This window comes from Passer domesticus, unplaced genomic scaffold (assembly GCF_036417665.1).
Source record: "Passer domesticus isolate bPasDom1 unplaced genomic scaffold, bPasDom1.hap1 HAP1_SCAFFOLD_44, whole genome shotgun sequence".
Classification (NCBI taxonomy): Eukaryota; Metazoa; Chordata; class Aves; order Passeriformes; family Passeridae; genus Passer; species Passer domesticus.
The window spans coordinates 967074-1107338 of NW_026990160.1; the positions used below are offsets into that span (position 1 = coordinate 967074).

Sequence of the window (140265 nt, forward strand, 5' to 3'; positions counted from 1 at the left end):
GTCTCACTATGGGCTTGGCATAGAAGGGGAAGCTTTGGGAGGTTCCTGATTGGATTTTCGGGGTGTTCCCAATTAGATTTCAGAGATTCCTGATGGGATTTGGGGGGAATTCTGGGTTGGTTTTTTCCCTCAGGATTTTTGGGTTTTTCCCAGAATTCCAGGATTTTCCCAGGATTTCTGTCTCACCATGGCTTGTCGTAGCAGGGAAAGCTTTGGGGTGTTCAGGGTGAGTTTGGAGGGATTTCAAGTTGGGTTTTGGGGATATCTGAGGGCAGATTTGGGCGGTTTCCCCCAGAATTCCCGTTCTTTCCCAAGATGCCAGAACTGCCCCAGTCTCTGTCTCCCGTGGGCTGCCGTGGAAGGGGAAGCCCTGCAGGGAGCGCGGGGCGTTGGTGCCGCTGCTCATCTCCTCGGAGGGGACGAAGGCCTGGCCCCGCAGGCGGAGACTGCACCGCACCAAAATGTCCAAAATCTGCCCAAAGGGCCAGAAAATGGCGCCCAGGGACTGCTCCAGCTCTGGGGACACAGGGACAGAGCGAGGGGACAGACACTGCTCCAGCTCTGGGGACAGGGACAGGTGACAACACAGACAGACACTGCTCCAGCTCTGGGGACACAGGTGACAACACAGACAGACACTGCTCCAGCTCTGGGGACACAGGGACAGGTGACAACACAGACAGACACTGCTCCAGCTCTGGGGACACAGGTGACACAGGGACAGGTGACAACACAGACAGACACTGCTCCAGCTCTGGGGACACAGGGACAGGTGACAACACAGACAGACACTGCTCCAGCTCTGGGGACACAGGTGACACAGGGACAGGTGACAACACAGACAGACACTGCTCCAGCTCTGGGGACACAGGGACAGGTGACAACACAGACAGACACTGCTCAGCTCTGGGGACAGGGACAGGTGACAACACAGACACTGCTCCAGCTCTGGGGACACAGGGACAGGTGACAACACAGACAGACACTGCTCCAGCTCTGGGGACAGGGACAGGTGACAACACAGACAGACACTGCTCCAGCTCTGGGGACACAGGGGACACAGGGACAGGTGCCAGCGGGAACAGGAACAGCTCCAGCTCTGGGGACACAGGCACAGCTGGCACAGGGACAGGTGACAATGGGGACAGAGAGCGCTGCAGCTCTGGGGACACACAGGGCACAGCCTGAGCCCCTGGGGACACCCAGGGACACTCTCAGCCCCCCAGCGTCCTTCTGGCTCTTCTCCTCCAGGCTGTTGGTGCAGATGCTGTGGTCGGGCCGGGGGTCCTGCCCCGCCATGGCCGGGACCCCTCTGTGGGGACAGGGGGGCTTCAGGGGGCGCCGGGGGGGCTGCGACCCCTTCACCCCCTGGCACCCCCCTTCAGGTGCCACCAGAGCCCAAATCACCCCAGACCCACCTGAACCCCCCCAATTACCCTCAGACCCCCCAGTTCCCCACAAAATTGAACCCAGACCCACCTGAAACCCCCCAAATCCCATCAGACTGCCCCAAATCCCCCTCAGACCCCTCAATCCCCCCCAGACCCTGAGAAATCCCCTCAGACTCCCCCAAATTCTCTCCAGATCCCCACAGAGCCCCCCAGTTCCACTCACAATCCCCCAGAATCCCCTCAGACCTTCCCAATTCCCCTCAGATCCCCCTAAACCCACCTGAGAACGCTCCAGACCCTCTCGAGCTCCCCCAAAGCTCCCTAAAGGCCCCTCAGACCCACCAAAGCCCCCTCAGACCCCCTCACGCCCCCAAACCCCCCGCACAGCCCCTGTTTCCTGTCCATCCCCCCAAATCCCCCGTTTCTCCTCAGGCCGCCCCAGGCCCGCCTCAGACCCGCCCCAAACCCCCCCGGTTTCCCCCGGCCCCCCCTCAGCTCCCTCCTGCCCCGCCCTCCCCTCACCATCTCCCGCCTCCGCCGCGCGCGCCGGCTCCCCCAGCCAATAGCGGCGCGCCCCGCCCCGCCCCAGCCAATGAGGGCGCGGCTCCCCTCAGCGCCGCCCGCCTCCCCGCGCCGCGGCAGCCAATGAGCAGCGAGCCCCTCCGGGCCGGGGCCGGGCCGGGGCCGGGCGGGTCCCGCGGGCGGCGCGGGGAGCGCGGGGGATCCGCGGCACGAACAAACTCCGCGCTTCGGGAAAGCTGCACCGCCGCTGGGTTTGTGACAGCGCCGCCGGGAGCCGCTCCCTGGGAGTGACACGCGTGCCTCCGGCAGCCCCAGAGCCCTTTCTGTCTCCCTCTCGAACGCGCGTGTGTGCAATGGCGCCGCGGGTTCGTACATATTCATGCCACGGATTTCGCCTGACGTTTGCTGCTCGTGTTTGTTATTAGCAGGGGTTCCCGGGTTGTTCTGCTCTGTTTTCGCGCAGCAGCCTCTCCGCTGCTGCAGAGTTCAGCCCCGTATCTCTGTCCCTGGCTGCAGCAGTTTCTCCGAGCAAAGGCTCGGTGCGAGAGCGGCGCTCGGAGCACACAGCTGTGTGTGCGGGCTGCAGCCTGCACCCCGAGATGTGCATTGCCCCTGCACCGAAATGGATTCCTGCTCTGCAACATCTACACTCTGTCCCACCGCCCCAACTCCTTCCCTGCCCACCCAAATCCCCTTTTCCCACCCAGAATCTTTCCCCATCCTGAATCCCCCAATTCCCACCCCAGCCCCCCTTTTCTTCCCAGCATTGTACCCAGGGTCTCTCTGCAGACATTGCACCTGGAGCTGCCCCAAATAAACCCCAAATAACCCCAAACAACCCCCACTGTGCCTCGGGACTGGAGTGGGTTTGGGGGAGGTAGGAGTTGGGGGGTCATAACTCCAAACGTTGGGCACTTGGGGAGGTTTGATCCTAAAATTTGGAGTTTGGGGCGGTTTGACACTCCAGGGTTTGGGATTTGGGGGGACTGACCCCAGGATTCAGGATCAGGGCAGTTGGACACCCCGGATGTTTCAAACCCCAGGATTTGGGGTCAGGGGGATTTAACCCCAACCTTTGAGAACTGGGGAGTGTTTGACACCCCAGGATCTGGGATTTGGAGGGTTTGATCCTAAAATTTGGGGTTTGGGCAGGGGGGGAGATTGAGATCCCCGAGTTTGGGTTTGGGGGTGTTTGACACCCCCCCCCCCCCCCCCCCCAGTGTTTGGACCCCCAGGATTTGGGGTCGGGGACAGTTGACCCCAGGATTTGGGGTGATTGACCGCAATGTTTGACCCCCCGGCTTTGGGGTCGGGGCTGAGATCGGAGCCATTCCCTGGAAACAGCGGCGGGATCGGGATGGGGAACAGGAATGGGATCGGGATGGGGAAGGGGAGAGACCCTGAGCCAGTGGCGGAGCCCAGTGGCAGGGAGAGACCCCGCCGCAGTCCCGGCACGGCCCCATGGCCACAACCGCGGCCCCTCCGCAGTGCCAGCCCCTGCCGCAGTGCCAGCCCCTCGGCAGGCGCTGAACGGAGCCTCCCTCAATGGCAGCCCGGCGCAGGCCGGAGCGGAGCCATGGCCAGAGCCTCCCCCATCGCCGGCCCGGCCCCTTCACTCCCTTTTCGGGGCGGCTGCTGCCGCTCGCAGCCCATTGCTGGCGGTTCCGAAGGGCTGCGGGGAGCCTGCCCATGGCGGGGGTGTTGGGGTGGCCCCAGGGCCGGCCCGAGGGCCGAGCGGGGATCGAGAGCCCCAAAGCCGAGGGGCTCCTGGGGGTGCCCAGCTCCTGCCGCCCCCAGCCCAAAAGAGATGCTGGCCAATCAGAGCGCGCGGCGCTGGTGCCGATCCAGTTGCCGGGCGGGAGCTCGGCGCTTGGGCCCCGCCCGGCGATGTGCAGCCAATCAGCGCCCGGCGCGGCTGTGACTCATCGGTTGCCGGGCAGAGCCGCAGCGCCCAGCGCTCCCCGGCAGCGGAATTTGGGGAGGGGGGAGGTGACCCTGGGCATGGGGATGGGGCGTGCGGGGGCAGCCGGGGCCGCACTGGTGGCACTGGTGGTGCTGGCAGCGCCCCCGGCCGCGGGGGGAGCGGGGGGCGCGGGGAGAAGGGGGGCGGGGCCCCAAATTAAACCAAAGCGGGGTCGGGACACCCAAAGGGAGCAGGAGGGGCTGGAACCCCCAAACCCAAACACGGGGGAGGGGATTGGGGATGGGGGGAACGATGGGGAAGGGGCGGGAGAGCGGGGGAAAGAGGGTGATGGGAGCCCCAAACAGGATGAAGCCAACTTGATGTGGCCGCCTTTAGACGTGGATGGAGCCAAAGGCAGCCAAAGGCAGCCAATGCTTTTCCAGCCCGTCTGATCCCGGTGTGTGCAACCCCGGTGTGTGCAACCCCAGCGTGTGCAACCCCAGCGTGTGCAACCCCAGTGTGTGCAACCCCAGTGTGTGCAACCCCGGTGTGTGCAACCCCAGCCTGTGCAACCCCAGTGTGTGCAACCCCAGTGTGTGCAACCCCGGCGTGTGCAACCCCGGCGTGTGCAACCCCGGCGTGTGCAACCCCGGTGTGTGCAACCCCGGTGTGTGCAACCCCAGTGTGTGCAACCCCGGCGTGTGCAACCCCAGCGTGTGCAACCCCGGCGTGTGCAACCCCAGCCTGTGCCATCCCAATCCATAGGATCGCAGTCCATGTTTGATCCCAGTCCATATTTGACCCCAGTCTGTGTGGTCCTGCACACACACCCAGCATCTGGAATTCCATATCCCAGCAAGGAAAACATTTTCCTGTCCTCGAACTTCCTTCCTATACTCTCAAGAAATGATAATAAAATAAGAAATCAAGAAATTATAATTAAAATGTAATGAATTATAATAAAAATGAAATATAATAATTTTGACTCTTAATTACAATACTCCAATAATGAGTCAACCTAAAACAACAACTAGTAATATACCATTATCCATAAATATAAATAAGCAAATTATATGCCAGGAAATACCTGTTGAAAGTTTTAACTCAGCAGTTAATAGACTTTAGATAAAAAATATCTAAGAAAACTAACACACAATCTAACAAACCTTAGTAGAACAATTCATATTACAAACATACTAAACACAAAACCCAGCACCACTAGAATTTCTCCTACATTTTAACCAAACAATTAAACTTTAATAACAACCTTAACTACTCTAAAACAATTCAAATTATGTATTTTAAATTTAATTGTGGGTGAGTGGTTTTATCTGGATATTGATTTCTGATTGTTTGGGTCAGATGATTTAAAAAATGGGATTTTTATATTACATACATGCCACCCAGCCAGCCCCACACAATCCCCATCCCACCGCTCCCAATTGGGATCCCACTGCTCCCAATCCCCTTCCAACCCCATCTCACCCTGGTGGCTGTGGAATGGAGTGAGATTGGCCTGGGATTGAGTTTTTCTGAGGTGGGAACAAGCAATTTGAAGTGGGACTGAGCCTTTATGGGTTAAAATTAAGTTGTTTTCAGTGGGATTTGAGTGGTTTTGAGGTGACAGATCCATCCCTCTTGGCTTTTGGAGGGCAAAGAGAGGAAGAACAGAAAAAAATTAAAGCCAAACCAAATGGAGAATCAGGCAGGTGTGTTCCCAACAGGGATCACAGGGAATGTGGGTCACCAGGGCTGTGCCCAGTGTGGCTCCTGCAGTGGGGGATGGAGCTGGAGCAGCGCACGAAGCTCTTCCCGCACTCGGGGCACTCGCAGGGCTTCCCTCACCGGTGCCTCCGTTGATGTTTGGTCAAGGTAGAGGACTGAGAGAAGCTCTTCCCACACTGGGGACACTCGTAGGGCCTCTCCCCAGTGTGGATGCGCCGGTGGGTGACGAGGTGGGAGTTGTGCCTGAATCCCTTCCCACAGTCTGGGCAGCAGAAGGGCCTCTCCTCTGTGTGACTCTGATAGTGCCGGAGGAGATGGGAGCGGGTCCGAAACCCCTTCCCACACTTGGAACACTCATAGGGCCTCTCCCCAGTGTGGATCTTTTGGTGCAAAATCAGATTGGCGCGATGTCTGAATCTCTTCCCACACTCCCCACACTCGTAGGGCCGTTCCCCAGTGTGGGTCCTCTGGTGCTGGATCAGGTGGGAGCTCTGCCTGAAGCTCTTCCCATATTCCTCACACTCGTGGGGCCTCTCCCCAGTGTGGATGCGCCGGTGCAGGACAAGATGGGTGTGGTGCCTGAAGCCCTGCCCGCAGTCGGGGCAGCGGAAGGGCCTCTCCTCTGTGTGCGTGCGATGGTGCTTGAGGAGATCAGAGCTGCTCTGAAACCTCTTCCTGCACTGATCACACTCGTAGGGCCGTTCCCCAGTGTGGCTCCTCTGGTGGATTATCAGTTCAGAGTTCCACCTGAAGCTCTTCCCACACTCCAAGCACTTGTGGGGCTTCTCCCCATCAGGAACCTCCTCATGGACCACCAGCTCCGAGCTGTGGCTCCATCTCCGGCCGCCTTCCCGGCCCAGGCTGGCTCTTTCCCCCTCAGATCCCCGCCATCTGCGTTTGCAGCCCCTCCTCGTGTGGCATCTCCGGGGCTTTTCCTCCCCGTTGGGTTCCTGCGCCGTGGAGCCGCTCAAAACGGCCTCTGCCACCAGCTTCTGCCGCGGGGATTTGTCCTCCCTGCTCTCCATGCTCAGCTCCTGCTCTGGGGGAGGAAGGACAAGGACAGGATCGCATTTGCCTCCGGGCCACAGGCAAGGGCAAGGAGATGCCCCCAGGCTGTCCTGCAGCCGGGGCCCTGCTAGGCTGGGAGATGGAGCAGGAGAGAGGGGAAAGGGGCACTGACTTCCTCCTCACCTGCCTCAGTGTTCAGGGGCATCTTCCTCTTCCTCACAGCCTCACAAGAACTGGCAATGGGAAATCCTGATTTGGTAAAAACAAGGGCTGAGGACGATGAGTTTGAAGGTCTTTCTGCCCAAGTCCATCTCTACAAGTCACCGGCCATCTGGGCTCCAGAAATATCTCCCAAACACCAAGATTCAGCCTTGGAAAAGCCTCCCAGGAATTTCCCGTACCTGCTCCCTCCTCTCAGGTGTTCGGGGTTCCCCCTGTCCCAGCTGCTGGGGTCACGCTGGCATTGGGGTCCCCCTTCTCCTTGGTGCCCGCCCTCCCCAGCCTGCTGGCAGTCCCAGCAATCCGAAAAGCTGCCCCCTCTTCACTCCCCATTCAGGGATGCCGGGGCTTTTTGGGCTCCCTTTTGGGCTCCCTTCTCCCCTCATGCTCTGCTCCGGGCTGCAGGGGCTCCAAGGAGTCCCCCCTGCCCCTCTCCAGCCTCTGCAGGCTCCCGCCCATGGCGGCGCTCCCCCCTCTCTGGGCTCCCCACTTTGGGCTCCTGGGGGACACAGGGCTCTGCTCCTCCAGGCTGCCTCTGCCGCCAGCCGCCACCGCCACCCCCCGATGTACCCTCGAGGGGCCTTTTCCGCTCAGCCTTGGAGTTCCTCATTCTCCAAACATTCCCCCCAAAAAATCCCAACCCAGGCACCCCCAGAATATTTGGGCTGAGCTCCACCTCTCTGGGCACCTCCAGACTTCCCATGTGCCTGACCCTGGGACGACCTGGAACACTTTGGACCCCCATTCCATCCTTTCCCTGCCCCCAGTCCCATCCTTCTGCAAAACCAGAGATGCCCTGAACTCCCCCTTCACGAACAACCCGGGTGTCCCTATGCCATGTCCCACCTTTTTTGGGAAACCCTGGACCCCCGTTTCCTGGGCTCCAGGCCCCCTGGAACTCCGTTCTATCTCTCCCCGTCCCTGCCCCCCATTTCCGTGACCCTGAGCCTCCCCTGCACCCCCATTCCTGAGACCCCAGACCCCCTTTTACCCCATTGCCCAGCACTGAGACCCCCCTGCACCCCCTTATCCAGCAGCAACTCAACCTTTCCCTGGCCCCCGCCTCTCCCAGCACCCAGCCCTACTCTTTTCCCTGACCTGGGCCCCCTGGGCCCCCATTCCTGCATTTCCCAGCCCCCAGACGCCCCTTTTTTCACTCCCAGTACACCCTGGCACCCCCTTTCCTGGGCACAGGATTCCCTGCACACCCCATCCCAGCTCTCCCAGGCCCTGCACCCCCTTTCCTTGACTCTGAGCCCCTGAACCTCCTTCCCAGCTCGGCCAGCCCTTCAAGTCCCCCTTTCCTTGGCCTCTTGACCCCCCTGGATCCCCAGTCTCTCACGTTCAGCCCCCCAGCTCCCCGATCTCGCTGTCCCCCCAGTTCTGCACTCCCTGCAGTACCTGGCAGTGGCGCTGCCGCAGCCCGGCCCTGTCGCCGCCTCCTCTCAGTGCCCGTTGGGGCCCTGCCCGCCCAGCCCGACACGCTCGACTGCGGGGGACACTCCCCTGTGCCCGGGCTACAGGAGAGCGGCCGGGGCTGCCAGCCCTAAACCACAGGAGCAGCTGGCAGACGCTGCTGCAGGAAGAAAGGGCCCACTCTGGGCAGGGGAAAGCCAAGGTTTATTTCAGGGCTCAGGGCAGCTCTGACCCTCAGGGCAACCTGCTGCACACAGCACACACTCAGCCCCGGCACCAGCTTGGAAAGGGGGGCGCAAACAAGGCAAAGATACATCCAACAACCAATGGGGGAAACGGGGCTGTGCAAACCGGGCAGATGGACATGAAGGAGCACAAATGAGGAAGCACCTTAAGGGAGGGCCCTGACCTCTGCCCAATCACTCCACGCCCCTGGGGGAAGATTCTGGAAAGAGGGGAAGGGAGGCCGAGGGATTGACAGGGGCCCAGGGAGGAGACTGGGGAATGGCTCTGCAGCCACAGGGAGGATTGACATGGGCGAGGAGGGAAGGCCCTTGGGGCAAAGCATTTTCAGGAAAGAAGCGGGGCTACATCAGGGAAACCATTGCACACTGAGAACAAGGAGAATAAAACACAATACAACACGGCCCGGGGTCCCCCAGTCCTTGATTGTGGGGGACGTGGACGGGACCCCTGAGAGCGCTGGGGCAGCGAGCGGGGCCGGATGGAGCCGCAGAGAGCGGGGATGGTGGGGGGAGCTGAGCTGGGATATTGGGATAGCCAGGGCTGGGATATTGGGATAGCCAGGGCTGGGATACTGGGATAGGCAGGGGTGGGATATTGGGATAGCCGGGGCTGGGATATTGGGATAGCCAGGGGTGGGATATTGGGATAGCCGGGGCTGGGATATTGGGATAGCCAGGGGTGGGATATTGGGATAGCCAGGGCTGGGATATTGGGATAGCCAGGGCTGGGATATTGGGATAGCCAGGGCTGGGATATTGGGATAGGCAGGGTAGGGACATTGGGATAGCCAGGGCTGGAACATTGGGATAGTCAGGGGTGGAATATTGGGTTGGCCAGTCCTGGGATATTGGGATAGCCAGGACTGGGATATTGGGATAGCCAGGGCTGGGATATTGGGATAGGCAGGGCTGGGACATTGGGATAGCCAGGGCTGGGATACTGGGATAGCCAGGGCTGGGATATTGGGATAGCCAGGGCTGGGATATTGGGATAGCCAGTGCTGGGATATTGGGATAGCCAGGGCTGGGATATTGGGATAGCCAGCCCCGGCTCAAGGACAGGAACCGGCCCATGGCCAACAATGCCCTGGAGACGGGGCCGGTACAACCAGAGCGGGGGGCCTGGGGGGAGCCGGGGGCTGGGCTGGGATCTGTGGGAATGGAGGACTCTGAGGGGCTGGGATGGGATCTCTACGGCTTCAAGGGGTGGGATTTCATCTCCTTCCAGCTGGGACCCGGGAGCTTTGCAGTGTCCGACGGTGCCACCTGGATCAGCCAGAGGTGCTGGGAATGCAAAGGGATCATGGTGGAGCAGATGAAGCATTCCCTGAGACACAGATATGGGGAAGAGCTCCCAAAATCCATCAGACATGGTCGGGAGGCTCTGGAGCACAAAGGAGAGGAGGGGAGTTCCTGTGGAGAAGTGGGATTCAGGAATAAGGGCCTTGGGTATGCAGAAATTGCCATGGAATTTCCATGGCCGGATCTCTCTCATCCCAGCCAGATGAGAATTCCATGCATGGATCTCCACTCAAGCCATAGCCATGGGAATTCCATGGGGAAATGATTTGAATGGATGACCAATGCCATTCCAGCAGTGCAATTGTGAAATACAAAGCTGTGTTTCTGTCAGGTTCATAGAGGCAACGTCTCTATTTGTGATTGTGATACGTGTGGAAACTGACCATGGGACAGTCATAAAGACGAATTCTAATAAATAACTGAGGAGGTAAAGCATGGCAGAAGGTCTTTGAACCTATCCTTTGTTCGCAATTACCCTTTGTAAGTCTTGAGTTGATTTAGGATCATTTGAATTAAAGCTTTAAGGATGTTGCTGTTTGACAGGAACTTTCTGCTTGTAGCTAAGCCTTAAAGAGTTTTGCAATAATAACCTCTTGAAGTATAATTTTAGAATATTGCTTGTAGTAAGGATCTTTGAAACGATAGGTTTAGAATATATAAAAAGGAAACATGCTTATCTTGATACATTAAAAAAACGGTGAAAAGCAGGTTAAGAAAGGAAGATGAACATCTACTCAAGGATTGATAGTGTCGACCAAGGGAAGCTGGACATCACTGTTATGAGATTTGCAATTAAAAGATTGACCCACATCTGGAATCTGGACCTCACCAGCTGGGAGACTTCTTTCTTCTTTTGGAAGCCGGACCCCACCATCTGGGGATACTCCTTTCTGGGATACATCCTGAGAAAAACTAAATCATAATAGTGTATAAAATTGTGATGTAAAAATTGGGAATAGAAACTGCTGAGAAAGCTTATGAGTACCTCTATCAATGCCTGTAAGCCTCAACTCTGGGTGTTGTCGTGGTTTGGCCCGGAAATGTGTTTCTGGAAAGGTCTAAGTTGGGCCAATCAGTGGCCAAATTCAAAATTGGCATGTGATGTGGCCATTGAGGATCTGGATACGCCTCTGAGAACACACGGGGGTTAAAAGCAGGAGATTCCCAGAGAACTTCCTCTTTGGGAATCCGGCGTTGGTGAGTAGAGTCTGACCTCTCCCCTGGCCAGCTGCGCCTGGGTGGGGGAGGCCATGACAGGGAGGAGGCCGGGAGCCCCAAAAGGTGCAGAGGTGGAGGAGAACATGCAGGGGTTGATGAGACTTGAGATGTCTGGGCAGCCCCCCCAGAGAGAGGGACAGAGATTGTGCTGGCAGCTCAGCCGGCCAGAAGCGGGGGATGCGGCAGAGAGGTGCCTGGCAGCTGTGGGAGTCCTGGACAGGCAGAAGTGAAGATTTTAACCCCTTTGTAGACTAATAGAAACCTTACAAATACTGAATCCTCCTGAATCAGGATGAGGTGAGAGAGAGAGATGAGAGATGAAATGGGCAAGCGTGAGGAAAGCTGGAAGAGGAGAGAAGAATCCTGAGTGGAAGAGATGATGGAGTGGCCTTGGGCTGGACTCTTTCTTGTATAGCCATGGACAGACCCGTGGTTTTTTCCCTGTGACCCAGAGACTGTATTTAGGGGGAGGCAACACCCGGGAGTCAAGAGTGAAGCAGTGGTGTGAACAGAAACAGCTGAGGAGGGTGTGAGATGCCCTCTGTCTCCACGGAGAGGAAGATCTCTTTTCACGAGGCCCCTCGGCCCCAGGGGGTGAAATGTGGGGGGGACTGGTGTCCCAAAGTTGAAACTCTTCATGAAGCCCCTCGGCCCCAGGGGGTGAAATATGGGGGGGACTGGTGTCCCAAAGTTGACACTGTTCACGAGGCCCCTCGGCCCCAGGGGGTGAAATGTGGGGGGGACTGGTGTCCCAAAGTTGAGAGACTGCTGTTTCTGGAAGTGGGTGGAGCATCTTTAAACGGGGAGCCCTAAAGGCAGTCCTGGCCCGTGTCCAGTGGTGAGAGCACTGGACATGGGGGGAGAAGTCACGAGGGCCGATGTTCTCTGGGTGGGGCCATGGGTGACGCGGAAGCACAGGAGGTTTTAATTGTGCTTCCGGGGGAGGCCCATGAGGCAAGGGGGGACTCCTCTCTCCCTGATGGATTTGAGGGTTGATAATTTGAGGGGTGGTGAATCTGTGGAGAAAAGGGAGGGGGAGGAGGAAGGTATTTGGAAGGTTTTCGTTCTTAGCTTGGTATGTGTTCCTTTCTAGATTTGTAATAAATAAAGTGTTGTGTTTTTCCCTCCATCCCCGAATGGGAGCCTGCTTTGTTCTGTTCCTGGGTCACATCTCACAGCAACCATTTAGGAAATATATCCTTCATGGGGGCCCTGGCATTGTGCCAGGGTCAAACCATGACAGCCACCAACTGCAGCTTTCCACACTGTGTGTGCAGCACAACACTTGCAGCAAAGCAGGACAAATATTTGAAGAATTTGGCAGCTTGTTCTTTTCTTTTCCTTGTGGGCTGGGCAGTTGTGCCATTGGTAAGGTTTTCATTGTTACTGTTCTACCCTAAGCAAACATGACAGGCTACCAAGAACTCTTAGGGAATGCAAGCCTGACTGAATGCAGAGAAACAAACTCTAGAGCCTGCAGCCAGAAGTGGAGAGCTGTGTGATAATCATTCCAACACTCCCAAGGACATCTTGAAAGTGATCTAGAAGATGAAAATGGGCTGACAGAAGGAATTTGTTTCTGTGTTCAGTTCAGATTCTTCTACATCTGAAATCAATTCTACAGTCTCCATCTAAATCAAGAGTACAATCAGTTCATGAAAAGCCCCAGAACAAACTGTAACTCTCAAGAGATGACTGAAAGAATCTGAAAAGAAAAAATGCAGGAGGAAATGCATTTCTCAGCACTGCACTATTTGCCTGCCTGAAACCCTCCTCCATTTCCTCTGCATGCCTGGATCTGGCAGTGTCAGTTCTGTATTCGGTGGTGCCTCCAGCCCTGAATCCCCTCATCTACAGCCTGAGGAACCAGGAGCTCAAGGCTGCAGTGAGGAGACTGATGACTGGACATCTTAGGAAGCATTAAACTGCTGGCCAATTTCTGCAAATCACTTGTAACAAAATCAATCTTTGATAGTTCTGTTGGTTTGGTTCTTTGATTTCCCTGTCTTTTTTTTTTTTTTTAATATTCTTCCTAAAGCTAGATCATTGTTTCTGCTATTTCTGACTTTTTTTCTCTCCACATTCAGTGGCAGCAGACTGTGACAATGAGGAGCTGTGCTCTCAGTGGCTTTAGACGAATTTAGAATCTCCCAGCAGAGTTTTCTGCAGAGATGCCCTTTTGTTGCCTTCTCTGGAGCTGCAGCAGCAATGTCAGTGTGCAGAGCTGGGGCAGATCAGTGCTGGCCCAGCAGCTGTGCCCAGCAGCAGCAGCAGCACTTGGTGTTGCCAGTGCTGCTGCCGTGGCCCTGCCCCGCTGCCCTGGTGGCCCTGGTGTTGCTGCAGGGCCTGAGTGCTCTCGGGGCCGGGCACAGTCCTGGGGGTGGCAGTGCCGGGGCTGCAGCAGGGACAGGCCATGGGCACTGCTGGGGCAGCGCTGACGCCTCAGGCCAGGCCCTGGGGGCTCCAGGCTCCTTGCCCAGGCTCTCTCAAGAACACGGCCAGGCCAATGCTCAGCACAGAAAAGCCCCAGGGTGAGCAGCCCCAGGCTGGCCGTGGGCAGGCTGGGGGCAAACAGCATGGCTGGGGCTCTGCAAGGGCCCTGGGGGAGACGGGAAGGAGCAGCAGAGCAGGGGCTGATCCATCCCCAGTGCACTGCACAGCCCAGGGCAGCGTCCCAGAGCGTCCTCATGGAGCTGCCAACAACATCCCCCCTCTGCAGCCCTGGCCTCTCCCCCAGCTCACAGAGGTGCCGCATCCTTGCAGGCACAGACACGGCAGCACTGGCTCAGGAGCCCCTGTTTGCATTGCACAGAGCAGGCAGGAGCACCCCCATGCTGCTGCTGTGGGGACATGAATCTGAGGGAGCACAAATGCCATCAGCCCCTGGGGCCAGCAAGGGCTGGGGGACACCAGGGAAACCACTCAGCTTTGTCGTGGCCTCTGCAGTCAGCCAGAAAATTTGTTCCCATCAGCTGGGAGATTCCTGTCCCACTGCAGACGCTGTAGCTCAGAGCCAGGGCTGCCTGGCAGCCACCCCCAAACTGCCCCAAGCATTTCCTTTGCTTCAACTTTGCTTTCTTTACCCATCCCTGATCCAGATTTCTTCCTATTCCCCATCTCTGTTCCCTCCCCTGCAAACAGCCCATCCCTGTTTGCCCTTTCCTCTCTGGCCCCACTCCCCATTGCAGTTCCTGACTTGGCACCATGGGAACGTCCCTTGGGCAGCAGGATCATCCTCCAAGTGCTGCAGGAATTGTCTGCAGGCTCCTGCAGTGCCTGGTGCTGCTCCCTTGCCAGAGGCACCCCAGGCCAGGGGGGCACATCTGGGCTGCTGTGTCTGCATGTGGGGCTCCCTGTTCTGGGCAATGAGGAGGAGCTGCAGAGGCTCTGCAGGACTGACAGGATGGGCTTTGGGGCTGGCAGGAGAAGCTGAGGGACCTGGGCTGCTGGGGCTTCTGAAGAGGAGGCCCAGGGCTCATTGTGGAACTGCTCCAAGGGTGGTTTCAGAGAATCCCAGAATCAGCAAGGCTGGAAAAGACCTTGGAGATCATCAAGTCCAACCTGTGCCCTGACACCACCTTGTCTCCCTGAGCCTCCTCTTCTCCAGGATAAACAACCCCAGCTCCCTCAGCCTCTCTTCACAGGATTTTTGCTCCAGACCCTTCACCATCCTTGTTGCCCTTCTCTGGACACACTCCAGCCCCTCCACGTTCTTGCTAAATTTGGGGTCCCAGAACTGGACACAGCACCCAAAGTGCTGCCCAACCAGTGCTGAGCACAGGGGAAGAATTGCTGTCCTGGTCCTGCTGGCCATACCATTCCTGGTCCATAGGAGTGTCAGGGTTTGGATGAGGGAAATGGAGGGGAGGGGGCAGGAGACACAGTCTGATTGACTCTCAGCCATGAAGGGTCTTGATTTTCATAGCTATTCAGTCTGCATTAGAAGGTGCTGGACATTGCTGATATAAATCTATAAACAGGAGAAAAAATTAAACAGAACAAACTGTTCTCTCTGCACTGTTTTCAAGACAGTATATACACTTTGAATACACTTCAGATATCTGTCTAATTAATTACAGAAAACTTGAAAACTTCTGTTATTCCAAATGGCTTTTCTTCTTTGGGCATGTTGAACAAATGTTTATGAGCTTTTCTCACTGAATTCCTGAACTAAAGAGCTCAAGAAAGAAGAGGCCTTGGGAGTCGGAAAATTCATCATCAACCTCCAAGTGGCTGAGGATCCATCCCCATCAGAGCAGCAATGAACAGCAATGGGCACAGCTTTGTGGCTGCCCCAGCTTTGGGATGGGCCCTGGGCCTGGAGCAGGAGCAGCTCTTGAGGGCCCCAAGGCCAGGGCTCTTGTGCTGCCCTGGGCACATGGGATGGCAGCAGGGGCTGCAGAGCTCTCAGCACCTGAGCCAGAGGGGAGCAGGGCAGCCAGGGAGCCTCCTTTGGCCTTGGCCCAGCACCTTCCCCCATGGCTGGGGCTGAGTCCTGTGGGAGCTGCAGCTGCTGCTGTGCCCTTGGCAGGGGCTGAGGCCGTGGGGCCAGTGGCCAGAGCAGCCTGGCCTGAGCAGAGCTGTGGGGCCAGAGCCGGCTGGGCTGGGCTGGGGAGAGGCCCTTGGTGCTGCCCAGAGCTCAGGGCAGCTGGCAGAGCTTGCAGGGAGCTGGGCTGGGCTCAGAGAGCCTGCCCCAGAAACCATCAGTGTCCATCTCAGCCTGGCTGAGCGTGCAGGGGCAGGACTCAGGCCAGGCCTTGTGGGGCAGGGCCAGCGCCTGTGCAAGGCATTGAAAACAGGCAAGTGCCCCAGAGAGGAGGCTGCTCTGTGCCCTTGGGGGCATGGACAGAGCAGGGAGGGGGCCCAGGACATTTGTCACCGCCAGCCTCTGTGCCCAGCCCTTGGCAGCCCTGGCTGCTGAGCCCAGCTTTGCCCTGGGCTGAGTTTGGCTGTGGCCCAGCTCCATCCTCCTGCGGGGCTCAGGGCCTGTTCCCGGCCATGGCCAGTCCTGGCCGGCCTCTCTGCTGGCCCAGAGGCCGGCAGAGCCCGGGGCAGGGCTGTCTGTGCAGGCCCACAGGTGCCAGGGGCTGTGCAGGAGCTGGCAGAGGCTGCCCAGCAGGGAGGCCATGGGGCACAGAGCCCCAAGGCTGCTGTGGGCACCACGGCACAGGGGCCGTTCCCAGCCGCAATGCTCCTGGTCTGGGCTGGGCCTGCACAGGGGCTGGGCCACCATGGCTGGGCCAGCACAGGGCCACCAAGGGGCCACGCAGCCGCTGCCGGGGCTGACAGCAAGGCCAGGCACACACAAGCAATTGCTGAGCATAGCCTGCGCTGGCCAGGGCTGACTGTGCCACAGGCAGAGCTCAGCTGCCCTTGGGGGCTGCAGGAACAGTCAGGAGCCCAAAGAGCCTCCATGGCTGTGCTGGAGACCAAGGCTGCAGCAGGGAAATGCAGGGCTGCTGCGGCATGGGGAGGGCATTGAATTCCAGCACACACCTCAGCTCTCTGATGATCCCGGCACCATGCTGGGCCCTGTTTCACACTGGAGCAGAGCAGATGTTGATGGGACAGGAGCCCTGTGGGGCTGGCAGGGACCTGCAGCTTGCAAGGTGCTCTGCTCTCCCTCAGGTGCTCTCAGAGAGATCCAATCCCAGCTGGGCACCTCAGGGCACAAGTGGCACTGCCTGTTCATGGGCACACAACTGATGTCTGCCTGGAAAGGGGCACAGGTTTTAATACCTATTACTTTCATAATATACTTGCAAATCTTTTTTATCTGGGTCATTGGAGTTTTGAAAAAATGGCAAAGTTTTCCTGGGAGGAACAGGAATTTCCTGGATCTCATGGATTCTTCTCCTGATGGTAGGACGAAAAATACTGATCTTCCCCTCTACTTTTGGCACTAACATTCACTCTAATATTACATGACCACCTTCCTTAAGGTGTTTTCAGCTCTGTTGTTTAAATGGCCATGTCTAACGACATCTCTTCATTTAGAGCAGCTGGAGCTTTGTCCTTCCTCTTGCTCCCAGTTTTCCTCCTGCAGATGTTCTCTGGTCATTCCAATGCATCTGCCTTGACTGGCTTCATGCTTTGAGGTTCTTTGGGATACTTGGGGAGTATCCCAATCTTTCAGAAGTTTAAATACCTCCTTGGTCAACATCTTAGTTTTAGTTTTATCTTTTCTATCACCTCTTCTTATGTCTTTGTCTAAAATCCTTCCTGTATGGCAATCCTTTGTTGGTGGTGAACATGTCAGATGTTTCTGGGATATCAAAAGGAGCTGAAGAAAGTGTTTTGCTGTTTCATAAATTTTACCACATTCACATTTTTTATGTTGGTCATGAAGAGAAACCTTTATGTGCCTCTGAGTCTCACCAATTCCTGATTCCTCAAAGGGCACAAACCTGATGAGTTGTGGTTCCCTCTCCAGTGGCTGCACTTGGACCTCCCTCCATAGCCAGAGCAGAGCTCCCTTGTCCCAGAAAGTGCCTGGCAAATGAGGGATGAGGGACACAGGACAGGCTGTGGGGATCAGGGCCAGGGCAGAGCCAGGGAGAAGAATGACTTCTGCATTTGATGGAGCTGTGCCTTCCCTTGGCTTTGTTGGCTGACAATCAATGAACATCCCTCTGTGTCTCAGGCAGCTCCTTCTCCAAGGAAAGCAGGTGGGAGTTGGAGCCAAGGAGCTGAAACCTGCAGGTCCAGCCTGGGCTGGAGGGAGCTGAGATTTGCACAGGGCTGCTCTGAGTGCCAGGGCTTGGATGGGGGAAATGGTGGGGTGGGGGTAGGGACAGAGTCTGATTGATTGTCAGCCATGGAGGGCCTTGATTTTCATATCTGCATGAGGAGGTACTTGGATTCAATATCAATTGGAGATTGCACATATCCGTTTATTAACAGGAAAAAAACCTAAACAGGACCTAAAAATGTTTTCTCACTGTCCTTGAAAGTAGAATGTATTCAGTTTGAATACACTCCTGAAATCAGTCTAATTAACCACAATTATTTGAAAGGTTTATTTGAAAAAATTGATTTGAAAACAACTATCCCCAGAGGCTTGGCTTGTTAAGGGGTTCTGAATGTGAATGAGCCCTGGGACACTGAATTCCTGCACTGAAGAGCTGAAGGCTGAACAAGCCTCTGGAGCAGTGAAATCCAGCAGCAGCCTCCAAGTTGCTGAGGATGTCAGCAGCCCCCACTGAGGCCATCCCTGCCCATGGACTGTGGGGGAATGGGCAGACAAGGAGAGCGTCCCTGGGGCTGGGCCAGCAGAACTCAGAGGCACCAGCGGCTCCAGCTGGGCAATGGAGTGTGGAATGTGGCTGGGAAAGCCCTGCCTGGGCTGTGCCAAGCAGGATTGAAAAGGCCCTGACCCCCATCCACTAAAAAACTCTCTCAAGGAGACATTGAAAAGGAATTACAGTTGTTTGTGTACTCTGAGTTGGGTGCACGGGAACAATACCAACAAGAGATTCTGAGGAGCTCAAAACAACAAAACAGCCTTTACTGGCAACTTTAGAAAATCAGAGAAATTTAGTCAAAATGTTTAATGCATCATTCAATCACCAAAAAACACTTCTCAAAGCAATAACTTGCCCTGTTCGACTTCACAAACTCTAAACCTGTTCAATTTAAAGCTAGTCAGAGTTTGCAAGAGGACAAAAATAGAAGAAGTAGACACAGAAAGAGAGAAAGAAAAATAAGATTTATAGAAGCACAGACAGAGCTACCAACTCCTGGACTCTAGCAGTTCAGATGGGAATGCCAAGAGGAGGTAGGGTCAAGATGTGTGCTTGCCTTGTGGTCAGCCTTCAATACCCCTTGGTCTTGCTGGGCCCTTCCCCCAGGTGGGACTTGGTGTCATTTGGTCACTCAGGAGCTGGGCTGGGGCTCCAGAGGTGGCTGTGGAGCATTGCCTGTGCTGTGCCAGGGACTGGCAGCCACTGCTGGGCTGGGAGAGAGGCTCTGGGGGGAATGGGGTTCCAGGGCAGGGCAGTGCTCCAGGGCAGGGCAGTGCTCCAGGGCAGGGCAAGGCTGGATCTGCCCATTCCTCCCCGACACATGAAATGTTTTGAGCCAACAATCTCCTGCAGTCTGTCACAGGATGCAATGTTGGAGGTGAAATCCCAGTTCTGGCCATGGGCACCTGGAAAGGAAGGACAGCTCTTTTCCATAGGAAGGAAAGCACAGAGCCCCAGTGTTTGGAAGGCAGGTGAGAGTCTCACTAGGCCAGCCAGACTTGTCAGCAATGGCAGATTTTGTCAGGGAGCAGTCTTTGGATGTAGGGAATTTTGGAGGTGGAAGCCCAATCTCAGCCATGGGTGCCTGGAGAAGCAGGGCAGTTCTTTCCACAAGAAGGAAAGCATGGAGCCTTCCCCAGAGATTTGGGGACTGATGAGAGGTGACCCTCATGAAACCGTTGTCAGCCAGTCTTGTCCTGGCAATATTCCTATGGAATAATCCCTAGATATAAGGAAATCTGGAGATGAAATCCCAGTTCTGGGCATGGATGCCTGCAGGAGAAGGACAGATCTTTTCCATATGAAAGAAAGTATGGAGCACCAGTGTTTCAACAGCAGAAGAGAAGAGGCCTTCAACATGCCATGGTCAGTTGGACCAGTCAGGCAGTCCATGGGAGGCCAAACCAGCCAGACCTCTTCTGTGTTGCCGTGGTTTTAAGAGGCCCTGCAGTATCACCATGGTCCCCTTGGTTCCACAGGGCCCCACAGTGTCCTAATGGTGATTTGATTCCATGGGGTCCTGCAGTGTCACAATGGTGCTTTGGTTCAATGGGGTCACACAATGTCACAATGGCTCCTAGGTTGCAGAAGGCCCGAATGTCACAATGGTCCCAACAATTCCATAAGGCCTTGCAGTGTCACTGTGGTCTCTGTGGTTCCCCAGGCCCCACAATGACACGTGACTCCTCTATTCCATGAGACTGCAGTGTTACAATGGACCTTTGGACCACGGGGTTTTGCAGTGTCACAATGGTCTCCTTTGGCTCCACAGAGACACAATGGACCACTGATGACACCAGGCCCCACAATGTCACAATGAACCTTTGGCTCCATACAGCCCTGCAGTGTCACAAAGGCCTCTTGCTTTCACAAGGCCCCACAAGATCACAATGGTCCTCTTGGTTCTGTGGGGACCCCCAGGATCACAATGGTCTCACTGGTTCCATGAGGCCTCTCAGAGTCACAATGCTTTGCTTATTCCATGGGGCCTCATAGTGTCACAATGGTCTCCATGATCCCCTGACTCTATTGTGTGTCACAATGGCCCCTTGGTTCCATGAGGCTGTGAAGTCTCTTAAGGGTCTCTCCATTGTTCCATGAGGCCTTGCAATGTCACAATGGACCTTTGGCACTATAGGGTCTCACAGTGTCACAATGGTCCCTTGGTCTCACAGGGCCCCACAGTGTCACCATGGTCCCTTGGTTCCATGGGCCCTGTGCTGCTGCATTCCCCCCTCCCCTTCTCAGGCCGCCCTGCCAGCTCAGAAATGCTCCTTGGGCCTCGGCCTTGGCCAACAGCCCCTGGGCTCAGCTCCTCTGCAGCTCAGCACAAACACTGTCTGCTCCAGGCACTGCTGTGCCCAACCAGCTCCTGGTTGCTGTAGGAGCAGCCCTGGGAACTGTTTGTGTTCCCTCAGTGGCACAGCATCCCTGTTCTCACAGTGCCAAAGAAAGCTGTTGATGCCAAGTGCGGCCAGGATGAACCATTGCTGTGACTGCAGCCCCTCTCTTGGGGCCCTACAAACAGCGCTCCAAAAGGAGCCCCTTGGAGCTCTCCTGGGCCAGCGACTCCCTCTGAGTGGGGCCTCTCCCAGCCGGGAACTCTCCTGTTTGCTGCACTCGGGGATCCTGAACAACGAGGGAGCCTGGGCCGATCCCCCCACTCCTGCAGGCTCAACCCTTCACCTGCTGGGGAGATGCCAAAGCATCCACAGGGAGCATTTCCTGCCCTCAGGGGAATTTGTCACAGGTGCCTTGCACTGACTCTTTGTGTCTGTGTGCACACAGGAGTGCCTGTGCTGGGGAGATGTGGCAGAAATGCTGCTCTCGGAGGGGTTGGAGTGCCTTGCATAGCTGAGTCAGTCAGGCCTGTAGGTGAGGTTAAGTCACAAGGTCTAAGCTAAGTTAATTGCTCCTAAGAGTTGCTCTTTTGCTAATTTGTTAGGTTTAATTTAAGTTATTAGCTAAGATGACTATTGTTAAGTGTTATTCCACTGTTAAATTATTTAGTCATAGGTTATAAATGAGGTTAAAGACTGTTAAGTGTTGTTCTTTTACTAAATTGTTACGTTTACGGGAGAAGTTAAGGTTAAGGTATTAGTTAAGTCCTGTTAAGTTTGAGCTCTGTTCAGCTTTTAGATCATATTCCTTTTATCGTTGTCCTTACTGTCCTTGTGTCACACACACACACACACACACACACAGGGACCGTTCTTGGTTAATTTCTGCTTTATTTGCCTGGATTTGGTTTGGTTTTGTTGTTGCTTTGTTCCCCCGGTGTGCCTGAAGTGTCCAGTCAGGAGCAGAGTGACTCTTGCCAAGGAACTTTGTGATGCTGTCGCTTAATATTAAATCTGGTTGTTGCTGATCTCTTGCTGGGGATTTTTTCAGCGTTCTCAAGCCCTCGTTGACAGCAGGGTGAAGGAGCCCTGGCCCAGGCTCTGGCCCTGGGGGACACAGGGATGCTGCTGGGGGGTCCCTGTGCCCCTGTCCCACCCCCACAGCCCCGGACCCCGTCCCCGTGTCAGGCTCTGGGGTCGATCTCGTGGAACATCCTCTGGGGGAGGCTGCGGCGCCGGGGGCGGGGGGACCCGGGGGGACAGGGGACCCCGCTGTGCACGAGCAGGGTTGGACTGCTCTGGGGGAGCTGTGAGGGGGGCTGGGGCAGAGTGACCTCCCCAGTGACCTCACACAGCCCCTGTAATGTCACACAACCCCCTGTGACATCACACAGGCCCATTGTGATGTCACACATTCCCTGTGATGTCACAAAGCCCCTGTGGTGTCACACAGCCCATTGTGATGTCACAAAACCCCAGTGATGTCACACAGCCCATTTGTGATGTCACAGCCCTCATTATGATGTCACAGATAATGTTGTGATATCACACAACCTATCCTGGATGTCACACAGCCATTCTATGATGTCACAACCCCTCTGTGATGTGACACAGATACCCTGTGATGGCAGAATCCATTCTATGATGTCCAGCTATGATGTCACAGAGCCTACTCTATGAAATCACTGGCAACTCAGTGATGACGCACACAGCTGCTCTGTGATGTCACAAAGCCCCTTCATGGTATCACAGGGCCAGTGCTAGGATATCAGTCCGTGATATCATAAAGCTGCTCTGTGATGTCACAGAAGATTTGGTGATGTCACAAAGACACCCTGTGATGTCACAGTCTGTTCTGTGATTGCACACCTGGCTCTATGATGTTGCTCCATCACCTGGTGATGTCACAACCCACTCTCTTATGTCACAGAGCCACCCTCCATGACGGCAGACTCTGCTCCATGGCCTCACACCCTACTCTATGATGTCACAGACAGTTCTGTGATGTCACAACACCCTCAGTGATGTCACAAAACCCTCTCTGTGATGTCATACTGCCACTCTGTAATGTCACAGCACACACTTTGACATCACAGCCTGCTCTATGATGTCATACAGCCATGCCATGATGTCACAGCCTGCTCTGTGATGTCACAGAGAATCCCCTCTATGATGCTGTAGCTGCTCAATGACCTCACACAACAAACTCTGTGATGTCATAGCCCAACCTGTGACCTCACACAGCCTACTCTGTGCTGTCACACACCCCTTGCTGACATCACAGCTGCTCTGTGCCTCTAGGACACAGCCACAGAGGTGCCGCTGTGACACAGCCCCCTCTGGGACATCCCCCAGCCCCTGCCAGTGCTGAGCCCTGTCAGCTCTGGCTGTGCCCTGCTGGTGTCCCTGAGCTGTCCTGGCAGTGCCCCAGCCCTGCTGGGCTGTGCACAGGAGCTGCTCCTGGCCAGAGCTGTCTCTCTGCAGCGCTGCCCTTGCCAGGAGCTGCCTCTGGGCCAGGAGCCCGGCCCAGCTCAGCAGCACAGACACAGCACCAGGACTTTAATCGCCCTCTGGGGCTTTGCTGCTCTTTGCATCAGACTCAGTCCTTCAGAGTGTGCTAAAAAAACTTCTCAGGGACTCAAAAGGGAGTGAAACACTGAAGTTTCTCATACTTAAAATAGATCCTTTTGAGGGACAGGACTAAAAAAGTATCCCCATGTTCCAGGTAAAGCAGAACACTGGAGGCAGTGATGACAGCTGGGGACAAGCAAGGAAAAGGTGTTTCTGATGCTGAGCAATCCTGTGCCTCTGTCCCTGCAGGCTGTCGTCATCCCCCGCTGCCCCACCTGGCTGGCCCCTTCCTTTGCTGACAGCTCTGCCTCCTGCCTGCCTCTGCCTGCCCACACAAAGCCTTGGGCTGCTCCAGGCTTTTTCTGGGTGATGTGTTGCACCACAGCCCTGCCCTGGCAGGGAAATTCCTTTCTCCTGGTGTCCAGTCTGGACTACCCCAGCTGCACATGGTGCCTCTCTCTGTTTTATACAATGAAGAAAAACTCCAGCCTCTCCACCCTTCACTCCCTCCCGGACTACTCCTGTTCTGTCCTCAGTCTCCACACCACTGAGCCCAGAGTCTGCAGCCTCCTCCTGCTGGTTATGTGATGAGGCCTCCAAACCCCATCTTGGGAGATTTTTGGGTCCTCTCCAAGGTCTGTGAAAATACAAGAATAGTGGTGGAAATTATTTTCTCCCAAATCTTGCAGTGACAGAACAAGGCTCAATATCTTTCAACTGAATGAGGGTGGATTTACATTTGTTAGAAGGGGGAAATATTTTACAATGATGAGAGTGGCACAAAACTGCAACTGCATTCTTCCACAGAATTGGATTCCCCGTCTCAGGAATTATCCAAAAGCAGGAGCTTTGTGCAACCTGACCCAGTGAAACCCTCTCATCCCCAAGCACAGAATTCCTGTTGTGTGGGTTCTCTGCTGTGCTGGGTGCCCTCACAAAGCTTCTGGCCAGAATGTCTGCTGAGGGCAGCCAGGCTGCTGCAGGGGAGTGACCTCACAGCCACCACCATGGCAGCCCTGTGCCCTGGGCCTGGCTCTGCCCTTTCCTCTGCCCCTGCCTTGTCTCTGCTGGCATGAAGAGTTTTGTCATTCATATCTTGTCCCCAGGGTGCTGGGGCCAATGGCTTCCCAGGCAGGCTCCTGGAGCAGAAGTGGCTTTTCAGAGCCCAGGCAGAAATGAGCCCTGAGGCAGCAGCTCTGCAGTGCTGGCCACCAGGCCGGGCTGCCAAGGGAGGCTTCTGGCCATGCCCTGCAAGCAGCTGCTGCTGCCAAGGTGCCTTTGGTGCCTCAGGCTCTGCCTGGCACAGCTCCCAGCACGGCACTCTGCCCTTGTGCCCGAGCCCTTCCCTGTGCTGGGGCTGGCCTGGGGCTTTTCCTGCAGCGGGACCTGCCCTGCTCCTGGCACAGGAAAGGCAGTTCCTGCTGGATCAGGAGGCGCTGCCTCCAACGGGCTCCAACAACTCCAGCAAGCTCTGTTGACATCAAATTGCTTCCTAGATCACTATATTCTAATAATTGTTATAGCTCCTATAATGTGGAGTAAATAACTCTCTTTTTTTAAATTTAATCTGTGGTGTAAACAAACCATTCTGTCAAATCATGATCAGAATCAATCAGGGCTGTATTTATATAAATTTATCTAGAATTCCATCAATAATCCTGTGGGGCAAATTGCATTAAGGTTCAATTCTACCTGTCCAATCTTCTACACCTTTGACAAAGTCTGGGGCTGGGATTGGATCCAGCCACTCCCACTCTCCTGTAATAAAATAAATTTTGGAAGCCTAGGGGCCCTGCAGGGATTTGAGGATCCATGGTGGCTGTTGGGTGTCATTTCTCCATCTCATGACTCAGCAGGAGTTTCTCCAATAAAGAAATAAAGCTTTTGCCTGAGGCTCCCACTGTGCCCATGACAGGAACCCCTGTGAGTGTCTGGGACATCCCGGCTCTTTGGCAGCCTGGGGACTCCTGCGATGTCAGCGTGCAGCCCCTGTGAGTGCCAGTGACAGATGGGTGCCTTTGCAGCGCAAGGTCCCCTGGGATGTCACCATGGAATGGCTGTGACTGCCTCTGAGCACACAGCTCTTTACCATCCCCAGAAACCCCTGGGAGGTCCCCATGGAGCCCTTGTCTCTGCCTGTGACATTCCAGCTCTTGAACAGCCTGGAGACTCTTGGAAAGTCCCCATGGAACCCCTCTGAGTGCCTCTGACAAATCTGATCCTTAGCAGGCAGCCATCACCAGCCCCTGTTGCTGTGGTCAGTTTCCATGGCAACCATCCCCAGCCCCCTGCTGCTATGGTCAGTTTCCATGGCAACCATCCCCAGCCCCCTGTTGCCATGCTCAGTCCCTCGGCAGCTCCATGCACACCCCAGGCCAGGGGTGGGTGCCATGGACACCAGCTCAGGCCTGCAGCCAGAGCCCGTTGCCATGGCAACCATTGGCAGCCCCATCCCCAGGGTCATGGGATCCCAGATCCACAGAATTGGCTGGGCTGGGAGGGACCCATCAGGATCCTGGAGTCCAACTGCTGGCCCTGCACAGGACACCCCAACAATGCCAGCCTGGGCCTGGCAGCGCTGGCCAAACGCTGCTGGAGCTCAGAGAGCCCTGGAGCTGGGAGCCTTCCCTGGGGAGCCTGGGCACTGCCCCAGCAGCCTCTGGGGAAAAACCTTTTTCTGAGATCCAACCTGAGCCTGCCCCGACTCAGCTGCAGCCGTTCCCTCCAGTCCTGTCCCTGGGCACCAGAGGGAAGAGGTTCCCACAGCCCCAGCCAGGGACCTGCTCCCAAGGCTGTTGCCATGGCCACCAGGGCTGGGACCAGCTGGGATGCTCGGTTTCCATGGGCCGGGGTTCAGGAATGGGATTCCCCAATTTCCTGCTCCCTCTAAAACCACGCTGCTGCTCGCTGCCCTCCCACCTCCCATGGAAAGAACAAAAGGCAAAGATCCCAGGCTGGGATAAGAACAATTTACTGGGAACAGCAATGAGCTAAGGAACAAACAGGAAAAAAAGCAATATTGATAACAGAAGGGATAAGAAAAACTATTTACAGGGAAAACTACAACATCACCACTGAGTGGCTCTTCCTGGCCACGTATTTCCTCCTGCCTGGAAAGGACACCTTTCTCCTCAGGGAGAGAGAGAGAGTCCCTTTCCTGCCCCTGGCAATGACCTGAGGTGGGAGTGAATGTAATGACACGGCTCTGGCCAGACCCTCTTGTTCTTCAATCCTACATCAGGTCACTAGCAGGGGCAGGAAAAGTGGCAAGTGTCTTCCCACCATGGATCACAGGGAACATGGATCAGCAGGTCTCTTCCCAATGCGGGTTCTCCAATGGGGGATGAAGCTGGAGCAGCACACGAGGCTCTTCCCACACTCAGGGCACTTGCAGGACTTCCCTTACTGGTGACTCTGTTGGTGTTTGGTCAAGTTAGAGCTCTGGGTAAAGCTCTTCCCACACTGGCGACACTCGTAGGGCCTCTCCCCGCTGTGGATGCACCGGTGCCTGGCGAAGTTTGAGTTGCACTTGAAGCCCTTTCTGCAGCCTGGGCAGCGGAAGGGCCTCTCCTCTCTGTGAATCCATTGATGCTGGAGGAGACTGGAGCTGGTCTGAAACCTCTTCTGACACTCGGGACAGTCATAGGGCCTCTCCCCGGTATGGATGCGTTAGTGAGTGATGAGCTCAGAGCTGCAGCTGAAGCCTTCCCCACACTCCCCACACTCGTAGGGCCCTTCCCCAGTGTGGGTTCTCTGGTGCATGATCAGGCTGGTGATCCACCAGAAGCTCCTTCCACACTCCAAGCACTTGTGGGGCTTCTCCCCATCAGGAACCTCCTCATGGACCACCAGCTCCAAGCTCTGGCTGAAGCTCTGTCCACCTTCCTGGCACAGGGTGGATCTTTACTCCTCAGAGCAACCTGGGCTGTGTTTGCAGCCCCTCCTCGTGCGGCATCTCCAGGGCTTTTCCTCCCCGTTGGGCTCCTGCGCCGTGGAGCCGCTCAAAACGGCCTCTGCCACGAGGTTCTGCCGCGGGGATTTGTCCTCCCTGCTCTCCATGCTCAGCTCCTGCTCTGGGGGAGGAAGGACAAGGACAGGATGGCATTTGCCTCCGGGCCACAGGCAAGGGCAAGGAGATGCCCCCAGGCTGTCCTGCAGCCGGGGCCCTGCTGGGCTGGGAGATGGAGCAGGAGAGAGGGGAAAGGGGCACTGACTTCCTCCTCACCTGCTTGCATGTTCTGGGGCATTTTCCTCACAGCCTCAATGGGGGTTGGCAATGGAAATCCTGGTTTGAGGAAAACAAAGGATGAGCACATTGACTCTGAAGGTCCCTCTGCCCAAGTGCATCTCTACAAGTCACCGGCCATTGGGGCTCCAGAAAAACCTCCCAAACGCCACGAGTCAGCCTGGAAAAAGCCTCCCAGGAGTTCCCTGTCCATGCTCCCTCCCCTCAGGTGTTGGGGGTTCCCCCTGTCCCAGCTGCTGGGGTCACGCTTGCATTGGGGGTCCCCCTTCTCCTCGGTGCCCGCCCTCCCCAGCCTGCTGGCAGTCCCAGCAATCCCAAAAGCTGCCCCCTCTTCGCTCTGCCCATTCAGGGGTGCCGGGGCTTTTTGGGCTCCCTTTTGGGCTCCCTTCTCCCCTCATGCTCTGCTCCGGGCTGCAGGGGCTCCAAGGAGTCCCCCCTGCCCCTCTCCAGCCTCTGCAGGCTCCCGCCCATGGCGGCGCTCCCCCCTCTCTGGGCTCCCCACTTTGGGCTCCTGGGGGACACAGGGCTCTGCTCCTCCAGGCTGCCTCTGCCGCCAGCCGCCACCGCCACCCCCCGATGTCCCCCCGAGGGGCCTTTTCCGCTCAGCCTTGCACTTCTTCATTCTCCAAACATCCCCCCAAAAAATCCAACTGGGAGTGGCTGGGAGCATGCTGGTGGTCACTGGAAAAAACTGTGCTTATACTGGGATCAACTGGGATCACGCTGGAGGTGACTGGGATCATCCTGGCAGTGAGTGCCACTGCACTGAGGCTGACTGGGAGTGCTTGGCAGCAAATGGGATCATACTGGGGAATAATGGGAGGGACTGGCAACATGCTGGAGGGAACTGGGATACACTGGGAGATACTGGGAGTGACTGGAACCAAATGGGAGGGTGAAAGAGAGCAACTGGAACCATGTGGAGCACAACTGGTTCATACTGGCAGGGACTGGGAGCACACTGGGCTCATCTCTGGATCACACTGGGAGGGACTGGACTAATACTGGGAGAATCTGAGAGCGACTGGGAACACACCCTGCACATCATCCCCCATACTGGGCCTGACTGGGAGCAACTGGGATTATACTGGGACCACACGGGGAGGGCTGGCATGTGACTGGGATCCAACTGGAGCTTACTGGGATCATATTGGGATTGAAAGGGAGCGACTGGGATCACACTTTGGGCTACTGGGAGCACCTGAGAGAAACTGGGATCATGCTGCAAGCAAACTGGAGGAACTGGGCAGGACTGGATGCATGCTGGAGGCAGCTGGGATATTCTGGGCATGACTGGGGGATCACACTGGGAGAACTGACACCTTCCTGGGGCCACTGGCAGCGCCTGGAAATGACTGCAGACATGCTGGGACAAGGTGGGAAATGTTGGGGGGTTGTGTGGATTTTGGGGGGTTTGGATTTTGGGGGTTTTATTGGTGCTTTGGGGGGGGGGTGTTCTTCTGGGGGTGTTTGGGGGTTTATTGAATTTTTTTTTAGGTTTTTTTTGTATTTTGGGAGGTTATACTGAGATTTTGTTGGGTATTTTTGGAATTCTCAGAAATTCTGGGAGTTTTTATGGGATTTCTAGGAGATTTTGAGGCATTTCACTGGAATTGTGGGGGCTTTTCGTGGGATTCATTGGGGATTTGGTTTTTTCAGAATTTTCGTGGGATTTTTGGGGTTTGTAGGTTTTTTTGGGTGTTGGCATGATTTTTTTGGGTCTTGGGGGGCATTTGATGGGATTTTTATTATTTAGGGGACATTTTTGGGGGGATTTACGGAATTTCATCTGGATTTTGGGGGTTATTGAGATTTCAAAAGATTCTGTGGGCTTTTATTGGGATTCTAGAGTGTTCTAATGGGATTTTGTGAGATTTAATTCAGATTTCATGAGTTTTATTGGGACTTTCGGGGCTTTTAAGGAGATTTTGATGCCTCTCAGCCCTTCTGCAAACCCTGGGACAACCCCAAAGGTCCCAGACCCCCAAATCCCTCACAAATTCCACTAAAAATCCCAAAATTTCCCAGAAATTACAGTAGGATCCTCCAAAACCCCGGAGAACCCCACAAAATCCCAGTGAAACCCACCAATACTCAAAAACCTCCACAAATTTCACTAAACCCACTCAAAAATCAATCCCCCCAACCCCAATAAAATCCCCCAAAATCCAAAACTCCCCAAATCCACAAAACTCCCAAAATCACATAACCCCCTGAAACACAATAATTCTCTCCAAAACCCCACTAATAGCCCCTCAACTTCCACCAAAACCCTCCAAAGCTCTAAAAAAGCCCTCCCAAAATCCCCAAAAACCCTCCCAAAATTGCCCCCCAGAATCCCCCAGACTCTCTGGGGCCGTCCTGGGTCAGGGGCAGCGGCCGGTGGAACAGGAGCCACCTCAGGGGCCCTCGGAGCTCTGTGGGGAGGGGGCACCATGGGAGACCCCCAAAAACGGGAGGGGGGTCTGGGCACCCCCAGGATCCCCAAATCTCCCACGGGAACCCCAAATCCCCCTGAAAAGCCCCCAAGGTTGGCCCAGGACCACCCTGGAACCCCAAAGCCCCCCCAGCCCCCCGGACCCTCCCACGCCCCCCGATCCCCTCTCAGCCCCTCCCGGCCCTGTCCCGGCCGCCTCAGCAGCTCCCGGAGCGCTCCGGCCGCTCCCAGCGCCGCCCCCGCTCTCTGCAGCGCCCGGCACGGCACCGCCGCTGCGGCTCGCCTCTGATTGGCTGCAGCGCCGCGGGGAGGCGGGCGCTGCTGAGGGGAGCCGCGCCCTCATTGGCTGGTTCGGGGCGGGGCGCGCCGCTATTGGCTGGGGAGCCCGTGCAGGCGGCGGAGGCGGGAGATTCAGAGGCGAGCGCGGCTGAGGAGGGCGCTGAGGGGAAACTGGGGGGGTTTGGGGCGGTCTGAGGAGAAATTGGGGATTTTGGGGGGATTGACGGGAAATAGGGGGGTGTGCAGTGGGTTTGGGGATAATGAGGGGGTCTGAGGGGGCTTTGGTGGGTCTGAGGGGGCTTTGGGGATCTTTGGGGGCAGCTTGAGAGGGTCTGGGTGTTCTCAGGTGGGTTTAGGGGGATTTGAGGGGAATTGGGAGGGTCTGAGGGGATTTTGGGGGATTGTGAGAGGAGCTGGGGGGATCTGGGGGGTTCTGAGGTGCATCTGGGGGGATTTAGCGGAGTGTGAGGGGATTTCCCAGGGTTTGGGGGGGATTGAGGGGTCTGAGGGGGATTTGGGGCAGTCTGATGGATTTGAGGGGGGTCTCAGGTGGGTCTGGGGTCAATTTTGTGGGGAACTGGGGCGTCTGAGGGTCCCGGGAAGGTTTTGGGGGTCCAGGGTGATCCTGGGCCAACCTTGGGGGGGTTTGGGGCTCCCCGAGGGGTCCCAGGGGAGATTTGGGGGTCCCGGGGGGTCCCAGGCCCCCCCTGAACCGGGGTCTGGGGGTTTCGGGGCGAGGGGGCACAACAGGGGTTCCACCCCCCCCTCCCGTTTCTGGGGGTCTCCCATGGTGCCCCCTCCCCACAGAGCTCCGAGGGCCCCTGAGGTGGCTCCTGTTCCACCGGCCGGTGCCCCTGACCCAGGACGGCCCCAGAGAGTCTGGGGGGATTTTGGGGGGCATTTTTGGGATTTTGGGGCAATTTTGATGAATTTTAGGAGGGTTTTGGGGGATTATCTTGGGGCTTCTTTAGGGCTTTATTGGGTATTTGATGGAAGTTTAGGGGGAATTATAGAGGTTTTGGAGAGAATTATTGGGTTTTGGGGGGTTATGGGATGTTAGGGGTTTTGTGGATTTGGGGAGTTTTGGATTTTGGGAGATTTTATTAGGGCTTGGGTGGGTTGGTTTTTGAGGGGGTTTAGTGAAATTTTGGGGAGTTTTTTTTAGTTTTGGTGGGTTTCACTGGGATTTTGTGGGATACTTTGGGCTTTTGGAGGATCTTATTGTTATTTCTTGAGGAATTTGGGATTTTTCGTGGAATTTGTGGGGAATTTGGGGGTCTGGGGCCTTTGGGGTTTTCCCAGGGTTTGCGGAAGGGCTGAGAGGCATCAAAATCTCCTTAAAAGCCCCAAAAGGCCCAATATAACTCATGAAATCCGAATCAAATCTCACAAAATCCCATTAGAACACCCTAGAATCCCAATAAAAGCCCAGAAAATCTTGTGAAATCCCAATGGCGCCCAAAATCCTAATGAAACCCCACAAATCCCCCCAAAAATATCCCCTAAAATATCTTGCAAAATCTCCCCCAAGACCCAAAGAAATCAGAGCAACACCCAAAAAACCCCACAAAACTCCCCTAAATCCCACCAAAACTCCCAGAAAACCCCAAATTGCCAAAAATCCAAACAAATCTCACTAGATGCCTCCACAATTCCAATTAATACCTCAAAATCTGCGAAAAATCCCAATAAAACCCCCAGAATTTATGAGAATCGCGAAAACCCCCAAGAAAATCCCAGTAAAACCTCCCAAAATACAAAAAAAAACCCCAAAACAAAATATTCAATAAACCCCCAAACATCATCAGAAAAACACCCCCCCCAAAGCGCCAATAAAACCCCCAAAATCCAAACCCCCCAAAATCCACAAAAGCCCCCAACATTTCCCACCTTGTCCCAGCATGTCTGCAGTCATTCCCAGGCGCTGCCAGGGGCCCCAGGAAGGTGTCAGTTCTCCCAGTGTGATCCCCCAGTCATGCCCAGAATATCCCAGCTGCCTCCAGCATGCATCCAGTCCTGCCCAGTTCCTCCAGTTTGCTTGCAGCATGATCCCAGTTTCTCTCAGGTGCTCCCAGTAGCCCAAAGTGTGATCCCAGTCACTCCCTTTCAACCCCAATATGATCCCAGTAAGCTCCAGTTGGATCCCAGTCACATGCCAGCCCTCCCAGTGTGGTCCCAGTATAATCCCAGTTGCTCCCAGTCAGGCCCAGTATGGGGGATGATGTGCAGGGTGTGTTCCCAGTCACTCTCAGATTCTCCCAGTATTAGTCCAGTCCCTCCCAGTATGATCCAGAGATGAGCCCAGTGTGCTCCCAGTCCCTGCCAGTATGAACCAGTTGTGCTCCACCTGGTTCCAGTTGCTCTCTTTCACCCTCCCATTTGGTTCCAGTCACTCCCAGTATCTCCCAGTGTATCCCAGTTCCCTCCAGCATGTTGCCAGTCCCTCCCATTATTCCCCAGTATGATCCCATTTGCTGCCAAGCACTCCCAGTCAGCCTCAGTGCAGTGGCACTCAGTGCCAGGATGATCCCAGTCACCTCCAGCGTGATCCCAGTTGATCCCAGTAGAAGCCTAGTTTTTTCCAGTGACCACCAGCATGCTCCCAGTCACTCCCAGTTCCTCCCAGTTGGGTTTTTTGGGGGCATGTTTGGAGAATGAAGAAGTGCGAGGCTGAGCGGAAAAGGCCCCTCGGGGGGACATCGGGGGGGTGGCGGTGGCGGCTGGCGGCAGAGGCAGCCTGGAGGAGCAGAGCCCTGTGTCCCCCAGGAGCCCAAAGTGGGGAGCCCAGAGAGGGGGGAGCGCCGCCATGGGCGGGAGCCTGCAGAGGCTGGAGAGGGGCAGGGGGGACTCCTTGGAGCCCCTGCAGCCCGGAGCAGAGCATGAGGGGAGAAGGGAGCCCAGAAGGGAGCCCAAAAAGCCCCAGCATCCCTGAATGGGGAGCGAAGAGGGGGCAGCTTTTGGGATTGCTGGGACTGCCAGCAGGCTGGGGAGGGCGGGCACCGAGGAGAAGGGGGACCCCCAATGCAAGTGTGACCCTAGCAGCTGGGACAGGGGGAACCCTGAACAGCAGAGGGGAGGGAGCAGGGACGGGGAATTCCTGGGAGGCTTTTTCAGCCCTGAATCTTGTTGTTTGGGAGGTTTTTCTGGAGCCTAGGTCACTGGTGACTTGTAGAAATGGACTTGGGCAGAGGGACCTTCAACCTCAACGTCCTCATCCCTTGTTTTCCCCAAACCAGGATTTCCCATTGTCAGTTTTTGTGAGGCAGTGAGAGAGAGGAAGATGTCCCTGGACACTGAGGCAGGTGAGGAGGAAGTCAGTGCCCCTTTCCCCCTTTCTCCTGCTCCATCTCCCAGCTCAGCAGAGCAGAACCTCATGGCAGAGGCCGTTTTGAGCGGCTCCACGGCGCAGGAACCCAACGGGGAGGAAAAGCCCCGGAGATGCCGCACGAGGAGGGGCTGCAAACGCAGATGGCGGGGATCTGAGGGGGAAAGAGCCAGCCTGGGCCGGGAAGGCGGCCGGAGATGGAGCCAGAGCTCGGAGCTGGTGGTCCATGAGCAGGTTCCTGATGGGGAGAAGCCCCACACGTGCGAGGAGTGTGGGAAGAGCTTCAGGTGGAACTCCGAACTGATCATCCACCACAGGGCCCACCCTGGGGAGAGGCCCTACGAGTGTGATCAGTGCAGGAAGAGGTTTCCGAGCAGCTCTGATCTCCTCAAGCACCAGCGCACGCACACAGAGGAGAGGCCCTTCCGCTGCCCCGACTGCGGGCAGGGCTTCAGGCGGAACTCCCATCTTGTCGTGCACCGGCGCATCCACACTGGGGAGAGGCCCCACGAGTGTGAGGAATGTGGGAAGAGCTTCAGCCAGAGCTCCAACCTGATCAGGCACCAAAAGATCCACACTGGGGAACGGCCGTACGAGTGTTCCAAGTGTGGGAAGGGGTTTCGGATTAGCTCTGATCTCCTCCAGCACTATCGGATTCACACAGAGGAGAGGCCCTTCTGCTGCCCCGACTGTGGGAAGGGATTCAGGCACAACTCCACCCTTGTCAGGCACCAGCGCATCCACACCGGGGAGAGGCCCTACGAGTGTCCCCAGTGCGGGAAGAGCTTCTCCAGCAGCTCTCACTTGACCCAACACCAACGGAGGCACCGGTGAGGGAAGCCCTGCGAGTGCCCCGAGTGCGGGAAGAGCTTTGTGCGCTGCTCCAGCTCCATCCCCCACTGCAGGAGCCACGCTGGGCACAGCCCTGGTGACCCACATTCCCTGTGATCCATGATGGGAACACACCTGGCTGCTTCTCCTTTTGGTTTGGCTTTAATTTTTTTCTCTTCTTCTTCTCTTTGCCCTCCAGAAGCCAAGAGGGATGGATCTGTCACCTCAAAACCACTCAAATCCCACTGAAAACAACTGAATTTTAACCCATAAAGGCTCAATCCCTCCTCAAATTGCTTGTTCCATCCTCAAAAAAACTCAATCCCAGGCCAAACTCACTCAATTCCACAGCCAGCAGGATGAGATGGGGTTGGAAGGGGATTGGGAGCAGTGGGATCCCAATTGGGAGTGGTGGGATGGGGATTATGTGGGGCTGGCTGGGTGGGATGTATTTGACAGCAAATAAAACTTTCAGAGTTACTGATTTCTGTCCCATTCATTTTCAGTCAGTTCTGTTTGCAGAGTGCCGCCTTCTCAGCTGATTAATTTGCTATAGAAATGGAAATTTTTAAATCATCTAAGCCAAACAATCCAAAACCCAATATCCAAATACAAGCACTTAACCACAATTAAATTTTGAAAAATAATTGGAATTGTTTGAGAGTACTTAAGGGTGTTATTAAAGTTTAATTGTTTGGTTAAAATGTAGGAGAAATTCTAATGGTACTTGGTTTTGTGTTTAGTATGTTTGTAATATGAATTGTTTTACTAAGGTGTGCTAGATTGTATGATAGTTTTTTTAGATATTTTTAATCTATGGTATATTAGTTATTGCATTAAAATTTTCAGAAGGTGATTCTTGGTATATAATTTGTTTATATTTATTGGTAATATTATAGTAATTGTTATTGTTGTTTTGGCTTGAATCATTGCAGTATCGTAAGGAAAAATATTTCATTTTTATTATAATTTATTTAATTGTGATTTTAGCTTATTGATTTATAATTTTGTTATCAGTTGTTGAGAGGAGAGGAAGGAAGTTCAAGGGCAGGAACATTTTTTCCCCAGCTTGTGCAGCCCAAGTCTGGGTGCCATTCAGCCCAGAGCTCTGGGATAATATTGTAGTGCCTCCCACACACATTCTGCCTCCAAGAAAAGTTTGGCTTGGCTTATTAGAGTGAAATAAATAGAAGCGTAATAAAATGGACAGTTAAACTCATCCCTCTTGAATGACTCTCTTGCTTTCCAGTGTCAGTCCTGCACCTCATGCTCCCAAGGCTTGTTACAAACAAGTGTCTTGAGATTGCTTAAAAATTCCCAGGCAAGGTTCAGTAAAAACCAGATTGAATATTAAGCAACAGCTCAGGAAAATTCATTGGCAACATTCACATTATTACTTACTGCTTGGTTAAGGAACAACATGGGGAAAAAAAGCAAGGAACGAAATTCAGTCAAGCAAATGAGAAACATTCTGAGAATTATGTGTGTGTGTGTATGTGTGTTCAGGTGCATTTGAGAAAGGGACAGAAAGGACAAGGATCAAAAGGAATACGGCCTAAAAGCTTAACAGCACTGGAGCTGAGCAGTGGTTAAACTGGAGCCTCCAGGAGTGGGCTCTTGGCCCAGGATCCATGGCTGCTCAGTCATGCTGCCAGTGCAGCAGCTCGAGAGCGCGCTGGCTCTGCGAGGCCCCACTCAGAGGGAGGTTGCTGCTGGCACCTCTGGGCTCCGGGAGAGCCCCAAGGGCCTCCTTTGGGAGCGCTGTTCATGGGCCACAGGCGAGGGGCCTCAGCCATCAACGCTTCATCGTGGCCGCACCGTGGGTCAGCAGCCTGGCTCTGAGAGTGGGAGAAGGAGGATGTCATGCCATTGAGGCAGGAAAAGCGGTTTCCAAGGCAGTTCACAGGACACCCCAGCAGCTGGTCAGACAGCACAAGTGCCTGGCAGCGCTCGGTGTCTCTGGGAAGCTCAAGAGGAGCTGGGCCCAGGGGCTGCTCAGCAAGGCCCAGGCCTGACAAGCGTTTCTCAGGTCACCGTGTGGCCGGACAAGGCCGGGGCCATTCGCCACCACAATCTGAAGCACGAGGTTTTGATGTAGGGTAAAAAGCCATGGCCCAGTGGAAGTGGGCCGTGTCCTCAGGCCTGTGGGAGAATCACAATGCAGATCCTTGTGCTACTGATTCCATCTCTCCCATTTTTCTGAGTTCTTGGTGGCAAGGTCACTTAGGTTAGACACACAGCTCTCTGAAGCTTTCTGCACAATGAATTAAAGAGAGATTACACATCCCTGATCGTGTTCTGTTACAGTTTAACTGATTGATTTAAGAAATTTCTGGAGCAGAAAACTTGCTTCCTCAGATATTTACTGTGTGTGGCACCAAGCACAGAGGAGAGATTTAATGTCAAAGGCATAGCCCAGGCAATGCTCTTTTGACAAGTTCTGCCCTGAGCTTTCCTGAGGAAGATCTGAAAGGTTCCATGTCACTGGCACAAGCTCCTGCAGTGGCTGCTGGCCAGCAGAGCAGGGCTGGCAGATGTGCAACAAGTGTTGCCACAAGCAGCAGCTCAGCCAGGGCAGCAAATCAAGAGCTGGGAAGGAGCTGATCTGAAGGCCAAACCTCCTTAGCTCCCAAAAGAGCTGGAACAGTTCCTCATTCCAATGAGGTGCAGTGTTGGACACAGCTCTGTGTGAGCACTGGACACAAGTTGCTCCCACTGAGTGCTGTGATGGTTTCTGCAGGAGCTCTGGGCTCCTGTGTGTGCTGGACACAATGAGGAGAGAAGGAGCCAAGTGCACTGACACACCTTTGCCTTGAGCATGACCAAACATGGCCTGGACCAAACACACTGCAAGCTTTCCCCTTTGGCCCATGTCTCAAAATGTCAGGTCAGCTGTTGGACGACACAGGTTGGTTTGGTGTCAAGGAATTTCCCTCAGAAATACTGGGTTGGTCTTCCTCTGTGCCTTCCCCTCAGCAGCCTTGGGGCTGCTCCTGTGTGAAGCCATGTGTCTCACACAGTTTGGGAGAACTTAATACAGGACACTCTGCAATGAGTCATCTCCTCTAAAGTGTTCCAACAATCGCCTTCCAGTAACAGGAAATTAATACTAATAGATGAAAGTGGGAAAAAATTGCAACAGTTTATTAAGAAGCGGAATAGCTGAAAAGCAAGCAAAAAGGCCAGTGAGTTCTAGATATCAAACTGCCAGACCTCACCGTCCCCCTGCTGGGACAAAGACCCAGAATGCCGGAGGAAAATCCCCCCAGGACACGCGTTACAAGGTGGTGCTGGGTTCTCCCTCAGGAAGAACAGGAGCTGTCACGGAGCAGCTGCAGCAGCAGATGAAAGCTCCATGCTTGTCCAGCGTCGACTTTCTCCCAGAGGCAGAGCTCTGTGGAGCGGTCACGGCAGGTGAAGCAGCTGGGCTGGAGCCCCTCGGTGTCTTTTCTCCCCGGCGTGGCTCAGCTCACACTCTCGGGCTGGGAGCGGGGCTGCTCCACTCCTGCCGGCACCATGTCCCTGGGCTTGGACAGTTTTCTGCCAGGAGAGCCCAGCATGCTGTTACACAGATCTCTCATAAAGGCCCAAACCAACTCCAAACACTCTGCCTACAGCAGCGTTTCACAAAGGGCTGCAGAAATCCAGGACAGCTGCAAGTGAGTGTCAGACGGCTTTTGTCTTGTTCTAGCCAGCAGAATTCTTGATGAACTGATGCAATTTTATTCAGATGTAACAGAGGAGCTGTGGTTTTTTATTGAAATATTTCATGATGAGTAACAAGCCTTGGGAGCATGAGGCACAGGACTGACGTGTGAAAGCATGAGCATATCCTCCAAAGTCACCAGTTTAATTGTCCATTTTATTACCCTTGTATTTATTCCACACTAATAAGCAAACTCAAGCTTTGCTTGGATATAAAACAGGCACGGCATACCCTACGGTCTCTTGCAGGGTCACCAGGGCTGGCAGTGACAAAGCAGGCAGTCTGCTTCATTGTGAATCCCTACAGATCTGCATCACAATGTGGTTTTAAGTAGCATGGTATTATTAAGATCTCCTTTTCTGCACGAGATACAAAAAGGAGGTTCTGAAATGATTTCCATGCAAGCAGGCCGTAAAGAACTGACCCTGCTATCCTAACGAAGCTCTGGCTTTGGCAATTGCACTCTTCCCATTCATCTTTTGACGCAGACACTCCAGGTTTTCCCCACACCCCTGCAAGGCTGGCAATCCCTGTTTCCCATTTACTGTTCTTCCCTAGAGCCAGTACAGTGGCTGCTTTGAAACTAAAAGCCCTGAGATCTGGGCATCTTGAAGGAGCATGAAATGCTAATTAAGTGTTCCCATTGGTAATACCCAGGTCTGCACTCCCCAGAGCTCTGAAGCAGCAGCAGGAGGGCCATGCATCATTCCTGTTGGTGGATGTTCATGTTTCTGGTGTGCAAGAGCAATGGCTTTGAGGAGGGACAAAAATGCCCCTATTCAAACAGTGGCTGTGCAAGGAGATGTGAAGTTTCACTGCCTTTTTTAGGATAGTTTAGAAAGATCTAAGAGAATACTGTGGCATGGAGCAGGTCCCTAATTTTGTCTCCAGAGAAATCCCCAAAGGACACATCTGCTCTGCTGGTGATGGCAACCCCATAAGCTCGTGGACTTGTTTTCCCTGCAACATGCCACCCTGCCTGGGCTTTACTAGGCCAGGACTAGACCCATAGCTATGCCAACGCATGCAGCCACGTGACACAGAGTCAGACAAAGTTTTCCTTCAGAAAACTCAATTAACACATTCACATGCAGTTTCTTCTAGAACATCAGAAGCTGGCAACCATGAGGACTTTGCTGTCAAAAGGTTACAGTTTGCACTGGGCCCAGAAGTATTTTTCCCTAAGGCAAAACAAATTGAAATGTGAAGTTTAAATTTTCAAATTACTATGAAAGGAAACTGTAGAATAATTTCTGGAAATTATTGTCAATGCATTGTCAATGATCATGCAGCCCACCAAGAGCTGGAGCGGAATCCAGAATTGCTTGTTCCAGCTATGCAGGAATTCATTACCCTGGCAAGCACCAGTCCATGGGAACAAATGATCCCATAGCCCTGGGCTGAATGGCACCCAGGCTGGAGTGGAAATAGATTTGAGGAATCCTTGTCACTTGTTATTGGCCTCACAGCCCACTCATCTCTTGGCAAGCAAGTTGCAAAAAACACTGTTGGACTGCTGTCCTGGGTAAATCTACATACAGATGACTTTTCCAAAGCAGGGCATCTTTTCCCAGTGAAATACACATCCTCTTCTTACCCATGAAATTGTGATTGAAGACACCTGTGAGCCAGATCTGTGTGAGATTGCAAAGGAGCAAAGCTTTGGCATTTGGGCACACTTCTCTTGGTTTCTTTGCTCAGGGCTTTGTTGAGCACAGAACACATCCAGGTAGAAAACTTTTGACCATACAGGATCTTTTGGTTCCATTGTCCCCCAAACATGTGAAGAGGTGGTCCTGTTGTAATGCCAATTAACAAAGAGCAGCACAAATGACACAAAGAAAACATGGCAAAAGAGGAAGAGGAGCAGCCCAGTGAGGAAAGGATGTGGTGAGACACTGGCACATGGAGTGAGCTGCATTGCCATAGCCTTGAGGCTAGCAGGTCCTGGTCACACATTCTCCTTTTGGTTTATTTAAATTTTTATTTATTTATTTATTTACCTTTTTCAAAAACATCAAAATAAAATATATACAATTAAAAATATGTCATCAAAATTTCAAGATACAATCAAAACACATTTATTCAAAACGACATTTAAAGATCAGAACATATGTACAACTCTAACTAGGAAGGCTAAGGCATAAATCCTATTCTTGAAACACTCTTCATGCAGGCGGCAGCTTCTTCCTGAGCTTGGAGGAAAGAGAGCTCTTCTGTATGGGTGGGTAGGAGATAATGGGAAGTCAGCACAGAAAACCTGTTGGTAAGAGTGTAGGCAGTCAGATCTGCAACGTGGAGACACAAAGTACAGCAGAGGCCACAATGCAAACCTAACACAGCCAAAGCACCATATTTCATGGGACATATTTCCTGCCAAGATCTTTTATGGGACATTATTTCCAATAGCTGCACAGGGAAACATGGTCCTGCTGGCAGACACTTGAGGCAGGCCGGGGGCAAAATGCTGATCCACTTCCAGAGAGGCACCCCAGGAACAGCCTGGCCTCTGGGCTGCCCTGGGACAGCAGGGAGCCCCGAGCCCTGTGCTCTCCAGCAATGGCTCAGCTGCACATGCACCCTCCTGCTCCTCTCCCTGCCCCACAGCTGAGCAGCCCTCCAGCTGCACGGGGCACTGGCAGCAGCACAGCTCATTGCAGGGCCACGTGCAGGGCACAGCTGTTCCCTGGCAATGTGCACAGCCTGGCTGGGCTGCCACAAGACCCTTCCTCCCAGCAGAGAGCGGCCCAGCTCCCCCCTCACCTCTGTGTGAGGCTGAGCCAAGCTTGGCCCTAACCTTGTCCTCAGTCTGGAGTTGCTTCAGGCCCCACACGCCATGACTAGGAAGGGCAATGGAGAGAGCAGGGGCAGATGCACGCCCTTCCTTAGTCTTTTGTCATTTTTGGCACAGCTAAGAGGTCACATCCGGAGGTGTCCAACTCAGCCCTTGGTCAGCTTTCTGGAGAACACGATGGCTTCACCAGCCCAAAAGGCTGTTGAGGTTTTCCCGCAGGTGGGGAGGCTTGCTGGCAGCACACTTCCTCAGCTGGGTGCCCATCACCTCGCAGAGGGCACAGGCCAGCTTGGTGAGCACCGTGCGGACGCTGGCGCTTGGCACAGGCAGCGCCTTGTTCTCCAGGCAGGACCAGAGCACGGGCAGGGCGCAGCGCTGGACCACTGCAGGGCTCCTGGCATGAACCCACTCCACCAGCACTGCCGGGAGAGAGACACAGCTCCTTACCCACCAGCCTCAATGCAAACAGGGATCTGCCTCTGCTTGTGCTTCTTGGGAGCTGCTCTGGCTGAGGTCAGTGAAACAGCACACAGAGCCCCATGACCCAGAAACGGGCAATGCAGCTGGTCATCCTGGAAACAGAACCACCAACCCCTCAGGACTAATTTCTCCATCCAGAACCTTGTCCCTGTGGCAGACTTTGTACCTTCCTAAAGCATTTCACAATCTGTTTCTGCAAGAACAATGACTGCAATGTCAAATTTCTTTTTATTTCCACTAAGAAGTTGTCTAAACCCACACTGAAGATTTGAAAATGCACCCTAGAGAGGCAATTGAGAGATTTCTAATAAGAGGGATGATTCAATTTTTGTAACTTTGATGTCAAGGGCCAGAAGTCTAACCTGGCTCTCCCCTTTGCTCAGTGGTGCACAGCAAAGGGCAGCATTAGAACCCACTTCAAAACTCCAGCCCACCAGAGATGGGTGTTGCCTGACAGCTGGATGAGAAACACCAGTGACTAGCTGGTGTCTTTGGCAGAATGCTTTTGAGGCTTCCAACAAAATGCTGTTTGAAACCTCAGGGTGTCTTAGAGAATTACCCAGATTCCATTGCTGTGGCATTTGGACATCTCCACATTTTAATGGCATTTCCACTCCCAGTGTTAATGGCATTTTTTCTTATAATGTCCACTGAAATAGAGGCATAGCGAGAGAAAAATGCTGCACAGCAGATGGAAATTTAACCAAAACACAAGTGTTTTCTCACATTGTCTCTGAAATTTGCACTCTGCTCATTTTCTGAACTGAACTATATCAAACACAGACAAAAAGATACTACCAACAGGCTTCTTGCATGGCAGATTTGGCTGGGAGATCAAAACCTGAAGTGCTCTGGAGACCATTCTTCTTTTCTGATCAGGCAAAATGTTATGTAGTAGCCATTTATTATCCTGTGCTGGAAGAGACTTCATTTTCTCTATGCTGTTAATCGACCAGCACCTTAATGCAACCATTCAACATTGAAACAGCTCCTGAAAGACCCCAAACCAATTCTGCTAAGCAGGGAAAGGGTTATGGTACCCCTTTCTAAATGGGAGTTCATTTGAGTTTAAATGTAATTAAAGACATTGGTGACTATTGAAGTGAGGAACAGCTGTCTGTTCCTACTAAATCTCGGAGAGAACATCTGCTCTTTCTAAAGTAGTCCTAATTTATGCTTAATTCCTTTATTTGAAAAAGAGATCAAAAGAACTGCAGAACTAAATTCCCTGTTATTTAGGGACATTTAGCATTTAAAGATGCTGGCATAATTAGCAGTGGATTTAGCCCCAGCTAAAGCAAGGCTAACAATTGTCTTCTCTGCTATATATTGAGATTATAATTTTTCCATTCTTTGGCTACTGCTGACATAGCAAGCTCCTCTGAGGAATCCATTTACAGCTGCATTTGTAGCATTTGGGACAGTGCTGACACAGGCAGACACTGCATACCCTGAAATGCTCACTCCAATGCCACTTGGATTTCAGCACAGGCAGGGAGCCCCAGCACTCTGCTTCTGCCCCTGTGCCCCCAAAGGCTGCCTTGCACTAAATCCGTGCCTCTAAGACGTGTGTTGAGTTTTGACCTAAGCTGTGACCCCCAGGCTCTGCACGGCTCAGCCTCAAAACTTCCCAAGAGAAAAACAAGAATTCTGTGAGAACAAAACAAACTGATTCCCTGAAACAGCGTTTGCCACCATTTTCCCTAAAGGATCACAGATGTCCCTGAGCTCCCAAGAGAGGAGCCAGCTGGGGTATTTGAGCCCCTCCTTTCCTGCAGGTGGGTTCTGAGATGCCCCAGTGAGGGCTCAGCCCTGAGGCCGAGCGCTGCCCCAGCTCAGGTGCTGCACAGCTCTGCAGCAGCCAGGGAAACCTGCCAAATACACCTGCCTTGGCTGCTGGGCAGGAGGGACAAGCTCAGCACCTCCTGGTGTGGAGGAGCTACTCTGCTGTCTGCTCACAGGCATTCCCTGTAAATACTCCCTCGGAGACCTCTTGGCTTAGAAGGGGAGGCCATACCTGCGATACTCCCGGTGACATCCAGCAGAGCTTGGCCACTCAGATGACTCCATTGGTGGCTGAACTCTTTCAGCAGTGATACTTTATCTACAAGTGAAACACATGTTTCTGCTCACTTGTCTGAGGTCATAGGAGAAAGGAGAGTGGGGAGGGAAAGGGCAGGGCAACCCCATTTTATCAAAGAAAGTCAATTTCTGCTGATTTCTGAATTGTTATTGACTTTTCTTCCTGCCTACTTGGCAGGGTTTCAAATTCCAAAAGAAAAGCTCTCCTTTCGCATCTGCAAATCCAAACTCATCTCCTGTACCGGGAGCTATGTTAAAGCATTTCACATCAGGGACCTCAAGAGGAGTTCAGTCACATGTAAGAAGCAGTGAAAAGGTTTTGCATCCCAGAGCAAAAAGGAAGAAGCCCATCCTTGGCACACAGAAAGGCACTGAGTCAGGCAGTTCAGGACTTCACAGAGCAGCTGAGGTGGAGAAAGTGGAAACTCCCCTTGAACACCTGCCTCCCCAACACTCCAATTTTCAGAGCTGACATAAGTCTATGTGGCAAAGGAATTTAGAGCAGCCCTTGCCTATGTAGTTCTTTGCTATTGCCATCTTGCCCCACACAAAACAACATGTAGAACAAGGCATCGCTGCAGCTGGATTTAGACTTGCTTGTTACAAAGAAATTAACTTGGTGAATCATAAGTTCCCCTTTGAAAAAAGAAGAGAAAGAAGAAAGGTAGAACATAGGCAGCTAATGCCTATAATGTAGAGCCTGCCAGGTGGCTGCTCTGCAGAAGCTCTGATGGGCCAGTGTCCCTGCATGCCAACAGCAAAGCTGTTCATTTGGGAATTCAAATGGGGACCAAGAAAACTGCAAAACCCCTTTCCCTCTGAATTGTAGCAAAGTTATAGTCCAGGACTTGCTCTTCAGAGCTGCAGCACAGAGCCAAGGGCTGCTGGGACTGTTGGGCAATGCTGCTGCACATTCCAGCCTGCTGGGGATGGTGCATAAGGACTGCAGCTGCACAGCTTCTGGTGGCTGCCAGCTGGAGCCTTCCACAGACAACAGCAGCTACCAAGGCACTCAGCGTTCTCTTGTGTGGGAGAGACAGAGGCACAGGTGAGGAGAGTCCGTGCCAGGGCTCAGCCTTACCCAGATGAGCAATGGATTCTTCCAGTGCGCTCACAGCTGCGGCATGAACCCCGGGATCCTTTGAGTTCAGGTTCTTTGTTATTCCCTGCACCAAAGGGATCATCACCGGGTTCAGGGCATCTTCCAGGAGGCTGATGATTTCAGCCAGCACGTCCAGCGCCTTCTGCTTCACTTTCTTGTGGCTGTCAGATATTCTCAGGACAAAATAATCAAAAATCTGTGAAGAGAACAAGCAACATGAAAGCTGGATTCACATGTCCTTGTTTGAAGAGTGGATATAGCACTCAGCAAGGTAAAAGATGAAAATGATCCTCTCTCTCATGTCAGCACTTGCTTGCACAATTTCACTCTTTTCCTGTGGGCCACTCACTGGAATGGTAGCGCAACCTCATGCTGCTTGAAAGATTTTCTTCTGTTTTTAAGAGGTTTGGTTGGGGACAGAGTAGTTCCTATTGTATTTCTCTCCATCTAGAAATCATTAAATCAATTCCATTTGTTAATGCAAAAGGCTAGCTTTGCTTTGCAAGTATGTAAGCAGATATTTACAATGCCCATTTTTCTATACAGTTGCCTCAATACTGAGGGCAGCTATGATTTTGGCAAAACTATGGCTGGAGAAGATCTAAGTTTGATGTTGTCTGTCTCAAAACCTGTGTCTGGAGAAGGGCAGGGCTCTGATCAACTCTTCCAGGATCCAGATCATTTCTCTAAGAGGGAGACTTCTGAAATGAAATGTGCTGTACAGCTCTCTTTAGAGCAGGTTCAGTCCCTTGACAGCCACAGCATCAGGCACCGTATTCTGGACAAAGGGAAAGAGCAGCTACTGGGAGGAGAAAACATGGATCTGTCCTTAGCTGTTTTCTTCCTTTCCAAAGAGAACAAAAGGTCCCCAAGTAGGGTGAGCACTGTCTTTACCAAGAGGAATAGGGACAAGTGGAAATGAGTTCCAGAGTTGTGCCTGAGTAGACAAGATGGAGTTTACAGAAAAATTCTTTCAAAAAACTGGGTTTAAACCAACCCAGCCTAATACTTCTCTTCCCCGTGCAAATCCATCATTTCTCTAGAGAACAACAGCCACGCTTTCAGTGGCTGGATTCCCTTCACTTAACCCAACTAGCAGTAGGAGACAGCAGCAATTACAGCAGCAGAAAATGCTGCCATCATCTGATGAACAGCATCAATGGGCACCTGCCAGACAAATGCAGCTGGACTGAAAAAACTTGTCCTGAAGCCTGAACCTGGTATAAATTTGTCTGGGTAAGAGGGACCAGCCTGTCCCAAACAGCCAGGATGGAGTGCCAAGACTCACTGAATTAACTTTACTTCTGCAGCCTTAGGAAAGGGGCTAAAGGAAAGGGACAATGAAGACACCCTACATACTTGGACAATGTTAGTGGAGATGAGCTGGGGGCTGGTTTTGCACAGGTCTAGGAGGAGTGCCACTCCTTCCATGCGTGTCTGAAACCCCTTGGCTTCCAGGAGATGGTAAACCTTCTGGAGTGGCTCCGTTTCTTCCACAGCTTCAGGCAGCGTGACCTGGGCTTTGGCACGGTGTGCGAGGCGTCTGTCAGAGGTAGGTTTCACCCTGGAAAATAAATCCAAATCAGGACCTGTTGGTGACAATGCCTTCAGTTAATTGTGAGCAAAACATCCTGAGGAGCTTTCCTCATGATGTTATTTCAAGCTAGAAAATCATGAGGCTCGGAAGAACAACATGGACCTTGTGACTATCATTATGGGAGACAATCTGCAAGGAACATTCTCCCAGTGCTCACTCAGGAAAACCAAGGATGAGATGCATCTGATCTATCTTCAGATGGCTTCCAAGGCACACGGGTTACATTGCTTTGTGGGGAAAGAGAGACACTACTTCCAAGTTTAAATGCCTCTTCATATGGGATGTGTGTGCCTTATAATAAGGAAACTCATCACTCTGGAGAAGTGTCTCTACAACCAGGCATGGCAATCTGCAAAAGCAGCTCAGATGCATCTGAACAGATGAACAGGGGCATATCTGAAGGATCCAGAAAATCAGTAATAGAGATAAAACCAGAAGCCAGACATCCCAGAACTATGCTCACATTTTGTTTGCTTCCCTAGAGACTAGATGCACAGCTCAACAACCCCACAGGGAACAATTCTCCTGGATCAACCTGTCTCTTCCTCGAGCATGGAAAGATGCTAGAGCCATGCCACTGAGGCATGTGGTCACGTTCCTGCCACTGCTGAGCACGACAGAGCTAAATAAATCCCATCTGTTATCAGAGGAGCATAGGTAGCTCTGCCACTGGCATGAAGAGACAGCAAAGACCAAATTCCTGTCTTAAATGCTGATTGCAGCACAGGGGGAAATAAACCAAACACGCTTTCCATTGAGCAACATATATGAAGGACAGGAATATCAAGACAAAAAGTCCACCTTGAGACACCTGTTGACCAAAGTTGCAAAGGAATTGCCTTGCTACTTCCTACTCAAACTTGGTACTGTCTGAGGGTAAGAAAACCATGACTCAGCCAGGCCAAATCACATGGATGAGACCTGCATCTTTGTGGAATGGCACCTTGCTTCTAGTCTGGAACTCCTCATCAAAACACCCATCTGAAAAAGACTCCACTCAGATTAAATAAAAAACCACTCTAGTTCAATTTACTTGTCCCAAGTCAGGCAGCAGAAAAGTGGACCTCTCCTAGCCTCCACAACCCTGCCCTTGCCACTGCACTGGATCATCTGAGCTGCCACCAATGGATGTCTTTTTGTCTCTCCATTTTTTGTGGAAAGCCCTCCAGAGAAGTTGTGTTCAGCATAATGCAGAAGTAGACATTTTTTATCCTAGGGAAAGGAAACAATCTCGGGCACTGTTCATCTCTGCCAGAAAGATTTGCCTGAGGAAGAGGCATGTGAAGCTTGTCATGGGCTTTGTCACATCTGACAAAAGTGCTCAGTACCGTTTGCTAGAAGGCAATGTGGCCTGGGGCTTCTTGGAGCCATCGTTCCTCTTCTCCACCGGCTCCTTGACAGATGGACGTTCACCCTTCTGGTTTTCCATCCCCTAGAGAGACATAAAGAAACCCCATCAGTCTTTAGGATATAAAACAGGAAATCCCTGTCTAAAACACAAGTTAGAACCAGAATCACTGCTACCAAGCCCTAGGGAAACATTTTCTAACTTACAGAAATAAACAGACCAGAGATTCAGTGATGCCAACTCTTTGTTTTCAATAGCCCAAGGCAGGTTATGGGTGCTACCACACTGAGCAGCAGTCTAAAATCCCAAATTCATTAGTCCTGAGCATAAATGGGAATAATGCAAACTGGTAGGCAACGAGTGGTCTTAAAGGAAGCAGCAGAAAAAGTTGGACTCTGTGGGGGTTGGCCCATTGTGTTGGAAGTTGATTTCGTTCAACACTCACTCTCCCTGTGCCTGCACAAAGGCACACTCCCTTCTATAATGTTGATAAAAAAATAAAATCCCCCTCCTAACAAACAAAGGATTTTTCACTGGATGCTGCTGAATTCACCAAGCTTCTTCCAGCTCCACAGGGCTTGACAGCAGGGCAGTATTCCCAAAAGACGGACAGTAATTGTAGTAACTAGGATTGACTTGGACATCTTTTGTCTATTTGGAAATTTTCTTGGTACTACTGCTTCCATGTCTTTTGCAAAGACTCTGTTATCTTCAGGCTCTCTTATGTTCAATTCTCACTTAATTGCTTTACTGGGGGCAGAGCAGGGAGAACGTGGTGGGGGCTTACCCTTAAATGTAAACCCATTTTCTCCTCTTTCCTTTTCCTCTTTGTGACCCATTTTCAAAGTATTCAAAACCCCACTTATTCCCTAATAATAGCAGTTTCTTTGCGGCCTGCAGATGAACAGGCTGAGGATTAACAGCTCATTCCCAGGAGCAAAATGATTCAGCAGAAGAGGAATGAGATAAAGATACATTGGGTATGCTTGACCTAATGTAAGCAGTGGCAATACTTGCACAAAGGAGACATTTCTCCTGTCAAGCACTTACTTCCTTCTTAATTCTTGTCAGAATATCTTCCAGGTCACGTGTGGAAAGAGATTGTTCCAGAAGCATTTTAAATTTTTGATGGCTCAGCAACATCTTCACCATCTCCTGTCCATAATGCCTGAGGAAGGATAGAAGGAAGGGCAGGAGAAAGGAAGACAGGAAGGGAGGGAGGGAGGCAGAAAGGAAGGCAGGCAGGAAGGAAAGAAAAGTGAAGAAAGGAAGAGTGTTAACAGAAGAGGCTGACACCTTAAACTCATCAGGTGCAACCCTTGCATGAGAAGGCATTACCTACTCAGCAAAGAGGGAGATTTACCTCCACTTGACACTGCACAGTGCTGTCAGCTGAACACAAGAGGCAAGAGGAGAATGTGGGGCCACAGAAAAATACCATTTCACTCTGACACTGTGGGTGTTCCCAGGGAATAAGCAAAACACATCTGCTTTGTTGTCAGAGCCTATTAGCAGTGTCTTGCTGCCATTGCACAAAAATTTGCCTTTCTTTAACTGGCAGGGAAGCCAGGACAAAACACCTCCTGCATCCTATTGATTATTCTATACTATATGTATGCACAGGGGTAGCTAGTTGCACTGGTGTTCTTGGCAGCTATTAATGGGAATTTCATCATCAAAGTAAGGGGATTTTGGTGGTTTGAGTTGATTTTGCCACCAGGAAACCACAGTTTTCTTCAAGAAGAAATTTGGAGGTCATTGAGCCACAGATAACAGCATTCTAGAAATGTGCAGAAGGGGTTTTAGAAAGAGTGAATATATTGTCTAAAGACCCCCTGAAATATTTCTAGGAATGTCTTAAGTTAATGAGAAGCAGATGTTTGGGATCCTTCAGTGATGAATATTAGCCAACACTTTGGCTTTGTGTTTTGCACCTAAGGCCAATCAGAACTGTTGGACTGGCTAATCTGAGCTCTTTTGATCTCAGTAAAGAATCCTTCAAGTCACAGGAAGTTGGCAATGCTCCTTGCTGGCCAGCCTCAGGTTACCCAGTACAGTCATTTCCCCAGGCATTCCAGAGCAGTGGTCACAGCACCAAGTCTGACTGAACTCGAGAAGCATTTGGACAATGCTCTCAGGCACATGGAGTGACTCTTGGGTGCCCTGCACACGGCTGGGAGCTGGACTGGATGACCCTGATAGGTGCCTTCTAACTGGGCATATTCTGTGATTCTATGACCCTTATCCACACAGTGAGGTCACTTATTATTGCCTTGAGTTTCCACACTTTTCTGGTTTTACCTTTAAAGCCAAACACAAAACGGTTTTCCTGTTTCAGGAAGTGAAATGAAGATCATTACCTTGTGTCCTGGTGACAGTCCTGAGCAAGCGTCCCTGCTACCTGTGCCAGCCTCTCAGCCCTGGCTGTGCCTGCCAGCTTCGTGACTCCCAATTTCTGCATCAGGGACAGGAGGAGTTGGGCCGCACACTTCCGCACCTGGGCGTAGCGGCTCCTGGGAAGGAGAGAGCAAACCCTGGGGCACGGGGAGAAGGAGCAGCAGCAGCACAGGCCTTGGCCAGAGCCTGCTCCCTGTCCTTGCTGGGGGAAGGGGGCCTGGCTTCTCCCTGCAGCTGCCGACACCTGCAGAAGGTTCTGTCCTCAGATAAACACAAAGTTAGCATTGGGCTACTCTGTGCAATGATCCTGATGATCCTGAAGGGCCCCTTCCAACTGGCCATATTCTACAGTTCTGTGATTCTGAGAACTAATAGGCTGCAGGAGGGCAGAAATAGGTGACAAGAGGAAAGAAATGAGGTTGATCAGAGAATGAAGTCACTGAGTTCCCAGAATGTTGTATTGTGCTTTTTGTTTTATTAGTAGGTTTATGGTTTGATTTGTGATTTGGTGGCTTTCCTTGGTGCTGTTTTCCTTTTGTTTCCGCCTTTTCCCAGTTATTTCGTCAGCTAGTTTCTAGTTTCTATTTCTCCAAACTTTAGCCATTTATTGAAACCCCTTTTCCTCCCTTGGAATGTTATTGTTTCACTGCTGTTATCTCCGCCTAGCATTTTTACTCCCAACTCTCCTGATTTGTTGAAAGTTGCACCTTCCCCTGAGACCTGCCCACACTTAAAAGTCTTTGTTCGCCCCTTGATCGGGGTCTCAGGAGAGGAAAAGGGGAAGTTTACCATCAAATAAAGTTTCCCTGGGACCCGTGTGCGCTGCCTGTGTTTTATATTGTGCTGAAACAATTGAAAACTGGGATTCAACGGAGCTCCAGGGGGAGCCTGCCACCACCCCCCTCTTGTCATCAGCTAGCCGGGAAGCGGCAGTTTCGCGCTCCCAACGTGGGGCAAGATAAGATCATTTACGAGCTCCTTTTATGACTCTAAGAAGAGCCCATCGGTGAATTTTATGGTTCTATGGACTTTCTCCGCCCTTCCTTCTCACTCAGAAGCGGAGAAAGAAAGCTTGCAGAAGACTCGACTGAGTCAGGACTTTGCGCAGACAGCGGAAAAAAGCTGCTGGGCTCCTGCAGCAAGGCAAGGTGTGTGCACTGGGACAAGCACACCAGGGACCCACAGTGGCCGCGCCCTCAGTCTTGGGAACAGGCTTTGGAGCACCAGGAACACCCAAGTCCCTGGAGGCAGCAAGCCAAGAAAGAGAAAGTCCCCAGTCTGTCAGCGATCAGAACATCAGTTTCAGCACACCCTGATGAGAAGTGGAACTGCCGTGGTGGTCAACCAGCGTCACTCATCCGGCAGAAGAGGGCTGGCTGGACGGATGTCTCGTCTCCCAGGAAAAATCGGCCAGAGGCCCGGCACCAGTGGGTGAGCTGTGCCACAGCGGGGGTTTTTCTCTTTTTTCTTTTTTCTATTCCTGGCGGGTGGAATTTTCTCAAGGGCCCGTGGCCAGGCCTGTGAGGATCTTTATCTCTGGCACGTTTCCCTCTCCCACCTCATCAGAAGGTCCTCCTCTTGTCCTTCTAAGAAGGACAGGAGCAAGACAAAAGATTTTCACAGGTCAGCAGCACACTGGAATTCCCCTGTTCCCTTGTCCCTCAGACTTTCCAAAACAACCCTTCCCCGCCCCACCTCCCTGGGAGCTGGCTGGCCGCACTGCTCCGAGCGCCCGGCCGCTCGCTGTCCAGGCCTCACTGGGGAACTGCAGCGAGTCAGGCCCCCCACCCCGCTCTTTGTCTGAGATGGAGGATGGCCACTCCACCTTAGACACGCTTTCCCCCCTGCCTTCTTTTCCGCTCCTGAATCTCTCCGGCAGCCCATCCTCCCCTGTGGGGCCACATTCCACGGGGAAGGTGTCAGCCCGTTCCTGCTGAGGGGGAGGCGTGGGTCTGAAGCAATGTCTGCTCCTTCTCCCAGTTCCGCCTCTGGGGACGAGGACCCCAACCCGGCCCCTGCCCAGAAACCGCTCTCCTTGAGAGCCCCCTCCCCTCGGGAGGGGAGCCCTGCGGGGAAGAGGGAGAATTGGAAACCCGATCTGGTAATCGCAGTCTTGCTTTCCCCCACAGGGCAGCAGTGCCCGGATCCATCCCCTCACATAACCCTAATCACTTGAGCAGCCAGCAATTGCTTTACAACACCTTCTGTGAAATTCAGATTGAATTAGCATTTAATTTTTATAAAAGACCTTTTAAATAATTTAGGATTTTAAAAAACCCTTGTAAGAAATTTTCAAATTATAGAGTTGTGAATTTTAGTGATTGCAAGAAACAATAAGTAAGCAGAGAACCAAAAGAACAATTTAGAAGGTTTTGTTATTTTTATGCAACTTTATATATTTTTAATAATTAAAGTATTTTAATTTTTAACTCTAAGAAGTGCTGCTCAAGTTTCCCTGTCCAGTTTCCTAGTCAAACCTTACCCAATGTTCCTTTTAATTTTATATTACTATATATTGGCAAAAGCACAAATTTTAATTCCGTTTATATTTTTACAAAATTGACAAGTTTAAAAATTCAATTATAGAATTATCCTTTAAACCCTGGGTATTGCCTTTTTGCAAAGGGCCCTGCAAAGGCCATAAAGTGATGATATTAAAGGGTGAACTGAAAGTTTTTGCTTTAAATTAATTAGAGGTTTTATAAAAATTGAGTTTTAATAATAATTAGTTTGTTAATTTGAAAAGTTGTTAATGTGATTTGAAAATGCAAAATACCTTTTTAAAGGTTTTTAAGCAGTTTTTTTTTTACAGAAGTAAACGATTATTCATTTGATTAAATTTATAAAAGTTCAATTACTGTACAGGTTTTCAGTTTTGAAGAATTAAGTGGTTTTATTTTGAACATATGTTTTTGTATGGTTTTTAAAAAAATGAGTTGTTTGTCATATTTGAAATAATTTTGGAAAACTAACCCCGTTGTTCAGTTGTATGTTATGGAAAGAAGAATGTTATAACTACACCGAAGTCTACTATGCTACATTTGATCATGACCATTTTCTGAACTGAATTTCCTTGAAGAGAGAAAACCTTCAAACTTGAGTTTCCCAACAGAAGAACAAGATAACTGAAGTTTTGAAACAGAGAAGAAGATCAGCCAAATTGATGTGAAGAACATCTCATTGCTTTGCTTTGTATTATGAAATAAATTGTACTTGTATTAATAAAAGAAATGTTAAATTGTTAAAAAATTAGTAACCAGGAGCCAATGGGTATTTAATCAATTTAATACCATACCTTCAAGTTTTAAATCATAAGTTTTGAGTCAAAATGAAAAGAAAATTTATATTTATTTAACATGAAATAAATTTGTTTGTTTTACACATTGAACTCTGGGAAACGATGAAACATCTTTCTATGGAACATCCTTTTATGAAATGGTAAGCTTTCTATGAAATGTTAAATTCTTTTTAAGTTTGTCACTTTTGAGTTTTTGTTTGACAATTTAAAACAATTTTTTAATTACCTTTTGAGCCCAATTTTTACCAGCTAATTATTCAAAAATTACGATATTGTTTTGCAGTGATTGAAGACATGAATAAAATGATAGTTAAAATACATAATCAGTGAAAAACAAGACAAGTATAAGCTAAATTAGACATATCCAAAATTATTTGAGTTTTTGAAAAATTTTTAAATTATAATTAGTTTTATTTTACGTTTGTAAAATTTTATGATTTATTACACTAATACCTTTTGTTCTTTTAGATAAACTTTAATGTCCTTTTTGTATTTAAGAACGGGCAGATGTTGTATTGTGCTTTTTGGTTTATTAGTAGGTTTATGGTTTGATTTGTGATTTGGTGGTTTTCCTTGGTGCTGTTTTCCTTTTGTTTCCGCCTTTTCCCAGTTATTTCGTCAATTAGTTTCTAGTTTCTATTTCTCCAAATTTTAGCCGCTTATTGAAACCGCTTTTCCTCCTTTGGAATGTTATTGGTTCACTGCTGTTATCCCTGCCTAGGATTTTTACTCCCAACTCTCCTGATTTGTTGAAAGTTGTGCCTACCCCTGACCTCCCCCCGCATAGAAGTCTTTGTTTGCCCTTTGATCGGGGTCTCAGGAGAGGAAAAGGGGAAGTTTACCATCAAATAAAGTTTCCCTGGGACCCGTGTGCACTGCCTGAGTTCTATATTGCACCAAAACAATTGACAACTGGGATTCAACGGAGCTCCAGGGGGAACCTGCCACCCCCTCTCTTGTCATCAGCTAGCCGGGAAGCGGCAGTCCTAGGCATGAAGATGCTCAGGATCTTCCACAGATGCTCAGCAGGCAGTAGGATTGCGGCTGGATGTCACTCTGGAAATGCCAGTGGCTCAGCTGAGAGCTCTGGCAGTGACTGACACTGCACTGAGAGGGGCCACAGTCCTGCAAGGGTCTTTCATCAGGAGCAAAGAGCAGCCTGGAGGGTGGGCAATGCTGGATCTGTACCACTGCGTGCTCATCCTTCACCTGAATGTGGAGCTGCCCCCAAAGTTGCCATGCATCACTTTTTCTTTTTCTCCTGTTGGGTATATTTTGGAGCAGCTGTTCTATGTGGCTTTTGATGGTGATCCTGTGGCAAGCAGCCATTTGCCTGCTGTGCTATCCTCACAACTAATACTAACTCCTCATTCCCTGTAGTTTTATTTGAGGTTTTTGATCTATTTGTTGGACTGGTTTGCGTGGGTTTGTTTGTTTGCATGGGTTTTTGTCTGATTTGGTTTGAGGATTTTGTTTGCTTTTTTAGAAATGACTGGTGAAGTTTTCCAAACTCAAGAAAATGTAAAGCAGGCTTGAATTTGCAGAAATTCCTTTGGGCTGGGTTTAGCTGCATCCCCCAGGCTCAGGATCACTAGTATATTTTCAGGTTTTGCTCTGCATATCAGCCTGCCCAGAATCTGCTTGGTGTTTCACAAATGGAGAAGACAATGGACATTGTGCCAAGCTTCCTTTCAAACAGAAAAACCTGGGTCAGCATGACAGAAAAGAAGAAACAAAAAATCACCAGTTAGAAGAGAACCAGTGTCCCACCATCTTCCTCTCCACTGTTATTAATTTTGTACATTTAGAGGCAAACGTGGGTCTAAAGCTTGCATCTCTCAGTTCCTGATGCTATTTGCTACCCTGCAGCCTTGACTGGCCCTGATGTGACTGACTGCTGGGCAAGTGGGGCTGGGGATGCTCAGCCTGGAAACAGGAGACACTGGGAGGCCTCCCTGTGGCTCTGCAGGACTGGAAGGGTCCCGCAGGAAAGAAGGGGACAGAGTGTTCAGCAGGGCCTGTGCTGACAGGACAAGGGGGGATGGCTTTCAACTGCAGCAGGTTGATTGAAGCTGCATCTAGGGAAGCTGCTCTTTTCCACTGCGGGTGGTGGGGCACTGGCCCAGGCTGTGCACAGAGGCTGTGCATGCCCCATCCTTGGCAACAGGGCTCTGAGCAGCACGCTCTGGGGGAAGACTGCTCAGCTGGGAACAAGATGTTGTTCTTCAGGCTCCCTTGCAAGCCCAACCGTTCAGGGACTCCATCATTCCATGGTCTCCACTGTCCACTTCAGATGGAGCCTGGGAACTGTGATGTCACAGCCCACGCTCCAGCTGGAACGTCCAGCACCCAGCAAAGGGCACAACACAACCCTTGGCCGTTGTGTTTGCACACTCTTCACCCTGCTCCTGCCCACTCTGCTTGTCACCTGCCCCCTGATAACCCCATCGCTCCTGAAAGATCCTGAGTGCCTGGATTTTGTCATCCAGCCCTGCAGGATGTTCCCATTTGTCCTGAGGAAGGTATGGTGCCATTCCATGGAGGTGGACACTCCCCACCTGCCCGGGTGGGCTGGAGCTCTGTGGGGATGGAGTGGGACAGGGACCCCACTCTGAGGTTTTGCTACCTCTGCAGGCTGTCCCAGACAGAGAGGAGGAGATGGAGGTAGATGCCAAGATTGATATGGAGGAGGAGATGGAGGTGGATGTGGAGGTGGAAGAAGAGATGGAGGTTGATATGGACGAGTCCATTGAGGACATGGACATTGATTAAAAAGGTGAGGAAGAGGCCATGGTCTTGGCATGAAGAGCAATGCCAGCAGCAGGACAGGCAGAGTGGGTCTCCTGCTGCCAGGCTGGGGCTGGGCTGGGTGCTCCCTGCTCAGGGACATTGTAGCCAGGGCACTGGATTCTGGTGGCCATCCACAGGCTGTCCTGTGCCTGCTTTGCTCCACACAAGCTCCATGCCAGACCCAGCCAGGCTCAGTTCTGCTAGCAGAGTCCTGCTGCTGGGCCAGCTGTGCCAGCCTAGGGGCACATGCAAGAGCCCTCTGTGCCTGACTGGAGTGACTGTGGCATTTGCTTTTCTTCCAGGTGCGATGGACACCACAGAGACACCACCCTTTTGTATATATGTTCTTCAGTTTGTTGTTTTTCTTTAGAATATAGATTGTAGGGCAATTTTTGACTTCTGTAAATACGTTTCCCATAGTTTTGTTAGGTAGGTTTTTCTGTATATATGTTCTATCGATTTTTGTTGTTACATATATTCTTAAAATGTAAACATGTTCTGTATTTTTGCTGTTGTTTTTCTGTAATAAACAAATTTTATTTTTCACACCCCAGTTCTCCTTGTATTTGCTTCAGGCACAGGCCGCATTTAGCAAAGTTGTAGTTTCCACTTGCTCCAGGTTCCCAGGGCTGGAGGTCAGAAGTAGATGAAGGGGAAAAAATCCACAATTAAGAGTGTCCATGACACCCAGAGCCAAAAGAAGCCCAGGGGATCAGGAAAGAGGGAAGCACGTGCTCCAAACAACAGCAGAAATGAAGTGAGAGCTCTGGAGGGAACAAAAGAAAGAGGCAGCCTGAAGAAAGGAAAAAACGTCTCCCCACAGGGTGTTTTGCTTTTTTTCATTGAGAGTCTCTTCTAGCATGTGGTGGAAACCCAGAAAAATAAAGGTCAGGAGAAGCATGGTTTATGGGGAACATTGCTGCATAGTAGACAATCCTTGTGCAAATCAGTCCATGCAGCACTCACATATTGAATTGCTTCTCTTCCTGGGGATGCAGAGTTGCTTTATTTACTCCAAGCAAGATTTTCTCCCTCCTCCCTGGCAAAGAACAAGCTCCCATCCTGGCAAGCGCTCGCTGCTTTCCTTAACACTCATCACACCCATGCTAAGGAGAGTGGAGCAGGTTAATTTATCACTTGTTGCAAGTTCTAAGTCCTTCTTAGATAAGGACCATGCTCAGCTGAGTGACAGTGAAGCAAAATGGCAAGCCAGGAATACATTGCCCTGCACACAACATCCTCCATTCCCATGGGATGGTTTCTCACTGGCACACAGGAGGAAGGAAGGAACCCAAATGCATCATTGTACATCAAGTCATACGTGTTGAGGGATGAACAGATCTCACGGGGATATGGAAACCCCCCTGAAAACCAGTTCAGAGAAATCCTGAGCTGTTTTGTGGTCCTAGGCATGAAGATTTAGGCTCAGGATCTTCCACAGGTGCTCAGCAGGCAGTAGGATTGCGGCTGGATGTCACTCTGCAAATGCCAGTGGCTCAGCTGAGAGCTCTGGCAGTGACTGACACTGCACTGAGAGGGGCCACAGTCCTGCAAGGGTCTTTCATCAGGAGCAAAGAGCAGCCTGGAGGGTGGGCAATGCTGGATCTGTACCACTGCGTGCTCATTCTTCACCTGAATGTGGAGCTGCCCCCAAAGTTGCCATAGATCACTTTTTCTTTTTCTCCTGTTGGGTATATTTTGGAGCAGCTGTTCTATGTGGCTTTTGATGGTGATCCTGTGGCAAGCAGCCATTTGCCTGCTGTGCTATCCTCAAAATTAATCCTAACTCCTCATTCCCTGTAGTTTTATTTGGGGTTTTTGATCTATTTGTTGGACTGGTTTGCGTGGGTTTGTTTGTTTGTATGGGTTTTTGTCTGATTTGGTTTGAGGATTTTGTTTGCTTTTTTAGAAATGTCTGGTTGCAGCGGCTACTGCTGACCTCTTGGTCTCTGACTCGCCCGGCTGCACAGGCCAGCACCGCCAGCAGCAGTGAGGGGGGAAGGGCACTCTCCCGCTAGGAGACTTCCTAGGAAGAGTATTTAAGGCGGAATGCTTTCAGAAGGGCGAGAAACCCCCAGAGCCGTGAGGAGAGAAGCTGGGCTGCGTGCCGCAGGAGAAATGGCTTGGACCGCGCCGATAGGGAAAAAGGAGGTGTTTTATTGATGGTGCGTCGGGCGCGGACAAAAAAGCTTGTCCGGCAAGGTCTTATAACTAGAACACAGCGACCAATCTAAAATTTTGAGAGGAGGGAATAACTCATAACAAACAGCTTGGATGTCCAGTGTAAATAAATTAGGGGTTGAACCCTGACCTCTAGTCCAATCATTCAATGTCCAGGTCAGAATGTTCTGGATGAGTGGGCAAGGACCATGAATAACAGACAGACAGTCAGGGAGGAATTTAGGAAAGATAAGAGTGTAAACTGACGGGACAATTCAGAAGAGGGAGAGAGAGAGAGCCCGGACAAAACCATAAACAGGAATGGGGGGTACAGGAATAAACCAACTTAAAACTAATGCACCCCAACATCTCCCCCTTCTTTGTTTAAAAAAAGGAGGAGTGGGGTAACTTAAAAACCATCTTCTGAGGATTCATCTGACCAGGGGTTGTCTTTTAATTGCTCGTCTTCTTCGGTGCCTTCTTCTTCTTGACTTCCGTCCATAATCTGTTCTTCGACTACCACTCGATTCACTTCCACAGCAGACATCGACTTAACGATAAGCCCTCTAAGAATTCTCCAAACGACAGAAATTGCAATTGAAATGACCAGTAAAATGAAAAGGACTAAAACAACAGTTTTCAAAATAGAGACTACCCAGCCCGAGAGACCCCATCCCGTAAAGATGTCTCCCAGCCAGTCTGATGTTTTCTTCTTAATGTCGCTGATCATTCCCTTCATTTGGTCAATAGATCTTCTGGCGTCCCCGGCTTTGGATGATAAATTGAGGCAGCAGAGCCCTTCGAACTCTTCACACCGGTGATCATGGAGCAGCAATAGAAAATCTATTGCTGCCCGGTTTTGGAGAGTCGCCTGCCTTGTTATTTCCTCGTCTGCTAGGAGGTTACTTAGAGCGGCTGAGGTAAAATTGGCTTGTTTGGCTACCCAACACTCTAGGTGGGCTAATTCACCTAGAGACTTCGCAATAGACACCCACGGGAGAAACACTGTCCATGCGACACCTTCTGTCTTTGACCAATGAACAATATTGGAGTCGCACTGTTCATTTAAATCTTTAAGATCTCTTGCTACACGGGCCGAATTGTGTGGGACAATTTTCTGTTTCCAATCTTTAATTTGGGAATTGTTTGGAGCAAACAGCGTCAGCCGTCCAAATGTACACGGGCCTCCTAGAAGGCGAGGGGGGATGCCTGCCCATGTTTGGTCTCCGCAAATGAAAAATATACCGTTGGGAAGGGATCTGGGTTTATCTTCAAAGGAGAGGGCGATGGTAATATGGGAGGTAACAGAACACCAATTTCCTGCTGCGTAGTTTTGATTTGGTTCTATGATCGGTGTAAAAGATTTTTCGTCGCGGTCATGGAAAGGGAAAAATTGAACACACAAATTTGCTGATGCGGAGCCGAGCAATTTAAATTCGGTGGGGTCAGATTTAGATATGTTCAATTTGGACATTAGCCTCCTCCAGATTAAATTGGGATTGGGACTAGAGGGACGGAAAACTTTATTTTGGGAAAGGGGTTTAAGGAGGGAGTAAAGGGGCTCGGGAAACTCCTTTGGAGGAAGTGGGATCCCCACAAGGCAGGTCGACAAGGGGTCTGCTGCCGAGGTGGCGGTGAGGCACAAATGATCTCTGCCGAGGGCGCCAGCGAGCATCTTCCAAACATTTTGCTTAGGTTGAGGAACAATCCATGAGCTCGCGATGGCCAAAAGGTTCCAGAGAATGATCAGCTCGATGTGGGTCATGGGGATGGGCTTTCTCGGGCTTTCTGAAAAGAACAAGACAAAAGGTCATAAAGGTAAAACATCAGGAATGGTTCTGCTCCGGGAGGTCTAAACCTCCTTCAGAAGGCCTCTTTTTTCTCCTCCAGCAGGCCTCTTCGACCTGTGCCACTTTCTTAGTTGGAACTTTACTGGAGGCGGTGTATGGCTTGACCCATTTTGAAGGGACCCATTTTGGACCCGAGGGAGTGGAAACGCAGGCGTATCCCCTCCCCCAGGTGACAAGGTCAAAAGGTCCCTCCGTCCTCCAGGTCTCGGGGTCCTTTACGAGAACTGGAGGCTTCTCTTTCGGCTGCAGTTGTTGGTGTTGCCCAAAGTGCCGAACAAATGGTGGATTTAGATTCTCAAAAGAGCAGTTTAAGAAATTGATTGTGAAAAGGGCCCTGGCAAGGCGGACCTGGGGGGACTCCATCTTCATTGCCTCATGTTGTTGTTGAAGGACCCTTTTGAGGCTCTGATGGGTCCGCTCCACTACAGCTTGACCTGTTGGGGAATAGGGGATGCCGGTCTTATGTTCTATTCCCCATTGCTGCAGGAAGTTGCGCAGTTCCCTGGACTTATATGCTGGGCCGTTGTCAGTTTTTAATGTTTTTGGAATGCCCAGCGTGGAGAAGGCTAAAAGAAGGTGTTTCTTGGTGTCATTTGCCTTCTCCTCTGCGTGGGCAGAGGCAAAAACTGCGCCGGAAAAGGTATCTACTGATACGTGAACGAATTTCAGTCTGCCAAACTCAGGGACGTGTGTAACATCGGATTGCCACACTTCGCAACTCGCCAATCCTCGGGGGTTAGCCCCTGCGTTGACAGTTGGAAGCTGGAAGGATTGACAGTGGGGGCATGTGGCCACAATGGCCTTGGCCTGGTCACGGCTAAGTTGGAACTGCCTGACCAGACCCGGCGCATTCTGATGATAGAGCTGGTGGCTGATCTTAGCCTGGCGGAACATGTCTGGGAGCGGGGCCACCTGCACAGGGGCAGCGAGGGCATCCGCTCTCCTGTTCCCCTCGGCGATGAACCCTGGCAGGTTAGTGTGGGACCGCACATGCATCACATAAAATGGTTGCTCTCGGTGAGAGACTAAATTTACTAGTTTGGTGAGCAATTGATAGAGGGCTACGTTGGACACTTCCTGCAGAATCGCTTGTTCTGAACGGGCAACTACGCCCGCTACATAAGCGGAATCGGTGACCAGATTGAATGGTCCAGGGAACTTCTCGAAAGCCCTGACAACAGCATCCAACTCAGCTACTTGAGGTGATCCTTCCACCTCCTTGATGTCAGCTTCCCACTGCTGAGTCTGCGGATCCCGCCAAGTCAGAACTGACTTGTGGGAGGCGCCGGATGCGTCAGTGAAAACGGTCAGAGCCTTCAGAGGAGTCCTGCTCTGAATCTGTTGAAGAGATAATTTAAACTGGACTTCCGAATTAAAAATTTTGTGAGCCGGCCGATGAATAGAAATTTGACCGGTGTAGCTGTCCAGAGCGAACTGCAGGGCCTCATTCTCTTGGAGAAGGTGTTCCAACATAGCTTTTGTAAAGTGGGCCGAATCTAATTTGAGTGGTATGTGAATACATGTGAAATCCACACCTGCCAACTCCCTGATCCGAAGGCGAGCCTTACGGATCAGCTCCGTCACCAGCTCCTGTGGCCTCGTCATTCTTTTGGACCTTTGGTGACTAAGGAACACCCACTCTATAATCAAGAGAGGGTCCCTAGCCCCTTGATCTTTTTTGGTGTTCTTGATGTCCTCCCACTGGAAGATCATTCCATGGAGGTGTGGCAATTTCCCAAGAATAATGAATTTGAAGGCCAGACCCGGCTGGTAACGATGGGCCTGCCTCTCCGAGATGGACTTTTGGATCTTTTCCAACGAAGCTTGTGCCTCTTGGGTGAGCGACCTAGGAGAACTAAGCTCCTCTCCCCCTTTCAATAAATTGAAAAGGGGGGCCAGGTCTTCGGTGGGAATGCCTAGCCAAGGCCTTACCCAATTCAGAGACCCGCACAGCTGCTGGGCATCAGAAAGCGTTCGAATGGAATTCCGAATTTTAATTTTTTGTGGTGTAATAGTTGTTTTGCTAATTGTAAGACCTAGATACTTCCAGGGTGGCATTCTTTGAATTTTGTCCTGCTGCAACTCGAACCCTGCAGCAACCAATGCACTGATTGTTAGGTCAAGACTGTGAGCAAGTTTGTCATCAGTTGGAGCACAGATGAGAATGTCATCCATGTAATGGAAAATTGTAGCGTTGGTTGCTTTTGCCCTGACTGATGAGAGCAAGGAAGAGACATACCACTGGCAAATTATTGGACTGTTTTTCATGCCTTGGGGTAAAACTGTCCAGTGGTAGCGCCTCCTAGGGGCCTCTCGGTTGATGGTAGGAACCGAGAAAGCAAAACGCGGAGCATCGTCGGGGTGTAGTGGAATTTGGAAAAAGCAGTCTTTTATGTCAATTACAGCTAAATTCCAATTTTGGGGAAGCATTGTTGGGGAGGGCATCCCTGGTTGGAGGGGACCCATGTCTTCGATGACGTTGTTAATTTGTCTAAGGTCGTGAAGGAGCTGCCACTTCTCTTTATTAGGTTTCTTTATGACAAACACTGGGGAGTTCCACGGAGACGTGGTCTCCACCAGGTGACCTCGCTGCAGCTGCTCTTCTACAAGCTCCTCGAGCGCCTTTAATTTCTGTTTTGAAAGCGGCCACTGTTCTACCCAGACAGGTGTGTCAGTCAGCCAATTCAATTTCTGGGTAGGGCGCTCCTCAGTGACCGCTGCCCCAAAAACCTGGGGAGCTGCTGGTAGATCAATTCGGGCTCCCCACTGGGCAAGCAGGTCCCTCCCCCACAGGGGCTCCGTGTAATCTAAAACAAATGGACGTACAGACGCTAATTGTCCATCCGGCCCCATAATTTGCACAATGCTCTTAGATTGTTTCGCCAATTGGATCCCTCCTACACCTCGGATTCGTTCTGCTGCGTCCTGCAATTCCCAATGCGATGGCCAATCCCGTGAGGGAATGACCGTAACATCTGCTCCAGTGTCCAGAAGCCCGTGAACGAGCTTCTGGTCCCCACCTTTCTGTAGGCTGCAGGTGATTCTTGGTTTTTCTTTGCCTAGGGCCTGAGCCCAAGCCACCGATGGGAGGTGTGAGGATGTGGATGTTTTGGGTGGCTTGGAGTCCCAGAGCTCCTCAGGGATAGGAATGGCTTGCGCCACAATTTGACCCCGAGGCAGAAAGGTGGGAGGGCTGGCACAATACATGGCTACTTCGAATGTTTTCGGGTCTGATGATATGAGACCCGGGATGATGTGAATGTCTTGTGGTGTGAATTTGGAATCTCCAACTGTGACGAACCTACCCTTGGTCCGATGCCAGGTATCTGGGCACTCCGGGCTGACGGAGACGAGTTGGATATTTGAGTCAATAAGATGGAGAGGTTCCGCCAACTGCAACCGAAAGGGGACCGTCCTGGAGGTGGTTGTTAGGACTGGCCGAGGCACCTCCTGAAAAAGATCAGAAATAGATTCGTGAGAAGTTGAGTTTGGTAAAGTTTTAGAGTCTGTGGCAGCAGGCAGGTCCTGCTGGAGGTCCCCCTCCCTCCCCTTTTCCCCGCGTGGTGGGATGGTGACACCTGCCCTATTTTTATCGTGGCGCGGGGAGGAGGCGCGCTTGCAATTTAGTTTTTTTGTTGGTGTTGTGGGGTCCCCTGAGGCCGATGTTTCTTTTTAAATTCGTAAAACTCCCGCCTCAGGGGACAGTCCGGCATCCAATGCCCAGACTGGTTGCATAGGTGGCACGGCGCATCCGTCCGGGGTTGCAGCTTTGGCGTGTTGGGCTGTCGGGACGGGGCAGCAGCAGCAGCTGTGGTGACTTCCTCCAGGTCGGTGGCAGCTACCCTTCGAGCTGGAGCCCTGGGCTGCTTGTCCAGCTCCTCCGCAATAATGGCGACTTTGCGGTCGCAGACGTCTAGCATCTGATCCAGCGTTGGGGGAGGATCTAACGGCAGACTGAGGATGGCGGCCTTGCAAGCTGGATTTGCATTCGTCGCTGCCACCTCAGTGAGGATTCCCCTCTTAGTTGACTCATCATGGACCTGCGTCTCGATCGCCCTGCGGAGGCGCTCAACAAAGCTTAAAAAGGACTCATTAGAATCTTGTGTGATTTTCACATACGGTGTTAAGGGGGTAGCAAGAGACCGTAAGGTGAGGAAAGCCCTCTCGGCTGCTTTGGCTCCCTCCCTTAAAGCCTCCACTGGGACATACCACGCTTGGGTTTGCCCATCCTCCCATGCCCCTGTCCCACACAAGTGGTTGGTTGTTAACACACCCCCCTGCAGATCTGAAGCTGTGGCTTGGTTTTCCCACAGCGAGGGTAAGATGTTACTAATTTCTCTTCGCCAGTGCTTTTCCCAAACAAGGAATTCTGTGGGGTTTAAAAGGCAGGAGAACAGCCGCCTTAAATCTGCAGGGGTGACCACTGTTTCAGAGAGTGTAGCTCTTAGAATTCCCCGAAAATATTCACTCTCCTGGGAGAAATCTTTTTGAGCTTTGCACAGCTCCTTTATCGAATGATGTGGAAATGGAGTCCAATGTGGCTGGTTTCTGCCCCCCCCCGGGCTGGTAAGTGACCGGGGCCGCCGAGAGGACTGGCGGCTCTGAGATTTGGCCTTCAGCTCCCTCCCCCGCGGCTCCGGACGGAGCGTGGGAACCGGAGCTGAGAGGGGAAGAGGGAGGGGGAGAGATAAGACTGGGGGCGGAGACGGCTGACGACTTTGTCCCCGCCTGGGAGACGTGGCATGGGGGAGGCGCTGATGCCGGAGTGGGAGTACCTCGGGGTGTAGGACCGGGAGAAGGGAGGGGAGGGCCGGAGGGAGGAACAGTGGGAGGGGAAACCGGATAAGGGAAAGAGTCGTGGTGAGAAAAAAGTGGGTTTTGGGAAGAAGAAGAAATGTCGGTGGGAAGCCCCACGCGGTGTCCGCCATTTCGGGCTCCTTGTGAGCTATCCTGGAAGAGTGGGGTAGATGGCGGGGAAGGAGGAGGAGGGGGGGGGGGAATATTGAGACGAACTGAACCTTTACGACTGGGAGCAATCTTAGGTGGAAGAGGGGGTGGACAGGGAGAGCCCCGGGAAGTTTGGCCAGAACTTCCCGGGCGGGGGAAACGGGATTCCCGAAAGGAGCCGGGGCGGTGACCTGAGCCCCGTGCGGTGCTGTCGCGGGCTGCTGCTTTCAGGATTCCGCGCTTGGGGGAAGCGGGGGAGGGGGAAGGATTAGAACAAAAGGAACAAGATGAACTGGGAACAAAACTGGAGTCAGACGGCTGCCCCCTCAGTTTCTTCTGGGACTTTAGAACTTTCCTAATTTGGGAAGCCCAGAAAGCAGTCTGCGAAAGCGAAGAATCTCCTGCTCGAGTTAGTTCCCCTAATTTAGTACAAACTTGTCCCCAAAAATGCCAATCGTGAATTTGTTCAGGGGAAAGCTCTGGGAACTGAGTAGACAGCCAAAGGACTAGTTTTTGAACTTCTTTTTTTTCTATTTTTTCAAAACCCCCCCGAGAAAGGATAACAGAAACAAAGTTAAAGTGCCTTTTTTGAGCTTTTGTAAAATGAGCACCCATTATGAGATGGTAAAAAGCTCAAACCCACCAACCCTGGATAACGTGAAGGAGAAGACCTTTGGGGCAACCCCCCCGGAGCCGGACTACGCCGGCAAGACGCTGGCCAGCTAGGGAAAAACGAGAATCCCGGGTGAAACCGGGGAGCTGGGCGAAACCGGCGGACCGTGCAAGTTACAAAGGTGGGGGGGGGAAGAGGAAGAAAGAAAGGGAAAAGAACACACGTTTCCGGGGTGGTTTGACTCCCGCGGAGGAACTCGACTCCAGGGTGCACGCAGCTCCCGGTTCCAGTCCCCAAGTGGGGACGATACCCATGAAAATGGGTCCGCTCCCACACAGGGTAGGTTAACGACTCGCGAGAAACTTTCTGGTAGTCCAACGGATCGCGCCCGTCGGCTCCGGGGTTCTCTGTCGTAGGGTCCGCGGTCGGGTTGCCCCACGTTTGAGACGCCAACCTGCAGCGGCTACTGCTGACCTCTTGGTCTCTGACTCGCCCGGCTGCACAGGCCAGCACCGACAGCAGCAGTGAGGGGGGAAGGGCACTCTTCCGCTAGGAGACTTCCTAGGGAGAGTATTTAAGGCGGAATGCCTTCAGAAGGGCGAGAAACCCCCAGAGCCGTGAGGAGAGAAGCTGGGCTGCGTCCCGCAGGAGAAAAGGCTTTGGACCGCGTTGACAGGGAAAAAGGAGGTGTTTTATTGATGGTGCGTCGGGCGCGGACAAAAAAGCTTGTCCGGCAAGGTCTTATAACTAGAACACAGCGACCAATCTAAAATTTTGAGAGGAGGGAATAACTCGTAACAAACAGCTCGGATGTCCAGTGTAAATAAATTAGGGGTTGAACCCTGACCTCTAGTCCAATCATTCAATGTCCAGGTCAGAATGTTCTGGATGAGTGGGCAAGGACCATGAATAACAGACAGACAGTCAGGGAGGAATTTAGGAAAGATAAGAGTGTAAACTGACGGGACAATTCAGAAGAGGGAGAGAGAGAGAGCCCGGACAAAACCATAAACAGGAATGGGGGGTACAGGAATAAACCAACTTAAAACTAATGCACCCCAACAACTGGTGAAGTTTTCCAAACTCAAGAAAATGTAAAGCAGGCTCGAATTTGCAGAAATTACTTTGGGCTGGGTTTAGCTGCATCCCCCAGGCTCAGGATCACTAGTATATTTTCAGGTTTTGCTCTGCATATCAGCCTGCCCAGAAGCTGCTTGGTGTTTCACAAATGGAGAACACAATGGACATTGTGCCAAGCTTCCTTTCAAACAGAAAAACCTGGGTCAGCATGACAGAAAAGAAGAAACAAAAAATCACCAGTTAGAAGAGAACCAGTGTCCCACCATCTTCCTCTCCACTGTTATTAATTTTGTACGTTTAGAGGCAAACGTGGGTCTAAAGCTTGCATCTCTCAGTTCCTGATGCTATTTGCTACCCTGCAGCCTTGACTGGCCCTGATGTGACTGACTGCTGGCCAAGTGGGGCTGGGGATGCTCAGCCTGGAGAGAGGAGACACTGGGAGGCCTCACTGTGGCTCTGCAGGACTGGAAGGGTCCCGCAGGAAAGAAGGGGACAGAGTGTTCAGCAGGGCCTGTGCTGACAGGACAAAGGGGGGATGGCTTTCAACTGCAGCACGTTGATTGAAGCTGCATCTAGGGAAGCTGCTCTTTTCCACTGGGGGTGGTGGGGCACTGGCCCAGGCTGTGCACAGAGGCTGTGCATGCCCCATCCTTGGCAACAGGGCTCTGAGCAGCACGCTCTGGGGGAAGACTGCTCACTGGGAACAAGATGTTGTTCTTCAGGCTCCCTTGCAAGCCCAACCATTCAGGGACTCCATCATTCCATGGTCTCCACTGTCCACCTCAGATGGAGCCTGGGAACTGTGATGTCACAGCCCACGCTCCAGCTGGAACGTCCAGCGCCCAGCAAAGGGCACAACACAACCATTGGCCGTTGTGTTTGCACACTCTTCACCCTGCTCCTGCCCACTCTGCTTGTCACCTGCCCCCTGATAACCCCATCACTCCTCAAAGATCCTTAGTGCCTGGATTTTGTCATCCAGTCCTGCAGGATGCTCCCATTTGTCCTGAGGAAGGTATGGTGCCATTCCATGGAGGTGGACACTCCCCACCTGTCTGGGTGGACTGGAGCTCTGTGGGGATGGAGTGGGACAGGGACCCCACTCTGAGGTTTTGCTACCTCTGCAGGCTGTCCCAGACAGAGAGGAGGAGATGGAGGTAGATGCCAAGATTGATATGGAGGAGGAGATGGAGGTGGATGTGGAGGGGGAGGAAGAGATGGAGGTTGATATGGACGAGTCCATTGAGGACATGGATATTGATTAAAAAGGTGAGGAAGAGGCCATGATCTTGGCATGAAGAGCAATGCCAGCAGCAGGACAGGCAGAGTGGGTCTCCTGCTGCCAGGCTGGGGCTGGGCTGGGTGCTCCCTGCTCAGGGACATTGTACCCAGGGCACTGGATTCTGGTGGCCATCCACAGCCTGTCCTGTGCCTGCTTTGCTCCACACAAGCTCCATGCCAGACCCAGCCAGGCTCAGTTCTGCTAGCAGAGTCCTGCTGCTGGGCCAGCTGTGCCAGCCTGGGGGCACATGCAAGAGCCCTCTGTGCCTGACTGGAGTGACCGTGGCATTTGCTTTTCTTCCAGGTGCGATGGACATCACAGAGACACCACCCTTTTGTATATACGTTCTACAGTTTGTTGTTTTTCTTTAGAATATAGAGTTTAGGGCAGTTTTTGACTTCTGTAAATACGTTTCCCATAGTTTTGCTAGCTAGGTTTTTCTGTATATATGTTCTATCGATTGTTGTTGTTACAAATATTCTTACAATGTAAATATCTTCTGTATTTTTGCTGCTGTTTTTCTGTAATAAACAAATTTTATTTTTCACACCCCAGTTCTCCTTGTATTTGCTTCAGGCACAGGCAGCATTTTGCCAAGTTGTAGTTTCCACTTGCTCCAGGTTCCCAGGGCTGGAGGTCACAAGTAGATGAAGGGGAAAAAATCCGCAATTAAGAGTGTCCATGACACCCAGAGCCAAAAGAAGCCCAGGGGATCAGGAAAGAGGGAAGCACGTGCTCCAAACAACAGCAGAAATGAAGTGAGAGCTCTGGAGGGAACAAAAGAAAGAGGCAGCCTGAAGAAAGGAAAAAACGTCTCGCCACAGGGTGTTTTGCTTTTTTTCATTGAGAGTCTCTTCTAGCATGTGGTAGAAACCCAGAAAAATAAAGGTCAGGAGAAGCATGGTTTATAGGGAACATTGCTGCATAGTAGACAATCCTTGGGCAAATCAGTCCATGCAGCACTCACATATTGAATTGCTTCTCTTCCTGGGGATGCAGAGTTGCTTTATTTACTCCAAGCAAGATTTTCTCCCTCCTCCCTGGCAAAGAACAAGCTCCCATCCTGGCAAGCGCTCGCTGCTTTCCTTAACACTCATCACACCCATGCTAAGGAGAGTGGAGCAGGTTAATTTATCACTTGTTGCAAGTTCTAAGTCCTTCTTAGATAAGGACCATGCTCAGCTGAGTGACAGTGAAGCAAAATGGCAAGCCAGGAATACATTGCCCTGCACACAACATCCTCCATTCCCATGGGATGGTTTCTCACTGGCACACAGGAGGAAGGAAGGAACCCAAATGCATCATTGTACATCAAGTCATACGTGTTGAGGGATGAACAGATCTCACGGGGATATGGAAACCCCCCCTGAAAACCAGTTCAGAGAAATCCTGAGCTGTTTTGTGGTCCTAGGCATGAAGATTTAGGCTCAGGATCTTCCACAGGTGCTCAGCAGGCAGTAGGATTGCGGCTGGATGTCACTCTGGAAATGCCAGTGGCTCAGCTGAGAGCTCTGGCAGTGACTGACACTGCACTGAGAGGGGCCACAGTCCTGCAAGGGTCTTTCATCAGGAGCAAAGAGCAGCCTGGAGGGTGGGCAATGCTGGATCTGTACCACTGCGTGCTCATCCTTCACCTGAATGTGGAGCTGCCCCCAAAGTTGCCATGCATCACTTTTTCTTTTTCTCCTCTTGGGTATATTTTGGAGCAGCTGTTCTATGTGGCTTTTGATGGTGATCCTGTGGCAAGCAGCCATTTGCCTGCTGTGCTATCCTCAAAATTAATCCTAACTCCTCATTCCCTGTAGTTTTATTTGGGGTTTTTGATCTATTTGTTGGACTGGTTTGCGTGGGTTTGTTTGTTTGTATGGGTTTTTGTCTGATTTGGTTTGAGGATTTTGTTTGCTTTTTTAGAAATGACTGGTGAAGTTTTCCAAACTCAAGAAAATGTAAAGCAGGCTCGAATTTGCAGAAATTACTTTGGGCTGGGTTTAGCTGCATCCCCCAGGCTCAGGATCACTAGTATATTTTCAGGTTTTCCTCTGCATATCAGCCTGCCCAGAAGCTGCTTGGTGTTTCACAAATGGAGAAGACAAGGGACATTGTGCCAAGCTTCCTTTCAAACAGAAAAACCTGGGTCAGCATGACAGAAAAGAAGAAACAAAAAATCACCAGTTAGAAGAGAACCAGTGTCCCACCATCTTCCTCTCCACTGTTATTAATTTTGTACGTTTAGAGGCAAACGTGGGTCTAAAGCTTGCATCTCTCAGTTCCTGATGCTATTTGCTGCCCCGCAGCCTTGACTGGCCCTGATATGACTGACTGCTGGGCAAGTGGGGCTGGGGATGCTCAGCCTGGAGAGAGGAGACACTGGGAGGCCTCCCTGTGGCTCTGCAGGACTGGAAGGGTCCCGCAGGAAAGAAGGGGACAGAGTGTTCAGCAGGGCCTGTGCTGACAGGACAAGGGGGGATGGCTTTCAACTGCAGCAGGTTGATTGAAGCTGCATCTAGGGAAGCTGCTCTTTTCCACTGCGGGTGGTGGGGCACTGGCCCAGGCTGTGCACAGAGGCTGTGCATGCCCCATCCTTGGCAACAGGGCTCTCAGCAGCACGCTCTGGGGGAAGACTGCTCAGCTGGGAACAAGATGTTGTTCTTCAGGCTCCCTTGCAAGCCCAACCATTCAGGGACTCCATCATTCCATGGTCTCCACTGTCCACTTCAGATGGAGCCTGGGAACTGTGATGTCACAGCCCACGCTCCAGCTGGAACGTCCAGCGCCCAGCAAAGAGCACAACACAACCATTGGCCGCTGTGTTTGCACACTCTTCACCCTGCTCCTGCCCACTCTGCTTGTCACCTGCCCCCTGATAACCCCATCACTCCTGAAAGATCCTGAGTGCCTGGATTTTGTCATCCAGCCCTGCAGGATGCTCCCATTTGTCCTGAGGAAGGTATGGTGCCATTCCATGGAGGTGGACACTCCCCACCTGCCTGGGTGGACTGGAGCTCTGTGGGGATGGAGTGGGACAGGGACCCCACTCTGAGGTTTTGCTACCTCTGCAGGCTGTCCCAGACAGAGAGGAGGAGATGGAGGTAGATGCCAAGATTGATATGGAGGAGGAGATGGAGGTGGATGTGGAGGTGGAAGAAGAGATGGAGGTTGATATGGACGAGTCCATTGAGGACATGGACATTGATTAAGAAGGTGAGGAAGAGGCCATGATCTTGGCATGAAGAGCAATGCCAGCAGCAGGACAGGCAGAGTGGGTCTCCTGCTGCCAGGCTGGGGCTGGGCTGGGTGCTCCCTGCTCAGGGACATTGTACCCAGGGCACTGGATTCTGGTGGCCATCCACAGCCTGTCCTGTGCCTGCTTTGCTCCACACAAGCTCCATGCCAGACCCAGCCAGGCTCAGTTCTGCTAGCAGAGTCCTGCTGCTGGGCCAGCATGTGCCAGCCTAGGGGCACATGCAAGAGCCCTCTGTGCCTGACTGGAGTGACCGTGGCATTTGCTTTTCTTCCAGGTGCGATGGACATCACAGAGACACCACCCTTTTGTATATACGTTCTACAGTTTGTTGTTTTTCTTTAGAATATAGAGTTTAGGGCAGTTTTTGACTTCTGTAAATACGTTTCCCATAGTTTTGCTAGCTAGGTTTTTCTGTATATATGTTCTATCGATTGTTGTTGTTACAAATATTCTTACAATGTAAATATCTTCTGTATTTTTGCTGCTGTTTTTCTGTAATAAACAAATTTTATTTTTCACACCCCAGTTCTCCTTGTATTTGCTTCAGGCACAGGCAGCATTTTGCCAAGTTGTAGTTTCCACTTGCTCCAGGTTCCCAGGGCTGGAGGTCACAAGTAGATGAAGGGGAAAAAATCCGCAATTAAGAGTGTCCATGACACCCAGAGCCAAAAGAAGCCCAGGGGATCAGGAAAGAGGGAAGCACGTGCTCCAAACAACAGCAGAAATGAAGTGAGAGCTCTGGAGGGAACAAAAGAAAGAGGCAGCCTGAAGAAAGGAAAAAACGTCTCGCCACAGGGTGTTTTGCTTTTTTTCATTGAGAGTCTCTTCTAGCATGTGGTAGAAACCCAGAAAAATAAAGGTCAGGAGAAGCATGGTTTATAGGGAACATTGCTGCATAGTAGACAATCCTTGGGCAAATCAGTCCATGCAGCACTCACATATTGAATTGCTTCTCTTCCTGGGGATGCAGAGTTGCTTTATTTACTCCAAGCAAGATTTTCTCCCTCCTCCCTGGCAAAGAACAAGCTCCCATCCTGGCAAGCGCTCGCTGCTTTCCTTAACACTCATCACACCCATGCTAAGGAGAGTGGAGCAGGTTAATTTATCACTTGTTGCAAGTTCTAAGTCCTTCTTAGATAAGGACCATGCTCAGCTGAGTGACAGTGAAGCAAAATGGCAAGCCAGGAATACATTGCCCTGCACACAACATCCTCCATTCCCATGGGATGGTTTCTCACTGGCACACAGGAGGAAGGAAGGAACCCAAATGCATCATTGTACATCAAGTCATACGTGTTGAGGGATGAACAGATCTCACGGGGATATGGAAACCCCCCCTGAAAACCAGTTCAGAGAAATCCTGAGCTGTTTTGTGGTCCTAGGCATGAAGATTTAGGCTCAGGATCTTCCACAGGTGCTCAGCAGGCAGTAGGATTGCGGCTGGATGTCACTCTGGAAATGCCAGTGGCTCAGCTGAGAGCTCTGGCAGTGACTGACACTGCACTGAGAGGGGCCACAGTCCTGCAAGGGTCTTTCATCAGGAGCAAAGAGCAGCCTGGAGGGTGGGCAATGCTGGATCTGTACCACTGCGTGCTCATCCTTCACCTGAATGTGGAGCTGCCCCCAAAGTTGCCATGCATCACTTTTTCTTTTTCTCCTCTTGGGTATATTTTGGAGCAGCTGTTCTATGTGGCTTTTGATGGTGATCCTGTGGCAAGCAGCCATTTGCCTGCTGTGCTATCCTCAAAATTAATCCTAACTCCTCATTCCCTGTAGTTTTATTTGGGGTTTTTGATCTATTTGTTGGACTGGTTTGCGTGGGTTTGTTTGTTTGTATGGGTTTTTGTCTGATTTGGTTTGAGGATTTTGTTTGCTTTTTTAGAAATGACTGGTGAAGTTTTCCAAACTCAAGAAAATGTAAAGCAGGCTCGAATTTGCAGAAATTACTTTGGGCTGGGTTTAGCTGCATCCCCCAGGCTCAGGATCACTAGTATATTTTCAGGTTTTCCTCTGCATATCAGCCTGCCCAGAAGCTGCTTGGTGTTTCACAAATGGAGAAGACAAGGGACATTGTGCCAAGCTTCCTTTCAAACAGAAAAACCTGGGTCAGCATGACAGAAAAGAAGAAACAAAAAATCACCAGTTAGAAGAGAACCAGTGTCCCACCATCTTCCTCTCCACTGTTATTAATTTTGTACGTTTAGAGGCAAACGTGGGTCTAAAGCTTGCATCTCTCAGTTCCTGATGCTATTTGCTGCCCCGCAGCCTTGACTGGCCCTGATATGACTGACTGCTGGGCAAGTGGGGCTGGGGATGCTCAGCCTGGAGAGAGGAGACACTGGGAGGCCTCCCTGTGGCTCTGCAGGACTGGAAGGGTCCCGCAGGAAAGAAGGGGACAGAGTGTTCAGCAGGGCCTGTGCTGACAGGACAAGGGGGGATGGCTTTCAACTGCAGCAGGTTGATTGAAGCTGCATCTAGGGAAGCTGCTCTTTTCCACTGCGGGTGGTGGGGCACTGGCCCAGGCTGTGCACAGAGGCTGTGCATGCCCCATCCTTGGCAACAGGGCTCTCAGCAGCACGCTCTGGGGGAAGACTGCTCAGCTGGGAACAAGATGTTGTTCTTCAGGCTCCCTTGCAAGCCCAACCATTCAGGGACTCCATCATTCCATGGTCTCCACTGTCCACTTCAGATGGAGCCTGGGAACTGTGATGTCACAGCCCACGCTCCAGCTGGAACGTCCAGCGCCCAGCAAAGAGCACAACACAACCATTGGCCGCTGTGTTTGCACACTCTTCACCCTGCTCCTGCCCACTCTGCTTGTCACCTGCCCCCTGATAACCCCATCACTCCTGAAAGATCCTGAGTGCCTGGATTTTGTCATCCAGCCCTGCAGGATGCTCACATTTGTCCTGAGGAAGGTATGGTGCCATTCCATGGAGGTGGACACTCCCCACCTGCCTGGGTGGACTGGAGCTCTGTGGGGATGGAGTGGGACAGGGACCCCACTCTGAGGTTTTGCTACCTCTGCAGGCTGTCCCAGACAGAGAGGAGGAGATGGAGGTAGATGCCAAGATTGATATGGAGGAGGAGATGGAGGTGGATGTGGAGGTGGAAGAAGAGATGGAGGTTGATATGGACGAGTCCATTGAGGACATGGACATTGATTAAGAAGGTGAGGAAGAGGCCATGATCTTGGCATGAAGAGCAATGCCAGCAGCAGGACAGGCAGAGTGGGTCTCCTGCTGCCAGGCTGGGGCTGGGCTGGGTGCTCCCTGCTCAGGGACATTGTACCCAGGGCACTGGATTCTGGTGGCCATCCACAGCCTGTCCTGTGCCTGCTTTGCTCCACACAAGCTCCATGCCAGACCCAGCCAGGCTCAGTTCTGCTAGCAGAGTCCTGCTGCTGGGCCAGCTGTGCCAGCCTAGGGGCACATGCAAGAGCCCTCTGTGCCTGACTGGAGTGACCGTGGTATTTGCTTTTCTTCCAGGACTGATGGACATCATGGACAGAGATGCTGCCCTTTTGTACATACCTTTTACATTTTGTTGTTGTCTTATAGGTTTTAGGGCTTTTTGTCTTCTGTAAATATGTTTCATCTATTTTTGCTAGATAGGTTCTTATGTATATATGTTCTATCGATTGTTGTTGTTGCAAATATTCTTACAATGTAAATATCTTCTGTATTTTTGCTGCTGCTTTTCTGTAATAAACAAATTTTATTTTTCACACCCCAGTTCTCCTTGCATTTGCTTCAGGCACAGGCAGCATTTTGCAAAGTTGTAGTTTCCACTTGCTCCAGGTTCCCAGGGCTGGAGGTCCCTGGCACAGCTACCCCAGGAGTGGGGGTCCCTGTGCACAGAGGGATCCCACTGACAGAGGTGAGCCTCTCCTTGCAGTTTCTCTGGACACACTTGGGAGCTGTAGGGGCAAAGCCCAGCATGCCCTGGCCCACGGATCCCATGTTGGAGCAGGGCTGAGCCTGTGTGCTCCTGCAGAGCCTCAGCCATGGCTCTTCCCTGGGCAGCCCCAGGGCTAAGGAGGGTGCACTGGGCTGTGGGCAAGCCCTGCTCCTGGGCACCCTGAGGGGCTGGAGCCAGCCTGGAGGGACCCTCAGCCCTACATGGACCAAGATTTCCTTTGGAAAACCCCCTCTGTCCGCAGACTCTGGTGAGCACAAGAATTGATCCTCCTAGTTCAAGGTGTGACGTTCATTGGCACAAATGTGTCCCTTGCACTTTCTAGCACAGCAAATGTCAGTGCTTGTAATCCCTGTTCTGCACACTCTGCTCAGGCAGCAAAACATCTGAACCTGAGGGAACATCTTGAATTAGCACCAACCTGCAGAGAGCTCCAGGGGGAGAACCTACCCCCAAGCACCCAGAGAAATACTTGACACTGATAGTCTGGGGCAGAGCTGACACTAAAGTATTTTAATGCCAAGAGAGAGGAATTTTTATTGCTGAATTCATTCAGCAAGAACAAGAATGGGAGCTTTTGGTCTCCTCACCTGCCACAGATGTGTATTGCCAAGGTTTGCTTCTGGCTTATGACTGATTTTGATGAATCTGTTCAGAACTCTGATGCTGTTCCTGGCTAAGGTGCAGAGATGATATTTCAAAGCCAGATGAGCTCAGCACATCTTGTGCAATGCAGAATGTCCAGAGCCAGACATTCAGGCCATGCAAACTGATACGTTTTCATCTCTGTGCAAAGATCAGTATTAGGACATCAATGATGTACCACACACTTCTCAGAGCTGTCCCTTTCATCCAGCTCTCCCCAGTCACTTCACAGACTTCACTCCAAGCAGTTTCTGATAGAGCTCAGTAGCACATGGGATTTAATCCTGGTTTTTCTTCATCTTCTCCAGAGCTGTCTCCAGACACGGTGTGTGGGCACTGTCTGACAGCAGCAGCATTAACGTGTCACCTCCCTGACACTGAGGTTCATGCCACAACTTTTCATCAAAAGCAGCAAATCAATGATTCCCACTGGGTCCCACACAGCTCCATGGGGAGTTTGTGTGGCTGCAGTACCAGCACCAGCCCTGGTCCTCAGGAATTTCAGGAGGAGATAGAGAAGGAACCAGCCATTCACAGGGAAGAACATCCTGCAGGGCCCAGATCCCCACAACAGAGTCCCCAGACTCTGCATTTACACTTTGGCCTCTGTGCCTTACTTTTCCTCTCACTAAAGTCCTGCCACTTTCCCTCATGCTCAGGTTCCTAAGATAATTCAAACCAGCTTTAGGAGCAGGGATAGGTGATGGGAACTGTCCCAAGGCTTGACAGATTCTCAGGCCTGACAATTCCAGCCAAGGAGAGAGGAAAATCATGCATGAAAGAGGTGTGAAATCAAATCAGTAATCAAATTGAGGTATAATGAGAGCAGCTGAAGAGGTTTCCAATGTTCAGAACAAGATTAGCAGCGCCAGGCACAGGAGGGATGTGACATTTTCCCTGCTGTAACAACTCTGTGATGCAAATTGCATCTCAAATCCTCCTCCCCAGCTCTGGGACCTGTTCAGCCACAAACGTGGTGCTGAATTTTTAAAGCAAAGTGGAAGCTGGTCAGAGAGCTGGTTTGCAAATAAAAATCACAGAGGGCAGTTTGGAAGCACCAGCTGGAGCAGAGAGAGGCAGAGCCTGGCCCCGAGGTGCAGCACAGCCAAACATGCCTGAAACTCTAAGAAATTAAAGAACTTGCCACTTGTTTTCCCTCAGGAGCTACAGAAGGTGCTTTATGGAATCCCTGCCTCCTTCACACTGTATCCGCATGCAGAAGAGTGCAGGGATGAAGATTACAGCACCTTCTGCTGCTGCTCCCATCTCCTGACTCAAATCTCACCAAAATCTGTCACTATTGGGCCTTCCCAAAGTCTCAGATTCACTTGGTCCTTGCAGGATTTCGGTTCTGAGGAGCATGAAGGGAGATAAAGGCACTTGCAGACACCAGAGATGCAATTGGTGCCTGAGGTGCATTTCACTGCCCAGATTAGTGCCTCTAGAACCATCCAAAGCAGCCCCTTTGACAGCACCAAGCCAAGAGCAGAAGACCAGGGCCTGCACATGGCTGGAAATGCCATTGTTTAATATTCCTCTCCCAGTCTCTCATTTCATGGTGCCATTGCAGGGGTTAATCCCATCACTCAGCAGCAATTCTTGGCAATCAGCTTCAGATGGATTTTTAGTGCTGAGCAAATAAGAGGCAATTTTACTTTGTCTCCAATGAATGAAATTTCACCTAAATCAGACAAACTCTGTGTGCTGAGGCTGGTCAGGCACTAACCACGGCCAGGTCCCCAAGCCTGGATGTCAAACTGCTCTGATATTGAAAAGTTCAATTTATTTGGCTTTGTGTACAAGATGATTCTCTCTCAAAAGAATTGGGATCCATAGAATTGCATTTCCAAGCACTAAACTCAGACCAGCAACAAAGTGCACAAGGGACAAGAAATGAAATAAAGATTTCTAAGGAGATGGAAATTGAATGCTGAGGTTTTCCCATTATAGAAAGTTTCATAAATTATCACCTGCCAGCTCCTTGCCTTCACTTGTGTGGCCACCACTGAATACACTCACAGATAAGAAAATGTTTGTCCTCTTGAAAACTGGGACCAGAAGTAGAAAAAGGCTCAGATATCTGAATTAAAAGGCAACATAATGAAAAGAGCTTCCTCATAATAGCAAGATATGATGGACAGCAGGAATGGCTGAAGCCAGCAGAGATAAGTCCATGAACTGTTCATGCTACAAAGATTTCTGACAAAACCTCCATAACCCAAAAGCAATGTTTTGTCGGGCACAGCTGATAGGAACCCTGTGCATTTAATTCAGTCATTGACAGCAAATGGAGATCAGCTTGAAGCTCCTTTGGTCCACTACTACTTATTTTTTTTCACCCAGCAAATGAAATTACATCTACTCTTTGGGAAGAAATTACTGCTTTGAGTGGTTCAAGGCAAAGAGTTTCTTCCCATACCCACTCGTAATCAGTCACCAAGAGAAATATTTTCTAAAAAGGTCTCTTCAAAATTTTGGAGTGACTTTCAACATAAATAACTTGGTTATTTTGCTCAAAATGATAAGGGAATTGAATTGGGCTCCCTCAGCTTAAAAAGAAGTGTTTCTTCCTAGTTCTTCACAAAGACGAACAAAACACTTTGTTGCAGCACACTGAAGGGAGGAAGAGGTTCCTTTCCCCCTGAGCTGCACAATAGGAGACAATTTTGTCGCCAAGAGGGAATAAACCCCAGCCAATTTCCAGTTCTTTTAGTGTAAGGGAAAAGCTCTGAGGATCACAGCTGTGGGAGACACAGAGAGGGAGGAGCAGGGATCTGCTGGGGGTTTTTGGGCTGGGGGACAGACGAAAGACATGTTCAAGCAAAACCTGTGAGAGCTCAAGACTCCATCCCTCAGAGGAGAAACTCAGTTTGACCCAAATGCCATTCAAATCCAACAAGCATTGAGGCATTTCCCGAAACTCTGCTGGGCCAGCAGGTACCCCCCAAATCACTCTGTGGGACCAGGGCAGCAGGTCCCTGGCACGGGACAGAGATGCTCCCCTGGGAAGCTGCCTGCATTGCCCGTGGGACTCAAGATCTACTTCTGAAGACCCCAACATCCAAAAAACTCCACACTAAAAGCCTTTAATTTGGGCTTTCACTTCTCCACTCGTCTGTTGTCACTAGGCAGCTGCTCCAGTTCAACACCCTTCTGATGGGTACAAATGTTCTCCTAATTTCCAGCCTAAACAGGAAGTTACTTCCATTCATTCTTCTGTAACTACTGGGAGCTTGTACTTGATTTGCTCTTCCTCTCCTAGTGTGCATTTGTGCAGATAAAATGCCTCAGCCAGGAGTATTTCCTTGTTTAAATCATGTCATTTATTTCATTCCCATACAGTTGCACGGATTTAGCACTGGCTCAACACTCAGAATGTTGACAGCACAAAGTCCAGTTCTCACACCAACTCCTCCAAGTTTTGGACCAATTCTGCAAAGAAGGAAATACAGCAAAGAAATTCCAAACAGGAGCCCTAATAAAGATAATAAAATGCCACATGCCTATGTTTGCTGCAGGGAAGAACAGCGCCATTTATTAAATCATTACAAACAATCAAAGCAGCAGAGGGGAGGAAGACAGTGCTATTGTTGGCAGCTCCCCAGTCCTCTGCCCCTGGCATGAATTTCATAAAGCACAAATCTCCCAGCAGAAATCCCTCAGCAATTGATTTCCTCCTCGTGGAACACAGCAGGCACACACCCTGGCTTTCCTGGCCAGAAAAGAAGAATTTGCCTTGACGTTTTTCCCAGGCACGCAGCTGTGATGTCAAATCCCCCTCCCTGCCCTGCCAGGAGATTCCTCAAGTGACAAGTTTCTGTAGGGTGACAACCCTCTGGAGAGGCACAGAGAGCTTTGTGTCAGTGTAAGGCACCCCCACAAGGGCACATCCCTCATTCAGGCTCCGTCTTTGTTCACAAGCAGTTCCCAGCAGAAAATTCGCAGTGATTGCATTTCCCCAGAACAGGTAATTTCAAGCACATTTTTCTCTTGAGCTGTTCTGCCTTTCACAAAAGCAGCGTGCCAGGGATTGCTTTGGAGCATCAGGAAACACAGCAACACCCAACAGCCAAGACCATCCAAAGCCACTTATCAGCTCATCCCTACATCTCCTGGACTCACTTGAATGCCCGGGAGAGTCTGAAAAGCCAACTGTTTTCCAAGAAACTTGTTGTTTGTTGTGCAATTGAAAGGTAAATGACAGGGACAACCAGCCCCACACAGGTGCCTCAGACAGGGGAAGGAGCAGGAGGGATCCATCCCTAACTGGCAGAGGTGCAGCTCAAGTGATGCTCACTCACTCTTTGGGTTGCTTTTTGTTGCTTTAGCATTAACAACGCATCTCCACACCACAACTGTTCTCCCTCCCTGCAGCCACATGGAAACAATTCAGTGGTCTCTCACCTCTTTCTGTCCTCTCTCTGCCTGAAATAATTTTTTCCCTCATACAACCAGCAAAACAGGGTCTGTTTTCATGCTGGCAATAAGTCCACAAACTCTTGACTGATTTCAATAAGGAGAACATCACTACAAACCACCCATTACTCAGATGCCCCAAGGCAGCAAGGGAGGGAAATTTGACAACAGAGGTGGCAACACCAGCCATGGGTAACAGCATCACATTCTGCCTCTCTCACGGATGCTTTTCTTTCCAGTCCAGAAAATTCCCTGTCCTTTTTAGGGCTGTAGGAGGCTGCTGTCTGCCCCACAAAATGAGGAGCAAACCAAGCAGGAATGCTGCAGAACATTTCTGTTCCTATAATATTATTCTGCTGAAGCCATAAATTTGCAGAAGAATGGGCACTGCCAACTCCTGATTGCAGAGGAGGGAGTTCGTCACATGCTCCTTGTAAATTAGGATTTATCAGAGATGGAGAATTGATTGCCAAGTAACTGCTCTGCAGTTTTCTAGTACACATTGAGCAGTACAAAAAGGTTATTGATGCAGTTGGGGAGTGTTTCTGTACAGGATGTGCACCTCCTGACATCCCAGGCAGGGAAAAATTTACTTAACATTTGCAAGGAGAAAGCAATTCTCCTTATTAAAAAAAAAAAAAAAAAAAAAAAAAAGGAAAAAATAAATAGAAAATCAACTTATGGCAAAGAGCCTCAGTAAGAGTTTGCAGAATTTGGTGAAAACAGGTCATTTACAAGGAAATAATTTTCATCTGCCTTCAAGTGGAGTTGTGAAGCAGGTGGAGATGGAGATGTCTCAGGCACTGAGTGTGCTCCTTACTGACAAAATGACACTGATATTACCAAGTATCAGAAGTGAAAAACTTCAGTGATAACTCAGCCCTCCAACACAAAACACCTTCTCCCACGCAGTCAGCACTTGTCTGAAATCATTCCCCTTGGCAGGAGGCCCTGCATGGCCTGGCTGCAGCCATCGTGCTGCTCCTACTCCCTCCCAGCATGATCCCAGTATGGTCCCAGTACAGCCCAGTCACTCCTACTCCTGGCATCCCCTCTCTGCATTCCGCCCTGTCCCGGCTCCATCTCCGCTCCTCCCGCGGGCTGCGAGGGCTTCGGAAACGGGGGAGGAGGAGGAGGGAGGGAGGAAGAGGTTGAGCGGGAGAGGAGAGAGGGAACCACGCCGCTCCGGCGCTTCCTGAACCCGCAGCGCCCTCCTGCCAGGGAGCTGTGCAGAGCCACAAGGTCCCCCCGAGCCTCCTCCTCTCCAGGCTGAGCCCCTTTCCCAGCTCGCTCAGCCCCTCCGGCTGTTCCAGTCGGGACAGAACACTAGTGCTACACAGAGAGCAAGGGAAAGACCTGACAGAGGTGCCTCTATCACCACATTTTAGGCTTTTGCTAATACTTACAGAAAGACTCTTCAGAAACTTACAGCAGTAGCTCAAGTGACAATCTCCTTTGGAAATCACTGTGGCCCGGCCCCGGCCCGAACCCGCCTGAACCCGCCCGGCCCCGCTGGAACCCGCCCGGCCCCGCCTGAACCCGCCCGGCCCCGCTGGAACCCGCCCGGCCCCGCCGGAACCCAGCCTGGCCCCGAGGTTTGGGCGCTGTGGTTGCCTGGTAACCGTGCGGGCGGCAGCGTCTGTGACAGCGGCGCGGCCTCAGTTGCCCAAGAACGCGGCCCTGGCTGGGTGTGCGCAGCCTGGGCTCGTACAGGCAGCTACACTGGGCCATTCGCCAAGTGAATTGTTCGCGCAGCATTGGTCTCTGCCAGCGAGTCCTTTGAATTCGCGGAGCATTGTGCCCCGCTGAGAATTCCTGAACGTGCAGAGCATTGGCCTCTGCAAACAACATCCTGAACGTGCAGAGCATTGGCCTCTGCTAGGAGTCCTCAATTCGCGGAGCATTGGACTCTGCAGAGGATTCCTCAACGTGCACAGCATTGGCCTCTGGAAAAGAGCGTGAATTTCCTTTGAAGGTAAAGATTGACTAAAGTTGAACTGTTTGGTTTTGTCTCATGTGCACTCTGAGAGAGAATGCCAAAGGGAAATACAGGATGGGATAATGCCAGTCTTCTGGTGCAGCAGTGCAGTGGCATGCACAGCTGAGTGGATGAACAATAGTTCGTCTACTGATTGTGCTTTTTTTTTGCACTGAAGAAATGCAACATTTTCTAAATGTACTCATCTATACTTTTTTTTCCCTATAGTGATTGCTTAAACTGCTTCAAGGTGAATGAGTTCTGTTCAAGTTTCCGTGGGTTGTTATCATCTGGTTATTAAAATTATTAGGGAGAGGCCTCTGAATTGAGGTGCAAACGAGGCAATTTGCCAAAGTCAGTAGTCTGGATTTTATGGAACAGTAAATGTGAGGAAGAGAGAGAAAGGAATGGAAAAAGGCGGGGGGGGTGGGGTGAAGGGGGTGGAGATGGGGTTGGGAAGAGGGGGAAGAAAGAGAATGACAGATTAAGTAAAAAATATCACCATTCCATGGATCCCATTGGCATACCATAAAATCCTCTTCTGATCTTCTCTGTGGTGAGGTATTGCAAAATGTAAGATTCCAATGGATGAATGCAGATTTGGGCAAGGTGGGACTGCCCAGGTACCTCCCTGGGGTGGGACAAGTTTGACTGTCTATTGCTACTTTCAAATAATAGAAAAACGTTAGCACCAGTATATCCTTTGAGTCTGCCATGAATTGGGTTGTGGATTTTTGGATGTGTTGTGCTACTTTGCATGCCCTGCAATCTTCTGGTGCAAGGGCTCAGGAATGGCTCTGGGGGCACTTTGGGGGTCTTTGATGGGCTATGACACCCCCTGAGCTGCCCCTGATGGGAATGTCCCCTGGATGTGGCCTTCTGGGGGTGGGGGGTTTTAGAGCTGAGCCAGTTTGTGGGAGGGAGGATGGGTGTCCACTGCCCCTTACCAGAGGTTGTGCCATAGACCCTAAATTTCCTCCTCCTCCTCTGTTGATGGGAGGTTTGTGTGCAAACCTGGCCTCAGCAGAGGAGTCTGTGGCTATGACCTGCCCAGCCTGAAGGCAGACAGAGCTGATTTTCAGGACAGCTGCTGGATTTGGCTTTGTTGTGGATCTATTTTTCTCCCTTGGCCTTGTTCACTTCTCTGGAGACCTGAGCTAATGGGACAATAGTGTCACCTTTATCTTGTCTCAAGTTCCCTTGTGGGGCTGAACTCCCAGTCCCAATTCCAGTCAGGAGGCATTTTCAGGGAAGGGTGGGCTTGGGTGCTCTCAGCTTCTTTATAGAGTTTTGTCACAGTGGGCAAAACGTCCTTTATAGCAATATTTAAGCCATGAGCCATAACATTGCAGTCTCTCCCAAGTCCAGTGAGGAGCAGCTGAGAGAGCAGGGGGTGTTTAGCCTAAAGAAGAGGAGGCCCACTCAAGCTGATTTTAAGTAATATTTAAGCTACAGCTGTGTCTGCTCTAAGCATTATTAATGTTCAGCTTTTTAGCTCCAGGTTTCAGTATGATCCATTTTTGAATTGCACAAGGTGGCCATCTAGTCCAAATAAAGTCCAACTAGAGGCCTAACAATACTAGCTACTTATGCCAAACAAGCACTTAGCTACTTTCAAATGATATAAAATGTTTAGCAGCAGTGTATGCCTTGAGTGTGTCATGAATTGGGTTCTGGATTTTCAGAGTTCCATTGTTCTCCTTCCAGTTTTGCTGAGGCCTTGTCGCTCCTCTGTGACATCCTCCCTTCAAAATGGATTCTGGATTCCCAAAAAAGACACCAACACCTCGTCTTTTGCTGAGGGAAAGACTGCAGCCTAACACTGTGAGTAGCCACTGGGGCTGTGCTCAGGCTGGCAAATGCCCTGGTGTCCCTGGTGTCCCTGCCCCTGTTGTCCAGCAGCGCTGGGAAGCTGCAGAGCCCCTGCCCAGCTCTTTGTGCCGTGCTGCTGTTGGTGGGGGCTGTCCTGGTGCAGTAGGGAACACTGTGTGATGTTTCAGGGACAGCCCAGCGCCTTGCCTGGCTGTGCCACGGGAGCCAAGTGAAAGCAATGTGCAGCTGAAGCCCTCAGCATGTGCTTCTGTGCCTGCCCTTTGCCACAGGAATTCCTTCTGTCAGGCTGGGCACTGCCCTGTGCTGCTGTGACCAACCTGCCCTTGGGCACCTGGGCATGTGGGGGGAGAGCTCAAACTGTGCCCAGAGCCTTGAGAGCCACGGCTGGTCCCAGCCAGAAGAGCTCCCAAAGCAGCAGTTCTCTCTCAGCTCCTGGGTGGGCACAGCTCCAGCCCTGCAGGCAGCACTGCAGTCAGGGCCACCAAGGTCCCTTGCTGTCTGGAGCTCACTTGGCTGAAGATGCCCCAGTGCTGAGGCTCTGCCAAGGAGACCCCTCTGTTAACTTCTCTGGAGGGCTCTGTCAGCCCAGACAGAGGAAACAAATGCTCATTAACAGAGAGAGCTAAAACTTGGACACATTCCTGTGCACCTCCCTCTTGGTACAGCTTTTCTTTCTTGCTTCTCTTGGACTCAGCCAGCAGTGCTGTCTCCTGCTGTGAGTTGTGAGTGTTGTGCAGGGATGGAGTTGGGGCAGTTCTGAGAGCTCCTTCCCACTCTCTGTAAAGGTCACTGCCTCAATCCTATGAAACATAAGAGGAAACAAATGGCCAAAGAGCAGAAATCCCCAAACATGTCACATCAGATCACAGAGAGACTAATGGGCCACAGCCATGTGGTTGGAGTATGTGTATTGCACCCTGTATTATTAATTTATTCTTGCTATGCATTTCAGCAAGTAACTTCCAGGGCTTCCAGAACTATCCTAGTGGCTGTGATCACAAATTATTCACCAGTGCCACTTGCTCAAGAAATGCCTTTCTGAATAAGCACATCTCTGAGCTTCTTGCTGATATGTTGTGGGTTTTTTTGAATTTGTTTTGCCTTTCAGCTGCTTCCCTCTAAGTTCCAGCAGGAGAAGTTTCCCAGCACGAAGAAGGAGGCCAGCACTGGGGGGAGGATTCTGCCCAGAATTGGCCCATGGCTAGACCTGAGCAAGACTGGTCCAAAGGTAGCCTTTTCCTGCTCTTTTCCTTTCTGCTTGATGGCAAGTTTGAAGAGGGTGTGTGCTTGTGACAGGCTTGCCTCCAGCAAAACACCTCCGTGTCCAGGTGCTGTTGTCATTGCAAGCTGCTGGCAGTGGTGGACTGGGAGTCCTGATGTGCACTGGGGCAACACAAATAACCTCTGCTGCAGCTGCTGGGCTGTGCTGGAGTGTGGCTGCCATTGCTAAAACAATGGGGGAAGGCTGGGGACACAAAGGCACAGCATTGCCATGTGCCTTTCCCCTGCTGAAGGAGCCACCTCTTGCTTTGGTGTGGTCACCATCAAACGCTCGGGGTCACAGGATTCCCTCCACAGTGGCAGCGTTGGCCTTGGAAGGCCCAGGACCTGCAGGAATTCCTTCAGATTTAGCAAAACCAATTGCATTCCTGCTTTGGGTTGGAACAATGTGTTGGACCCTGACGGGGTGTTAGATTTTGCAGGCTGCCAGATGTGCAGGGGACTCGGCCTGGGCAGAGGGGAATGGATGTGCTTTCTGTGGATCAGTGCCTGCTTAGAGGTGTGTTTCAAGCTGCTTTTGTGGCAGGACTGGCTCAGTAGAAAGCACAGTCCAAAAGGGTAGGTGACCAAGGTGGGCTGTTGTTATGAATGAGGTCCTATATGTCTAATTTAATAAACCACAAAATTAGAATTTAGCAGCAATTTTAATTAAGCAGCAATTTTATATAAAATTATGCAATCAAATGTAATCAAATAGATTCAAAATAATTTGGCAGTGGTTAGGATAAAGCACAAGCAAAACGGATTGGGGTACAATCAGGGTATGGGGGGGTTTCTCACCCTGCCTCCCGTACAAAAGAGAAAAGAACCCAAACACAACTTATATACTGGATGCTAATACATGTTCATCAACAATTTTATGTAAATCTCCTCCTATTTTCAATTGTTGAAATCTATGTCACTGTACTGCACAGTGCATGCTCAGCTTGTTTCCAAGGGGTCTTTTGGCTTTTCACTGGTTGCTTCCGACGAAGGCTTCTCCTCATCGTCACTGTCCTTTGAACAACCCCACAGCTGCACATGCGTCCCAGGTCTTGTGTTATAGAAGCCAGCATTATATTCCAAAAATAAGCTATATTATTTCATAAACACCTAGAATCATCCTAATTTTGTCCATTTCAAGGCCAATTCTTTAATTATCCCGAGGCCTATTCCGTTTTGGGATTTTACTTATCTCACACTACATCCCGTCTCCTATTTTCTCATGAGCATCTGAAAACATCTGTTTTGTGACACTAATTACATATCCTTTTCCTCTAGGACTTTTTAACATATATTTTCTAAAATATCGATATAGTTCCAATTGTTAGCACAAATCCCATTCATTTATCACACTGTTGAGCAGTGAATTGGCAGCAAGAGACATTGAACACACTGGTTAAGGATTGCCTTGGAGAGGGGCATTGGGAACACCTCAGGGAAGGGCACAACTGGGGGACAGTGTGCTGCAGGCACTCCCTTCAGCAGACTGTGTCTGCCCTGGAGTCACACAGGAGAGCTGCTGGTGTCTCTGCAGTGACAGCAGTGTGGCTGGAGAAGGGGAGAATTTTCTCCAAGTAATGTCTCTGCTCCAGAAGCATTTGCTGCTGTTGTGTCATTCCAGACATGCCTCTACAATGGTATCAAGTAAGGTAGCAATAATGACAAGAAAGCACCTATTTAAAGCTCATGGAAAAAGGAGATACCAACTCTACTTTTACCCAAGTTGCTGAGAAAATAACTGAACCTTATCCTCATTCAGCATTCACTTCATTTGTCTTTTTCCTAACTTCTGTGGTACTTTATTTTTGCCTTTACCTCTGTTAGAAATGCACTCACTTTTAAATACAATGAAAGGGGACAAAATCATTGAAGCAAAAGGAAACTGTTTATTAGTAACGACTCAGCTGAGCCGGGCATGTCTCCCTCCTCCTGGAGATGAACAAACACAGCCTCTGAGAAAATGGCAATCTTTCTATCCCCTTTATACCCGGTGAGGGCTGTTCTGTCCCCTTGCCCTTTGGATGGGTACTTGGGAACTTCCATTCCCTCCAAACGCCAGTTTTTCTGTCCCCTCCCCTCTCACCCTGCTTCCTTTTGGTCAGGTCTTCAACCCTGTTCCTCTCACAGCAACACCCAAGAAACCAACCTGAACAAATCCAAACCTCAAACAACACAGAGAATCAACAACTTTCATTCTTTAACTTGATAACCTTTTGGCTTCAGCCAAATATCACCTCATCTCTCACACCTCCTCTGCTACTGGTGCCTAAGTTCTAGATCAAAAAAGGGATTTGCAGTTGTGTGGGCCTTGGTTTCCCTGTGTCAGAGTGAAGGACATCGCAAAATCGTTTCCCATGGAATCTGATGTAAATGTATGGGTTTTACTTACTCCATGAGTGCTCAGGCAGTGCCCCAGAGCTCTGTGACCGCATGGGCACAGGGCTGTGCTTAAGGTAAGTGCTGCCTGGCATTGTGGAGAATGAAAGCTGGAGAAATACATGTCAAAAGAGCAGCTTGGCTCGAGCCTGCTCTGTGTGGCCAGCAGCTCTCCATCAGCTCCGAGCAGAGGTGGGTGAGCCACTGTTTGCCCAGTGTGGGCTGGGCAGATGTGCTCCCCCCAGAGTCTGCACTTCACTGGGGTCATTGTAAGATTGTCCTTCATGAGCCTTCCTCCCAGCAGCTGAAGCTGTCCCTGCTCTCTCTCGCCTCTCCAGCTGCCGTCAGCTCCCCCAAAGCAGAACTTGTTGCAGATTTCCCCACCAGAGGTGACATTTCAGAACTTCAACACTCATGATGTCTCTGAAATGACAGTGTCTCTCATGAATGTGGACAAGGTAAGTGCTGGGACATGGAGCTTTATCGGTTTCTCTGGGTCGGGATTGCAGGCACTCGAGATGGTAGTTCATGTTCAGACTCAGGTGTTTATTATTTCTTATCAGTAAAACATCCTCACAACCATGAGTTCGGCAGCTTGTCATTAGCAAGGCACGAAATGGCTAACAATCTCTTGTTACAAAGTCTTTTAAGACTAAGCTATCCAATTCAGAAAGGACACCTGGATTATTTTCCCTTTTAAGCCAATAACTGATCCCTGGAAGCATGCAATGTGGACTTTTCTTCCCAATTACAAAATGCCACCCAAACCCATGAAGAAAAAGGAAGAAGAAGCATGAAGAAGAAATTCAGGATGACACTCTGTGCCCTCCATCTTGCTTCTATCCACAGAAATCCCAAAATCTAAATTTCTCAGCAGGTGATACACCTACACTACTCTCTATAATCTATTTCACGCTTTTGTGGATTCTAGCCTATATTGATGTCTAAGAAAGTTTCTCCATGAATGAGGGTCGAAGTCAGTGCTCCCCCGGGGGTCAGGACAGCCCAGAGCAGACAGAGAAATATTCCCAGTGCCCTGGCCTAGGTTTCTACAGAGCTTTAACACTGTGCTGGAAGAGGAGAGAGCTGTAATTCCCAAAGTGTACAGCAAAGCAGGGTATCTGCTGCAGCACGTCCAGAAGAAAATGTCTCAGCACCTTTGTTCTGCAAGATGGTGGAAACCTTCCTGTGCTGGGAATTCTCCCCTGACTTTGGCCATGTGTTGACAGTATCTGTCCCAAAGGAGGTGCCTTCTCTTGAAAGCTCTGGATTGGTGGGAGTGTTGAGGCCTGTACAGTTCTTATCTGCTCTCGTGCTTTGCCTTGAGTGTTTACCACCTCCTGTGTCTCCTTGGTTAATCTTGGCTCCTCTGCCTCTCTCAGCCTGTTGGGCTCCCTTTGTGCAGCTCACAGTCAAAGCTCAGGGGCTGAGTCTTCTGCACTTTATGCTGGAATAACTTTTCATTAATGGCATTGGCACTGCAGGAGGTGTGTTCTGAAGCAGCCCTGGAATCAGACTGACGTAGCAGAAGCAGCGGGAGCCCTTTAGGTGCCACTTGAGGCTCCTGCTAAGCTTCATCCAGCTCTGCTCAGCTTTTCCAAAAGCAACACTGTGCTCTGCTTTCCCTTTGGAGAACCACAGCACATCCAAAGCCATGTGCTCCTGGAGGTTTTCACCTTCACTTGTAGAAATTGTGGTTGTTTTGCGGTTTCCCAAGAGAGCTTTGAGGGGAAAAGTTGAAAAATGTCAGCAGTTGTGTTCCACTGTAAAGAGGAAAACGGAGACCATTGGAATTTCAGTCAGGGAAAACATTTTCTAAAAAGAGGCTTGTGCCAAGAGTGGGCTGGTGAGAAGAGACAGGAGGGAGTCAAAGTCATCTGGTTTAGACTTGTTGAGAGCATTTTGGTGCTCATTGGTTGATGACATCAGTGTGCTAGAAAATGCTTGTTTGCTGTGTCTGTGTATCCCAGAGGGCAGAACCTGGCATGATGGCTGCAGGCAGGAATGCCCAGCAGCCCAGCTTGCCTGCACAGGCAGCAAGAATCCCTGGAGAGCCAAAATTGTCTTTCAGTATTGCAACCACACTGCTGGTCCTGTTTCTCCAGGCAGAAAATGCCTTTGAAGCCCATAGTGATAGGCACAGCCTGTCTGTGTTTCTGTCACTTTTGACAAGCTGATTGCTCTCATGGTTTTATGACTCTTCCTTGCTGCTTTACTGCCCATTTAAATTCTCTTTGCCACCTCCTTGTTTTAGGGGTTGTCCTGCTGTGTTCCCTCTTTGGCTTTTCAGGTTTGCTTTTATTCCCAGTAAGACCACAGTGTTTGGTCTCCTTTCTTGCTGGTCTGCCTGCATGACTGTATCCCCAGAACATCCCTACCCAAACCTGATGCACTAGAAGGGAATTTCTTCCTTCCCCCAGGACAACGTGCTGGTTTGCTTTCAGGGAGCACATTCCCCCTCTGGAACACGACTGCATGGCTGTGTGCTGGCAGGAGCCAGCAGGTTTTTTGGCCTTGTTGAATGTGCAGATGACTTGGTTCAGGTGCTCTGTCTCCATCCTGCTGCTGCTGACCTGCTCGGCCCTTCCTTCCCACCAGGCACCGCCCTACTGGGCCTGGTCAGAATGCTGGAGCCAGACAGAAGGAATTTGAGTTCACCCTCATGAATTTTGTGCCTGTACATGCACAGCTGAAAGTGCTTTGGAAAAGGGGTCAAGAAGGGATGACACCAGGGCATGGACAGGTCTCCTCTCATCCTGTTTCCACAAGTGACAAAATCATTGTTTCATGTCTTTCCTGCAGTTTCCTCATGTGGTGAAGGTCTCCATGGAGAGATCACCTTACTTCCAGGTCATGGGCTCCAACGATGCCTACCGTCTCCTGGTGCCGGCCGTGTCTGTCCCTGTGCGCATCCGCTTCAGCCCCGGCGAGAACAAGGTGAGCCTGGAGGAGCCAAAACACAGAATGCTCTCCAAAGCCACTGTTTTCCCTGCACTTTGGGTGCAGCCCATTCCATGCTGGGAGCTTGGCTCCAGGCCGTGGGCAGGCAGCCTGCAGCCAGTCCCAGCTTGGCACGGGCTGCCAGGCACTGCAGCCAGGCCTGACAGGCTCTGCTTCCCCTCCCTGCACATCCCTGAGCATTGCCAAGGGAAGATGCCCAGGGAAAAGGATGAAAATGACAGAGGGCTGTTGATAGATGTTGGGCCATCTCTAGGTACAGTGGAAGGGGTTTCATGATGATGGAAAACACTGGAGGAACAAAGAGGTCTGAGAGCTTTCCTCCTTCCTGCCTGGCAACAGCTTCCCTGCCTCCCCCTGGGCTGGAGCAAGGACGGTGCTTTTTCCCAGCCTCTCTTCTGCAGCCTTGCAGCTGTGCTGTGCCAGAGCACAAGTGAGCATGGTGCAGCTGCAGGGCCAGGGCAGAGGATGTGCTGTGCCCGTGAGCCCGGCCTGGCACAGGCACCCTGGGCTCTGGGTGCCCTTGGTCAGCAGGAGGTTGCTGAGCTGCAGGGACTTGGACAGCTGCCTGCAGGAGCTGGTGTAGGGCAGGTGCAAGCTGCAGGCAGAGCTGTGAGCCCAGAGCCCGTGGCAGGGACGCTGCTGTGCCTCTGTCTTCATGCCTGTGCCTGTGCTTGCTCTGTCAGCTGGCACCCATTGCGTGCCAAAGGTGCTTTTGTGTGCAGGTTTGAACAGCAGTGCTGAGGCCCTGGCAAGTCTGATCTCAGTGCTGGGATCTGGGGGCTTGTTCATCCAGAAGGGTTGAGGACATGGCATGGAAGGGAGGAAGCCTTGCAGGGAAACAAAGAGAGGCTCTTTCCAGCAGCATCCTGCTGCCTCTTAGCACTGTTCTCCTCCTGACTTGGTTGGAGAGGCAAAGTTGGAGGGGAGTTCTGAGGCAGCTGATGTTTCTATACCAAGCCAGAGGTGCAGGATCTCTTTGGGTGCAGCTGTTTTCTCATCTTTTTTTTGCTGCTTCGAGTCAGTTGAACACTTTGTCCTATTCTCAAACAGTGGGAATATAGAAAGCTAAAGAGGAATGTCCTGTGTTCCCTAGCTCCATGTTCCTTAGAAGGGACTTAGGAATTCTTTAACATCATTAAAATGTAGAGTAAAAATGATGGTGGCCTAGGGCAGTTCTCTGGATGACCAAGTGACAGAAGAGCTTAATGCCACCGAGATAGGTTTTGCAAAGTGCGCTAGTGCCTCTAAAATGTGACATATCAGTAGAGCTTAGTGTTCATTTAGGGTGGGATAGGTAAATTGATGCCCTTGAAGGGTTATAGGAAATGGTTTTTCTTCTGCCATGGGGATGGCACTAAATGCCCTGTGCTGAGGCAGTTTCTTTTCCTGCAGGATTATTCCCACGAGCTGCTCTGTGTCACTGAAAGGGAAAGGATAGTGGTGCCAATTCGGGCCATTGCTGCCCAAACTGTCCTGGACTTCCCTGAGCAGCTGGACTTCTCCAGGTGTCCAGTGAAGTGCAGCACCCAGCAGACTCTGCTGCTCCGCAACACTGGGAACCTGGAAGCTCGTTTCCAGCTGAGCACCCAGAGGTGAGGATCTGTCCTTGTGCAAAACACCTTTGGGTGATAACAGGGCTGGGAAAGAGCAACAAAAGGAGCCTGAGCATCCCTGCAGCCCTGGCTGGAAGGGAGCAGGATGGATGGCAGCTGCTCTCGCTTTCGGTCTTCTGAGCAGGATGCAGCCTTTGAGCTTTCTCTGTCCCAGCTTTCCTGGAGGCTGCTGCAACATGTTGGCAGCTGGCTTGCACCCTGCTGAGCACAAGCAGCTCCTGAAATGCTTTCTCAGCACTGTCAGCCAAACAGAGCCATTCTCTGGGAGGCCACAGGCACGTGGCTTTGCAGGGGTCCCTGCATCAGATGCCCAACATGAGCTGTGCTGCAGGCAGCCAGTGCAGTCCTGTTCCTGAAGCTGATCTGCTTTCCCTTGTCAGCTGAGGGCATCAGTCACCTCTTGTGTTCCATGATGAACTTTTGAAAGCCAGTTTAAAATTTCAAACAGATGATTTAAATCTCTGAATAAGGTTGTGCCCCCTTTTCATTGAGATTTCTTTTTGAATACTCTGAAGTTCCTGTGTTTCTGCTGTTTTTTTTTTTTCATTTTGATTTAAGTGTTTGCCAAAAGATCATGAATTCTTCCTTGGGAACTTTCATGAAGGTCGAGCTCCTCTAATGCCTATCAATATACCACATGCCCATGGGTACTTGCAGAGGTGTGTAGGAAATATGAGACATTTAGTGAATATTTGAAAAGCAATTGGGCTGATTTAGAAGATAAAAGTATAGAATAACTTTTGGAGGGGAGCTCTGGCAATCATCTGAGCAGACACACTGCTCAAAGCAAGAGCAGTGTCTGGGGATTGCCAGGTGCCATTGGGAGATCTGGACCTGCCTTTAGATGCCATGCAAGGAAACAAACATCCAAAGGGCCCTAGTTAAAAAGCAGACGAAAACAAGGTATTCAAACCCTCTCCATACCTTATCTTTTCTGCCTGTCAGTAGTGCGGTAGTGCCTGTCAGGGTGCAGTAGTGATTCATTGAAAGGGTAGCTCTAACAGGATGAGAACTATCTTAAGGAACAGCTCACAATTCACAGATGAAAGGCCAAAAATTTAGCTTGCCAGCCCCATCTATTGGCACTGGTATTTTCATTTGGTTATTCCAATGTCAGGGATGTCTCCTTCACAGCTCTTCTATCTGTGGGCTCAGGGAACAGCTTAGTGATGTTGGCTGAAATTCAGAGGAGTTAAGTTCAGCTGTAGAGCTTGTGTCCTTGGGTCTTGGGGAGCCAGGTCTGTGTGAGAGATGACTGCTCCAGCAGGAACAGAGGAGTCTGGTGGGTACAGCCCGGGCTGGGATGTAGGAGATGCAGGGGCTGATTTGCACTTGGTTTTTCAGTCCTGAAAACTGAGTCCTGAACTGGGCTGGATCCTCTTCTCCTGATAATTTGACAAGAAGAAGATCCCTTCTTTCTCAGGCAAGCCCTGAAGTCTCCCCCAGGAGTGTTATTGCCATCCTGCCATCTGAGGGCAGGAGCATGTAACATGGGGCAGCAGTGGGAATGGAATGGAATGGAATGGAATGGAATGGAATGGAATGGAATGGAATGGAATGGAATGGAATGGAATGGAATGGAATGGGATGGTATGGAGTGCTGAAGTGTGGCCAGGGATTCCCTTAACTGGCAGCTTCTCTGTTCCAGTGAAATTTTTGGCAGAAGAATAAGAACAAAATGCTGTGCCTTGCCCAGAGCAGGCACTGATCCCCCCGAGCCCCAGCAGAGAGCTGCAGCAGCCCTGGCCTCAGCCCTGGAGCACATGCAGGAGCTCTGGGGCTGCTGGGGCCTTGTCTTTCCTCCCCTCTCTCCAAAGCCTCACATCCAGCACATAAGCACTGCTGTCCTAAGGCTTCTCCCTCAGCCAGCAGGGATGTTCTCACCAGTGGTAATGGGAACTGGTCAGGCCCATCATTGCAGCAATAGGTCCTTCATGAGCTGAACCTGAAGCAAGTTCATCACTGCTGACGTGAACAAAGTTCAGCTTGGCAGATGTTCTCTTTATTTTTGTGTGTGATGCATTCATCACCAAAGTCCCCAGAAGACACTTGGAAGTGACAGATTGAGCAGCAGCAAAGCACCAAGGCCAGGAACTTTTGTTTCCTCAGTGGGGCTGTACAAAAGCACAAAGGCCAGCAGCTGCTGGGCAGAAGCACATTTCCCCTGAGCTCTCCCTGAGCATCAAAGCAGAGAGTCTTGTGTTTGTCAGGCAAGAGCTGTTCACCTGGTGACCAATCCTGATTGCTGCTGTTAAATCCAAAGTGCACCAACACATCTGCATAATTATTTCCAACACATTGCACAGAGTTTCTCTGCTGGGCCAAGCAAACAGTTACCAGCATGGGTGACAACCCACAGTCCCAGACTGCATTGCTGGTAAATACAGAGAAACCTCCTGTTCTGCTTCCTTGATGTGCTCCTGTTCATGGTGCTTCATTGAGCTGGGATTGGATCCTTCAGACTGGAAATGGCATCCTCCTTTGGGTTTCCATGTCACTGTATTGCTCTAATGTGCATTTGCACTCTTTCAGAGTTTTGACTGCTCCCTTTCTTAGCGTAGCTTTCATTGAAGTACTGCTAAAATGTGCCCTTTTTAGGCTCAATCAGGATGTTTTCAAGGTAAAACACACCAAAGAACCACACTGCAAATTCAACAGTTATTATTCCTTGGTCTGTAAAAAAGGATTAATACAACACCACTTTCCAACATCACACATATAGTATTCATTTTAATATTTACAAACAGCCAATAATATAATAGGCATTTTTCACAGTGCTGGTAACATGGAGCTGCAACCCAACTCTGTCTCCCCTTCCCAGAGAAGTCCTGCTCCATAATCTTTATCTGCCTCCCCCAGCAGCTCAGTGGGAGGAAAAGCCACTTGAAGTGGCTGGTGGATTGTCCCTCAGTTTTGGCAGAGGCTTTGAGCCAGGAGGTTCCCTTGAGGGATTCTGGCTTTGGAAAGCTCTCCTGAGCCTGCAGGTGTGGAGTAAAACTACCTGCTGTGCCAGTGAACAACAAGTTATCCTGTGATCCCTCTGAGACCCCCAGGGCTTGGGGTCAGCCCTTGCTGGGGAGCGGCTGCTTGTGAGAAATAGCCACTCACTTTTCCTCAGTTTAGAAAGGTTGATTAAACCTTATCAAAAATACAACAGAAGACTGGATAGAGAAGATGTTACGGAAGGATTTTCCCCAGGTGTGCTCGCCCACACAATGGAGGTTTTGCCTTTTAACCCTTTAGCCTCTCCCAAAATTCTGACCATCGACCCCTTCTTCACTGTCCTGTGGTGGAGTTCACTTCCTCCAGTCTTGATTGGAGGTCAGATGTCACCATGGTGACAAGCTGACCCTCCCAAATATCCCAACCCCGTCTGTCCCTTGATAACAACTCAGGGGGTAAAAAACCTTTTCTTAACCTATAGACATGGTATTGGTCTGTTAATGGTGAGAGTCAGTCGTGGCATTGCTCATCTGTCACACTGCTGCTCCTCCCCAGGTGCTTTGCTCTCCTGCACTCACACTTCTCTCTGCAAATCTGTGGCTTATTAAACGACCTGCTGGCTTTGTCTCTCCTCTGGCTGCAGGCAGAGTCTTTTTGGGCAGTCACAGAGAGAGCTGTGGCTGGAAAAATTAATGGAGGAGAAAGAAACAGGGAAGGAGAAGGGCTCTTGTGAAGATCGTGCTGCCAGCCTGAGAGCCCCGGGGGAGATGGCAAAGGTGCACCAGGACCCCATGTTCTCTGATGACGTTTCTTTCATTGAGCCAATGGTAAGTGATAGCTGAGAACCTCCTCCTCCCCCTCTTCCTCCTCCCACCCACTGCAACCCTGGCTGTGGTCACTGGGCAGATCCTCAGCTGGCCCCACATGCTGGGAGGGAGGGCATTGAGTTTCTGGTGCAGCTGCAGAGCTCTCCTAAAAATGCTAAAATGCTAAAAGCATTTCTGCCCTGGAGGATCAAGGCAGGGCTGGGAGCCTGACAAAGCCCAGCTCTGCTGCCAGGGCTGGAGCTCAGGGCACTCCGTGCGTGTCCTTGCAGTGTCACAGGGAGCAGTTCTTGTAGGCAGGGGCTGCCCCCACACGTGGGGCTCAGCAGAGGCTGTTGCAGCACTGCCAGCTCACACACTGACCTGAAGCTGGCAATGGCTGGCTGGGAAAAGGAGGCCAAACTCAGCCCAAGGTTAATCCCAGAAATGCCAATGGCCTCCTGTAACCACGCCTTGCACTATTTCTGAGTCTGCCTTCCAGTGTCATCTGTGAGCCTGGACACAAGGCTGGAAGGTTTCACTGGGCCTTTTGAGTTCTCCTGCACACAGGGACAGAAAACCTTTTCCTTTTCTGTTTGTGCAAGCCAACTGCCACGTGCTGCCATCAGCCAGAGCCCTGATTCTGAGCACTGGCATTGTGAGAGATGATGAATGCCTGGTGTCTGCACAGTGCAAAATCCCTTCTCCCCTTGGAGTAAAGCCCAGAATAATCCCAACCTCAGCTTTCTTTCAAAACAGGTTAAACTAATATTTTTATTTCTGGGGGAGGGGATCATGATCTCTCCTTGTGAAGAGCCACCAGTGCACATTTGCAGTTACATCCCACTGCAGCTGACAGCAGCATGATGTGAGCAAGAGCTTGTGTCAGAGCAGTAGGAAATTGTGGAGAGTGGGACCTGCCCAGCATTGAGAGCTTCCAGCGCTGTGTTGAGCTGCCTTTGGAGGGTTTCCTTGGGCTCCTTGTGTTGTTCACTCATCACTGATGCTCTAAACAAAGGCTGACAGGACTATGGTTGAAAACAAGAAATGTGAAGTTTGAAGAGAAATGTTTTTCTGTTTCTGTTGTAGGAGGGAGAAATCGAGCCGGATGGTTTGGCCAAAATCAAGATGACTTTCAAACCCCTGGAAGCAGTGGAGTATCAAAGTGTGGCTTGTTGCAGCATCTCAGGTGCAGCTCCTTTGCCCTGCTTCTCCCCCTCAGTGCAGCCATGGTGCAAGCCTGAGCCCACTGGGCTGCCCTGGCAGTGCTGGGAAGAGTCCCTGGCCAGCAGGGCAGTGCTGGCACATCCCCAGTGGCCCTGCAGCTCCCAGGGAGTGTCCCGTGCAAGGCCAGGGCTCAGAGTGCTGTGTCTGGGTTCCTGATCCCAGCACAGCCCAGGCAGTGCAGGGAGAGGTTTTCATGCCATGCCTTTGCTGGTATTTCCTCAAAGGCCAGAGAGCTGCAGAGCAGAGCAGCTTTAGTGAACAAGCACTAAGCCCCTGCAGGCCCCTGGCCTCCAGGATGGCTCCACTGGACATGGATCCATCATCAGGTGGCAGGAGCTGGGTTAGAAATGTGCTCCCTGAGCCTGGATCAGCTCCCACTGGCCAGACAGCACCAGAGCAGAGGGGGCTGAGCCCCACTGAGCCCAGGCTGTTGGTAGAAGGAGCAGCCTTGGCCAGCAGCTGCTTCTCTCCCTGTGTGGGAGCTGTCACCTTGCAGCTCTCAGTCTGTGGAAACAGAGCCCAGTGCTGAGGGTCAGAAGGTGAGGACTTGGGCAACAAAGTCCTGTGCTGCTGGGCCAGGTAGTTTGGTAATTGCCCAGCTCTGGATGAGCTTTGTGCCTTCACTGAATGGATTTCCAAGCTCCTCTAGGTGCAGGGGAAGGAAAGCACAGAATCCTAGGATGTTAAGGATGGGGTGGACCTTAAAGATCATCTAGTGCCAAGGCCCCTGCCATGGGCAGGGACACCTCCCCCTAGAGCAGGTAGCTGCAAGCCCCATCCAGCCTGGCTTTGAACACTTGCAGGGCTGGAACCTGCACAACTTCCCTGGGGAACCTGCTCCAGTGTCTCACCACCCTCACAGGAAAAAATATCATCCCAAATATCTAACCTAAATTTCCTTTCTTTCAATTTCTACGCATTACTCCTTGGTCTGCCACTCCAGGACCCCAGAGATGTTTGAAACTCAGCAAACTGGTGGCTCCCATTGGAAACCAGCCCGAGGAATGGGTTAGGAATTAGAAGTCAGCCCCAAGGGATATCTGCTGAGGGAAGAGAAGGGTCCATATCTTCTCCTGCAGCATCAGGAGCTGGTGGCATCCAGCTCAGAGTCAGGGACTAGCACTGAGGCAGCCTGGAAAAGACACTGTGATAGAGGGAATGCTTGTACTGAAATGGACATCTCTCCCCAGGCCGTGAGAGCAGGCTGCCCCTGCAGCTCAGAGGGGAAGGCCAAGGACCCTTGGTTGAGCTCAGCTGTGACACTCTGGAGCTTGGGGACATTTTTGTCAACACCCCCCATGTCTGTGAGGTGAGCAGCAGGGCTGGGGATGGATGCTGATGGCTCCTGAGGCAGCAGCAAGCCTGGTGGAGCTGTGGAATTCCTGCCAAGCTGGGCAGTTGTGAGCAGGGAATATTTGATGTGCTGGTCCAATCTGGGGGTCAGAAAGGTGTGTCTGTTGTTCATGAAGCCCCAGCCCCTGCTTTTGGGCAGCCTTCCTTAGGGATCAGCTGGGAGGCTTCCTGCAAAACAAGCCCTTGGCAGGTGAAACCAGCACTGGGTGCAAAAGCTGCATGTTCAGAGGCTTTTGTGGCAGTGCCAGACACAAGGCACCTTTGGACTGGGCTCTGCAGAAGCAGCTGGAACCAACTGGCTGCCTTTGAGCTTCAGTCCACTGCCAACAGCTTCCAGTCAAGGGTCTCCTGCTCCTTCCTGGAAGTCCCAGGAAAGCCTTGGGAGTTCTGTCTCTTGCTGACCAGTGCCACACTTCAGCCTTGGTGCATCTCTGGCTCTGGAAAGAGAAAAGTGTTCCTGGAAATTAAGTAAAGGATTTTTCTTCCTATTTGCCTCCCTCACAATAGAGCTAACTTGCAAAAAAACCACAAGAGAGCAACTGAAAGAGGTAGAAAATGAGGCACTACATCATGGCAGACACTTTCAAAAGCTTGGCTGGGGAAGAGAAAGACACCCTGAGTTCTCTCACCAAAAGATGGTGCTGTGTGTACATTTTGCTGCTGATGCCTCATTAGCAATGTCTTGTTTTCATGGTGTGGGAAAAGGTGAATGAGGTGATGGTGCTGTTGGAGCTGTGCAGGCTGGGGCAGCAGCAGCTCAGTGCTGATTCACCAGGCAGCTGCAATCACCCCACGTTGCTCTCAGGGCCAGGTCTCCATGAGCTGGGTGATGCTGCCCAGAGGTGCACTGCTCTGTGCCCATGGGATAACCCCAGGGTGACTGCAGGTCTGTGCAGCTGCCACTGCTTTGCATGCAAATCCAAAGACAGAACTTGTCCTCTTGTATCTTTTGACTTCTGCCATTCAGCAGCACAAAGCATCTTCTGCCTTTTCTGGTTGTTCATTGCATCCTTAGACAATAACTCCCAAGAAGGGAAGATTCCACACGGATTTCCACTTTGCTTTCTTGCTGCTGCAGGTGAACCTGATCAACCAAGGAGCTCTTGATGCTCCCTTCAGCTACATCCCTGCAGCCACAAAGGTGGGCTTGGGCTTCAAGTTGGCACCCCAGGAGGGCATCATTGCAGCAGGTGGGAGCCAGACTCTCCAGATCTCCTTCAGTGCCACCGTGTTGGGGAGGTTTGAGGAAGAATTCCGGTTCAGTGTGGCTGGATCTCCTACGCCTGCCATCCTGACCATCAAGTAAGGACCCTGGGAGCTTGGTGGGCACATCTGGAGCTGTCTCTGGGACATGCCCCAGCTACCCCCTGTTGGGGTGGAGCAGAGAGAAAAGGTGTTTGCTGAGGTCTTCATCTCTGCTCTGATGCTGGCACTGCTTTAGTGGGAGGATGCCTCCTGCCCTGTGTGGTACCTGGAGCTGGAATGACTCCTCCCTGCAGGGATCTCCCTCTGCCCTGGGCCATGGCAGGCAGTGGGATGGATCAGCTTTGGGCAGCAGCTGCTCTGGGATGTCCCAGCTGAAGAGCCAGCAAGGCCCCAGGGCTTTGGAGATGGGCCAGCCTGGGGCATTCTGCAGCAGCAGCAGTGCTTTTAAAAACTTCTGTCAATAATCCATGCCAGATGGGCAGCAGCAGCCTCACCTCCCCTCTCATGGCCATGCTGTGGGGGACAAGCTGTGCTCCCAGCTGCTGTGCCCAGAGGGCTCTGGTGCCTCCTGTGCACAGCCAGGCAAGGGCTGATGTGGGAGTCAGGGAACTGTGCAGCAGGAACTGTGCCAAGGACTTGGGCACCATCCCCTGGGCTGGTGCCATGGCAAGAGATCATCCTGGCCCAGCACAAGGGACAAGGGGTGATGATAGGGGAGGCAGAGCTCAGTGCTCAGCACCACAGCAGCACGAGGCCCTGTCCCTGCCAGCCTGAGCCATGTGCTGCTAGGATAATGCAGTGGGAGCAGGAGAGCTGATGCTGGCTGCTCTGCAGCTTTGGAGCTAGGCTGCTGCTCTTGGGAGGCACTGGGTCAAGGCAGTGAAGAAATGAAAGCAATCTGCACTGGATTGTAGCAGTAAGATAAGGGAGATGGATGAAAAAGAACAAGGAAGTTATTACTTAGCAAGGGAAAAGTGGTGAGTAGGTCTGCCGCCAGTGGAGAAAGAATGGTGATGGCTTTGTTCTTGGAGGAAAAGTGTTGCTTTTTTATTTTGGAGATCAAGAGGGAACCTTCCACCATCCAATAATTGATTCTCCTCTGTCCCTCCCCTAAACTGGTCATGGGATATTTGTGCATCAGCAGCTTTCTCCTTGAGCAAGGGCAGGTGTCTCTTGTTGAGATGTGTGGAGCAGAGCCAGGGGCAGTGCTGTGAATCCAACAAAAGGCACAGGTCACTGGGCCTGGATTTTTAACCACAAGGCAGAGTGGGCATGGATTGGCATCAGCCATGAAATCAACTGTGTTGTGCAGCTTCAAGTGCTGCTTTCAGTGGGCGTTGGTGACTTTTGCAGTGTGTCTGCTGAGTTCAAGGACAGGTGAGGTGCTGTGCTAGATTCAGGACCCCCTTGTTTGGTTGTTGAAGCTGTTGCTCTTGGCTGTGCCTGCTGGGGCTCTGCTGACAAGCTGGTCCTTTCCTCTAGGATTCATCTGTGCCCTGTGTAGAAGTGTTGCTGCTCTTTTCAGAGGATGTTTGGGGCTGCCCTGGGTTCATGGCTCACAACTGTGTCTGTAATGATGGTGTGGGTCAAACTCTGCTGAGAAAGCTCCTCCATGGGAACAGCAGTTCCAGCTAAGAAGTAGCAAAGCAGGGAACCTGTGGCTGGCAGGGCTGGTTACAGAAGTTTGTGGGGACACCTTGATGCCCATCGCATTGCAGATGGGGAAACTGAGGCCCGGAGCCATGTCTGTCTGTGTGTTCAGGGTCCTTCATGGGACCAGCAGCATCCTGGGGGCTTTTCCTGCCTGCCCTGTGCCCAGAGCCCATCAGTGGCTGCTGGCTGCTGGCCACTTGGCTTTAGCTGCCTCCTGTGCCCAGGGGCACTGTGCTGAGCACATGGTGTGTGCTGGTTTGAAAGGCACGGTGCCCTGACACCAGGTTTGTGCCCCCGAGCCACGCCAGCCGGAGCTTTGCAATTCCTTGAACCAAGGCATTTCCTGCTCTGTCCTCGCCATGCAGGGGCAGCGTCACTGGACCCAGTTTGCACTTCGACCTCCCTGAGCTCGACTTCGGGGACATCTCCTTTGGTGAGTGCTGCCTGGGCTGGGACACAGCGGGAGGGATCTGTGCCTTCCAAGGGAAAAGCATCCCTCCCTCCTGCTCTGCCACAGAAGCCTCTTCAGGGTGGGAACTGCAGGGCTGCTGGTGCTGCAGGGAGCATTTGGCCATTGTCAGATCAAACAGAAGCAAGGCAGAGAAAGTCAGGATTTTCTGGTGTCTCTGTCCTGCTTGAAAAGACAGATGTCTGCCAAGGAAGGTGGGAATCTTCCTGGAATGGAAAGATGAGCCCCTGCCTCCAAATGATGATACCTTTGAAATGACAAGGCTCACAGGCAAAACTGTGGGAAAAGGAATAACAGTTCTTTCCTAGACTATATCAGGAGAGCCCAGAGAACAGGAGCAGATGTTTGCCAGCTCCCAAGTCCCGTTTTTGCCCTTTGGTGCAGTGAGGATCCCAGCAGGAGGAGCTGAGGGCTCTGGCAGGGCAGTGATCCCCTGCCAGCCGGCAGCGGCAGGGAAGGAGGGAAGGAGGGAAATGCTCCTTTTGCAAAGGGACAGAGGGCAGGGGGATGTGGGCAGTGGCTCAGAGCAGCAGGCAGCAGCGGGGAAGGCAGGCAGGGTGGGTGCCAGGCTGAGCTGCAGCCAGGGCAGTGCCGGGCCAAGCACACAACCTCCCGCAGCAGCACGCGGCCGAGCTCCCATCCCCGAGCAGGAGGAAGGGAAGCTCCGCTCCCTGCCCAGCCTCAGCTCCCACTGCACAGCGCCCACGGCATCACGCCACAGCTGCCAAAAACCCCCAAGGGAAAAGCCCACCCCCAGGGCCAAAACCCCCAAACCCCCTATCCCCCTTCCCAGACCAAGGGGAGCATTCACTGCCAAGCCTGAACCCAGAACAAGGAAGGTCATGGACTTTTTAAGGAAACTACTTGCCTTTCCTGAGCTGCTTCTTCCCCACCCTGCATCACCATGGAGGCACTTGTCAAGTTGCCTTTTTGAAGAAATGAAACAAGAAAGGCAACCAATGGAACTATGGTTCTGAACCAGGAGATTGATCCTGCTGGATCTGCTTTCATTCCTAAGGTCTCTTCAGCTGAAGGCAGATGTTGTATCTTTGCTTCTTTGGAGCTGTTGACTGTTGTCTGCATGCCGTGAGCTCAGTCTCATTGGAGGTTTTGCCATCTGTGTTTGTCCCTGTTGTGCCTCTCTTGCCTCCCTGCTGGAGTCACTGCTGGAGCTGGCAGTGCTCACTGGGATGGGCGCAGAGAAGCTCTGGGCTGCAGCTGCAGTTGTTTTTTCTCCCCATCTGTGTTCCAGTGCCTCTTGATGAGCAGGCCTGGGGAAAAGTCTCCTCCCCACAGAGCTGGCCAACCCAGCCAGATGTCCACTGCAGAGCAGCTTGTGGCTGCTCTCCGGGCTCTGCAGGACATCCCCACCATGAGTGGCTGCATCTCTGGCTTTCCAGCACGGAAAGCAAATCCCAGAGCTCCAGTGGGGTAAAGCCTTGCAGGCAGCAACCCCAGTGAGCAGCATGGGTGTGATGTCCCCGTTTGTTGGGTGAGGTGGGACCTGGTTCCTCATTGCCAATCTCCAAGCAAGGCTTGGGTGTGCCCCCAGTTGAGTGGGCTCTGAGCTGTCTCGTGCTGAGTCTGTTTGGCCCAAACCAAGAGATGCCTTAAAGATCTTGCAGAGAGAAGCTGCATTGGGGTGCTTTGCCTCACGTTCTAGTTCCTGATTCCATCCTCACTTTTGCTGTAGCTTCTTCTTAATGCTGACTCACTGTTTATCTATCTTGAAAAGGGTGGGAGTGTTGTCAGGCTTAACAGGGAATTTGACAGCTTGAATTCTCAGAGGAATGCTTGGTCTGGGTGCACACTTATCACTGGGAGATCACTGGTGCTGGTTTGGGGCAGGTGAGGCAGCTCCTCCCCATCGCCAAGAGAGAAGCTTGCAGTGTTCAGCAGGGCTAGGAGTGGGCATTTTCAAGGCTGCAGTCTGCAATCTGTGTCAAAGGGAACTGAGTGACGATTCATTCCTCATGCAGCTTCTGGGTGAGCTGTAGTTCAGATAATCCAGAGCTGAACTCCAATGCCACTTTCATCGTGCCAGGCCATTCCCAGCAGGAGTCATGCCACAGTGGGAGCCTCAATGGATGTTGGTGTCCTTTCCTAGGCTTTCCCTACACCCAGCGCTGCCGGCTCACTAACAGCTCCCCGGTGCCCGTGACGTTCCAGCTCCGCATGTCGTTCGATGGCACGCAGCCGGCCGTGGACAGCGTCGATCAGATCCGCTGCCACAGTGACCCAGCCTGGAGGAAGGGCATTCACTTGTATGTGGAGCCCCGGGAGTTTACAATCACTCCCAGCCAAGGGACCATCCTGCCCCAGGGACACCAGGACATCCAGGTACGGGCAGAGTGCAGCCAGAGACGCTTCAGCACCAGGGCTGCAGCTGCACTGCAGTGTGGGAGGGCTTTAGCTCTGCTGCAGCTTTGAGCACGGTGTGAGTGAGAGATCTGCACTGCTCTGAGGCCTCTGCCAGCTGCCTTACTCGGGATGTTCCTCAAGGAGCACTGTTTTCTTTCCAAAATCATATGCTGAGGTCACATACCATATGGTCAAGGCCAGAAGTCACTCTTGGGTTCTTGAGAGCCATTTATTTGATTGCAAGTGGGCAGAGCAAAGATGAGGGCAGAAGGTGGCTGTTAGAGAGATGTCATTGTATAAAACAGTTAGCTTTTCTTCTTGGTCTCATTTCCCTCTCCTGGGGAGCAGAAGGATTTGTGTTCACTGCAGGAATCTCCAGTGGGGACAAAAAACTCTGCAGCCATGAACTGCCCAGCACCTGCTGGGCCACACTTTGCCCTCAGCTTCCTGCTGTAAAGCTGAACTCGTTGTGTTCAAGTCAGATTTCTTCTGCATTGATGTCATTGTAGTCAGATGAGAAATTGGGGCCTTAATTTGAATACAGTAGTTCATAGAGCTTTAGTCTAATGTTTTAATGTAGCTGAGCTATGCCCTGATAGCAAGGTGTGTTTAAAACATCTGCTATTGCCAGAAGGCTTTTGTTGCTTTGAGACTGTGCTCTACACATGGAGCAGCAGCAGAATTAAGACAAAATCTTCCCTCAAGGACTGGAGGATATCACACATGGATAATGAGCTTTTGTAAGGAAGAATTTCCTGTTCTTCTCTTCCACCAGGTGACCCTGTGTTCCAACTCGGTGATGGAGTTCTATAGGAAAATGTTGGTGGATCTGGAGGGTTTTGGCAAGGCAGTGGCATCATTGGTCATCACAGCCAGGTACCAGCCCTTCCCTGGCCTCCCCCAGCCCCTGCCTTGCCCAGGCTTTGCTGGCTGCAGCTGCCAAGGAGAAGTGCTGGTTCATGAGCTCATGTTGTGCCAGCTGGGCATGAGAAGAGCAGAGCTTGGACAGCAGCCTGTGGTGAAAAGCAGCCCTGCTCCCAGCCCAGCAGGGTCCTGGGCCCTTTTCTGAAGGCACCAGGAATGAGATCATTTCTTGGCCTGGCTTTTGGTGCTTGAGGTGGAACAAATTTCCCCAGGGCCTCCTCTCCTTCTTGCTGCAAGAGGTGGAGTTGTGCTGGGTGCGAGCACCGTGCATTGGTTTGGGACACAGCAAGCAGCCTGCTGAGAGCCAGGCTCTGGTTCTGTTCATGAGGGCACGTGGCAGGGGGGAAGTGGCTGCCAGCAAGAGTGCTGAGGGCAAGGTCTCAGGAGGGGAAAGCAGCCCTTGATGTGGCAACTCAGCTCTAGATTTTCTCCTTCCCTCTGCTTCCCACTCTGAGCTTGAATGTTCTCAGAGCTGAGAGCAAAAGTGGTTGTTGCTGCAGCAGAATTCCATCCTGCTGTGCTGCTGCGGGTGTCAGTGGGATGCCAGGAGGGATGCAGTTCCCTGGGGCTGTTCCCTCTCCCAGGCAGAGCCATCCAGGCAGTGCCTGGGCTGGCATTTTGTCAAGCAGGAGGGGCTGGGGACAGTCAGTGCCTGGAGCTGTGGAGGGAAGGAGCCAGGGAGCTGTAGGGCCTGGGAGGGGCTGATCAGCCACTCTGGAGGGCAGCTGGTGTCCCGTGCCCTCCAAGGCTGGGGCAAGCAGCTGAGTTCCCAGGCAGGGCAACAGCACCATGGCAGAGAAGGGAGTCATTTTTCCTGGGCACTGGAGTTGTGTATTCCTTGAGCCTTAGTGAGCTCTGATCCTTGTTGGGATGGCTCCCCCTGAGCTCATGGGTCACTGGGACTGTTACAGGAGTCCTCGCAAGGCTTCCTGGGGAAAGGAGGGGCTGAGGCAGCTGTGGGACCAAGTGCTCTGCCTGGGGCACTTGGCAGCCTCTGGGTGCTGCCTCTCAGGGTTTGCCCCGCCTTGACAAGACCTGTTGGAGTGGGAAGATGTAGAAGGCAATTGATCACTGCAGGGCTGTTATGCTCTGTTTTACAATCTTTGGGGGTAAATGTTCTCCATTCTCTCAGTATCTCTAATTCCCCTGGGCTCATCACTTTGTCCAGATGTCTCGTTCCCAAGCTGCAAGTGTCCCCCCATGTGCTGCAATATGATGAGTGCCTCCTGAAGGTGCCATACGAGAAGAAGTTCCTGATTAGGAATCCCAGCCACCTGCCTGGCTGCTACGGGCTTATTGAACAGGTTTGGCATCCCATCCACCTCCCCCTGTCAAATATTATTGAGGAGCTTATTAGGGGAAAAAAGGATTTGGACATGACCTTGCTGGTTTCTATTCAGTCTTAAAGATCTGCTGAGAACAGGATCCTACCCGAATGTAAACTTGAGGATGCAGTTTAACCTGCTGAGGGAACAGTTGATGTTCTAGTCTTCAGGGTGTTTTCTTGTGGGAGATCTTAGAGGGTTGTGAAAGCTGCTGCATCCACAGACACCAGTGCCTGTGCTAGCAGCCTCCTTGCAGGATGCCCTGGGAATGCTAAGCCTACAATTCTTGAATCTTGTTTGTGCCTTTTACCTTTGTCCTGGGCATTTTTAAAGACGTGTGTCAGTTGCTGTTGCGGTGGATGTTAGGGAGTGTAAAGTTCCTTCAGAGGTGCCTCTGAAGCTGCATTTCATTGTGTCTCTTGCAGAAACGCAAGGAGGACGCTGCTGTGCTCTACTCCAGCCCCCAGCCCTGTGGGATTGTCCAGCCTCACAGCACTGCAGAGATCCCAGTGCTGGTGGAAGTGCAGGCGCTGGGCACGCATCGCACCAATGTTCTCATCAGCGTGTTCGGGGATGAGAGAAACCCACTGGTGAGTGCAGGGGAGATGTGTGCCTCTGTGCAGCTGCTCCTGGCAGGCTGCAAAGGGCACAGGGATTCTGCCGGGGAAAGCAGGCACGGGCTGCTGTGGAGAAGGCCAGGAGGGATGGGTGGCACAAACAGCTTGTGCCTCACGGGTGGTAATCTCAGTGTCTGGCACAGAATGTCGTTGGTCTGAGCTGGAATCCAGGGCCACTTTAGTGCATTGCTCTTGAAAATGCTGTTAACTTTGGAAACATCTGTTTGGAAATGGTATCTCTCTGAGCACAAAAGGGGATGTCAGAAGACTTCTGGGAACCTTGAGCTTTCTGTCAACGAAAGGAAAGCTGGCATTTGAAGAGTGGGTGCAAGGATTGAAACTTACATTAAAACATAAGGAAATGACAATGCCAAATTCCCTGGATGGCACCAAACATCTGAACCTGGGCCATTGTGGCACTGCATGTAAATCAGTGAAGAGGAAGGACAGGCAAGGCAGGCTGTGCCAGGGAGCCTGAGGTTTGACAGAACAGTTGCTTTCAACTCTCAGACTGCTTACCTTAAAGAGGAGGGTTTCTCCCCACCAGAGGAACCAGTTGTTTAACTGTCAGCCTGGTCTGAACTAGAGATTTCTTGCAAAGCTTTTACCTTTGGGCCAATAATTTGTAGTTTTAAAGGTTCTCTTACCTTGATCCTTTTAAATTTGGAGGTGAACATGTAATTATCTTTTTCTTTTTTCTCCAAAAGCCCAGCATTTCAGCTGGAGAGTGGTAGCTGTCCCTAAAGAAATAACTAGAGCAGGGTTGAGCTGTTGAAGGATTTTTAGGTTTCCCTGTTGTGGTTTACTTTGGGTTTTTTTAAAAATGTTTCTTTGCCTGCTTCCTGGGACAGAGAAAACAGTTATGGAGCTCTGGACGGCTGGCAGAAACCTCTCCAAGCCCAAGGCTGATGGAGTCTGGCAGGATCCCAGCACTACAGCCCATGTATGTATGTCTGGATGCATGGGGAATGCCACCAGAGTCCCCTGGGAGTGCTGGAAAATGTCAGCCAAGCCCCCAGCAGTGTCAGGGAAACATTGCTGATAAATACCTGGTGGAGCTGCAGAGTTTCTGCTGTTGGGCCCTGGGGGGGCTGTGCTGGCTGTCACTGCCTGGGTCTGCCCCTGGATGTCTCAAATCTGCCCTTTTTGCTTGCCTTCTCTGTCTTTTCCTCTCCCACTGTGCTTTTTGCATGCCCACAGGGTGTTCATCCCTGTCCTCTGCAGTTCCTCAGTGCAAGCAGTTGCAGCTGCTGCAGCAGCTCAGTGTCATCCCTGGGCTGCCTTTAGAGCAGACCTGCTCCAGCCTGGATTGGGAAGGGCTGGATCAAAGCATTTCTCAGTTCAAGGTGCCAGCAGCCAGCCAGGGGCTGCATCCTGAGCAGGAGCTGCTGGTGCAGGTGTCCCTCCCTCCCACTGCAGGTCCCTGTTCACAGTTATCTTCTTTTCCAGAGATGAGCTTCACCCACGTAAATTCACTCCCCATCCACCAAAGGAGATGAGAACATGTTTGGATTGCCCAGCGTCTCGATGGAGGCACTTCAGGGCTGGAAAGCAGGAGGCAGCCACAGCCCTGACTGAAGAGCAGGATTTGACCCAGTCTTCACAAGCAGAGGTAGATTTTCTTGTACACCTACTGCTTGTGCTGCCTCCCCAGCCTGCCACCAGCAGGTCATGCTCCTGCTGAGCTCCCTTTTTGCTGCCCTGCTGTCCTGTGCCCTGACAGTGGCTGGGCAGCAGGGCCAGTGGCTGGACATGGGGGAGTGGCAGGGAGAAATAGGAGAGTTTTCCTTGGAGAAGCTCACTCAGATCCTACAGGCCTGTGCTGAGTGTGGGATTTTTTGTCTTGTTGCCTTCCCAATGCAAGATGAGGCTTTTATCTGCATCATGATGGGAAGAGCTGCAGCTTCCTTGGCAGAGCAAGCTGGGATGAGTCCTGATCTCCATGTGCCCTCTTCCCAGCCCAGCCAGACTCCCTGTTTGCAGGTCTCTGCTGTCACCCGAGAGCTGCTGTTGCACTGCTGGCCCTGAAGCTGTCTTACAAACTGGGACTTGGCAAAGTGGCTGTCTCTTCCTGCAGGCGTAGGGAATGGCTTGTTTTTCAGGTGCCACCACAAGCTCCTGCAAACCCTCACCTCCCAGCAGGCCTGGAGGGATTCAGGTGCTGCATGGACGCACCGCACACTGCCCTGGGAGCGGAGAAGGGAAGAGGGAATCTGTCTCCCTTGCACACTGTCAGTGTGGCAAGCAGGGCTGGAGCTGCCAGTGCCACTGGTGGCCCTGAGCATTGGCCACAGAGGGGCCTCCCATCCCTGCAGGCCCAGCACAAAGTGCTGCTGGAGCAGCTGGGTGTTGGAGAGGCCGTGCAGGACACGTTGTGGGGCTGCCCAAGGACGCTGTGCAGCACCTATGGAGGGCACTGCTCCCCCTGCAACTCCTCAGGTGGTCCAGAGGAAGGTTTTGCAGGAGCTTTTGCTGTAGCACCTTGAGGGAGCAGCATTTAAATCAGAGAGAGAGGGGCAGAGCCTCTGGAGTCAGATGAGCTGGGCTGGGAGTCCTTTGCTCAGCTCCAAGAGCTCTCACTCTGAGTCTCCTCCTTTTCTAAAAGCAGTAAGTTTTGAAACTTTTTCAAGTCAAGATGTGCATCAGAGAGAATTTCTAGTGCCAGGAGACATCCCAGTTCACTTTCATGTAATGTACTCATGAATGCATTGACCCGTGAGGATGGGAGGAGATTTTCCCCATGGTCCCTGCACTGGTCAGTGGCATGGATGCAGGGTGAGATCAGGGTGATTCTGGCAGTGTTTGGGGAATAGGCCCCTCTGGCTGCAGCTGCACTTTGCTCCAAGCTGCTCTTCTGCATCCATTTCCATGCTCAACACCTCCATCTCTCCTGTCTTCCATGCAGGCTTCCAGTATCCTGCCAGTGTCAGGTGTGCTGCAGCCAGGAGAGAGCCAGCAGGTCTCCTTGCCCTTCTCTGGCCACCTCAACAGCATCTCCAGTGCCACGGCGCTGTGCCACGTGGAGGGAGGCCCCAGCTCTGAGGTGCTGGTGCCCGGGGAGGCCTCACGTGTCAGCTGCTCCCCGAGCCCCCAGGAGATCAACTGTGGCTCTGGGGCACCTCTCAGGGAGAGGTGAGTAAGCCTTCCATGGGTTCCTGCTCTCCATGGCTTACTGTCCCTGCAGGGCTTCCCTGCTCCAAGGACTCTGAGCTCAGAGGTGCTGCATAGCAAAGGCCAGAAGCAGCACAGGGATGGCCACTCTTGGCTCCCTGGCTCCCAAGAGAGGAAGCACCTTCTTCTGTTGGGACAGAGCATCTTCTTCTCTAGTTTAGTGGTGAGCCCTCCTGGCTCAGATGCTGCCTGCAGGGAGCTGGGCTCTGGCCCTGCCTTGGCACTGCCTCTAGAGGTGTCTTTAGCTCCATGGTGTTGAGTTGCATCTTCTTCAGCATCTCCCTTCTTCACCAAAACAGTGGGATTGTGGTGTGGGCAGGCGTGGGGCACAGACCAAACCTTGGTTTGGGTGCTGGTGCTGCCACAGATGAAGTCCTTGCAGTGCTGATCTGCCAGGGTTCTCCTGATGGTGGGGCAGCAGCCATAAAAGCTCCTGTCCTTGGGGCTCCCCTTCAGCTGCAGCTGTGGGCAAGCACAGGAGAAGCTCTGCTCCAGCAGGGCAGCCCAGCTCAGGACACACAGGCAAAGTGTGCAGCTGGGAGTGGAGGCTGCTTAAAGCAAGCCTGTGCATCAGGACTTCCTTCAGGCCAGGCTGAAGTTGGTTTCATGGGGAGGAGAGGGACGAGGCTGCTTCAGATGGTTTCCATGGCAGACAGCACCAGCTGGCTTGGTCACAGCTGGCTTCCAGCAGGAAATCTGGCTGACAAGAGCCTGTCTTGCAGGAGAGCAGTTCCTGCAGCCTTTGCTTCCTGACTGATGGGATTATTCTCATTTAGGATCAGGCTATGAGTTGTTAAACCGAGGCTCACAGACAGAGACTCTCTAACTCATTGAAGTTAGAAAGTGGTATGTTTATTAACCCCGGCGGGCGGCACCAGAGTCGTCCCTACAAGGCGTGACCGCGCTGTACAAGGTTCTTTGCCCTCTCTTTATTTCCAAGGATCTTACACACAATACATGTGCACAGCCCCAGCACCTCCCCTCCCTGCTCTGTATTAAAATGAGGTCATTAGTCCTTCACACCTGCGCAATTCTTCTCTGGAATTGGGTCGGTGGTCTGGAATTGGGTCAGTGGTCTTAAGGGATGAAGTCAGCAATGTCTTCATCAGGTCTCTGTGACCCTCTGGCACCATCCAAGGTCCCCTGCTTAGTGACTGATTGACATAAAGCCCAGGTGCTAACCATTGTTCTGCTGGTTTCAAGATGTTCTTCTAACAGTTCACTTACTCCACTTCCTTCTATCAAGAAGCTCATCATGGTAAACAATATAACAATCAGCTCTGGCTGAAGCATCTAATCATCATTAACCTATGGTCTGCCTGTCTAACTGACATCCTGATCAATGTGAATTGCTTCTAAGCCTCAGGTGAAATCCGAACTCATTGAAATCCTGCTTCAGCTCTGCCCAGGGAGAAGGGAGCTGAATGAGCTGAGTAAGAATTGCAGGAGAGATCAGCAGACGTTGGCACTCTGTGCTCTGCTTGAAACTGGGAAGTCAAGAGACAAAGGGCGTTTTCAGGCACAGCGCAGAGAGCTGGTGGATCAGCCTTTGGCAGTGGGCTGGAGGTGTCTGGCTGTGCCCGGAGAGGGAGCTTGCACAGTCAAGCCCTTCTGATGGCAAGGCTCAGGCTTGGCTGGTCCTGGAGGTGCCCTTCCACCACTGCCCTCCCTTGGGATGTTCCCAACCTCTGTGGGTTGAGGAGAATTCACGGAAATAGTCTGGCGCTGCTGCCTGGCCTCAGGGTCAAGGAATGAAGTGCAGGGCCAGCCAGGACGAGTGAGCCCAAGGTTCTGGTGGTGACTCTCAGCCATGTTTTCTGTTTTGTCTGCAGAAGGGAGCTGAAGCGGCCGGCTCCAAAGCTTGAGGAGGAGGCAAAAGCCTTGGTGGAGGAAGAGAGGCGGAAGGAGAAAGAGAAGCAGAAGAAAGCAAAGAAGGGTGTCTCTGTGGGGAAGGAACCTCCAAAAGCAGAGAAGGGGAAAACCAAACCCACAGAGAAGGAAAGCAAGGCTCCAGAGAAGAAGGTCATCAAAGAATCAGAGAGGAAGGAAACCAAAATCCCAGAGTGGATGGAAACCAAAGCCCCAGACAAGATGGAAACCAAACTCCCAGAAAAGAAAAACAAACATCCAGAAAACAAGGAAACTAAATTCCCAGAGAGGAATGAAAGCAAAGCCCCAGAGAAGAAGGAAACCAAGGCCCCAGAGAAGAAGGACACCAAAGCATTAGAGAGGAAGGAAACCAAATTCCCAGAGAAGAAGGAAACCAAAGCTGCAGAGAAGATTGAAAACAAACTCCCAGAAAAGAAATACAAACCTCCAGAGAAGAGGGAATCCAAATTCCTAGAGAAGAAGGAAACCAAAGCTGCAGAGAAGATTGAAAACAGACTCCCAGAAAAGAAATACAAACCTCCAGAAAAGAGGGAAACCAAATTCCCAGAGAGGAAGGAAAGCAAAGCACCAGAGAGGAAGGAATTGAAAATCCTAAAGAAGGAAAGCAAATCTCCAGAGAAGAGAAGCAAACCTCCAGAAAAGAAGGAAACCAAATGCCCAGAGAGGAAGGAAATCAAAATCCCAGAGAAGGAAACCAAGGCACCAAAAAAGAAGGAACCCAAAGCCCCAAAGAAGGGGGAAGCCAAAGTGCCAGAGAAGAGAGAGACCAAAGCCCCAAAGAAGAAGGAACCCAAAGCCCCAAAGAAGGGGGAAGCCAAAGCCTGAAAGAAGGGAGGAACCAAAATCCCAGAGAACCCAGCTGAGCTGGAGAAGAACTCTTCATTTTATTCACACAACTTATTTTATACAGTTTGACAAACCTAATGTGCCACTTTAGTTAGTTAATAGATTTCTTATTATTAGTTATGCCAGTTATTCTGTTGGATAATAAAATATATTTTACTTGTGCATCAAATCTCTCTGTTGTATTGTTTGTATTGTTACCTATTCTCTTCACTGATTCTCATGGGACAAATCCCTTGTTCTTGCAGGTGCATTTGTTTTTCACCCTCAGAACAGATTGTTCACCAAGTCTCATTCTCAAAATAGCTTCACATGGGAACTTGTGACTGCTTAGCTGCACTTAGAAGAGATGACAGGCCAGCTGTTAATATAGCAGAACAAGGCCTGGTTTCATAAGGCCTTTCTTTTATCATTATTCTACCTGTCTATGACATCCCCCCCTTTCTGTTCATTTAAAAAAGGCTCCTGTGTTCTGATGTTGAAACAGCTCACTCTTGGGAGGGTATGATCTCATGAAGGTTATCACTGGTTATCTGTTAGATGTGGGACAAGATACATAAAAGACCAATTACAATCAACAAAACTTACCCAGTTCTGTCAAGTCATTGACACAGGGTTTTGCAGCATGAGCAAACAAAAGAATAATGTCCAATGTCTCTTAGGGAAATGGAAAGAAATGACCATTGTTTCCAATTAGCTGAGCAGTAGGAGAAGGTCCATTAGCTGGAAATGTTGATCTTGGACATCTCTGAATGTCCTCCTGGAGCTGGAACAGGGAAGGACTGAAGAAGGTTGGGAGGAGCACTGTCCCATGATGATGCCATGAGGCTTTTGTTGGCCAATTGCCTCTGTCAGTTTCCAGGCACAGCTGTGTCTTGGCAGTCCTACTCCTGTTCCTGTTCTGGCCACAAAGGCTGCAAGGGGATGAGGTTATTTCTCTTTCCACTGGGCTTCATTTCTTCAGAGCTGATCAGTATCTGATGGAATGAACAGGTGACTGCTTTGAGCTGTTGGTGATAAAACACAGGCATCTCTTCTCCTGAAGTTAATGAATCAGTTAGGCTTCATTGTGGGACACTCCATTGGGATTTAGATAGGATGATCTTTTTTCCAAGTTTCTAATGTAAATATTGCATGATTCAAAATGATTAGTCGTCCAAATTTCTCATGTACATATTGCATTATTTGAATGTTCTTAAGGCATTCATTTTTCTTTTTTTTTTTTTTTTTAATAAAAATGAGATGCATGTCTTTTGTTATGAGTATAAAGAAACATCGTAGCAAAATAATACATGTAGTGGACAAGAAAGAGCAATTAGGAATAATTTGGATACAACGATCAGGAATATTTCTAATAGCAGAGAAAACTAACAACATAATAATGTACCGTCATCCCAGAGTCTGCAAACAGCTGACAAATCTCGATTCAGTGGGGACTTGGATAATTATTTCCAGATAATATTTCCCAAGCTCCCTTTAAAAATAGTTCAACTGTCATGTACAGACAGTCAAATTGCAAAGTCAAAGCAACTCAAATCTAGTTTTGATGCAGAAAACATCTGGGTCTGTTGGCAATTTCCTGTCCAGGCAGAGCTAAGGCCTGGCCACCACCCAAGCTCTAAGTGGGAGAGAATTCCATAAATGTAATTTTAAACAAGGCTCCTAAGAATAGCACTTAGGAGTAAAGGTCTAGGGGTGAAAGACTGATGAACCATCCAATAGCTGTCTCCTCCAGAATTTCCTCAGCATGGAGATGCTTTAAACACAGCCAACTGTTGGAGTGGTTCTGTAATAACAATTGGGACTGCATCTGATTGCTTAGAGTAGATGTCACAATACCATCAGTTTAGAGAAGACTTCTGACAAAGCTGAGATATCATTTCCTGGAACTATGAAAAATACTTGAAAATCATGAGGCAGCACTGGGTCAAACCATGGAGCCCCAGTGCAGAGCCCAGCCAGAGGGGTAGTCTGGTCTAAGAGATACATGAGCAGCTAGAGAACAAAAGAAGGATCCTGAAATGACACGTGTCTTGTAGATAATTACACCAAAAGATGGTAAAACATATGAAAAGCTGGCTATAAAAACAGGAATACAAACATGAATGTATTTATGACACAAAAAATGCAACAAAGGAAACACTGAACAGCTCACTCATAAAATTTATGATATCTCAGATTAAATAACACTCAATTCTGATATAAATTCCTTTCGACATCAATAGAGCTTAACAAGATGAACTCAATAAAACCCAGCCCTAAAAGGATTTCAAATTAATAAACATAATTTCATTATCACCTTAGTAGAACAAAAAGCACACTCAAGAGAACTCAAATTTAATTACTATTAATTCCAAACATAACTGGATCCATAAAAAGCTGGAAAAGAACATTGTTCAAACTAAGTAAAACTGAAACTTGACAGAAATAAAATCTACCAAAATTTACTTAATAAAACTTAGCCTTATTCAATTTAACAGAATGAAACTGAGCATTAAAATTTTGGGCCTTAATTTAACAGAATTCAAATGAACATCCTTAAAAGTTATAGATATGACATGATGTAACTCAGTCTAAGGTTATTAACACAAAAAGACAACTTAAAGGTGAATAAGGCATAAGTGAAATAACAGCATGATGGTCTGCTGGAAGCATTAAAGTTGTAACAAGCATATTAGAATTATAAGTAAATCAGTTATGAGAAAAACCCATGGTAACTGCAAATTCCATGGAAACAGAAATTCAATAAGACTTTTTAAAGTCCAGGGTTAATGGAAAATAAATATAATAACATGAAATTTAGCATATTTCTGAACAACCCAACAGCTTTTAGTGACAGTATCTGGCATCATTTTATATGGCAAATGTGTTAGCATTCTTCTTAAAGAGATCAGACCATGTTAAAATTTGTTAGGTAATAAGGCGCTGCATTTACCGCTTTTCAATCTCTCCAGTAACTGTAAAACTACATAAAACAATCAGAATTTAGTCAGAAACTAAAATAAACTTTTAAAAACCCTAGAGCACCACGTTTTCAAGGCACACAAACACAGCTCTGGGCCGGAGCGGGGCCTGTGCCGCCCACAGGGGAGAGGGAAGGCGCTGCCCACAGGGAAATTATGAGGAGAACAGAGGACATCTAAACTGCAATAACATAACTGTACACCAATAAAGCTTCTCTCAATATTCACACAGTATTCATCCCTTAATTGCCAGAGCCAATCATCCCATTTTCCATCTCCCAGCAGGGCCCTGCGGCCATGTCCTGGTTTAGGGCAAGTTTGGGAGATAACCCCCAAAGGGGCTTCTCTACAAAAGCAGATTCAATTGCCCCTCCCCCCTCCAACCGGTTCGGGAGAAAATATCTCCTTGGAGAAAAGTGGAAAGAAACCTGTTTATTAAACAATAGAAACCAAACAATATTAACAATAAAACTTCTCACTGCTCCAAAGAAAGCAAACTCAGAACAGTCCCCTCCCCAGGTTGCAGCTCGGCTCACTCAGTCTCTGATCAGTCTCTCTGGTGCTGGAAACGCCGTGGCCCAGGCCCAGCCAGGGGGGCCACAGGTGGAGCTGCCGGTGCTCTTCTGGGTGTTCAGTCCAGAGCAGGCTTGAACAGGTCCAAGAAAAAAGGAAAAAAAATCACAATGCAGAGAACTTCTTTGCCTCAGCTAGCTAAAACTAACTAAAAGCAAGAAAAAGGGAAAAAAGGAGCTCTGTCCGGCTGTCTGTCCATCCGCAGACAACACAGTCCAGGAGCAGGAATGTGGAGGAGTGAGAGCAGTCTGAAAACAAACTGCGCGCTTCTTCCCTCCCCTCCTCACTGTCTGGAAGAGAGTCTTAAAGGTGTAAAACTTATTATTCAGTATAAACAGAACAAGACGATTGGGGATAAAAGCATCATATAGTCAACCCAGGACATTCCACCCCTTATCCCCATATCGTCACCTTACTACTAAAACTAATATATATATTCTAACTCTACAAACACATACATTATACATCTAATATACAGCTATACACAGACAATGGTGGCAACATTCAGCAAACAGTGATATTTATACATGGTTCTCACCCAACAATCAGATCTCCCTGAGGTACACATTGTGTTCTTCCATCTTTTTGCATTATCCACCATGTGCAGCCTGGTCCCTGAGCAAAAACAACCCCGCGAATGGGTTTGTCTGTACTTGAGGCAGGATTGATCCAAACTGTCTTCCCTAACAAACCCCTGACATGTACCACTGGGACTTTGTCTCCATCTACTCTATGCAAAGGCTCTGATTGGGCAGGGCCCACTCGGTTAGTAGAGCCTCGGGTATTAACTAACCAGGTGGCCTTTGCCAGATGCTGCTCCCAATTTTTGAAAGATCCCCCACCTAAGGCTTTTAAGGTGGTTTTTAGCAGCCCATTGTACCTTTCTACTTTTCCCGCAGCTGGTGCATGGTAGGGGATATGGTACACCCACTCAATGCCATGTTCTCTGGCCCAGGTGCTGATAAGGCTGTTCTTGAAATGAGTCCCATTGTCTGACTCAATCCTCTCAGGAGTACCATGTCTCCACAGGACTTGCTTTTCAAGGCCCAGGATGGTGTTACGGGCAGTAGCATGAGGCACAGGATAGGTCTCCAACCACCCTGTGGTGGCTTCTACCATTGTGAGCATGTAGCGCTTGCCTTGGCGTGTCTGGGGCAGTGTGATGTAGTCAATCTGCCAGGCCTCCCCATACTTGTACTTGGACCACCGCCCACCATACCATAGGGGTTTCACCCTCTTGGCCTGTTTGATGGCAGCACACGTCTCACAGTCGTGGATAACCTGAGAAATACTGTCCATGGTTAAATCCACCCCTCGGTCTCGTGCCCACTTGTAGGTGGCATCTCTACCCTGATGACCTGAGGCATCATGGGCCCATCGAGCTAGGAATAACTCTCCCTTGTGCTCCCAATCTAGGTCTATCTTGGACACCCCTATCTTTGCAGCCTGGTCTACCTGCTCATTGTTTTGGTGCTCCTCATTGGCTCTACTCTTGGGCACATGGGCATCTACATGGCGGACCTTCACAGGTAGCCTCCCTACCCTGGTAGCGATGTCTTTCCACTCTTCAGCAGCCCAAATTGGTTTTCCTCTACGCTGCCAATTAGCCTCTTTCCACCTCTCCAGCCATCCCCACAGAGCGTTGGCTGCCATCCATGAATCAGTATAGAGGTAGAGCTTTGGCCACCTCTCTCTTTCAGCAATGTCCAAGGCCAGTTGAACAGCTTTGAGTTCAGCAAGTTGGCTTGATCCACCTTCTCCTTCAGTGGCCTCTGCAACCTGTCGTGTGGGGCTCCATACAGCTGCTTTCCACTTCCGGTTCATTCCTACCATGCGACAGGAACCATCAGTAAAAAGAGCATATTGTGTTTCTTCCGCTGGCAGTTGGTTGTATGGAGGAGCTTCTTCAGCACGTGTCACTTCTTGTTCCTCTTCATCAGTGAGACTGAAGTTTTCACCTTCTGGCCAGTTTGTAATTATTTCCAGAATCCCAGGGCGATTCAGCTTTCCAATACGGGCGCGCTGTGTTATGAGAGCAATCCACTTACTCCATGTAGCACTGGTGGCATGGTGGGTAGAGGGAACCTTTGCTTTGAACATCCACCCCAGTACTGGTAGTCGGGGTGCCAGGAGGAGTTGTGCTTCGGTGCCTATTACCTCTGAGGCAGCTTGGACTCCTTCATAGGCTGCTAAAATTTCCTTCTCTGTTGGAGTATAGTTGGCTTCAGACCCTCTGTAGCTTCGACTCCAAAATCCTAGCGGTCAGCCTCGAGTCTCCCCAGGCACCTTCTGCCACAGGCTCCAGGACAAACCATGGTTCCCGGCTGCAGAATAGAGCACATTCTTCACATCTGGTCCTGTCCTGACTGGGCCAAGGGCTACCGCATGAGCGATCTCCTGCTTAATCTGGACGAAGGCTTGTTGCTGTTCAGGGCCCCAGTGGAAAGTGTTCTTCTTACGGGTGACTAGATAGAGAGGGCTCATGATCTGGCTGTACTCAGGAATGTGCATTCTCCAAAAACCTATGGCACCCAGGAAAGCTTGTGTTTCCTTCTTGTTGGATGGTGGAGACATTGCTGTTATCTTGTTGATGACATCAGTGGGAATCTGACATCGTCCGTCTTGCCACTTCACTCCCAGAAACTGGATCTCTTGAGCAGGTCCCTTGACTTTGCTCTTCTTGATGGCAAAGCCGGCTTTCAGGAGAATCTGGATAATTTTCTCTCCTTTCTCAAACACTTCTGCTGCTGTCTTCCCCCATACAATGATGTCATCAATATATTGTAGATGTTCTGGAGCTTCACCCTTTTCTAGTGTACTCTGGATCAGTCCATGGCAGATGGTAGGACTGTGCTTCCACCCCTGGGGCAGCCGGTTCCAAGTGTACTGCACACCTCTCCAGGTGAAGGCAAACTGAGGCCTGCATTCTGCTGCCAGCGGAATGGAGAAAAATATATTGGCAATATCGATAGTGGCATACCACTTCGCTGCCTTGGACTCAAGCTCATACTGGAGCTCTAATATGTCTGGCACAGCAGCACTCAGTGGTGGAGTCACTTCATTCAATGCACGGTAGTCCACCGTCAGTCTCCATTCTCCTTCAGATTTACGCACAGGCCAGATGGGGCTGTTGAAGGGTGAGTGGGTCTTGCTGACCACCCCTTGGCTCTCTAGCTCTCGGATCATCTTATGGATGGGAATCACAGCATCTCGAGTGGTTCTATACTGTCGACGATGCACTGTGGAAGTGGCAATTGGTACCTGTTGCTCTTCTCCCTTCAGAAGCCCTACTGTAGATGGATTCTCAGACAGTCCAGGCAAGGTATTCAATTGCTGGACGCCCTCTGTCACTACAGCTGCTATCCCAAATGCCCACCTCAGTCCTTTTGGGTCTTTGAAATACCCACTTCGCAGATAATCTATGCCCAGGATACATGGGGCCTCTGGGCCAGTCACAATAGGATGTTTCTTCCACTCATTCCCAGTCAAGCTCACATCAGCTTCCACCAAAGTGAAGTCTTGTGATCCCCCTGTCACACCAGCGATAGAAACGGATTCTGTCCCCACGTGTCTTGATGGAATTATGGTACACTGTGCACCAGTGTCGACCAAAGCTTTATACTCTTGCGGTTCCGATGTGCCAGGCCAACGAATCCACACCGTCCAGAAAACACCATTTTCCCTAGCCTCTACCTGGCTAGAGGCAGGGCCCCTCTAAGCCTGGTTATCCTTCTTTCCGTGGGCATATGTCTTAGAGGTTCCTTCAAGGGGATTAGACATGCCATCATCATCATCATACCTGGCAGTTCGGCTATGGGCAACTGGAGCTGCTTTCCTTGTGGTGGAACTTCCTCTCTGAGCCCTGTCTTCCTTCAATTCACGCACCCTTCGGGCCAGAGCAGCGGTGGATTTTCCATCCCATAGCCTCATGTTTTCTCCACAATCACGCAGAAAGAACCACAGCTCAGCTCGTGGGGTGTACCTTCTCTCTCCATCTGGGGAACGTCTGCGTTGGGTACCAGAACCTCTGATCTGTACTGCCGAGATTTGGAGAAGGTCTTCTTTAATTTCCTCTTTGAGCTTCTTATGATTCTCCTCTATCTTATCCTCTAATCTCTGCAGACATGTTTCCACCGCTGCGATTCTGGCATGTGTTGGGCCACGTACAGCATCTGCATAAGCTCGGAGCTTCCTTGCCATGTCAAGCACGGTCTCATCCGTGTCATCCCGCTTCATGATAGCTAGAGCAGATGCATATTCATGTGGCCCAAGTCGTACCAGTTTTCGCCACATCACAGATGTGCATGGTACCAAGTCTGGATTCCTAGTTGTTATGTCATCTGAGAAGATAATCTCAGCCACTGCCATTTCTCTCAGGCGTTGAATCCCTTGTTCTCTGGTCTTCCACTGTGTTTGCTGCATGTAGAGATCATCGGCACACAGGTATCTTTGTGCTACACTGTCCAAGACCCGTGCCCAGAGGCTGTGAGGGTTAGCCCCCCTCATCATGCCTTGGTCGATGACAGGATCATGTGACAGGGATCCCAAATGCCTCGCTTCTGTGCCGTCCAGAATTGTAGCCTCACCTGCAGCATCCCAAAGACGGACTAACCAGCTAATTATGGATTCATCAGATGGTCGGGTTGTAATCCTTCCTTAGGCCACGCAGGTCCTTCAGGGAGAAGGACTCAATATTGGCTTCTGATCTTGTGCCAGTTGCCTTGACTCCTGATTTTATGTCAGGAAATGTTGAGGGTCCTTCTCCTGCATCATCATCATCATCATCCACTGGTCGATCAGTCTTGTCTGTGCACTTCCCACTTCTAGTGCTAGTAGCAACAGCCATTGGTTGAGGCTTATTGTCTGGTTTAACTGCTGGCTTAGGCTCACTATGTGGTTTAGCTGCTGGCTTTGAGCCTGGGGTGTTGGCTGCAACCTGAGCGACTGGGATAGCTGATGATGTATCTCCCTGCCCCCCTTCCTCTGTCTGCTGCCCTACAGTATCTAGCAGTGTGCGATAAGCATATGCCAGGGCCCAGCTTACTGCAATGATTCTTTTCTCCTTAGGGTCATCATGATATTTCTCTTTCAGATATTTCCCCACCTCAGCTGGGTTCTGAATTTGTTCATGGGGAAAGTCCCAGACTATAGGGTCAGAGAATTCTTTCAGGATTTGGCCCATATTTTCCCATTTTCCACCCCACTCAGGATTCTCCACACGTGGGTCTACTTCTGGGTCAGGGGTCTCATCAGCTCTTCTAGACATCTCGGCCCTCATTCTAGAGAAGCTGCAGACCATATAGAGGAAGCTTACGAGATTAAATACCAGAAAGATGGTGTCTTTAACATTCAGGGGAAACTGAACATTCTCCAAAAGTGACATAACAGGTTCAAAGGAGAAGAAGGAAATGAAAGGAAAGGAAAGGAAAGGAAAGGAAAGGAAAGGAAAGGAAAGGAAAGGAAAGGAAAGGAAAGGAAAGGAAAGGAAAGGAAAGGAAAGGAAAGGAAAGGAAAGGAAAGGAAAGGAAAGGAAAGGAAAGGAAAGGAAAGGAAAGGAAAGGAAAGGAAAGGAAAGGAAAGGAAAGGAAAGGAAAGGAAAGGAAAGGAAAGGAAAGGAAAGGAAAGGAAAGGAAAGGAAAGGAAAGGAAAGGAAAGGAAAGGAAAGGAAAGGAAAGGAAAGGAAAGGAAAGGAAAGGAAAGGAAAGGAAAGGAAAGGAAAGGAAAGGAAAGGAAAGGAAAGGCTGGAAAGCCTCATTCCCTGCTCCTCCTCTAACCAGCTGGGTGCAATTACTAATAAATTCCCAAAACATACTGCTAGAACTGGGATGCAGGGTAGGACGAAGAAACCATAAACCATACATATCATAAACAGACGCCAGTATCTTTGTAAACGCCCTATAAATCATTATCACCAAGGCCAGCACAATAGCTAATCCAATCCGTGCCCCTTTACCGCAAAAACTACGTGATAGGGACAATAATCCTAGTGACCAGAAAGGTATTGAAACCTCAAAAAGGTCTAGAGACCAGAGCCACATAAAAGCCTCCCCAAGAGACATTACAAATTCAAATAACATGGCTACTGGGTACTTTAACCTACTGCACAGCAAGCACAACCAATCTGCAATCAATAAAGGGTTTTTTTCCACTTTCTCAAGCCTCGCGTTGGGCGCCACTAACTATATTTGTCCTGGTTTAGGGCAAGTTTGGGAGATAACCCCCAAAGGGGCTTCTCTACAAAAGCAGATTCAATTGCCCCTCCCCCCTCCAACCGGTTCGGGAGAAAATATCTCCTTGGAGAAAAGTGGAAAGAAACCTGTTTATTAAACAATAGAAACCAAACAATATTAAACAATAAAACTTCTCACTGCTCCAAAGAAAAAGCAAACTCAGAACAGTCCCCTCCCCAGGTTGCAGCTTGGCTCACTCAGTCTCTGATCAGTCTCTCTGGTGCTGGAAACGCCGTGGCCCAGGCCCAGCCAGGGGGGCCACAGGTGGAGCTGCCGGTGCTCTTCTGGGTGTTCAGTCCAGAGCAGGCTTGAACAGGTCCAAGAAAAAAGGAAAAAAAATCACAATGCAGAGAACTTCTTTGCCTCAGCTAGCTAAAACTAACTAAAAGCAAGAAAAAGGGAAAAAAGGAGCTCTGTCCGGCTGTCTGTCCATCCGCAGACAACACAGTCCAGGAGCAGGAATGTGGAGGAGTGAGAGCAGTCTGAAAACAAACTGCGCGCTTCTTCCCTCCCCTCCTCACTGTCTGGAAGAGAGTCTTAAAGGTGTAAAACTTATTATTCAGTATAAACAGAACAAGACGATTGGGGATAAAAGCATCATATAGTCAACCCAGTACACCGGGCCGGAGGAAATATGTGGCCAGTATGATCCAGTGAGTTGTGTTTTGGTTTTCCCTGTAAATAGTTTTTCTTTTCCCTTCTGTTACCAGTATTGTTTCTGTTCTTGTTTGTTCTTTATCTTGTTGCTGTTCCCAGTAAATTGTTCTTATCCCTGCCTAGGATCCTCTATTTTTGTGCTTTCCATGGGAGGTGGGAGGGCAGCGAGCGGCAGCGCGGTTTTAGCGAGAACAGGAAATTGGGGAATCCCATTTCTGAACCCCGGCCCATGGAAACCGAGCATCCCAGCTGGTCCCAGCCTGGTGGCCATGGCAACAGCCTTGGGAGCGGGTCCCTGGCTGGGGCTGTGGGAACCTCTTCCCTCTGGTGCCCAGGGACAGGACTGGAGGGAACGGCTGCAGCTGAGTCGGGGCAGGCTGAGGTTGGATCTCAGGGAAAGGTTTCTGCCCAGAGGCTGCTGGGGCAGTGCCCAGGCTCCCCAGGGAAGGCTCCCAGCTCCAGGGCTCTCTGAGCTCCAGCAGCGTTTGGCCAGCGCTGCCAGGCCCAGGCTGGCATTGTTGGGGTGTCCTGTGCAGGGCCAGCAGTTGGACTCCAGGATCCTGATGGGTCCCTCCCAGCTCAGCCAATTCTGTGGATCTGGGATCCCATGACCCTGGGGATGGGGCTGCCAATGGTTGCCACAGCAACGGGCTCTGGCTGCAGGCCTGGGCTGGTGTCCATGGCACCCACCCCTGGCATGGGGTGTGCATGGAGCTGCCAAGGGACTGAGCATGGCAACAGGGGGCTGGGGATGGTTGCCATGGAAACTGACCATAGCAACAGGGGGCTGGGGATGGTTGCCTGCTAAGGATCAGATTTGTCACAGGCCCTCAGAGGGGTTCCATGGGAACATTCCAGGAGACTCCAGGCTGTTCAAGAGCTGGAATGTCACAGGCAGAGACAAGGGCTCCATGGAGACCTCCCAGGGGTTTCTGGGGATGGTAAAGAGCTGTGTGCTCAGAGGCAGTCACAGCCATTCCATGGTGACATCCCAGGGCACATTGGGCTGCAAAGGCACCCATCTTTCACAGGCACTCACAGGGGCTCCATGGTAACATCCCAGAAGTCCCCAGGCTGCCAAAGAACCGGGATGTCCTGGACACTCACAGGGGTTCTTGTCATGGGCACAGTGGCAGCTTCAGGCAAAGTTTATTAGAGAAGCTCCTGTTGGGTCACAAGGCGAAGAATAGCCCACATAAATCCCCAAATGTCACTGTTGAGTCAGAGATGACACAGACTCAGATGAGAAGGCTAAGGGCCAAAAGCCACCCATTTGTTCAAGCCTATTCTTTTATACCTTGGCTTGCTACAGGTGGACTTCATTGGTCATTTAATCAACACATTTCACATGACTGGCTAATTAAGATAACACCCTTCAGTAAACCACTTGTTTACAATTCTTTCTCTCCAGCTCCCTAACAGTTCCCAGACCAATGCATGGGAAAGCTTATTTAGCTTTCTCTGTCTTGACCAGACTGTCATACCCACACCCAAACACCCCCAAGGACCTCCAGGCTTTCTAAACTCCTTCTGAGAGAGGAGCCTTGGAGCATCTGTCCAGTCCCATCCCCAGACTTTTCAAGCATTCATGTGGAAAGAATTTTCAAGCTGGAATTAAACCTTTATAGAATTTGTCCCACAGGATTAAGGATAGCAAACCAGAGATATTTATATAAATATCTCTTATGGTAATGATGAGACAAAATTATCTTAATCAGAAATATTTACTCCAAGATATAAGAGCTGTAACATATTATAACATATTATCTTATATAGAGCACTCAGAAGTGATTTCAAAGCAACTGTATTAAAACAAAACCAGTAATTAAGCAGAGATTGATGTCACTCCCCCAGACCAATGACCAGGGGCAAATCCCTTTGGCTCAGTCTGCAGCAATGACCTTGAGTGGTGTCCCCACTGCAGGGAGGAATCTCCACACCCCCAAGAAGGGAAATGTCAGGAGATGCTGCCACTAAAATTTGGGACGGGGCTTTTCTCGTCTCAAGTGCTGCCCTGTCACTCAGATGTGCCCAGGCTGGGCCAGCTCAGCAGCTCTGCAGAAGCTCTCAGTGGTGTTGCTTGGTTGTTCCTTTCTTTGGGGATTTTTTCAGTTCTGCCACAGCTTCAGCTCCCTCTGAGGATGTGGAACTTTGGAATGGAGCAGTCAGGCTGGTTTCAGCATTATTCACCCCAAAAGCAGCGTGACCCCCCCTCCTTCATTTCCCAGTGGGGGCTTTGCAAACAGGGCCTTGCTGGAGCCCACTGCAGGCAGAGCCTCCTGCTCCAGCAGGAGCTGCCTTTCCTGTGCCAGGAGCAGGGCAGGTCCCGCTGCAGGAAAAGCCCCAGGCCAGCCCCAGCACAGGGAAGGGCTCGGGCACAAGGGCAGAGTGCCGTGCTGGGAGCTGTGCCAGGCAGAGCCTGAGGCACCAAAGGCACCTTGGCAGCAGCAGCTGCTTGCAGGGCATGGCCAGAAGCCTCCCTTGGCAGCCCGGCCTGGTGGCCAGCACTGCAGAGCTGCTGCCTCAGGGCTCATTTCTGCCTGGGCTCTGAAAAGCCACTTCTGCTCCAGGAGCCTGCTGGGAAGCCATTGGCCCCAGCACCTTGGGGACAAGATATGAATGACAAAACTCTTCATGCCAGCAGAGACAAGGCAGGGGCAGAGGAAAGGGCAGAGCCAGGCCCAGGGGACAGGGCTGCCATGGTGATGGCTGAGAGGTCACTGCCCCTGCAGCAGCCTGGCTGCCCTCAGCAGACATTCTGGCCAGAAGCTTCGTGAGAGCACCCAGCACATCAGAGAACCCACACAACAGGAATTCTGTGCTTGGGGAGGGGAAAGGGTTTCGCTATGTCAGGCTGCACAAAACTCCTGCTCTTGGACAATTCTCTGGAAAAACAGTTGCAGTTTTGGGCCACTCTCATAATTGTAAAATATTTTCTTCTTTTAACAAATGTAAATCCACCCTCATTCAGTTGAAAGATGTTGGCCCTTGTCCTGTCACTGCAAGATTTGGGAGAAAATAACTTTGACTACTATTTTTCCATTTTCACAGACCTTGGAGAAGACTGAAAAATCTCCCAAGATGGGGTTTGGAGGCCTCTTCACGTAACCAGCAGGGAGAGGCTGATGGCTCTGGGCTCAGTGGTGTGGAGACTGAGGACAGAACAGGAATAGCCTGGGAGGGAGTGAAGGGTGGTTTCAGAGAGGCTGGAGCTTTTCTTCATAGAGAATATAAGCATGAGAAGGCAATAATGGCACCAAGGGCAGCTGGGGAGGCCCAGACTGAATGCCATGAGAAAGGAATTTCCCTGCCAGGGCAGGGCTGTGGTGCAACACATCCCCCAGAAGGAGCCTGGAGCAGCCCAAGGCTTTGTGTGGCAGGCAGAGGCAGGCAGGAGGCAGAGCTGTCAGCAAAGGAAGGGGCCAGCCAGGTGGGGCAGCGGGGGATGAGGAGCCTGCAGGGACAGAGGCCAGGGCAGGGACACCGTAGGACAGCCTGGGCTGCACAGGGCACAGGGATGGGCAGCAGCTGCCAGGCCCTGACAGAGCCACCTTGGGCAGCACTTTGGCCATGGCTGCTGGCCCTGGGCCTGAGCCAGAAGGGGACAAGTGACCCTGGCAGGCCTGGGGCCTCATGGCCTCCTTGTCCCTGCTCAGCAGCTTGGCAGGGGCCGCCCCATGGTGCTGCCCTTGGCATTGCACATCCCCACATCCCAGAGCCCATCCTGGGAACAGCACTGAGCGAGGAGGGAGGGACAGGATCTGCCTTGCCAGGGGCTGGGGCTCAGGCCTTGGCCCTTTGCATTCCTGAAACACATCCAGGTTTGCTCAGCACCAGAGACACCTTTCCCTTGCTTGTCTGAAGCTGTCATCACTGCCTCCAGTGTTCTGCTCTACCTGGAACCTGGGGACACTTTCACATGAGTTTTATCCCTCAGTGGACCCCATTTAAACTACAAGAAATGTCTATGTTTCAGCTTAACTTGGAGTTCTTGAGAAGCTTTTTGAGCACACTCAGAGGGACTGAGTCTGATGCAAAGAGCAGCAAAGCCCCAGAGGGTGATTAAAGTATTGCTGCTGTGTCTGTGCTGCTGAGCTGGGCCGGGCTCCTGGCCCAGAGGCAGCTCCTGGCAAGGGCAGCGCTGCAGAGAGACAGCTCTGGCCAGGAGCAGCTCCTGAGCACAGCCCAGCAGGGCTGGGGCACTGCCAGGGCAGCTCAGGGACACCAGCAGGGCACAGGCAGAGCTGACAGGGCTCAGCACTGGCAGGGGCTGGGGGATGTCCCAGAGGGGGCTGTGTCACAGCAGCACCTCTGTGGCTGTGTCATGGAGGCACAGAGCAGCTGTGATGTCAGCAAGGGGCTGTGTGACAGCACAGAGTGGGCTGTGTGAGGTCACAGGTTGGGCTATGACACCACAGAGTTTGTTGTGTGAGGTCATTGAGCAGCTACAGCATCATAGAGGGGATTCTCTGTGACATCACAGAGTAGGCTGTGACATCATGGCATGGCTGTATGACATCATAGAGCAGGCTGTGAGGTCAAAGTGTGTGCTGTGACATTACAGAGTGGCAGTATGACATCACAGAGAGGGTTTTTTGACATCACTGAGGGTGTTGTGACATCACAGAACTGTCTGTGACATCATAGAGTAGGGTGTGAGGCCATGGAGCAGAGTCTGCCATCATGGAGGGTGGCTCTGTGACATAAGAGAGTGGGTTGTGACATCACCAGGTGATGGAGCAACATCATAGAGCCAGGTGTGCAATCACAGAACAGACTGTGACATCACAGGGTGACTTTGTGACATCACCAAATCTTCTGTGACATCACAGAGCAGCTTTATGATATCACAGACTGATATCCCAGCACTGGCCCTGTGATATCATGAAGGGGTTTTGTGACATCACAGAGCAGCTGTGTGTGTCATCACTGAGTTGCCAGTGATTTCATAGAGTAGGCTCTGTGACATCATAGGCTGGACATCATAGAATGGATTCTGCCATCACAGGGTATCTGTGTCACATCACAGAGGGGTTGTGACATCATAGAATGGCTGTGTGACATCCAGGATAGGTTGTGTGATATCACAACATTATCTGTGACATCATAATGAGGGCTGTGACATCACAAATGGGCTGTGTGACATCACCGGGGTTTTGTGACATCACAATGGGCTGTGTGACATCACAGGGGCTTTGTGACATCACAGGGAATGTGTGACATCACAATGGGCCTGTGTGATGTCACAGGGGGTTGTGTGACATCACAGGGGCTGTGTGAGGTCACTGGGGAGGTCACTCTGCCCCAGCCCCCCTCACAGCTCCCCCAGAGCAGTCCAACCCTGCTCGTGCACAGCGGGGTCCCCTGTCCCCCCGGGTCCCCCCGCCCCCGGTGCCGCAGCCTCCCCCAGAGGATGTTCCACGAGATCGACCCCAGAGCCTGGCACGGGGACGGGGGGCTGGGGCTGTGGGGGTGGGACAGGGGCACAGGGACCCCCCAGCAGTGTCTGTGTGTCCCCCAGGGCCAGAGCCTGGGCCAGGGCTCCTTCACCCTGCTATCAACGAGGGCTTGAGAGCGCTGAAAAAATCCCTGGGAAAAGATCAGCAACAACCAGATTTAATATTAAGCGACAGCATCACAAAGTTCCTTGGCAAGAGTCACTCTGCTCCTGACTGGACACTTCAGGCACACCGGGGGAACAAAGCAGCAACAAAACCAAACCAAATCCAGGCAAATAAAGCAGAAATGAACCAAGAATGGTCCCTGTGTATGTGTGTGTGTGTGACACAAAGGACAGTGAGGACAAGGATAAAAGGAATATGATCTAAAAGCTGAACAGAGCTCAAACTTAACAGGACTTAACTAATACCTTAACCTTAACTTCTCCCGTAAACTTAACAATTTAGTAAAAGAACAACACTTAACAGTCTTTAACCTCATTTATAACCTATGACTAAATAATTTAACAGTGGAATAACACTTAACAATAGTCATCTTAGCTAATAACTTAAATTAAACCTAACAAATTAGCAAAAGAGCAACTCTTAGAAGCAATTAACTTAGCTTAGACCTCATGACTTAACCTCACTTACAGGCCTGACTGACTCAGCTCTCCAAGGCACTCCAACCCCTCCGAGAGCAGCATTTCTGCCACATCTCCCCAGCACAGGCACTCCTGTGTGCCCACAGACACAAAGAGTCAGTGCAAGGCACCTGTGAGAAATTCCCCTGGGGGTAGGAAATGCTCCCTGTGGATGCTTTGGCATCTCCCCATTGGGTGAAGGGTTGAGCCTGCAGGAGTGGGGGGATCGGCCCAGGCTCCCTCGTTGTTCAGGATCCCCGAGTGCAGCAAACAGGAGAGTTCCCGGCTGGGAGAGGCCCCACTCAGAGGGAGTCGCTGGCCCAGGAGAGCTCCAAGGGGCTCCTTTTGCAGCGCTGTTTGTAGGGCCCCAAGAGAGGGGCTGCAGTCACAGCAATGGTTCATCCTGGCCGCACCTGGCATCAACAGCTTTCTTTGGCACTGTGAGAACAGGGATGTTGTGCCACTGAGGGAACAAAACCAGTTCCCAGGGCTGCTCCTACAGAAACCAGGAGCTGGTTGGGCACAGCAGTGCCTGGAGCAGACAGTGTTTGTGCTGAGCTGCAGAGGAGCTGAGCCCAGGGGCTGTTGGCCAAGGCCGAGGCCCAAGGAGCATTTCTGAGCTGGCAGGGCGGCCTGAGAAGGGGAGGGGGGAATGCAGCAGCACAGGGCCCATGGAACCAAGGGACCATGGTGACACTGTGGGGGTCTCATGGAATCATGGAGAGCACTGTGACTTTGCTTGGTCTCATGGAACCAAGGGGACTGTACTGTCGCTCTCTGGCTCCATGGAATTAGGAATCATTGTGATAATGTGAGGCCCCATCAAATCAAGGGGCCATGTGACACCACAGGGCCTTCTGGAACTGTGGAGACCATGATGACACTTTGGCGTGTCATGGATCCAAGGGTCCATTGTCACACTGAGAGACTCCATGGAGGCAAAGGTCCGTTGTGACATTGCAAAACCTCATGGAACAATGGAGACACCATTAAGAGACTTCACAGCCTCATGGAACCAGGGGGCCATTGTGACACTGCGGGGACTCATGGGATCATGGAGACCATTGTGACACTATGAGGCCCCATGGAATAAGCAAAGCATTGTGACACTCTGAGGCCTCATGGAACCAGTGAGACCATTGTGACCCTGGGGGTCCCCACATAACCAAGAGGTCCATTGTGATACTGTGGGGTCTTGTGAAACCAAGAGACCTTTGTGACAGTGCAGGGCTGCATGGAACCAAAGGTCCATTGTGACATTGCAGGGCTCATGGAACAGAGGAGTCACGTGTCATTGTGGGGCCTGGGGAACCTTGTGACACAGCAAGGCCTCATGGAATAATTTTGACTGTTGTGAAACTTCAGGGCCTTCTGGAACCAAGGGGCCATTGTGACTTTGTGGGACCCCATCAAACCAAGGGTCCACTGTGACACTGCAGGACCCCATGGAATCAAAGCACCATTAGGACAATGTGGGGCCCCACAGAACCAAGGAAACCATGGTGATACTGCAGGACCTCATAAGACCAAGGGAACATGGTACATGTCTGGCTGGTTTGGCCTCCCATGGAGTGCCTGACTGCTCCAGCTGATCTTGGCATGTTGAGGGTCTCTCCTCATCTGCTGCTGAAACACTGGGGCTCCATGCTTTTTTTCTCAATGGAAAAGAATTGTCCTTCTCCTCCAGGCACTCATGGTCAGAATTGGGATTTCACCTCCAAATTAACTTATTTCCAGGGATTGTTCCAAATAGGAATATTGCCAGGACAAGTCTGGCTGGCAGTGGTTTCAGAAGGGTCACTTCCTATCTCTCCACAAAACACTGGGGAAGGCTCCATGCTCTCCTTCCTATGGGAAAGAACTGTCCTGTATATCCAGGCACCCATGGTTTCATCTCCAAAATTCCCTAAATCTAAAAATTGGTCCCAGACAAATCTGGCTTGCTTTGGCCTACTCAGGCTCTCACCTGGCTTTCATACACTGGGACTCTGTGCTTTCCTTCCTGTGGAAAATAACCATCCTTGTCATCTAGGGCCCCATGGCCAAATTTGGGATTTCACTCCAACTTCCTCTATTGTGACAGACTGGAGGAGATTGTTGGCTGGAAACATTTTTTGTGTAGGAGAGGAGCGGCAGGTCCAGCCTTGCCCTGCCCTGGAACCCCAGCTCTGCCCTGCCCTGGAACTCCAATCCCTCCAGAGCCTCTATTCCAGCCCAGCAGTGGCTGCCAGTCCCTGGCACAGCACAGGCAATGCTCCACAGCCACCTCTGGAGCCCCCGCCCAGCTCCTGAGTGACCAAATGAGCCCAAGTCCTGCCTGGGGGAAGGGACCACAAAGACCAAGGGGTATTTATAGCCATGATATTTTAGGGAAAAAGCCTCTGCTGGGATTTTTCCTGTCCTGAGGAGCTGAGAGCCTCAGGAAAGAAATGTAAACAATAACTATCTGCTGCTGTGGAAGGCCACAGGTGCATCTTTCATTGGTCCATGTGGATTGTTTTCAATCAGTGACCAATCACAGCCACCTGTGCCAAGGCTGTGAGCAGTTACAGGATTTTTGTTATTGATTCCTATTCTATTCTTGTCTTTGTAGCCTTCTGATCTTCTTCTCTCTGTTCTTTTTAGTATAGTTGTAATGTAGTATTTTAGTATAATATATAACATAATAAATCAGCCTTCTGATGAAAATGGAGTCAAGCCTCGTGTCCTCACACAAGGGGTTCTTGCCGAAACAAGAATTGGTGACCCCTGGACGTGTGAAACTGATGGTCACCCCAAGAGTGACCACGGAGTCCAGCCTGGAGCTGAAGAAACGAGACCCTGAAAATGGGCAGAGTTCACAGCCAAGGCAAACAGGAGAACGAGTTGGACTTTCCTGGAGATTGTGTCCAGAGACCGCAGAGCAGCAGAGCTGCACAGCTGGATCCACAAGGACACGGTCTAAAGGTACTCTTATTTTTTCCTTTCCTGAAAATCCTGCCATTCACAAAAGGTGGGAGGAAAGTTGGAAAAATCGGAAACTCAGGTTCCGTTTACTGCGTCAGAGAAGAAAGTTATTAAATTCTGGTACAGATGGGGACGCGAGGCCGGAGTTACTCATTGTGGGAGAGACGGTGTTATGAGTTTTTCAGATGGGCAAAATTTCATAGATTTGTTACAGATGTTGTATACTCCCTTGATTTGGATTTTTGGGAGTTCATGAACGCTGCTTTTAGGTGGACAGTGGACCAGGGTGTTGCACCCCCAGCGGTGTATGCAGTGCACATACGGATTTATGTCTTTATTTTGAAATGGGGACGGGCTGCGGGGGACATCATGGCTTGGTGGCGCGGCCGCGCTCCGTACCCACCAGATTCGGCACGAGAGGAGCCTCTCAAAGAAGACGAACCGCGGGTTCGCAGCCCCCCCGCATTGCCCACAGCTGAGCAAAAGTTTTTCTCTGCTCCCTTGGAGCATGAGCAGACAGAGCTGCCTTCCCCCCAGCTCCTTCTCTTGGGGGGGATGGGGAGCCGGCCCCGCCGCTTTCCGGGCCGGCCCCGCCCGCTCCACCGCGGAACTCTCCGGTCCCCCCACCCCGGGGGGACGCGGCTCCGCCTCAGCCGGCCCCGCGAGAGGCACCGGACCCCGCGGCTCTGCCTCCCGCCGATCCGCCCGTGTTGCCAGGCAATGCGATCAACAACAGTGATTCCCCGGCTGTGCTGCTGTCCCCGGGAGCTGCAGGAGCTGCCTCCGTGCCTTCTCCCTCTGCATCCCAGCCGGCAACTGAATTCGCAACGGTGCAGGCGGCGCCTGCGCGGGCCGACCCCGCCTGTCCCGCCGCTCCCTGCCGACCCGATTGCAGTGCAAGAGCATGCCGAGAATGGTGCTGAGCCCACGGGACCGCCTCAAGAGCCGACACCAGCGCCCGTGCTGCCCGCACCGCCCACCCCAGCTGTCCCGCCGGTTTCTGAAGCTCCGTCATTCGCATCAGACCCTGCGAAGAGCCTGTCCTTCCGTGGAGGAGGCGTGGCCCTCCAGCTCACCGCAGGAGCAGTTCGGCTGGCTGTGTTCAAAATCAGTGTGGTTCGCGGGTCATTTCGCGTGTGGTCGGGGGCTTCTCCCTGGGGGTTGGGGTGCCTGCCTTCCCCCGAGCGCCCCAGCGGCGTGGGGGAGTTGGCTCCTGTGGCATCTGCCTCCGGTCCCCAGCCCAGTGGGGATGGTGGTGCCGAGGGGCAGAAAGCAGGAGCGGTGGCATTTGCATTACAGGAGCAAGAGACACAGAGCAAAGCAAGCATTGCTCGCTTGCTCTGGGGACAAGAAACCCTCAGATCTGGGATGACAATTCCTGAGAAAGCTTCTCTTCCCAAGCTGCCGGTGTGCACCGGTGGTGCTGCTGGGGGGAGGAAGCAGTGGGTCATTTCTGCTCTGAAGACACTGGCAGCATGGTCCTGCCAGGTTCTGAGCACACAGAGCCCGCCTCACAGGCTGGTTCTGGGCTGTTTGGCTCATTTCCCTGGGCCGGGGCCACTGCCCCGCCCAGCGCTCAGTTTGGGGACTTTGCTTTCCCCACAGGGACCTGGGCCACCATTCTGCGAGCCAGGTCTGGGTTCTCTGGTCCATCCACCAGGACCAGGGCCACCCAAGGGTTCTAGAGACCCTCTGCTGCTGTTCTTCTTCTTTTGAAAAAAAAAAAAAAAATTAATACAGAAAAGTGGAAAGAGCTAGCAGCTCAAAAGCATTGAAAAGTCAAAAATTAGCCTCAGCCCAAGTGGTTCAATGAAGGGCTGTGGCCAGGGCATTCCAGAATTTTCTCTCTGAATTGTTTCATGACTGTCAATGAATTGTTTGATAATTCTTGTTTTCTTTAGCAGTTCTTTGTTTCAGAATTCTGCAAGCCTGTTTCAGGACCAAAGGGGACTTCCAGAGATGTCAAAGAAGAACATCTTCAGTCCATGGACTCTGTCCTGAAACTCAGCTGTTTGGACTCGAAACAATGAACTTTCTTTGCGTGAGTGTTGTGGGGACAGGACATTTTCATGCTTATTATCCCAAATCGTGGTTTCTGTTCCCTGCTCCGTTTGTTGTGTCTATCGTTTTTGTCCTTCCCCCCCCCCCTGCCTTGGGGCTGGGCTTTTTGCATGCTTGCTTGGCCGGCTGGCTGCTTGCTTGCTCTTCTAGCTTTGCTTCTCTTTCTTTTTTTCTTGCTTTTTTAGCTCGCTTGTTTTTTTCGCCATTTTTTTTTTTTCCCTCCTTTCCCTGGTTTCTGTTGTTCCCTTCCTTCCCTTTCCCCCCCCCCCCCCCCCCGCTTTCCCCCCCCGAAGATATCGGACCGGCGCCGGGCAAGGGGCTCTGTCCGGGGTCTGCAAGAGAAGCTTCGTACCCTCCGCAGCGAAGAGAGAAACGGCTCGACCCCTTGGACTGGTGAAACATCTGTTGCCATCTCGGGCTATTTCTCTTGTGCTGGGAGTGTTTTTTTGTTGTTCTTTAATAAACAAGCTTTTTCCACTTCCCCTCTGAAGAAATTCTTCCCGAACCCAGTGGTGGGGAGGGGGGAAGGTGCGGAGGGTTTTGTTTCCTATAAGGGGCTCCTTTGGAGATATTTTCCCTAATTTGTCCTAAACCAGTTCAAATAATTTGGTGGCCCGTACGGGGAAAAGGACAAAGTGGAAAAAGCTTTACTCTAATAATATTTTTTGGCTCAGGGAGAAGTGATCATTTTCTAATAGAAATGTAAACAATTCGGAGGAGGAAAAGGAAAACAAAGGCTGAATAACCTCCTCCCCCATAACAAATTTAACACACAGCCGCAACCACGAATTATACATTCCTGGAACCAATAACAACATTTTTATAAGCCCCTTGCAAAATATCACACCCAAGCCCAGCCCGATGAATATTCTGGTTAGTGCCCCTCTGCTACAAAAGCTACGTATTAGGGACAATACCGGAGCTATTTCTGGATAAGAAAATAACCCCAGTGACCATAAAGCTATGAAAACTTCAAAGAACCCTAATGACCAGAGATAGAGGCAGGCTTTCACTCCAAATGACATTACAACTTTAAAAGGAGACATACCAATATTCCCACAAACAGTTAAAGCCAAAAAATATTATGAGAGTAAAGCTTTTTCCACTTTGTCCTTTTCCCCGTACGGGCCACCAAATTATTTGAACTGGTTTAGGACAAATTAGGGAAAATATCTCCAAAGGAGCCCCTTATAGGAAACAAAACCCTCCGCACCTTCCCCCCTCCCCACCACTGGGTTCGGGAAGAATTTCTTCAGAGGGGAAGTGGAAAAAGCTTGTTTATTAAAGAACAACAAAAAAACACTCCCAGCACAAGAGAAATAGCCCGAGATGGCAACAGATGTTTCACCAGTCCAAGGGGTCGAGCCGTTTCTCTCTTCGCTGCGGAGGGTACGAAGCTTCTCTTGCAGACCCCGGACAGAGCCCCTTGCCCGGCGCCGGTCCGATATCTTCGGGGGGGGAAAGGGGGGGGGGGGGGGAAGGGAAGGAAGGGAACAACAGAAACCGGGGAAAGGAGGGAAAAAGAAAAAAAATGGCGAAAAAAACAAGCGAGCTAAAAAAGCAAGAAAAAAAGAAAGAGAAGCAAAGCTAGAAGAGCAAGCAAGCAGCCAGCCGGCCAAGCAAGCATGCAAAAAGCCGAGCCCCAAGGCAGGGGGGGGGGGGAAGGACAAAAACGATAGACACAACAAACGGAGCAGGGGACAGAAACCACGATTTGGGATAATAAGCATGAAAATGTCCTGTCCCCACGACATTAATCATTGTGTGGGGGAGCTGGAGTCCAAGGCAGCGAAGTGGTATGCCACTATTGATATTGCTAATGCATTTTTCTCCATTCCTCTGGCAGCAGAATGCAGGCCTCAGTTTGCTTTCACCTGGAGGGGCGTGCAGTACACCTGGAACCGACTGCCCCAGGGGTGGAAACACAGTCCCACTATCTGCCACGGACTGATCCAAACTGCATTAGAGGAGGGTGAGGCTCCAGAACATCTGCAATACATCGATGATATCATTGTGTGGGGGAAAACGGCAACAGAAGTGTTTGAGAAAGGAGAGAAAATAATCCAGATTCTCCTGAAAGCCGGCTTTGCCATCAAGAAGAGCAAAGTCAAGGGACCTGCTCGAGAGATCGAGTTCCTTGGAGTGAAGTGGCAAGATGGACGGCGTCAGATTCCCACCGATGTCATCAATAAGATCACAGCTATGTCCCCACCAACCAGCAAAAAGGAAACACAAGCTTTCCTAGGCACCATAGGGTTTTGGAGAATGCACATTCCGGAGTATAGCCAGATTGTGAGCCCTCTCTACCTGGTCACCCGCAAGAAGAACGATTTCCACTGGGGCCCTGAACAGCAGCAAGCCTTTGCCCAGATTAAGCAGGAGATCGCTCATGCTGTAGCCCTTGGCCCAGTCAGGACAGGACCAGATGTGAAGAACGTGCTCTACACTGCAGCCGGGAACCATGGCCTGTCCTGGAGCCTTTGGCAGAAGGTGCCTGGTGAGACTCGAGGCCGACCATTAGGATTCTGGAGTCGAAGCTATAGAGGGTCTGAAGCCAGCTACACTCCTACAGAGAAGGAAATTTTGGCAGCCTATGAAGGAGTCCAAGCCGCCTCGGAGGTGATTGGCACAGAGGCACAACTCCTCCTGGCACCCCGACTACCAGTGCTGGGGTGGATGTTCAGAGGAAAGACTCCCTCTACCCACCATGCCACCAGTGCAACATGGAGCAAGTGGATTGCTCTCATCACACAGCGCACCCGTATTGGAAACCTGAATCGACCTGGGATTCTGGAAGTAATTACAAACTGGCCTGAAGGTGAGAATTTTGGTCTCGCTGATGAAGAAGAACAAGAAGTGACACGAGCGGAAGAAGCACCACCATACAACCAACTGCCGGCAGAAGAAACACGGTATGCTCTTTTTACTGATGGTTCTTGCCGCATTGTGGGAATGAAACGGAAGTGGAAAGCAGCTGTATGGAGCCCCACATGACAGGTCGCAGAAGCCACTGAAGGAGAGGGTGGATCAAGCCAACTCGCTGAACTTAAGGCCGTTCAGCTGGCTCTGGACATTGCTGAAAGAGAGAAGTGGCCAAAGCTCTACCTCTACACTGATTCGTGGATGGTAGCCAATGCGCTGTGGGGCTGGCTGGAGAGATGGAACGGGGCTAACTGGCAGCGTAGAGGAAAGCCAATTTGGGCTGCTGAAGAATGGAAAGATATTGCCACCAGGTTAGAGAAACTACCTGTGAAGGTTTGCCACGTAGATGCCCATGTCCCCAGAAGCAGAGCTAATGAGGAGCACCAAAACAATGAGCAGGTAGATCAGGCTGCAAGGATAGGGGTGTCAAAGATAGACCTAGATTGGGAACACAAGGGAGAGTTATTCCTAGCTCGATGGGCCCATGATGCCTCAGGCCATCAGGGTAGAGATGCCACCTACAAGTGGGCACGAGACCGAGGGGTGGATTTAACCATGGACAGTGTTTCTCAGGTTATCCATGACTGTGAGACGTGTGCTGCCATCAAACAGGCCAAGCGAGTGAAGCCCCTATGGTACGGTGGGCGGTGGTCCAAATACAAGTATGGGGAGGCCTGGCAGATTGATTACATCACACTGCCTCAAACCCGCCAAGGCAAGCGCTACGTGCTCACAATGGTAGAAGCCACCACAGGATGGTTGGAAACCTACCCTGTGTCTCATGCTACCGCCCGTAACACCATCCTGGGCCTTGAAAAGCAGGTCCTTTGGAGGCATGGTACCCCTGAGAGGATTGAGTCAGACAATGGGACTCATTTTAAAAATAATCTTATTAACACCTGGGCTAGGGAACATGGCATTGAGTGGGTATACCACATCCCCTACCATGCACCAGCTGCAGGTAAAGTGGAGAGATGCAATGGATTGTTAAAGACCACCTTGAAGGCATTGGGTGGGGGGTCTCTCAAGAACTGGGAGCAGCATTTAGCCAGGGCCACCTGGTTAGTTAACACTCGAGGTTCCACCAACCGAGCAGGTCCTGCCCAGTCTGAGTCCCTCAATATAGTAGATGGAGATAAAGTCCCAGTGGCCCATGTCAGAGGTTTGTTGGGGAAGACAGTATGGATTAATCCTGCCTCGAGTACAGGCAAACCCATTCGTGGGATTGTCTTTGCTCAAGGACCAGGTTATACCTGGTGGATAATGCAGAAAGATGGGACAACCCGTTGCGTACCTCAGGGAGATCTGATTGTGGGATGATATCATTGTTTGTTAAGCGTGACCACCATTGTCTGTACATTAGATCATACAGACATGAAACAGAAGGAAATATGAAAGTGTCGAAGGTCTGAGCAAGTAAGAATGAAAGAAAACGTGTAAGTGTCGAAGGTTGGAGCAAGTGAGAAGAAAGTTTACGTTGTTCAATAACATGTTCACGATATGGGATAAGGGGTGGAATGTCGTGGGGACAGGACATTTTCATGCTTATTATCCCAAATCGTGGTTTCTGTTCCCTGCTCCGTTTGTTGTGTCTATCGTTATGTCCTTCCCCCGCCCCCTGCCTTGGGGCTCGGCTTTTTGCATGCTGCTTGGCCGGCTGGCTGCTTGCTTGCTCTTCTAGCTTTGCTTCTCTTTCTTTTTTTTTTTTCTTGCTTTTTTAGCTCGCTTGCTTTTTCGCCATTTTTTTTTTCCTTTCCCCGGTTTCTGTTGTTCCCTTCCTTCCCTTTCCCCCCCCCCCCCTTTTCCCCCCCGAAGATATCGGACCGGCGCCGGGCAAGGGGCTCTGTCCGGGGTCTGCAAGAGAAGCTTCGTACCCTCCGCAGCGAAGAGAGAAACGGCTCGACCCCTTGGACTGGTGAAACATCTGTTGCCATCTCGGGCTATTTCTCTTGTGCTGGGAGTGTTTTTTTGTTGTTCTTTAATAAACAAGCTTTTTCCACTTCCCCTCTGAAGAAATTCTTCCCGAACCCAGTGGTGGGGAGGGGGGAAGGTGCGGAGGGTTTTGTTTCCTATAAAGGGGCTCCTTTGGAGATATTTTCCCCTAATTTGTCCTAAACCAGTTCATGGATTAAGTTCCTCACCTTTAGATATTACTTAGGTTTCATAATTCCATGTTGGCTTCTTGTTTTTAGGAGTTTTTTTCCTGGAAAATTGCAAACTGTGGTGAAATGCATTCTCATCTGCATACTAGCTCTGATGTCACCACCCCCACCCTGCTACCTGCAGGCTCTGGGGAAGCAGCAGGGGGACAATTGTGCTTGATTTCTAACCATTAACAGGTAATTGAAGAAAAACTATTAACAAGAGGTGATTGCAACATGAAGCTATCAACAACAAATAGTCAACATTTCAACTCGCAACAACTGGCCCAACCTGTTTAACTTTGCAGCCTAAAAAAAATGGATAGTTTGTTGGGGAGAACACCCCAGGTGTGGAGACACGAGGCTTGACTCCATTTCAGAAGGCTGATTTATTATATATTCTATTAAAATACTACAGTAAAACTATACTAAAACAACAGAGAGGAAAAAATGACCAGAAGGCTACAAAGAAGAAGAACAGAATGGAATGCATAACAAAAATCTTGTGACTGCTCACAGGCTCAACACAGTTGGCTGTGATTGGTCATCAAGTGAAAACAATCCACATGGACCAATGGAAGATGCACCTGTTGCATTCCACAGCAGCAGATAGTTATTGTTTACATTTCTTTCCTGAGGCCCTCAGCTCCTCAGGAGGGGAAAAATATGATATTTATTTAATAAAATATCATAGCTACAGATGAATGTTTTACTCATAACACCAGGAGAAGACCAGGGAATGCAGGAAGCCTAGACTAAGGAGCTCCTCTCTCTCCAAGCTGATCCAAACCAACAGACGTACTCAGATAAGCACCAAGGGACCACAGTGCACGCACAAAGGAGAGAAGTTCAAAAGTTCAGTCATGAGGAAGACCACAGCCTTCAGCCTCAGAGACCACCAAAGACCCCAG

At 51.1% G+C, this 140265-nt stretch overlaps 3 protein-coding genes, 3 long non-coding RNA genes and 1 pseudogene across 6 annotated transcripts; 4 read left to right on the plus strand and 3 right to left on the minus strand.

Moving 5' to 3' along the window:
- Positions 1–5573: 5573 nt before the first annotated feature.
- Positions 5574–7378, minus strand: LOC135292693 (zinc finger protein 239-like). The gene is made up of 4 exons (XM_064406798.1): positions 7339–7378; positions 6733–6819; positions 6178–6580; positions 5574–6093 (listed from the first exon to the last, which is right to left on the minus strand). The coding sequence occupies exons 1-4, from the start codon at positions 7376–7378 to the stop codon at positions 5658–5660; spliced, it is 966 nt and encodes a 321-aa protein (XP_064262868.1). The 3' UTR covers positions 5574–5657.
- Positions 7379–33345: 25967 nt separating this feature from the next.
- On the plus strand, positions 33346–34257 carry LOC135292694 (zinc finger protein 239-like; annotated as a pseudogene).
- A 12823-nt stretch (positions 34258–47080) lies between these two features.
- Positions 47081–49729, minus strand: LOC135292739 (uncharacterized). Its single transcript, XR_010354910.1, has 3 exons — positions 49691–49729; positions 48381–48498; positions 47081–47414 (listed from the first exon to the last, which is right to left on the minus strand). It is a non-coding gene; the product is annotated as an uncharacterized LOC135292739 (long non-coding RNA).
- A 5674-nt stretch (positions 49730–55403) lies between these two features.
- Positions 55404–56324, plus strand: LOC135292670 (uncharacterized). The gene is made up of 3 exons (XR_010354891.1): positions 55404–55547; positions 55660–55801; positions 56118–56324. It is a non-coding gene; the product is annotated as an uncharacterized LOC135292670 (long non-coding RNA).
- A 20587-nt stretch (positions 56325–76911) lies between these two features.
- Positions 76912–81459, minus strand: LOC135292719 (uncharacterized). The gene is made up of 2 exons (XR_010354900.1): positions 81377–81459; positions 76912–78986 (listed from the first exon to the last, which is right to left on the minus strand). It is a non-coding gene; the product is annotated as an uncharacterized LOC135292719 (long non-coding RNA).
- A 191-nt stretch (positions 81460–81650) lies between these two features.
- On the plus strand, positions 81651–107609 carry LOC135292695 (hydrocephalus-inducing protein-like). The gene is made up of 16 exons (XM_064406800.1): positions 81651–81945; positions 83656–83772; positions 84890–85009; positions 87759–87878; positions 90223–90357; positions 91774–91973; positions 95581–95764; positions 96830–96905; positions 98158–98276; positions 99399–99622; positions 101545–101612; positions 103756–103988; positions 104785–104885; positions 106102–106237; positions 106684–106848; positions 107583–107609. The coding sequence occupies exons 2-16, from the start codon at positions 83701–83703 to the stop codon at positions 107607–107609; spliced, it is 1980 nt and encodes a 659-aa protein (XP_064262870.1). The 5' UTR covers positions 81651–81945; positions 83656–83700.
- A 2165-nt stretch (positions 107610–109774) lies between these two features.
- LOC135292696 (neurofilament heavy polypeptide-like) lies at positions 109775–112951 on the plus strand. Its single transcript, XM_064406801.1, has 2 exons — positions 109775–110007; positions 111879–112951. Exons 1-2 carry the CDS (start codon positions 109775–109777, stop codon positions 112759–112761), a joined length of 1116 nt encoding a protein of 371 aa, XP_064262871.1. The 3' UTR covers positions 112762–112951.
- The last annotated feature ends 27314 nt before the right edge of the window (positions 112952–140265 follow it).

Bases quoted from the DNA above. Each gene is read 5' to 3' on its own strand.
- LOC135292693 (XM_064406798.1), bottom strand. From the start codon at position 7,378: ATGAGGAACTCCAAGGCTGAGCGGAAAAGGCCCCTCGAGG. The intron at 6,820-7,338 runs GTACATCGGGGG...CATCGTCCTCAG, and splicing joins GCGGAAAAGGCCCCTCGAGG to CCCTTGTTTTTACCAAATCA. The intron at 6,094-6,177 runs TCGCACGCACAC...TGTCCTGCACCG, and splicing joins TCTGATCTCCTCAAGCACCA to GCGCATCCACACTGGGGAGA.
- LOC135292695 (XM_064406800.1), top strand. From the start codon at position 83,701: ATGGATTCTGGATTCCCAAAAAAGACACCAACACCTCGTCTTTTGCTG. The intron at 85,010-87,758 runs GTAGCCTTTTCC...TCGCCTCTCCAG, and splicing joins TGAGCAAGACTGGTCCAAAG to CTGCCGTCAGCTCCCCCAAA. The intron at 103,989-104,784 runs GTACGGGCAGAG...CTCTTCCACCAG, and splicing joins AGGGACACCAGGACATCCAG to GTGACCCTGTGTTCCAACTC.
- LOC135292696 (XM_064406801.1), top strand. From the start codon at position 109,775: ATGCAGGCTTCCAGTATCCTGCCAGTGTCAGGTGTGCTGCAGCCAGGA. The intron at 110,008-111,878 runs GTGAGTAAGCCT...TTTTGTCTGCAG, and splicing joins GGGGCACCTCTCAGGGAGAG to AAGGGAGCTGAAGCGGCCGG.